This window comes from Oxyura jamaicensis, chromosome 26 (genome assembly GCF_011077185.1).
Source record: "Oxyura jamaicensis isolate SHBP4307 breed ruddy duck chromosome 26, BPBGC_Ojam_1.0, whole genome shotgun sequence".
Taxonomy (NCBI): Eukaryota; Metazoa; Chordata; class Aves; order Anseriformes; family Anatidae; genus Oxyura; species Oxyura jamaicensis.
In genome coordinates this window covers 2,598,206-2,738,753 of record NC_048918.1, presented here as the reverse complement: position 1 = coordinate 2,738,753, position 140,548 = coordinate 2,598,206, and the positions used below count along the sequence as shown (strand labels likewise).

General features: G+C 49.3%; 4 protein-coding genes across 56 annotated transcripts; 2 read left to right on the top strand and 2 right to left on the bottom strand.

Moving 5' to 3' along the window:
* The first annotated feature begins 3,180 nt into the window (after positions 1-3,180).
* IGFN1 (immunoglobulin like and fibronectin type III domain containing 1) lies at positions 3,181-40,274 on the top strand. Of its 50 annotated transcripts, none has more exons than XM_035347217.1 (29): positions 3,181-3,376; positions 8,501-8,640; positions 13,041-13,109; positions 13,638-13,760; positions 16,030-16,169; positions 16,666-16,765; positions 17,458-17,505; positions 18,409-18,454; positions 19,220-19,394; positions 19,989-20,102; positions 20,972-21,143; positions 21,701-21,973; positions 23,436-24,641; positions 24,726-25,167; positions 25,231-25,265; positions 25,413-25,472; positions 25,551-26,858; positions 28,795-28,919; positions 29,727-29,868; positions 30,397-30,693; positions 31,189-31,488; positions 31,740-31,913; positions 32,782-32,910; positions 33,178-33,480; positions 35,095-35,183; positions 36,147-36,342; positions 36,997-37,296; positions 37,782-38,108; positions 39,384-40,274. In XM_035347217.1, the coding sequence occupies exons 3-29, from the start codon at positions 13,091-13,093 to the stop codon at positions 39,395-39,397; spliced, it is 6,657 nt and encodes a 2,218-aa protein (XP_035203108.1). In that variant the 5' UTR covers positions 3,181-3,376; positions 8,501-8,640; positions 13,041-13,090; the 3' UTR covers positions 39,398-40,274. The 50 variants fall into 50 exon arrangements, with proteins under 50 accessions (XP_035203108.1, XP_035203107.1, XP_035203100.1 ...); XM_035347216.1 differs by having other exon boundaries at positions 24,726-25,337; positions 25,401-25,718; positions 25,797-25,848; positions 25,993-26,858; XM_035347209.1 differs by having other exon boundaries at positions 24,726-24,770; positions 24,909-25,337; positions 25,401-26,858.
* Positions 40,275-54,254: 13,980 nt separating this feature from the next.
* Positions 54,255-99,368, top strand: PKP1 (plakophilin 1). The gene is made up of 14 exons (XM_035347347.1): positions 54,255-54,707; positions 61,241-61,341; positions 70,662-71,086; positions 79,661-79,805; positions 81,544-81,751; positions 82,512-82,689; positions 84,741-84,855; positions 86,003-86,158; positions 86,262-86,438; positions 88,557-88,710; positions 89,216-89,402; positions 93,852-93,936; positions 95,041-95,141; positions 96,074-99,368. The coding sequence occupies exons 1-13, from the start codon at positions 54,506-54,508 to the stop codon at positions 95,110-95,112; spliced, it is 2,205 nt and encodes a 734-aa protein (XP_035203238.1). The 5' UTR covers positions 54,255-54,505; the 3' UTR covers positions 95,113-95,141; positions 96,074-99,368.
* An 18,778-nt stretch (positions 99,369-118,146) lies between these two features.
* Positions 118,147-128,765, bottom strand: TNNT2 (troponin T2, cardiac type). 4 transcript variants are annotated; one of them, XM_035347321.1, is made up of 18 exons: positions 128,691-128,764; positions 126,740-126,787; positions 125,788-125,798; positions 125,654-125,671; positions 125,015-125,044; positions 124,227-124,283; positions 123,660-123,692; positions 123,231-123,266; positions 122,944-122,965; positions 122,093-122,153; positions 121,876-121,992; positions 121,536-121,613; positions 121,246-121,356; positions 120,745-120,854; positions 120,301-120,391; positions 119,736-119,776; positions 119,012-119,017; positions 118,147-118,413 (listed from the first exon to the last, which is right to left on the bottom strand). In XM_035347321.1, exons 2-18 carry the CDS (start codon positions 126,775-126,777, stop codon positions 118,365-118,367), a joined length of 909 nt encoding a protein of 302 aa, XP_035203212.1. In that variant the 5' UTR covers positions 126,778-126,787; positions 128,691-128,764; the 3' UTR covers positions 118,147-118,364. The 4 variants fall into 4 exon arrangements, with proteins under 4 accessions (XP_035203212.1, XP_035203213.1, XP_035203214.1 ...); XM_035347322.1 differs by having other exon boundaries at positions 125,015-125,041; positions 128,691-128,727; XM_035347323.1 differs by lacking the exon at positions 119,012-119,017 and having other exon boundaries at positions 128,691-128,765.
* A 1,482-nt stretch (positions 128,766-130,247) lies between these two features.
* Positions 130,248-140,094, bottom strand: LAD1 (ladinin 1). The gene is given in 12 exon segments (XM_035347329.1): positions 130,248-130,484; positions 131,512-131,601; positions 131,946-132,077; positions 132,416-132,488; positions 133,319-133,368; positions 134,109-134,252; positions 134,897-135,404; positions 136,667-136,807; positions 139,704-139,800; positions 139,836-139,847; positions 139,934-140,045; positions 140,047-140,094. Coding segments are annotated over 12 exon segments (1,491 nt in total). The 5' UTR covers positions 140,080-140,094; the 3' UTR covers positions 130,248-130,385.
* Between the last annotated feature and the right edge of the window lie 454 nt (positions 140,095-140,548).

The following is a 140,548-nucleotide window of genomic DNA, read 5'->3' as shown; positions in this document are numbered from 1 at the left end:
ACCTGGTCGGTAAGGTCTCTGCCCTGCTTCTCCTGCCCCTTCCATCATGGAGCAGCTCTGTTTTTCCTGCTCCGTGAATTCCAACTCCTACGAGCATTCCTGTGCTAAGGTTCCTGGCATGGCCTTGTGACTGGTAATGAGCAGCAAAGGCCTGTGGCAGGGCCTGTCACACATTTGGTCACCATCACATGGGAGAACGAGTGAGGGAACCGGCTGCCACAGGGTGTTTGGGGGGAAAAAAGCTCAGCTGCATTCATGATGCAGTAAAGTCCCTCACAAGGCCAGCACGAACCCCACAACTGTCAGCCAAGACAGTTATAGGGTGATATCAGACCTGCTTTGGGCCCGAACCCAAGAAAACATTTGTAGGCTGGGCACTTACCGTCTTGCTTAGTGTCATCTGTCCTTTTCTGTGCATACAGGCAGGAGGTCAGGTTACCCTGATAGCAATCGGTGCTTACAGGGGCAGGCTTCTCTCTGTTAGTGGTACTGGGCCAGGTGAGCTCCACTGATTCTCCTTAGCCACAGGCAGATACGAATTCCACTTGAAGGAGACTGGAAGGAGTGAATCAGAAACCCAGTTTGGTCATTTAGGTTTTGGCCAATTTCTTTTATGTGACTCTGAATGTTTGGAGCATGCTCATGTTCTGCTGCTTTCCTGAAGAGACAATAATTGATCCAATGGGTGCCGGTGGCTGAGGGGTGGGAGAAAGGGACATGCAGTGGTTGAATAAGCAGCTCTGGTGGCAATGGCCCTTGGACCATTTCAAAATAACTTCTGGTGCCTCAGAGCCATGAGGGATGCTCTACTGCCAGGCTGCATCCTGGTTTTTCAGAGCCTGTGCTCTGGATCCAAAGCAGTGCTGTAGTTACTGTAGGACGTCTATCAGGACTAAATGCTGGGAGTCTGAAAACTGTCTGAGATGTGACATCTGCATTCCCCTTAGATGGGGGAATCCCGTCCCAGTAGTCACATTGGATTTGCGCTGGACATCCCCACTCTACCAGCATAGTTGCCCATTTCTGCGTTTTATCCTAATTTGATTGAGAAGTGAGATTTTTGTGCTTTCAGTACAACTGCTAACAGACAATTGAATGACTGGGTTGCAAACATAGAAGTGTAGAGGGACAGGGCTGGCTGAGCTGGCTGTGCTTTAGGATAATACCCCGTGGGAGAGTAACAAAATCTGTCTATGTCATAAATAAACCTGAATAGCTTATTTTGGCAAAGAATTTTCATTCCTGACAGTTGCAATTTTGAGACAACCAATAACCACTTGCTAATCTAGGATGAAATACTGTTGGAATCTGACATCTTCAGGCCAGCTCATAGAATTTGGTGGGTTTCCAGTGGAGTCTTCTCACACCTGTCTGAAAGGAAATAATCTTTATGAGGGCTGTCAAAGGGTAGGGAATGCCCAGGCTTACAAATCATCGAAGCAAGGTATTGGAAAGGGATGTGCCAGAGGATTGCTAAGTAAAGCAAGTTACATAAGGCTGCCCTTTGGGTTTCTGAGGTCTGATAACTGGGACATTTTCAAATTTATCAGACTGAGTTTAGTATCTCCTGTGTTGTTAGTACTTCCCTACTTTTTGAGGCAGACCTTTTGTGTTTTGCTGGCTGCCAATGTGCATAAAGATGTGTAAATGTGATTCTTTGGGATATGCCACCTGCACCTAAATGACTTAAATCTGTTACTGTATTATCTCAGCAAATTGTGGGACAGTCCAAGTTATCTCACCAACAGGAAGAATTCTTAGCGATTGAATGGGGAGGTAGGAAATCCTCATACCAGCTGGCCATTATGATGGCCAAGGAACTGAGGAACAGACCTCAGAAAACTGGTTAGTTTGTACTAAAGGAGTTAGGGAGCGTTAACGCCATTTGGGCTAGTTGATTTCTTGGGAAGTACATAAAATGCAAACATCTTGTTCCCCTGCTACTTTATCTTGGTACCTCTTGCTGTGCTTTCTTTATAATTAGTTGCTTAGCCAGTCTTGGTGCATTGGAGGTATGGTTTTACACAGCGGGGAAAGGGGCCCATTGCTTGGTGTGAGGGGGCTTACATTCATAGAATCCTAGAAAATCCCGAGTTGGAAGGGACCTACCAGGATCATCAGGTCCACCTCCAGGCTCCACATAGGACCAAAATGCAGACCCTATGTCTGGGAGTGTTGTCCAAACGCTTCTTGAACTCAGCTCAGTGCTGTGACCACATCCCTGGGCAGCCTGTCCCTGTGCCCAACCACCTCTGGGTGCAGAACCTCTCCCTAACCCCCAGCCTGACCCTCCCCTGTCCCAGCTCCATGCCATCCCCTCGGGTCCTGTCGCTGTCCCCAGAGAGCAGAGCTCAGCGCCTGCCCCCCCTGCTCCCCTCGTGAGGGAGCTGCAGGCCGCCATGAGGCCTCCCCTCGGCCTGCTCTGCTCTGGGCCAAACAAACCAAGGCACCTCAGCCACTCCTCACACATCTTCCCCTCAGGCCCTTCACCATCTTTGTAGCCCTCCTTTGGTCACTCTCTACTCATTTTATGTCCTTTTTGTACCATGGTGCCCCAAACTGACCACAGTACTGATGGTGAGGCTGCCTGTCACTGTAAAGGGGTGTACAAAGCTGTGAGGGTAAGAGAGACTTCTCTCAGCCATCCAGCTAGGGCACAGGCTCATGCTTTTCACCTGCAAGCTAATAAATTCATATTACGAGGGTGAGCTGGTGCTGTGAAGTGCTCTCATTCCTTCACTTATATTCATAATACTAACTCTTCAAAGAGTTCTTTAAGTAAGGAGCATTTTTTTAGAAGACCTATTCTTAAATGAGCTTGGCCACTCACTTTAACCAAAGTTCAATTTATCTGATCAGTTAGTAACCCTAATTATTTTTGAGATTTTTTTCAAGGCAATTAAGCTACAGTTTCCTTTAGAACATACAGGGCCATTCAGTTGTATGGAAGTTTTAATGAATCACTTCAAAGAGGAAACACAATCTGCAGAAAAAGCACCACCCCAAACTACTTGTCAAATATTGAATGTTAATCTCAGATTTGTCCAGCACCCTTACTGGTATGGACTGAAATAATAACAAATAGGAGACAGGTGCATCAGGTTCCCGTAAAAAAAAAAAAAAAAAAAAAAAAAAATCATCTGGATGTCTCACAGGCTAACAGCTCTGTGACAGGCTTCCTCTACTAGAGGGAGAGGGCGAGAGAGATTAAGTGTGAGAGAAGGAGAGGCAGAAGTTGAGACAGGGAGCAGCTGAGGAGGATCCCAGGGACCCAGCGCTGATCTCACAGCTGAGCACTGACTGCAGAAAGGACACCGGAGCCGCAGCTTTGACAGCACTCTGAGTAGAAGAGGACCTCTTGGGAGACGTGTAGTAGGTCAGTGCTTTTTACCTGTTTCAGATGAGTAGCTGTGGTTGCTGTTAGCTAAAGGCATGTTTGAGCTCCTTGTGATCACCTTCACGAGGCAGAAAAGCTGATCGGTGGGGAATAGTGGACAGCACTAGTTCTATACCCACATAAAGGAAAACTCTGTGACCTCTTTGTGAAATTGTTGGATTCCTGGTGCAAGCGGGGGTTGAAGGAGAGAGACATCCTCTGCTCCCATCATGGTTATTTCTTTCTATTTCAATTATTTCTCTGTTGGATGCTGGCATAATTTTCTAGCTCTGGGTAAGACTTATTTTATTCTGACAATTGAGTGCTGGATACAGTTTGACAGAGGAGAGCCTTCAGAAGGAGTGGGACAGCATTCCCAGCAACGGGAGTCCTCTGTCACCTCTGTGGGTGCCTGGCATTAACTTGTGCAGGCAAAGGACAGGCAGGGCAGTACCAGAGCAATGTTGAAAATAACGTTCAGTCATCCCGCAAAGAAAGCGGGAAGGCTGTGTGTGCTGTGGCTTCTTGGAATTTCAGAGGGATTTTCTGTAGTATTTGTTTCACTGACAAACTTCCTTGCATGTGAGGGTATGAAATATTAAAATAGTTTGTAACGTGAGGACTGGGCATTTCTCATCTGTTGCTATTGGCAGGTTGGGGAAACAAATCAGAAGTGGGGTATTTATTAGGTGCTCTTTTTGCATGTAAATTTAAAGTGGGGGGAATGAGAAGAAGCCTCATAACTTGAATCCCATGCGGCATCTGAATAGCGCAGCTTTGCCAGTAAGTGCTTGCTCGAGTGTTGGTGCACGCGGAATGGTTCAGACATACATAGTTAACTTTAACTGGTGCAGAAGATGTTTGGCAAATCCCAGTAACCATGCGGGATCACATGAAAGCAGCTAAAGCATACCATATTCTCTACGTTCATTAAAGAGGACAACATGTTTAAAATACAATTTTCATTAGTGAATCAGGGAGGGGTGAAAAGTACTGAAGGGCTGATAAGTCTGGTAATATGCTGATGTTTAATCACACACTTGCTGAGTCCATGTTAAAAACCCCTATTGCCATCTATTTTGTTTTCCCAAACGCAAAACAGTAAGTTCCAAATACTGGCCAGCTCAGGAATTGGAGCATGCAGCAAAGTGAATCATGAGGGCACCTACCACAAGAGAAAAGAAGGAATATCAGGTTTATAGGCAGAAAGGCTCCGTTTAAATTGTGGATTGCGCTAGCAACCCCCTTCAGTCAGTCATGGATGCAAACAGATTAAATCAGTCCTGAAGGAAATAGTAGGCATTCTGTACACCGTGGGAAGGAAGGAGCTAATCTGCAGTGTGAAAGCGGAGTACTGGTGCTTCTTGAATTTGTTCCTCTGCTTTTAATCTTTTCCGTATATTGAGTTGCATCTCAGTGTGTGAAAATCCAGCTAACTGCAGTGGGTTTAATCCTGGCTTTGCACGAACAGTGATGATGGACCTCAGCTTGCTGGTAAACTGGGAAACTGGCATCTTGGATGTGGGATGTAAAAATAACCAAGGCTTTGGGCCCTAAAATAGTGCCTAAAATTTCTTCTGCAATGTACAACATGGATGGTCTGGTGTTGAGGGGCTGGGTTGGGCATGGACATCTGCTGAGATGGAACCAGGAGTTCTTGGGGCACCACATTTATATAAAATCAAATGAGTCCAGAAGACTCATTTGTGGGGCAGCCATGTGCATGGTGTGACTATTGCTCATCCTGATGCAGGGTGTTTTCCTGGTAAAAACAAACTGCTGTTCTGTGATCCATTTGATTCCTAGCATGATCTGATGGAAAAAAATGTCTCTTTACACATACATGACCAGCGAGACCAGTACTGTCAGCTTCACCTGATTGAATATAGTACATAGGGCTGCAGGTGAATGATAACCTTTGCTGAATTTAGACTTTTATTCCATTTTCTATGCCCTTGCCCATCCTTAAATGAATGCAACTTTTTTTTTTTTTCATATTGTATTTTCAAATATTGTGTTTGTGAGAATCTCACTGCTATTATGCCAAAGTGGATGTTGTACCTGACTTTTGAGCTTTGTACAGCTTGACCCATTGCTTATCTCTGAATATTTCTGCCCAAAGGCCCCACTGACATCACCCTGACCTTCAGTGCAGTGACTGACCAGATACCCATGCTGCCGAGGATGGTGTGGCTAGGCCAAGTGGCTCTATTGGGAGATGAGCTTTTGACCTTGGTTGTCTGTTGGCAGACTGGAAAATCTATTCAGCTTTTTGGACTCTTCAGGTCTTTATTTACTTCTTGCTCTGTCTGGGCCATGTAGTAGGCACCAATAGTCTCTAGGAAGAGTTGTGCCAGTCATCTACCAGTTCTGACTGGTAATTTTATATATACCAAGGAGGATGGGAATTATAGGGAAAACACAATTCTTCCGATCTTCTGTTTCTAATTAAAATGTACTTTTACATTCGGTCCTGAAATATCTGTCCTGCAGCTGTTGCCTCTTGACACTTCTTCACTGCCCTTCATTAGGGGAATGAACTTCCTTCCAGGGAAAAAAGCACCCTCTTTGCATCGAAAGCAGTGACCGCTGCTGAATGTACAGGGCTTCGTTCTGACATTTTGCGGGTTTTCAATGGTATGTGTTAGCTTATCCACTGGCATGCAGGGGTTAACAGGACTTTTGGGTGGGCGGGTGGAAAACAAGCTGTGAAATGGAAGAAGGTCAGCCTCTTGGAGGGGTTTACTCGGTCACAGATGGTTTTAAGTTATCAGTCCCTTATAGCAGAGGTCTCCATCCCTTCCCCCTGCCTCACCCAGTAAAGCCTATGTGAACCAGGGCTGGAAATAAGACAAAGTCCTATCAAGTCCAGGTCCAGCAAACCAGGCAGAATTGTGGCTCTCCTGGTGCTTGCTGGAACCAGCTATCTATATATCTAGGAGTTCCTCAACCCTTCAGGCTGACTCCAAGAGCTAAATGCGATTTGAGACTAAATACCATTGGCAGTGCAATTTTCAGTGGGGAGTGTATGTAGGGAGGGGAGCCACAGTAAGCCTTGCGGCTCTGGATAGCTTACGTCCTCTAGTTGGGCTAACTCTGCTAAGTGGAAGGCTTACATGAAGTGTTACCATCCTTAGAGACTTGTGAAGCAGCTGTTTTTATTCAAGGTGCTCCCTGTTAAGACTACAGTGCCCGAAGAACTGCGTAATACAACTGCTGCCCTGCGTCCATGAGATTAACATCCAAGGAATTATTCTTGGGATGATCGTTAGTCAATGAACAGGTCATGGGAAACCCACTAGGACACTGCTAGAAAGTGGTGTCTGCTGCTGTGTGAAAGTGTATTTTCAGGTATTTCAGGTGTTGTCTTAATTTCTTGGCTTGCTTCTACTTTTTTACTACTGCAAATTTAACAACAGATGTAAAACGGAATGGTCTTAGCCCTAAGATCACCTTGAGCCATCAAATTTTCCTATACTGATGTTGTTTCCTTATGATTTGGAAAGGTGTAAATATCGTCACCAGCCATAACTGTCAGGAAGAAAGAAGGAATGAAGAAACTTACTCCAGAAGTTCATTTTCCCATTTCCCTTTTAAATTGTCAATTAAAATGATGTTCCCTAGCCCTGCAAAGAAGCTCTTGACTAGGTTTGAGCAACTCGGTCTAGTGGAAGGTGTCTTGCCTATGGCGGGGGGGAGGGGGGGGGAGGGTTGGAATTAGATGATCTTTAAGGTCCCTTTCAACCCAAAGCATTCTATGGGTCTAGGATTCCATCTCTGGATTGGAAAAGTTGACAGATCTTGCTGCCACCACCAGCATCTCTTCCACTGAAAGATCGCTTCTCTGAGACTAGTGGAAATGGTGCCCTTCGTGATCCTTCCGTCCTTGACATATCTAATGTGAGTCTTAGTTACAGGACCAAGTTTCTCCTGTATTTTCCCTTCCCATTAATTACAGATATTAGAACTTGTAATCTGATAGGACACCAAAAGAAACCTGGTTCTGCTAGCCATGACAGCGCGTGAACCGTGGACATCATGATAAGAATACTTCAATTGCCAACTACTGGAGCCAGCCCTTCTTCTCAGAGTTGAACGTGGGTATTTAATGTTGTGTGGTATGGATTTAATGCAATATATGGCTGACAGTGCAAAGGAAAAAAGATTATTTGCTCTCAACCAAAAATGAATGAAAGGGAAGTTCCAGACTGAGCAGACCTGGCTGCCTGCGTGTTGTGCATGCAGAAGATAGCTTTCAGCCTCGGACTGGCCATCTCTGTGGATGCAACCAACTAGAGAGAGGTGCCTTTGCTCCCAAGTGGGCTTTCTGGGGACAGGAAGGGAGGCTAACAAGTTGCAGAGGTAAATTGGAAGCAAAAGATTTTGGGGCACAATGTGGTGTGTCTCCAGGGTGAACCTGCCAATGGAAATAAGCGGCCTTGTTGCCGCTCATGCGAACAGGGATCAATCTGTGACTGTGCTGGAAGCAAAGACTGCAGCGGGTGTTGTCTCTTTGGGCTATAGCAGTGAAGCTGTTCTAGGAGGAACTATTTCCTTCAGACCTCTCAAGAGTCTCCAAGTCTGTATTCTACTATGAAGACCAAGCCCAGGCTTGGTTTCCCAATGCACAAATGCCAGAATCCACTGTTCTTACTTCTCTGCTAAGGAATTATGAGCTCTCCTACGGACTCGTGACCTCTGAGAACCCATCTACTGGTGTGTCCTACAAAACTTGGACGTACAGCTTGTCCTTTCCTTGAACAAACCATTGATCTGCACAAATGTTTGTCCCTTGTGGCACAAAGTCTTGACCCAGCTGGCACTTGGAAATGCACCGTTGCCGTGACTGATGGTCGCATATGACCAAGCTGGCCAACTGCCTTGCTTGAGGCTTGCCGGGTTCAAGTGTGCCTCCCATGCTGCAGTGGGAATGAAGTGGGTGTATAACCAACTCCCCACAACCGCTCACAGCGCAGTGGAGACATCCCAGCTAGGCAGCTCCTGAGCACAGGCTTGGCTTCCAGGAGAACGGAGAGGTGCGAAGGGGACAAGAAAGTAATGTTTCTTCTGCCATTTAGTGATATTTAGGGCAGACTAATAAGGGATGTGGCTTCTTCCATACAGATCGTGGCATCTGTGACAAAGAGACCTCTTGACCAGCTTTGGAGAGTTCTGTCATCTGAGTCAACGGACAAAGCGACCGTGGTCCTAGGAGGCACAGTGTTGAATTAAAGCACGATCAGCACAGCAGCTCAGCCTGTAAGGTAACGAGTTTGATCATGCTGTCACTGAGATTTGGGAGGGGGTGATACAGAGGTTGGGGGATGAGGTGCAACCTTCGCTGCCAAGGTAGGCTGTGTTGTTGCTGTGGTCTGTGAATTGCTTGTGAATTTTCTGGGAATGGTGGTGTCCTACAGCGAGCGCTGATTTCCCTGGTTAGAAGGCAGGCTCTAGGAGACCTGCCACAGGTTTCCCGTGGAGCTAACATGTGAGATGTAGCACAGGTATGCTCTCTTTTCTACCATTTGTTATCTTGAAGTCATTGCTTCTTCTGACAGAAAGTATGGATAAGTTACTTTTTCTTCTGAACATTTAGTAAAACTTGTATTTGCTCTGCTATACTTGCTGTAACTTCATCGACGGTATGAAAATGTGTGTCTGTTACGAAAGAAATTATGGTATCTGGTGTGTGCATACTTAAATTGTAGACAGCATGAGCAATCGCTTACATTCATAATCCCTGAGGCAGAAGAGAAGATCAAGCCAAATATAGATTTTCCTAAGGAATAAGTCACATAAAATCTGATCCTTGGGCATTCCTCCTCGCTCTATACAAGGCCTCCATTCATCACAGGAGTACTTGTGGCATTCCCCTTCTGTGACCTACTCAAAAGTTTTCATGAAGTTGCACTTCTTACAGTTGCTGGCCTTCAGTTTTGCGGCTCTAACAGAAGTATGAGATTTTCCTTTAAAAAATCTTCTGAAATGGGAAGACTCAAACTCAAAATATTGTCTAATGTTAACAAACAATCAAACAAAGCCTACCCAAAGCTAAGAGAGAAATTTTAGGTGGGAGATTCTCCTTCTCAGTGAGTGTCTGGATCTGCTAGTGTAAAAACAGCCTGAATTTGGGACTGAACACACAATTCAAACATTCACTGTGTTGGAACTGTCCTGATTTTTATGAATTACCAAGAGAAATTGAGTGCTGCATCTGTTGCTGATTAATTTATTATAATGATTTAAATATTCTACTGTAGTCTGTGCTAATGGCTTTGTACCCCACCTGTGTTGTGCTTGCGCCAAAGGTAGGTCCCATGCCCCTGGATCCATCACCTGCATATGAATCGCTTGCTTGCTGCCTGCCACTTCTCTACAGGTTTGCCCAATTTTGTTCACCAATCTCTGCCAGCAGTTATGTCATAACTCGTCTGTGTTCTACTGTCTGAACCCCATAAATAACTACATGTGACATCACTAGTACCACCAAATCCTGTGACTTCCAAATGTTTTCCTTATTCACTTGGCTGATTTATGGCCCTATCACTAGCGCCCAGTCGTAGTCCAAAAGGGAACGGGCTCTTGCACTGTCTCGTCCAGATAGATTGATGGATACACAGGATGAAAGGCAGACCTCCCATCCCGTCAGGCTGTCTGGTTCATTTTGCTAGTTTAAAAATGTTGTCAGTAGTCAAGGGTTCGCTTCTCTTCTGCATTCACAGCAGTGGAAGCTTTGCCACCGTCTCCAAAGGGGACATCTCCACTCCCAAAAAACAGATGGACTTCTGCAAGGGATAAGAAATAGCCAAGTCTTATCTTGGTTATCTGAATGAGGCTAGCAGATGAAGTCCTCTGTCTTTCAGAGGACTGAGAGTGTTGAGCTAATTCCAGCATTAGCCCTGTTATGCTAGGACTGTCAGTGAAGAGCATTTCATAGAGGAGGGGTTGGTTGCCCTTTGAAAGCATTTGTCTGCCTCTTCTGACTAAATGGCAACATCAGCGATCATCTTAGTGCAGAGAACTTTGGTGCAGGCAACTGTGAGTGGAGATATAAATTCTACCATGACAATTTTTGGAAGGTTTTTGCTGTCTTTCATGTCTTAAAAATAAAAATAAAAAAAAAAATCCCAGGATCAAACTGAAGTCTAAGTAAAATGAGGTTATTCATGTAATAAGGGAGCAGAAATTTTAAAAGTAAGCAGGGCATATTCTGAAAGTTTTTGTGCCAGCTGATATGGTATTTCCAAATCCACATTTAACATGGAAGACACTAGAAAAGGTGACGTGGTTGGATTAATTCCGCTGAAGGAATGTTCTCTTGCATATCCTGGCAATGTTATTTTAACTGTGCAGTCCATGTGTGGCATTAGGATGCTTCTGTCTCACTCTCCAGAAGACAAGAATTCACAGGAGTTTAAGGACTCACAGCAGCTTATCTTTAATCCATGTCAATTTCTGAAATATTTAAGGCCATATTAACCCAGCAGTTTACACATAGTACATACTGAGAGGATGCATGTATGATATCTATTACTATCTGTATGAATATCGTCAGTATTTGTATTTTTTCAGTTAGATTTGAGTGTAGCCATCTCTTTATAGTTTGAAATTACGTTAGCATACGTCCACAGTCACACCTGAAAACCCTCGATTGACTTGACACGTGCTAACATGAGAAAAAAAGAAATTTCTTAACGGCTTTGGACCTGAGGCTCACGTTCGTGTTTCAGTACAGATGCTTGTCAGAACTGCCTAATGTAGAAGGGAAGAAATCTTGAGACGCCAAGGGCGAATGTAAGCCTAACATAAAGAGAGCTTAGGGGAATACTGTTGCAAGCTAATGACAAGTAGTCACGTTTGTGTAGACTTAGACATTTCAGCTCCTGGAGTGGTGACATGTTTAGGAAGATGCAAGACTGTGAAAGGCAGTAGGGGATTATAGTGTTTGCTATTAATACAGTTCGGTACTTTGGAGGACAAATGAATACCATCAGGAGATGGTGATTAAGAGTCTCTGAAGACCTCTGCCGCTTGCTGTGCAGTGCCTTGCCTGGTGCAACCTGGAATCATCTTTTGATCACTTCAGTTTTGCATTTTTCCTTCCCACGAGCTGTTCATTCCCTTCATCTGCAATTTTTACAACACCAGAAATAGATTTTTACAGTAGAAGGTATAAGATAATGCCAAATTACCAGTGTTCCAGCTAGTGTGTGTGGATATGTAAAACTAGTGGATAGTAACACCCACACCAGACTGGTGTGGTATTAGAGGGGACTTGACCGTCCTTCACACAGTCCCGTGTATCGTTTCCTGTTTCTATCATTTTACGTGCATTTCCGCTAAATCTAGTGAGGCTAACGGAATGATTTTCCAAGTAATCGGTAGTGATCCTGTAGTTGTTTGAGATTTGTACAGTGTGCAGAGCCCTAAAATGAGATTTATGTTAAAAACAGCAGTAGAGCCAGTGCTTTGTTGTGAGAGATGTCTATGTTCTTATTTGCAACTACTGATGAATTGAAAAATGAAATTTATCCTCTTGGTTCAGAATTTGACTCAAAAATACCGAGTTACATGGTCTTTGGCCTGTCTGTGGGATGTAGAGCACAAATGATTTTTTTGGTAGCTTCCTTGTTTTTTACCCCCAGCTGAGACCAAGTTTCATGTGGATAACACAACTCCAGCCAAATGTATAATAGGGAAATGCCGGGGTCCTACCCAGCGTTTTCATGAGGTGTGGTGTGGCAATACGTGGTTGCGTGAACGGCAGTTGATACAGCAAACAGAAAGAAGATCAAAGGTGTGCTGTCAAAGTCCCTCTCTCCTTTTAAAACTGGTAAGGGCTGCAGTCACAACACGGTCTGACTGTGTTGAGCAAAGGAGTGCAGACGGGTAAGCAGAGACATAGCATTAATCCCACATGGGAATCTAATCTAATTGCTCTTTCAGAGCTGCAGTAACTCTATAGTTTCTGACCATCTCTCATATGACAAGAAATCTGCCTTCACAATTTGCTTGCAAGAGAGTGATGTGTTACATTATATGCTGTCCACTTTATAAATACAGGGAAAGAGATGCCTTTGACAGAGGGTCACAAGTGATCTATAACAATAACTAGTTAATGCCAAGTTCACACTTCATCATTTCCTTCTAGAGTAAATACTAGTTTAAAGTCTGCTCTCAGGTCTGTTGCTAATTTAGACAAGCTCACTTAGATCAGGATGTGCTTCTGCTTCGTGCCCCAGTTTAGACATCCATCTCTGTGGCTTTCTTCTCAGCAACTGCTCTTGCCATCCATCAGAACTCACCGCGTGAGTGCCATGTGGTGTAATATTTGCTTGAAACATGAGAGGAGGTCTTTGGAGGAATGCCAGATGACATGTAAATGGACGATGTGTCAGAGGGATGCTGTTAGATGTGTTTGTTTTCAGTTTAGCCCCACTAGCCATTTTCCTACCTGGTTTGCATCATGCTTATGGTTCAAAACTGTCATGATGTGTTTTGGAAAGAGGTGGCAGAGCTGTGTTGGCTGTCAGGCATTTCTCAACTGGGATGCTGGGATGTAGCAAGCAAGGAAGGGCAAACTGCATCATAAAGGTGAGCGGTATTAAGGTCTTTCATTTCCTTTGTGAACTGTAAATAACGAAATGTTTTGCCTTCTTCACAGGAGAGCCTGTAGTCTATTTGTGCTGACCACAAGCAGCGGAGCACAGCATCATGACAAGCCATCGGACAGGTGAGAGAACAGCCACAGCTATGGAACCTATCTGGACTAACCCTGAGAATAAGCCCAACGTGCTTTTGGTGTTGTTTGGCAATTAGGTGTCTGTCACCACCACCAGGAGAGACACCAGAAACTGGCCCATCAGGTTCTGCTGACCTTTGCAATAGGGTTTTCCTCATGCCAGACTTTGAGTTTTTATTTGGAATAATGACTGACGTAAAAGCATTCTCTGTCCAAAACACTGCTAGGTGTGTAAGCTGTTGTGGCCCTGGACTGCTATCTTGATTGCAAATTTTCCCACTTCAGCCATAGCTGTGCAATAAGTCAACACAAAATCACAGACCTTAATGCTCCAGCCTGCGGATACATTCCCAGCCTGAAGTACAAGAATGGATGGTTCCTTTCTTGTCCAAGTAGAGCAGAGCAGAAACCCTCCCTGTTCTACAGGGAGGTGATGCAGATTGCGTAACCATTTCTAAAACATAAATGTGTTATCTTAATTGAATGTATTTTTGAATGTATTTTTCCTTGCCTTTCTAGTGAAATCCTACAAGAAATCTTCTGTCCCAGGAGTAAATATTGCCCAATTTGTGGATAAGATTCCAGAAGGATGCAGTACACCTGACTTTGAGCGGAAACCTGTCACTCTCACATTGCAGGAAGGTGAGGTTCTTTAAAAACAAACAAAAAAGTCAAAGTCACAGACCCACAGGCTTGATTCCATGTCTCACCAATGTCAATTTTCCAGGTTAAATCAAGCTAGTTTCTAAACAGATTTAACTAGACCACAAAAAGTATTGTGTGGCCAAAGTCTATGTACTACTTAGGAAAGTTCCATTGGTACTGCTGGAGCTCTCCTGAGTTTTACCTATTGTATGTGCAATCAAAATATGGCTCCTAATGTATACAACAAATCCTGCGAATTATTGCAGGAAGATCTCAAGGTAAGTATTTTGTAGCAAAAGGTTAAACACCTTGAAAAATGTTCGTTGGAACAGGTTGCCCAGGGAAGTGGTGGAGTCGCTGTCCCTGGAGGTTTTTAAGGAGAGGGTAGATGTGGTACGTAGGGATGTGGTTTAGTGGGCAGTATTGGTGGTAGGTGGTGGACGGTTGGACTAGATGATCTTAGAGGCCTTTTTCAACCTTAATGATTTTATGATTTTTATTTTCCTGTTTAACTAACTTGATTCATGAATGTTCAGCACAGGATTAGCTGCCTTTTCAAGTAAGAGGAACTGCTGGTGCTATTTAGGCTGTAGTTCTCCATCAAGAAACAATGCAACTTGTGTGTAGTGTATAGAGGAGGCAAATAATGAGCCAAGGCACAAAATCAATGGGAAGCTTTCCGGTAATCTTTCTACCCTTACAGCGAGTATCTTTTTGGAGTGGATAGCCTGCGTAGTTGGCGTGGCACCTCCTTCCTCACGAGCCTGAACAATTTCTAGCACCCTGAATTTCAGTGTTTTCAAACCCATGTGTCCATTTCCATGGGCCATTGAAATTTTAAGAAGAAGCACAGTGGCCTCTAGCGGTGCATCCCACCTCCACCACCTGCCTTCTGCCTGCGAGTTTCAGGCATGAACCGAATCAGTGGTCGGTCATAGTGTCTAAACTTTCTATGTTATTTCATTTAATGTAGGTGCTGCGTGGTCCATATGAAAAATATTAGGGCGTTAAGGTCATCCATTGCGTAAAGAGAATTCAGTGTCTGTGCAGATGCACTCTGAGTTCCTTTAATTGTATTGTTGCATAATTTCATTCAGTGCATGGATTAGCTGGTACTTCAGGCTGTTACAATTTGACAAGAGTGTAATCAATTGGATTCAGACTTTAATAATAGTTCTGGTACTGCAATCTTGGAAAAATTGTCAAGATTCTTTTTGTAAGAATCTGTTGGCTGCATGGCCAACAGAGCTTGCTGCATCATATATATATATTTTTGCTGGTGACTGCAGAAGGGTGTGGGAAATATTGCAAGACTTTCTGGGGAGACATTTTAAAATTGTTGGTCATCTGAAGACCAAAACTATTACAAAGGAAAGATAGTAATCATTTCCTCCCTGAGCAACATCCACTCATCTTCTTTTCTATTCCAGTGTGACACTCCCACTTACCTACACATGAGTCACTTCTCTGATTAGTTGTTTTATGTCTCCTAAGACTTTGAAGCTGTTGGAGATTTCAGTGGTCAGCTGCAGTATACTCAGGTTATTAGAGGAGGAGAGATGGAGAGACCTCACAGGTGAAGCCCATTCTCTTCTCCCTTCCTTGCCTCTTCGAATAGCAGAGCCTGTGTGTTTGGAGTGCAAGGGAATTAGTCCCTTAGTTCAAGTCTAGTCCGTGGCACTTTTCCATATGTCAATAATGACAGGGTTTGTCTATATTCAATCATAAAAGGTCTTTAAATGGGGTGTTAGCCTCCCAGCCATGACTGCGAACAAACACCCTCTAATCATTTCTGTAATCAACAGAGCTATAGCAAGTTCAGCTTAGATGTGCTACTGGCACAATTGCGCAATTTTGGTGCATACCAACTTGTATGCACTACCTACATGACAGCCATTCTCCTCAAGCACGTATTCCCTACTGCTTCTTACTATTAAGAGTTGAAAATCAGACCAAGATAGCAAAAAAAAAAAAAAACCTTTAAAGTTAGTTTTAAAATCTCTTTGAAAGCTGGTGAGTTAGACAAGGTTATTAGGTTATTGCAAGTATCTTGCATTAAATGCTCAAATTCCTCCAAATTAAATTGGTAATTTAGGCATTCTTCATAGAGAGAACCAAAAGAATTATTTTTTAAGAATGTTTCTGTCCAAAACAGCAGAGGTGGCTCACTCTGAGGATCACTTTATTGATAACACAAGGAGCCTGGCATGAGAATCCTTATGCTCAAGCTTGTCTTCAATAACTCATTTCTTGCCTCTTTCAAAAGGTAAAAATGCCATTTTCAGAGCAGTGGTCAAAGGTGTTCCAACCCCTGAGGTGGAATGGAGGCGTGCAAAAGGAGAAATGGACAATCCTGACAAATATGAAATATTCTTCAATGAAGTTACAAAAGAATACATTCTGAAGGTAAAGATCAAATACTGTGGACAGGACACAGAGCAGGGAGCACAATAAAAAGGGGAAGCCTGCAGTGGGCTATCGGGGTGGAAACATCAGCATCTAGCAAAAGTGGTTATGTAATCAACTAATAGAAAAGCCTAAAACACAGCTCAGGACTTAATTGCATCACTCCACCCATATAATGACGTTCAAGATGAAACAGGAAGAGAAGCTGAAGGTCAAAATAGATGCAGATTTGCAAATACTAGAGATGATGACGTTGTGAGAATTTATTCTCCTAAAATGTGCCAAAAGAGCAAAATGGTCTAAATATTTCACAAATAAAAGAAGATATAGATATAATCAGATCTGAAACAGCACAAAAGTCAACTGAGCCATTTTTGGAGTCATTCTGAGAACAGAAGAAAGATCTGAAATTTCACCAAGTAGCTGTTTTATTAGAAGTTGAATAAGTGAACCACAGTACATGGCTGTAAGCTCTTACTATGTTCTTCTTTTTAAGATAAATAAACTCACTGCAGATGACACTGATGTGTACCGTTGCTTTGCTGTAAATGAATATGGGGAAGCTACATGCTCTGCTGGCCTCAGGATCATACAAGGTAAGACTGACCAGTTCCGTAGTCCAAATATCCTGTGGTCCCATGTAATTGGCTTCACTGCCCCTCAGGGGTGGGTGCCCAGAGCATTGTCTAAGTATCCTTGGTGTGAAGGGCTATTTTCTACCTCATTGAGGACTGAAGGTCTTCTGCAACTTCCCCCACTTTGGTGACTCCATGATAATACGAGCTTTAAGGCAACACAGAAGAAGCTGGATATTGTCATCAATGCACCAGACCGTGCCAAGAAGCTCTGGATTTAGTGTTAAATTGGCTAATATATTGGAAGTGTACATTTCACCTGTCTGCCTATACAGTAATTTTAAAAGGCAATTACCTGCATTTGGTCAGATAATCCTTGCACCTTGGCTCCCCATCTCTAAAGCAGGAAATTAATATTTCTTACCATTACTTAAACTGTAAGCTTCAACTGTAAGGGCAGAAGCAATCTCGTTCTCGTCCACTGCACAGAGTATCCAATAAGCACAGAAGCAATTGTAATAGAAATGTTGCATTATAGGTGGGGATGACTAGGAATCAGTGTCAAGCTAACAAGGAAATCCAGACTAGAATTTCCTCTTGCACTGATGACAGATGCATAGATTTTATGGTTCATAGGCTTACTGATGTTAGTCTGTGTTACCTTGTTCATCTTATGAATTGCTTTTCATTTGTTTTCTCTTCTAAACTCTCAGTTGGCTTTAAGAGGAAAGCACAACATGTTCCTGCACAGTCTGCTGATGGTGAGTTATGTATATATAAATACATATATATATACCTTTTTTTTTTTTGCATTTCAAATACTTATCTATCTAGTACATTTTTTACTTATTCTTCATTGCTCTGTGAAAGAAAAACGGGAGGTGGGGAGAAGCAAACACGAAATGAAACAGTTATACTGTTAGCATGCTATCAGAGAAAGTGCTAAAGGCCTTTGAGGAAGGAATAGGAAAACATTACCAGGACCTACCTGCCTCCCTAGCTTTATCAGGGGAAAGAATTGTTTAATCTTGTATAGGCATTACAGCAGAAACAAATGAAATATTAAGTAATTTAGTCTCCATTCTGAGGAAATAAACAGTAGTATAATTCTTTAGGAGGTACTCTGTCTTCTATGGCCTTGAAACTCACCCACACTTGGTAAATAAATAAAATAAAGTAAGAGAAGGGTAATGTATCTCTAGTGTTCTGTCCGCACTTTCTGCTTGCTGTTTACCTTTGGGTAAAGTGACATTTTTAAACATGGCTTTGAGCTATTAGAAATAATGATTCCAGGTATGTGCTAGAAAAGGATTTTTGGCTGTCAAATTCATCAAACATATTAACGTGGCTGGAAAATTGTGGGTCTCTAGAGTGTCCTCTCTAGAAAGAGAGGAAAGCTCCGTAGGAAGCAGTGACCTTTAATGGCACTAAAAGAACATGAGTGTGGCAGATGAACCTGTAAGTTTCACAGCAGTTTTTTCGTAGAGTGTAAAAACATCACCAGAGGTAAACACAGAATAGTGGAATGGTCTCCTGTTGGGGGCTGTTTTGCACTATCTTATTTGGGGGACCATATCTCTTAGAGTGTTGAGTATCTGATTTTCTTGTTGTTGTTGTTTTAATCCCTCCCTCTCTGTTGTGTGTCATCCCCTCCCCCATAACAGAATTGAAGAAGAAGCTTCAGGACCTCAGGAAGCTGCTGAGGAAGCGGTAAGCCTCCATATAAAGAAGGCCATTTTTACACTTCCCAGAGATTTCTTGATATAGTAACTTCATAGACCTTCATGCCAATATGTTGTTTCCAAAGTTGCTGTGAGACAGCATATGGACAGACATATCAGAACAGTTTGCTACTGTCTGTGAGGCTGAGATAAACACAAGGTACCAACCCTGCCTTGAAGTGTATGTTCCTTTGCACTAGAAGATTTTGACTTTAAAAGGTCTGTTTCTCCACTTTCCTATTTTTAGCTCACAAGTAACTTGATGGCTGAGTGGCAAATCTTCACATAATGATCTCTCTGGGCAATCAGGGACTGAGCCCTGGTTCCCATGCCATCTGCAGTCTGCCATGTGCCCATTGCTGAGCTCCCTTTACTTCCCGTGCAGGAAACCTCAAAGACTGCCTAATGGGAATGATCTCTGGCCTGTGCAAGATCCTTAACTGTGCTGAGAAATAATTTGGGAAAGTACAAGTTGGCCTGGGCTAAACTGTGCCAGTGGCTCTGATAAGTAATTGCCCAGACTGTTAAATTTACAGTGCTCTATATGTCCAAGGGCAAGACTGACACCATTTCATTTGGTAGTCTAGATACAGAAAGCCTGTGCCAGAAGAGTCTTATCCTTTCTTGTCTATATGTACAGGAGCAAGTGAACTACAAAAATGATGGAGGGTAAACTGAAAGAGGATTAAGTGTAGAAAAAAAGACATCTTGTTGTCTTTCAAAAATTCCTGATTTTTTTCCCCCTGTTTCTAAGGGCCCCAGTACCAAAACAAAAAACATTGGACAAAGAAGCAATCTTTCAACTGTTGCTACATGCAGATAAGAGAGATTATGAGAAAATCTGTATTAAGTATGGAATTTCTGACTTCCGTGGCATGCTGAGAAAGCTTCAGGAGATGAGAAGGGATGCAGAGAGTGAACAAGGAGAGGTAGGATAAATGAAATCACTGAATGCACTGATTTTTAACAAGGTGCCAAGTCCTACAGTTCCTCAGTAGCTTCTGAAAATGGGCTAAACCTTCCTAAATTGCATTGCAGATGAAAATTTTATTGTATGTCAGGCAACGATTTGTGACAATGTTTTAAAGTCCTGCTTCTATATTGATACAGATGAGAAAGCTACCTACTTTTTGAAGTGGGCTTCATAAATTTTAGGGGATAGTGAACTTAGGATAATCCTTTTATTGAACCACAGAGCTAAATTCTGTATTCAGTTGTCAATGATAATATTTCCAACATTGAATTGCAGAGTTATATGTCTGAGAGTTAAAATTGCCCGTCACATATAGAGTATGTAGAAACCTGGACAGGTAGAGATTGTGTAGCATATGAATGACCAGGTACAACACAATTTGCCCACCAGAAGAACCTCTGGACATTTACAGGTGCTTCTTCTATACACAAAGTTAGAAGTAGCTCTTTTCTGTGCAGATAGAAGGTAGATTTCACATTTGTTCAACAGCTTAAGAACTTCTGTCTTGGCAGCCGTATCATTTACCAAGTTCTTGTATCTTTCTTTGCAGTTAATTCACAGTATCAAAAATATGGAACATATCAAGATCAACAAGGATGGAACTGCTACATTTAGCCTTGAGATGGACCTGAAAAATAGTAACAGCAAAATTTATCTGCTTAAGGTAAGGCTTAAGATGAGTTGCCCGGGTCATAAATCACTGTAGTTGTCTGCATCAAATGATTGATCCACAGGGCAGCATCTGAGAGCAAATAAGCATCTTAAAGTAGTCTGTCCATCACAGAATCATTGACTGATTAGGGAAAAGCATTGATGTGGGGGTCCAGGTAATGTTTGGTGGTGAATATCAATTGGGATTTATAGATCCAAGTACAGTGGAAACATTTCTGTCAGTTACGGACATCCTTTTTACTTCAAGCGCTCTTCAGGTAGGAGTAAATTCTAACAATGTCTTTCAGGCTGCAGAAATTCTGCAGTCTCATATCAGAAAGACAGACTGATTTAATTCATTTGAGTGTTACATTCCATTCTAATTCACTTCTTTGATAGAAGATATCAAGGAAGTAAAACATCCCATCCATTTATGTAGTTGTGTTGCTGTGATCCTCATGTGATCAGAGTTGTGGATGTTCCACTGGAAGATACATTTCAGTAAAACTGCAGTTAGTAGCTTTAACATAGGTAAAAAATTGAATTCATTAAAGAGGTCAGGCTAACTAAGAACTTGTGAATTGAATACATAACATGAGACCTATACAGCCACAACATGGAGAAGGTAACCTAAATGTATCACAGACTGGAGAGCTGTGAACTTGCCTGCTTACTTAAAGCACACTTGCCTGTGTTATATAAACTTACCTGTGTTATATAAACATCGAGCACTGTCCACTTACAGCTGTTTAAGTAGTAATAGAGTGTAGACTTCTCTCCTGTCACTCATTGATACCATAAGCAAAGATTTGGCCTGATTTATTTGAAATGCCTTGTGCTGGTTGTGTGTTGTCTTTAAGAGTATGTTGTTTCTCTTCCTAGGATGGTGAGAGGCTCAGATATGGAACAGGGGATGAATACAGAAAGCACTACCTGAGGCGGATTGGAAAAAAGTATAATTTCATTGTCAACGATGTGCAGCCAGAAGATGCAGGCTTATATCAAGTCAGAGTGGAGGATGTACCTGTTTTCTCAACTGAACTGGATGCTGAATGTAAGGATTTCAGTTAGATGTATGTGATCTGCAGCTGTATCAAGAAATTATTTTTGCTGGAAAGTTTCATGTAGGAGCATATGCAAAGCTCAGCAGTCAAAGATGATGACAACAGAAGACTTTTTTGTGTTGCTTAATAATGGTTTGCTCCTTATGACACAGGTGAAAAACATCTGGAAGGTGATTATGTGGTATGGATGTTGCATTTGTTGTCCAAAGGACTAGGTTCAAGTACCCTTTGGACTTCTGGATGGCAGTTGACAAATTCCTTAACTTACCCTATGCTGTAGTTTATAGATAATAAAGACAAAAATCTACCTCTCTATACTGTAGAAGTGGGCACAGGAGCATTTTTTTTCTGCCTAAAGCAGTGTTCACAGGCATGGCAAGTTCCTGTCTCTCCTCCTTCGGCTGCAGCAAGTTTTTGTTTGTTTGTTTGTTTGTTTGTTTTTGTTGTTGTTGTTGTTTTTCTCTGAGAAGACAAAAATAACTCTCTTTCTTTTCTGTAGCCTTTGATTTGTGTTTTTTTTTTTTTTTCTTATTTTTTTCCATTCCAGCCATCCCTGTGAGATTTCAGCAGCCTCTCTGTGATGTGCATTGTCCTGAGGAGGGAAATGCTGTCTTTGAGTGTATCCTACGCAGTCCTTGCTATGATGCTGTGTGGCTACATAAAACCCACCCCCTTGAGGCAAGTGAGAAGCACCAGATCTCCGTAACCCCAGACGGTCTGACCCATCAGCTTGTTATCAAGGATGTTGAGGCCTCTGACAACGGAATGTACACACTCGACACTGGACTCTGCTCCTCAAATGCCTATCTTCTTGTAGAGTGTAAGTGACACTGTATTTTTCCCATGGTGTTGGCTTGAAGCATGTTAATAAAATAATAATCCTTTCCCTGCCTTAATGCTCACTGAGAAACAAACTGTGGAGCTTCTACTTCCTAAATTGAATTTGTAGAAATGAGGGTCCGTTTAGACCTTATTTTCTCTTCAGATTAGACTTTTTTTTTAGTTAAGACAAACTCTATTGGTTTATTTCCTGTCCATTTACTATCAAGTAGTATATTCTCCATCAGTTACCTAAAAATACTCCATATCCTACCATGTGTTTTTAATGATGCAGCATACATACAATCAAGGGAATTTCAAGGGCATCTTGCTAGATGGTACTTTCTTTCCAAAGTAGGGGTTAAACAGGTTAGAAGAAGGTCAGAGGAAGATGGGAAATATGCCTTCCAGTGGAAGCAGATTCAGGCTGGATATCAGGAAAAGGTCCATCACCTGAGGGTGGTCAGGCACTGGAACAGGCTCCCCAGGGACATGGTCATGGCACCAAGCCTGACAGAGTTCAAGAAGACACGTGATTTTTTTTTTTTTAATGTGGTCCTTTGGGGACCCAGAAGTTGAGCTTGATGATCCTTGTGGGTCCCATCCAACTTTGATATTGTATGATTCAATCTTCACTATGATTCAGATTAATAGTTAGCTGGCTTATATTCTTTTATTCTCAAGTGCAGTTGTTTTGGTTTTGAGTTCCTGCTGCAGCAAAAGCTGGTGCCTTTCATAGAGACCTTTTTTGGTAACCCATCAGAAACAGGTTGCTGAGTATGAGATAAAAAGCAACTGCCTGGTGACTTCATTGACCTGTCAGCAATCTACAGAAATTATATCTAGGGTGAAAACAAACACAGTCCATGACCTTCTAGCTCCACTTTTTGTCTCAGAAAAGTCTGAATTATGAGTTTAATACAAAGCTGTTCACAGAACCAGAATCTTTAGTCTTCGGCTTGGAGATCTCTCAAGTGCCGAAATGCCAAATGTGCAAGCTGCCACAGTAGCCATGAGATTCTAATTGAAGGGTGGGAACTGATGACCACTCTGGGTGGGGGATATTCTGCAACTTCTTCAGGGCTGGAGGGAGAAGGTAAAAGGAACCAAAGAGTCCCAGATACCACTTAAGCCCCTCTAAGTTGGATCTATCATGCTGGGTTTGCCCTGATCTCCCATTTCTTCTTTTTTTTTTTCTTTTTTTTTGTTTGTTAACAAGCATGTTTCAGCTAAAAATAATTGTTGTCTTAACTAAGAAATGTAAGGTTATGTCTTAGTACAGCAATGAAAAAAAAAGGGTTTTAACTGAATTTAAGTTCATTTAAATGTGTTATGTTTCAGTGTCTTAGAAATGATAACATGCTAATGAATTTTCTTTGTTGATGCAGTACATGGTGTTGATTGTTTGTTGTTTTCTCTCTTTTGCTGTATTTTTTTTTCCTTCAATCAAACCATATATACAGATCCCAAAGGAAAAAAGAGACAGGATGAAGGAGGTGAAAAAGAGAAATCTGGCTGGCGGAAAGAAAGATTGACAGATAAAGCTAAGAAACCTAAACACGGAGAACATCTTAGTGATAAAGATCATCTTATGCATGCTGGCATGGAAAAAGATAACTGGTACAGAAATGGCCAAGAAGGCAGTCAAGGCTACTCTACTAATGTTGATGAAGAAGGACGTATATTTCTGGGAAAAGAGGGGCTACGCAAAACCTACAGAGATGGAACAATGGGGCCCGGGCAGTATTCTGGAGCAGAGAGAGATGGGGAATCAATGACAGATGATGATAGTAACATTAGACTAAAAATTTTAGGAGGGAAGAAAGGTTTAAGGCCTGTACACAGCCAGGATTCTATGACAGGTAAAGCAAATACTGATGATAGAGCAGGAGGAGCAGTTGAATGGTGTTCTGTGGATGGCAGAGATGAGGGCATGTCGGATGCAGTTGATGTTGACATGGATGATGCAGAAGGTATGGACTCTTGGCATGACAAAAATGATAAAGTAGGTGATAATAGTTCTAGAGCTGGCTTTGGTGGTATCAAGAGATTAGGTGCTACTGATGGAAGTTCTGTGTTAGATGGACTTGATCCTGATTCCAGCAGAGTGGGAGACAAGCATTCCCTGTATGGCAAGGATGATATGCTAGGTAGGACTAGATCTGGTAAGAATGCTGCAGGTACTGAGACTGCAGGAGGAATAAGATCCCCCTATAGCAAGGATGGTCTGCCTACTGTGGCTGGTGTGAATGGAGTCGATATAAAAAGAGAAGGAGAAGTAGGGGCTCCGTATGGCAAGGATGGCTTAACAGTTGATGCTGGTGGTCATGTAGGTCAGGCAGGAAGATCTGGCTTGCTGTATGGCCCAGATGGTCTCCCAGCTGGAGATGGGGCTAGAAGTGGTGCAGGTGATGGTTCTGCAGGAGAAATGGGCGTACTCTATGGTCCAGATGGTCTGCCACTTGGGGCAGATGTTGATAATGCTACTGCAGGTAAAATGGGAGGGTTTTACGGTAAACATGGACAATCAGGTGAACCTGGGGCTGGAGCTGGAAATTGGGGTAGAGCTGATGGAGCCGGAAGACAAATGGGATCACCCTATCAAAAGGATGGTCTCCCAGATGGAGCTGGGGCTGGTGGTGCTGGTGTAGGTGGTTTTGGAGGTGTTGGCTCTCCCTATGGAAAAGACAGCCTTCCAATGGGAATGGGAACTGGGGCTGGTGGTACAGGTGTAGATGACTTTGGTGGTGTAGGATCTCCCTATGGAAAGGATAGTCACCTAGCTGGGGCTGGTGTTGGTGCAGCTGGTGCAGGAGGAATTAGCTCTCCTTATGGAAAAGATGGCCTTCCAGTGGAAATGGGACCTGGTGCCAGTGGTACAGGTGTGGATGGCTTTGGTGGTGTAGGGTCTCCCTATGGAAAGGATGGTCTCCCAGCTGGGGTTGGTATAGGTGGTGCAGGAGGAACTGGCTCTCCCTATGGAAAAGATGGCCTTCCAGTGGGAATGGGAACTGGGGCTGGTGATGGTGGGGCCGGTGTAGGTGGTCTTGGTGGTGCTGGATCTCCCTATGGAAAAGATGGTCTCCCGGCTGGGGCTGGTGTTGGTGGTTCAGGTTTAGCTGGTGCAGGGGGAGTTGGTTCTCCCTATGGAAAGGATGGTCTTCCAGCTGGGGCTGGTGTTGGTGGTGCTGGTGTAGGCGGTTTTGGAGGTGCTGGATCACCCTATGGAAAGGATGGCCTCCCAGCTGGAGCTGGGACTGGTGTTGGTGGAGCTGGTGCAGGTGGTTTGGGAGGTGTTGGTTCTCCCTATGGAAAGGATGGCCTTCCAGTGGGAATGGGACCTGGGGCTGGTGGTGCTGGTGCAGGTGGTACAGCAAGTGATGCTTCTCCCTATGGAAAGGATGGTCTCCCAGCTGGAGCTGGTGTAGGTGGTCTGGGAGGTGTTGGTTCTCCCTATGGAAAGGATGGTCTCCCAGCTGGAGTGGGTGGTGCTGGTGGAGGTAGTGCAGCAGGTATTGGTTCTCCCTATGGAAAGGATGGCCTTCCAGCTGGGACTGGTGCTGGTGGTGCTGGTGCAGGTGGTTTAGGAGGTGTTGGGTCTCCCTATGGAAAGGAAGGTCTCCCTGCTGGAGCTGGGGCTGGCACTGGTGGTGCTGGTGCAGCTGGTCTGGGAGGTGTTGGGTCTCCCTATGGAAAGGATGGTCTCCCTGCTGGAGCTGGGGCTGGCGCTGGTGGTGCTGGTGCAGGTGGCTTGGGAGATGTTGGATCTCCCTATGGAAAGGATGGTCTCCCTGCTGGAGCTGGCGCTGGTGGTGCTGGTGCAGGTGGCTTGGGAGGTGTTGGGTCTCCCTATGGAAAGGATGGTCTCCCATCTGGGGCTGACGCTGGTGGTGCTGGTGCAGATGGTTTGGGAGGTGTTGGATCTCCCTATGGAAAGGATGGTCTCCCTGCTGGAGTGGGTGGTGCTGGTGCAGGTGGTGCAGCAGGCATTGGTTCTCCCTATGGAAAGGATGGTCTCCCAGCTGGGACTGGTGTTGGTGGTGCTGGTGCAGGTGGTTTGGGAGGTGTTGGATCTCCATATGGAAAAGATGGCCTTCCAGTGGGAATGGGAACTGGGGCTGGTGTTGGTGGTGCTGGTGGAGGTGGTTTTGGTGGTGCTGGATCTCCCTATGGAAAGGATGGTCTCCCGGCTGGGGCTGGTGTTGGTGGTTCAGGTTTAGCTGGTCAGGATGCTGGGCTGAGCAGTGTTCAAGGATATGGAGGTGGAGCAGGAGGAGCGGGCTTATCCTCAGAAGGTAGGGGTGTTGGTGGCTCTGCCATACAAGGTGCTGGGTCTGCATATGGAAAGGATGGGGGGTCAGCTGGAGCCAGGGCTGGAGCCGGTGGTGTTGGCAGGTTGGGAGGTGCTGGGAGGGACTTGCATTCAGCCTGGGGTACAGAAGGTATGGCAGGAGCTGTTGGAATGGGTGGGGAATACGGGCCTGATTCACGTCCTGGCAAATCTGCACGAGGTGAAGCTGGAAAGAGAACTGCTGCTGATTTCAGAGGACCAGGCCACAGAGGCTCATCCCAGGACAAAGAATCAGGTCAAAGGGATAGTAGGGGTGAGGACAGAGATTTAGGACAGTTAGGTTCCCGTTATGGCACAGATTTGGCTGTTGGAGGGGCAGGGGGCAAATCTCATAACAGAATGGGTGATGGGAGGAAGCCAGGTGTTTTCGGTCAAGGTTCACCAGGTTATGATCAGACATCAGATCTTTATGGTGGACCCTCCTCAATAAACCAGAGAAAACAGCTACCCAGCCTGGATATTAAAACAAATGATTTCTTGAAGAATACGGAAAGTACAGAGAAAAGAAGACATTATCGCCTAGATGATCTGAGAGGTATGTGTTTAATTGATTACTTTTGTATCGCTGATCCTTGTGTTTTGTTACTAACAAGAGCAAGTGCTGGATTCTGCACGTGGGTTGGAGCAACCTGGGTTTTACACAGACTGGGGGACGACAGGCTGGAGAGCAGCCCCACAGACAGGGATCTGGGGGTTCTGGTCAGCAGCAAGTTGAACGTGACCCATCAGTGTGTCCTGGCAGACAGAAGGGACAACTGTGTCCTGGGGTGCATCAGGCACAGTGCTGCCAGCCGGTCGAGGGAAGGGATTGTCCTGCTCTGCTGTGTGCTGGCACAGCCTCACCTCGAGTACTGCATGCAGTTTTGGGTGCCACAATATCAGAAGAACTTAAAGCTACTACAGAGTGCCCAAAGGGGGGCTACAAGATGGTGAAGGGCCTGAGGGGAAGATGTGTGAGGAGCGGCTGAGGTGCCTTGGTTTGTTCGACCCAGAGCAGAGCAGGCCGAGGGGAGGCCTCATGGCGGCCTGCAGCTCCCTCACGAGGGTAGCAGGGGGGCAGGCGCTGAGCTCTGCTCTCTGGGGACAGCGACAGGACCCGAGGGGATGGCATGGAGCTGGGACAGGGGAGGGTCAGGGTGGGGGTTAGGGAGAGGTTCTGCACCCAGAGGTGGTTGGGCACAGGGACAGGCTCCCCAGGGACACGCTCATGTCACCGAGCCTGCTGGAGTTCAAGAAGTGTTTGGTAAACGCTCTTGGACAGAGGGTATGATTTTGCTAATTGTGAACTGACAACAGAATAATGTCTATAGAGCTGGCTTGTTTGGGTACTGGTCTAACTGTACAGTTTTCAATGCAGCGTATATGGATAGATATAATTGTGGTATGATATCTAAATACAGGTATCATTCATTCATTCAAATAAATTATTCAAATCCAAATGGAAGAGACTTGAGTTCACAACCATTATTTCCCATATAGTTTCAAAGAATAGGGCTTTGTTTCTTTGACATTGCTCCAATTTAAACCATACTGTTTCTCTTTTTCATTCATACATACATCTTTTGCAAAGATTTGGTTTCTGTGAGACCTGGGAACTACTCTGTACCTAACTAGGCTGTGTGTGCACATAATCTAATACAATCTAAAGAACTCGTTTTCTCTTGTAACTTTAGAAATAACGAGTTACATTTATTGAAAGAATAATGTATATGCAGCCATTTAAATCTTACCAGTGGCTGCACTATCAAGATAGCAATGTCAAAAACTGTAAAAATGAGAAATTTCATATATGTGATGAAAGGGAGTACTTGCCTTGTGGCCCTGCTGACCAAGATAGAATTTATCAAGGGCACCATAACATAAATACAAATAAGGAAGTAAAACCTGCAAAACTGGGAGTCGATTAGGAAAGAGTGAATAGAATTGGGATGTTTGTTAGAGAGGAGATGAGGACGTTAACAAGGATGAACTGGGGAAGGGAAAGTTGAATGCAGGGGGTGTCTGGGGCTGTTCTGGGGGACCGTTTAGGCAGCCCTGTGGCTGGTCAATACAAAGGAAAAGAACAGTTAAGGAGGACATTGTACATGTTCCAGAGGAGCCTTTTTTTTTTTTTTTTTTTTTTTCCCCACTGGCTGTAGAGGGAGACAAGACAATTAGCATAGACTTCAAATAGCAAATATGTAGTGGATAATGTGATTTGTGATTAATCCATTGTTGATTAGGTTGATGTAGGGACTATATTGCATGCAGGCCAGCTGGCATGTCCCTTCAATGCCATGAGTTTATGCTAGCGGGCTCACAGTGTCATGGTTTAAAAAATAAAATTAAATTAAAAGCCCGTCATGATACAGTTATGCGTATTTTAAAAGCTCTCTTCTCCTCACATGCATGTGTATTTTTGTGTACATTATTCTCTGTCAGTGTAAGACAGAATTAGCATCTTTTCAACATTTTCTTTTCTGGACATTTAGCACCACGCTGTCATGTCAACAAGCAGCTAATTGATGTCCGAGTCCAGAAAGGGGAGCCAGCTGAGCTGTCTTGTGCTGTCAATAAAGAAGATGTGACAGGAACCTGGTTTAAAGATGGATTAAAGGTCGGTGTCCTGTAGCTACTTTTTTCTTTGGCTAACAGTGCTCTGCTCTCTGGCTCTGCCTCTTATTGAGTATCATGCTGAGGTGTCTTTCCCTCTGCCAGTCTTACTATGGTCTCAGCATGGCCCTAGAAGACTTCTGCAGGAGCTTAAGCTAAAATTCCTGTTAGAAACTGACTGAGATTTCTTTGCCTTCCTGCTGGAAGATATGTCCATTCTTGCTGACAACAGGACGCTTTGTGTTTTCTATTCCTTTCCATGGAAGATGACATGGGTCTTTTACTTGAAATCAAATCCTTTTTCTTTTCTTTTGTGCATGAGAAAAATATGAAAAAAATAATAATAATAATAAAAAGGATCTTCAAATGATCTTCAGGCAGGTATAACGCCAAAAGTCCTCTTTCAAATTAGTGCTTAAAATCAAGGATAGACATCACATTCCATATCCCAAAAGATCATAACAGACTAGTTCAAATTGTGGGATCCATATGATACTGTAGGATTTCCAAGGTGTCATCCTTGAGCCTGGGCTAAAGTGTCAGCATTAAGAATAGGAAGTGAAGGTTCGGAGATAACGTTTTAAGATCAGAGGTCAAATTAGAATTACCATTTATTTTAATGGTCTTTGATTCAAGCCTTTGTGGGGAATATGGTGGTGAATTAGTTACCAGATAAATAGTCCCAGAATGTTACTGTAATTAAACTCACGTGACATTCATAAATCGTTTCGATTACACTTCAAATTCTTGCCTGTTTGGATTGTCTTCTTGTTTTTTTATTAAGCATGGGTCCCTGTGTTTTATCTTGTAGTTAACAAGCATGGATGGTGTCTTATTTGAAAAGCAAGGTCTAGTCCACAAACTAATTTTTAGCAAAGTGGAAGATATTCATGCTGGGAAATACAGGTTTGAAGCTGGAGATATAAAAACTGAAGCTTCAATTTTTGTTGAAGGTGAGTGATGCAATACATTCCCTCAGGACCTATAGTTGGTTATTGAGACTTTATTATAATACCCATCAATATGGGAAATGTTTTTGTTACTTGTTGGTGCATAAAAATTTAACTAGGGAGCCTTTATGACTAGCTTCTACTACTAACTCAAAGATTGTGGGTGCACACATATGACTTTATCAAAAAGGAATCTTCATTCTTGTGTGTAATACGTTGCCTACGCAAAACTTGCTATAGTGAAAAGGACAGTATGATATCATGAATACTTTGTGCAAATTACCTGTAGCAAAGTTGCATGCATGTGTGTGAAGTGCTGCTGGTAACAATAAATGTGAAGGTCAATTAGTTTGCAGAATCACGAACTTCACTTTTTCAGGTTGGATAAGTCCCTAAAGAACCAAATAAATATATTGTGGAATATATGCTTGAAATATACAGCAACAATGAACGTAGAGAAGCTCTCCGCTCCGAGGTTGGCCTTATCCTCTTTGGACTGTGGTTTTTAATGACTTTGTATTATCTGCTTAGATCCTCCACAGGTTGACAAAGTTCTCCTGAAAAACTTAACAAGTGTTCCTACTGTGGCCAAGGCAGGGGAGAAAATACAGATCAAGATCCCTTTTGAAGGCCGGCTGCCAGTCAGAGCAACATGGCTAAAGGACAAAATGGAGCTAGCAGATGACTCAAGGATTCGTGTTGATAAAACAGACACCTATACTATGCTGTCCATCTCCAACACTGAGAGAAAGGACCGTGGGGATTACAAAGTCAGGCTGAAGAACGACAGTGGCATCTTAGATATCGACCTAAAGGTTGAGGTAACAGGTAAGACCCCATAACATCTACAGTGGCTTTTATTGTAAGGGTTAGGAAGCGGAACCAGTAACACTCGTCACAACCTTATTTAGGACTACTGGCTATTCCAAGATGAACAAGGCTATGTAATTTTCCAGTAAATTAAGATACAAGCAAAAGTTGTTGACGTGTTTCTTACCCCTTAATACAAGATGCCACAAATCTTGTTTGGTTTTGGACAGCCTCATCAGTTGACTTTTGAATACTTTATAAGCGAGCTGTCTTGGTACAATTTGTATGGGAACAATCACTCGTGGAGCAAGTGCATAGCTTCCTACACCCTTATGAAAAGTGAGAGGAGTGGATGTTTGAAGAGGCAGTTCAGGGCTTGGCCCTCATTCTGCAACTAGCCATATGTACCATCAGAAACTGAGTGTCCCAGCTGGTGAGCAAGAAACAGTGTCTGCTCCAAACCCAGGAATGCATTTGGATCTGGAGCTAACTCGCTTGTGTTCTTCCTTTCAGACAAGCCACAGCCACCTGCAGGACCCATGAAAATTGTAGAAAGCTCGGCAAATGAAATCACGATTCAGTGGAAATCCCCAAAGGATGATGGGGGCAAACCAGTGCAAAGCTATATCGTTGAGAGGCAGGAGGTAGGCAAGAGCGACTGGGTGGCTCTTGGGGAAACCCCCAGGAGCTGTACTACTTTCACTACCAACAAAGTAGAACGAGACATGAGCTACTACTTCAGGGTGAGGGCTGTGAATGCAGAGGGAACCAGCGATGCACTGGAATCAGAGGAAGTAAAGGCTGCCAGTAAAGGTAAGGAATAACTTTTTGTAACTGTGTTCTACAACCCTATGGGAAATTGATTATCAAAGCTGGCATGAAAGGAAACTCACTGCATTTTGGATGTTCTGTAGGGAACAGCATACACAACTTCAGGTCTTAGTCATGTTTTCAAAGCATGTTCATACAAATACATTGGGGAAACTTGGAAGAAGAAATGACTGAGAACACTTCCTTATTTTGCAAGTGTATCTGCTAATAATGAAATGCTGTTCTCTTTCCAGCTACACCTGGTGCCCCAGACCCCCCTGAGATCATCAGTGTCAGCAAAGACACCATCACAATATCCTGGAAAACACCTCGTAGAACTGGCAGCTCCCGAATCGTGGGATACATCGTTCAAAAACGCAAGAAGGGTACCATGACCTGGGTGCCAGTCAACAGTGTGCCCATAGCAGGTAGGTAGCTTACTTAAATCCTGGGACAGGATGGAAGACTTGAAAAAAGCCAAAAGTTCAGCTGGGTTCAGAAAGTAACATGCTTTGCAGCAATGCTGTCTCCCTGCTTTCTGCGTAGTATCTTTATACTTTTCCACATCAGTGCTTTTCCTTTTGAGTTCTTGGCCTGCTGATTGTCCCTATTGCAACCATATTAACCCTGTCTGAAATTTTACCTTTTTATCTTATATAGCTCTTGGATTATAAACCTTCTCCAGGCATTTAACTGTATATAACCTTTTCTAGAAAGTGTAAGCCTATGGCTGGAGAAGAATGTAGAGAAGATTGCTGCTGCATCTTGGGATGTAGCTCCTTTGTAGATAAACTGATGTCTTCAATCTCTGGAACTGAAGTCTTAATTTCATGTGCAGGACTACTGTCCTTAATCCTCATGCTAAGAACTAGACAGGGAGGAACTTAAAAATGCAGGGAAGGTAAAGAAACACAAGTGATATAAAAAAGCTCCTAAATGTGTTTGGACTATAGCTATCAATTATCCATCAGGTGCAGACTAGGACCTCTTACCTGGTAGTACAGGAGACTTTAGGTTTATATCATGAGCAAAAACAATTGATATCCTTTCTGTAACTTAATAATAGCTCTCAGAGGCTGTTTGTTTTGAAAGAGAATACAATGAACACATATCAGCAGTATGTATACACTAGGACAAGGAAGGGCAAGGGAACTGGAGACAGCATTTGTACTTGGCTCCTCAGAATTATTCAGTCTGTAGTTCTGCATGGATGCAGTAAAGTAGAACATTGTTGTCTTGCCACTTCGTGTTGGAGTACTGCTCACCTGAGCCAACGTGCTTGTTTTCATTCTGCAGATAAGAAACTGAAAATGACCGATCTCAAGAAGGGTCTGCAGTATGAGTTTTGTGTGGCAGCTGTCAATGCTTCTGGTGTAGGAGATATCAGTGCACCGTCACAGCCCGTCTTTGCTCGAGATTCCACGAGTAAGTGAACAGCTGCTATCCTGGCTTGGGAATATGTAAAGCCGAATGTAGACTGGGGGTGTTATCGCACAGGCAATGTTTGTAAGTGCTTTGTAAAAGAGAAAGATCAAATAACTGGGGAATGTTTCATGGGTGAGAATCCTCTATCTTCATGAGGAAGGAATGGAAGGGTTTCTTGTGTGATGCTGTAACTGAAAAAAAAAGGGGGGGGGGGGGGATAGAGAAGGAATACTAGAACAATAGTTTAAATAAAATTTATCTTTTCAGAACCTCCAGGTCAAGTGAGGGACCTGGCGGTGACCAGCAGTGACAGCACTAGTGTCACCCTAACATGGAAGAGACCCGAAGCAAAAGATGGGAATGATGTGAAAGGCTATGACGTGGAGATACGGTCTTCTAACAACCTCGACTGGACCAAATGCAATGTTCTTCCTATAGAGACGACCACTTACACAGTTAAAGGCCTGCAAAACAGGGAGCTGTACTTCTTACGTGTGAGAGCCCTCAATGACTGTGGCCCAGGAGAAGCTGCAGAGCTTGAAGCTTTCATTGAAGCTGATTCCAGTGTTGGTAAGTCTAGTGGGCTGCTTTCAGTGTGAGCAAGATTGTTCTGTAGGTAACTAGATGAAGACATGGTCTGTAGCTGTCTGCGATGACTTTCTTTAGAGTCCCAGGCTGTAGCACAGCGACAAGTACTACATTGCTCTTCTAGAGTATGTTACTTAGTTACCTCATCAAGAAATTCTGAAGGTAAAACTGTATAACAGACTGTGTTTAGCTCCTGTTATTACTATACAAGAACCCTCAAAACTGCATTTCCATATGGATTTACATTTTGCCCCCCACACCCCACCATGGAGCTATGCCACAATCATGATCACCAGGCAGAAGCCACATATATGTTCCGTTGACCTTGTGTTTTGTTTTGTTTTGTTTACATTGAGAAGTAGAGTTTTCAGTTTATTTTTTAGAGGTAGTTTTGGAATTAAACATTTTGATTCATTCTCATTTAAATTGCAATTGTTATATATTGCTTTTGTAAACTTTATTTTCCTTTTTCTGTTTTCTAATTTGAACACAGCCTTTTCACTTTTATTTACAATCTGTAGCTTTTTCCTATTGTTTGGGAACATTGCAGAGCTAGAGAAGATAATTCTGTGTGGGATTCATCTTCCTTCACTTGGGTTCTAAGTGAAGTTCTTGGCCTATTCACTGAGGCTTCTTTTATAATCTGTTAGTAAATAGATAGATAATAGTCCATCTGAGAAGCCTTTTTTCCAGTTCTAAACATGTTTTCTATAAGGTATAAGCTAGAGAGTTGCCTCTCTACTTATGGAAAGTCAACCTCTCTGACTATGCTTGACATATGTGAATGCAGCCAGAGTTAGCTAAAATGAATCCCAGTCAGCCATTCCATCACTTTAAAACTTCTTATAAATGGAGAAAATCTGAAAACATACAAAAAGCGGTCACTTATAAGAATTTTTTCTTTATTCTCCAGCTTTTCCAAAAGATCAGGTTTAAAAGGTTACTGAACTGAAAAAATGGAAAACAAAGGAATTATGTAGGAAAAATGCTAAACACTTTAGTATGTTATATTGACAAAAAGAGAAGAGATGAAAGAAATAAATGTTAAAAAATATTATCTCTAATAAATTCAGGCCTGTGTCATGAGTATGTTCTCACAGCTTGCTGTTTTATTAGGTATTCATAACTTGCTGTTTTATTAGGTCATGCGGGAAAATAAAATACACAGAATTTTTTGGAATGTCAAAAATACTCCATCAAACTGGTCTTGTCATAAGTGTCCACTGCAGCTTTCTTTTCCTTGAATGTCAATTTAGACAAGAGATCCATCATGTGATGGGGTGAAGTGTATCAAAGAGCAAATTTATCCATGATTGAGATGTCACATGTATACAAACACTGTTGTCAATGTAGTTTAACATCCTTCCCTCTCGTTTAGTCATAGTGCTAAATAAACAATAAGAACATTTGAAAGGTGTAATGGCTAGCAAGGAACTTTGGTAGTGAATCAAGGAGCTTTTTTTCCTTTGTACCCCACTGAGTTTATCAACAGCCTGCAGACTAGCTGTTGGAAAGGCTAGCACATCCATACGAGTGTGTCAGCCAACAACTGTGTCATAACATAAAACTTTTTATTGCAATCATTGTCTTCTCCAGTTTCTCCCAGGTTCTTAATAGATGACACAGTGAAAAATTTCCTGATTATCAAAGCAGGAAATACTATCCGAGTGGATATTCCTTTTGAGGTAAGTTTTCAAATGTAATTCAGAAATCCCCATTTCCTCTTTGTTGTGTATGTCAGTAGTAGACATGAAAGCTGAGCTATTGTTTTCTTGTCATGGAATTTTGCTTACAAGACACTCAGCAAATCCTTTAACCTGCCTGCGCTGTGTATACTTTCTGTATGAGGAAAACAACAAGAATTCAGCCGTCACGCTTGGTCTTAGTGGTTTATGAGACTGTGGTTACTCAGTAACCTCAGCAAATAAAGCACTTGGAATGCGGTCCTTCCAACCTCCTCAGTATTATCTCAATCTAGTACTGATCCGTCATACTTAGTTTAAAAATCAGTTGATTTCCTTCCATCTCCCTCAGAAGGCTTGGGGTAGCTTTTGTAGCAACATCCTTGTGGCAGTTTTACTAAGCAGCAGGGCTTAAGCCCTATTCCTCAAAAAATAAGCTTTTTACAGCAGTCCTGTCTGCTTTGACTTAGGCTTGGAACAACACAGGTAAAGTCTAGGTTCACAGGAAAAAATTGATGAAGCCAAAGTGTGCTTATTTCCTGGTCTTGCTCCAACTCATCTGCTCCTTTGGAGTATGGAGACCAAAGATGGAACAATAGAAATTTACACTTTGAGATTTATTTTATTTGTGTGTGTGTTTTTCCTTTAAAAACCAGCAGGTATTTTTAAAGTAGAAAATGTTAACTAGTGATGTCATCTGTTTTTGCCCTAGCACATCTTGTTCAATATAGCTATTCCTGAGCACCTTAGTACGATAATGTTCTTAGAGGGGATAGAAGGAAAAAGTTGCAAAGGGACTCTTGAGCAGCTCTGTATCCAGGGCTTTTAGATCCATCTCTGATATTTGTGTATGTTGCACATCTGTGCGACACAGTTGAATATTTGGGACAAATAATGAAGCTGTAGATGTAAAGATATAATTTAGAGGCAAAGCAGGTGGGCTGTAACTGGTGCTATTTTTCACAGGCGTCTCCAGATCCGGAGGTGACCTGGTTAAAGGATGGGCTTCTCCTTTCAAACCGGGCTACAATAAGCACCAAAGATGGTACCTCCCAGCTGCTGATTAAAGCAGCTGAGTTGACTGACAGCGGCACCTACACCATTGAACTCAAGAACGGGTCAGGGAAAAGAGAAACATTCAGCTTCCAAGTTCAAGTTACGGGTAAGTCACTGGCATGTGTATTTAAGTATAAGTACCTATGCGTGTGTACAGACAGATTTGCAGTCGGTAGCGAACTGAGTTCGGCACGGTGAGCTCTGATGTGGTTAAGCAATGCAGGCACTAGGAGAATAAACACAGTTCTCCATAAGACTCAGTCTGTCCACTGTGTGGTATCACTTGGCCCAGTCTGCAGGGCAGATTAATCTACTAATTAGGACAAGACCTGGCTACCAGAGTGACTGCTTAAACAGAGAAGGTCACGCAGATGAATAGTGTAAACCACAGGAGAGAGGCTCATGCTCTTTTTAAACGGTCTAAGGTTGGTCAGTAGCAGGCTGTATAACCTTTATTCATAGCTAGAACAACTCTTTAAGCTGTCTCATTAAGAGGTGAAAAGGTTTAGCTGTACCAGCCCTCATCTCTTCCCTCTGTCCATAAAGAGGCTGTGGGTCTAATGCAGCAGAAGTTCAGTTAATAGCAAATGCATATAAAATGGCTTATGCACCTGGAGGAAGAATTGAATTTTGTTCCTCCTAATGAGCAGGATGTTTACTCAACCCCCAGACACAGAATATCTGGTGGCTCAAAGCTTTTATGGTCCTGTACTGTGTCAGTTTCCCGACATCTTTAATATTACTTGTCTTCACCTGACAGATATCCCACAAAACCCTGGACCTATTCTACTGCAAGAGAATGTGCCAAATGCAGTGACAGTAATCTGGGAGCCATCAGCATCTGAGAAATGGGAAAGAAATCTCTACTATACAGTTCTGAAACGTGAATCACAGAAAGGCGTGTGGCACGTGGTGGGTGACCTGATCTACACCAACAAATTCACATACACTACAGTGATCCCAGGCCGGGACTACTACTTCAGGGTTGTGGCAAAAAATGAGTTGGGATCCAGTGGTCCATCTGAAACTGTGCAGCCTTGGAGAATTAAAAAAACAAAGGGTAAAACAGCTTTTACATATAGCTGTCTGTGTAATGATGTTGTCGTGCTTTGTTCCTGTTATTGTTTCTAACAGACTATATTGAAATAGGTCTCTCCTCCTGGGAACATTTATTTGCCCAAAATGAGAGTGCATAAAAATAACCTAAGAAATTCCAGTTTGGCAGGGAAGGATTGCCCTTTCTGCACAGATGTTGTTGCAAACCAGATAGAACCTTTATTTTCCGCCATTATTAACAGATAATTTGTCACAGAATTAGTATCCAGCAAAATCTAAGGCGTAAGTTTTGCAGAAACTCAAGTTTCCAACTTCGAGGTTAAGTTCTGACCAATTTGAGAAGAAACACAGATTACAGTCAACAGGTGTGTGGGGTCTCTGGCTATTTGCAGTGCAGAATGCCGCATATTAAGTCCTTTGGTATGACTTCTATCTGACCATGAAGTAGTATTTGAATTTGTATGTTTTTTTGTTTGTTTTTTTTACCAGCTGAAGTTCATGTCAGACCACAGAAATACAGAGGAGTTAATCAAAACCAGCCCCCGAGATTCCTCGTCCCGTTGAAGCCTCATGTGGTGACTACTGGGAGTGAGTGCCGTATGAGCTGTGCTGTTGCAGGCCACCCACCTCCAAAGATCACTTGGTATAAGGACAGTAGAGACCTCTCCAGTGATCCTGCCTATTTTGGCACAAATGACTTTGGTGTCTGCTCCCTGGTGATCCAAGGGGTCTCAAAAGCTGATGAAGGAGAATACATGGTTGAAGCCGCCAATGAATTGGGCCGTGTGTACAGCCGAGCCTTCCTCGCTATTAAAGGTAACAATCTTTAATACTTCTTTTCTTTCCTTCTGTATTCTGAAGATACATATCATTGCTGTCAAGATGCCTTAAAAATGTTAGTCATACAGCTTTATTTACTGACAGGAGCAATCTCCTGTGAGACTGTGCGTTTGGCCTGCTTTTTTTAGTTAAATAGATTTTTTTATTTAGTTAATAGATTTTTAGTTAACCTACTAAGTGATCACTTGAAACAGATATCAGAAGGTAGATATGAAAAACACTTGATTAACCACATCTTTAATAAGATGTGGTTAAACCCAGCAGGCAGCTAAGCATCACACAGCTTTTGGTTCACTCTTCCCCAGTGGGATGGGGAAGAGAATCAGAAAAAAAGTAAAACTCTCAGGCTGAGATAAAGACAGTTTAATTGGATATAAAAAGAGAGTAAAAATAATAATAGTAATAATAAAAGAATATACAAAACTAGTGATGCACAATGTAATTGCTCACCGTCTGCCAACCAATGCCCAGCCAGTCTCTGAGCAGCAGCAGCTCCCCCAGACAACTCCCGCAGTTTTATTGCTGAGCATGACAACCGAGCATGGAATATCCCTTTGGCCAGTTTGGGTCAACTATTCTGGCTCTGTGTTGCCCCAGCTCCTTGTGCACCCCCAGCCTCCTCACTGGCAGGGTGATATGAGAAGCTGGACAGTCCTTGACTTAGTGTAAGCACTGCTCACAACAACTAAAACATCGATGTGTTATCAGCATTGTTTTTCTCCCAGATCCCAAACACGTCACCATACCAGCCACTGTGAAGAAACTTAACTTTATCCCAGCCCAAGCCAGGCCATAAGATAACATCTAGGTTAGATTTCTCTACAGTGCAGGATAAAAGATTTGTGCAATAGCAATGCTAGGTGAAGCAGTAAGGAAGAAGGCCAAAGGCAATGAGAAGGGAAGAAAGAGAGCAATGTAAGTTGAATAGGGTCATTGAGGATCCTGGCATGAGTGCAGAATGAGTGCAGTTGGCTGAGGATGGACACCTGGTGAATATACTTCTGGGTAAATAGCATTTTCCTTGGTTCATAATGGAACATCCTTTACTTTGAGTCAAATATTTTCATTTTAACGCAATTCAAGACACCTCAGTAGAACTGTAGGAATGGAGGAACAGGTCAATTAGATTCCTGTAATGCTTTTTCAGATGTTGATCCTTTTGGCCGTGTAACTTTTAGTTTCCCTTACGGTATACGTTTCAGGTTGTCTTCCGTTACAATACTTAGCTCTACTTCTTTCTCTTATTTTCAGACTCCTCCCTGTAGCACGAACTTCCTGAAAACTCCTCTGCACTCCTATGTGAATGAGAAGGTTTTCACTGAGAACTGGCTTTGTACAAAGGCCACATATTTATTTTCAGATGTCCATTGTAGTCTGAGTGTTTTCCAGCTCCAATAGTTGCATTTTGAACATGATGCTGCATTGTAGTCAAAATGGGGGGAAAAAAAAGCTTTAAGAGAATTGTATCTTTTGATAATGATCACGGCTTTCCACTATGACCCTTAAAACACAGATGAGAAGCTTCAGGAACACAGAAGATGAGAGGAAACATAATTGGCCAAAATGAAATTTTGGATGGAAAACACAGATGTGAGTGACCATTCTGCCACGGCACTCACCTGCTGTCAGGCTGCTGCAAGAACATTTCATGAGACCAGATCTCTGTGAAGCTGGCCTTTTGGCCTGTGGCTTTCTACTACAGAGCACTCATTTTGGATTTCACCTAACTCTCAGCAGGTTTCCTACTTCTGGTAGAAGCAGTTCTGCATGTATCCTACTACCAGTCGCAGCTATGTATAGTATTTCCCTTAACCTCTGAGTTGAAGAGTATCTGTCTAGTAGCTTTATCTAGGCAAGAGAAATTCTCAGATGAGGCTAACACAAAGTAGTGCTCCTGGCAGTGAAAATGCGCTGATGAGAATGAATGGAAATCTAGAACCAGTTATATTTGAGCAGATCAATGCTGCACTCAAAGCTATTGTAGCAAGTGCCATAAAAAAAAGGCTGCAGCAGTGCTGAACTACCGCGTTAGTGTCACCTTTGAAATGTAGCTGCCCCCTCAATGTTCTTTTTGTTTATATTTTGTACAATGTTGCACAGACATAACAACCATGAAATTAAACTATAGTTCAGTAAAATCTACCATGTGTAAGTGGTTATTTTTGTAGAAAGAAGCCCAGGCAGTTCCCTGCGTGCTCAGCTAAGAGCAATGCAACAAACACGGGCAGTCAGCAAGAGAAGCTGGTGAGTGAGCTGGTTTGAGTCAGTGGACTACAGCAACGTGGTGCTTCCTTTCCCTGGAATTAACTTCCAAAGTGGAAGAGCAGGCACTGCTGGGGGTTATGGCCTCGAGTATGTGATGAAAGATCCTGTTAGGGCAGAAAGCAAGCCCTCACGCAGGAGTCTTCCTCGGTGTAGGTGTGTTTGGTGCATCTGGCTGAATCGCAGCAAGAAGAACTCTGACTTCTGTGGTCTTCAGTGACTTGGAGAACACAGTCTGGTCAGTTGATAAATCAGCGGTGCCTTTCAGTGCTATTTTCTGAGCACTAATGTCTGTCCTGGGGGTTCTCAGGACATTCTTTTTAAACTAGTTGATTTTCACCTTAGTCCCTCCTTAGATAAAGCGTTTGTCCATGCTTGCAGATCACTGGCCACCCGACCTTGCTTCCTCTTCTTCAGGTTCCCATTGTCTGTGGCAGATGTCCGTGCCCATACATCCACCCCATACAGCTGTATGTCCTAGCTCCCTTCTCTACAGAAGAGTGCTGGTCAGGGCTGCAGGCCTCAACTTTTTGCTGAAAGTCCTCTAAAAGGAAATGCTGCTGCAGTCCCACCTCTGTGTGCACCCTAGAGGCTAAGGAGTGCTTGGATGGTGGTCCTGTTTGGCTGGGAGGCAAGAGATGGAGTGGGGACTTGCGCTGGTGTCCTGGGGAAGCCTTTCCACATGAAGCCTTTGAACATCCTCTTTTGGAAGGATGACTCCCTTTCTAGCTGCAGAGGATTCACAGCCCATCCTCCTGGCTAGGCAAGATGGGGATGGATTGACCCTGGGCGGCACTTGGAGCAACAGCTGCCCACTTCTGCACCCCTCGCCTGGAGCTGGCTGTTGCAGGAGGGGACCTGGATTGCCTCTGGGGATGGCAGTGCTGGGCAGGGAGAGGCAGCCTTTGGAACTGCCTCCATCTGTGCTCCTCCCTGACTGCACAGCCGGTCCCATCCCTTCATCTCCAGGGAGAGGTGCTGTAGGACTGCACAGCCCTCCAGGGCTCCCCAGGGACCATGCAGAGAGGGTTTTTCAGAGTCTTCAGGCCAGCAATTCCAGCTTCTTCAGAAGCTTGAGACACTTTAGAGCCCTGCCATCCCCCACAATGCTGTTTAAAGAGCTGCCATCGGCATGTCTTACCACTTCTTAAATTGCCGGACTTCCTGGATGATGAGATCAGAGCAGGAGTAGCTGTATGTTCAAGGGTGCCCTGGCAGCCTCACCCCCAAATCCTTGAGGATGGTGCCCTTCTGTAGTGTCCTGTAGCTTAGATCAACATCACCACGTCTACTTCCCGAGCCTGTCTTCCCCTTTGCCCCTACATGGAGTCCAGGGGTGCTGTTCCGGAGATGCAGTTCAGGAGGCAGCTGCTGTGTTGTGTCGCAGCTCCTGGGGGGAGCCTGCAAGGGAGAGCACAGCCATGGCTAGCCTCTTGCATGCCCTGCTGTGTTCCCTTCGTGCCAAGCTCTCAGCTCTGGCAGTGTGGCTGCAGAATGGAGAGCTCCAGCCGCAGCCTGGTTTGCATGAACCAAGCCCTGTGCTTAGTACCCCAGGGGCAGCATTATGCACTGCAGCAGGAGAGGGGCTGGGGTTTCCCCCAGGTCCAGCTCGATGTCCTGTTCCAGGTAGGAGAACTCAAAGTCTGACTCCTCCAGGCTGCTTGCAGTCTCCCGTGCCTCCCTTCTTTTTCTCAGTCTCAGGTAAGAGCTATTTTTTTTTTCTCTTTTCTACTGGTTCCCATTCCCTGTCATCAGCCAGGCAGCGAGTACGCTACGAATTGGCAACCAGGGTGCGAAAGAGCTGGTGCTCGCCTTCCCCAGCCCAACCTCGCAGTGCGTTGCAGCCATGGGGTGTCCTATCTGTGCGATTGCACTGCAAGTCTTGGGAGAAGAGCTGCCCCGTGTGAGGGGGATGAATTTGGCAGTGATCATTTGGCATTGCCCATTTCCGCAGGAGGCAGCCCCAGAACAGAGCATCCTGTAACACCTGCACCAGCCTGGGCAGGAGGATTGTGCTTTGTGCTGGAGGATGCTGGTTTGGGTGGTGTCCCCCCTGGGGAGGCTGAGCGGGGACCCAAAGGGGTGGCTTGCAGGAGGGGTGGCTCTGTGGTGGGGTGCAGGGGGTCAGAGCCGTGGGTGGGATTCCCTCAGTGATGCTGGGAGCAGGGGGAGGCTGAGGGATGGGTGTGCACGGCTTGCTGCCTGCGGATGTACAGAGAAGCAGGTCACCTCTGCTTCTTTTGTTGAAGAGAAATAAAAGGAAGGAGATCTCTTCCTCCACCAGGTCCATCCGGGGAAGGACAGACATGGGGTGGGATGGAGGACGAGCTGGACACGTTGCTTTCTGACTCTGTCTTGGATCTGCTCTGGCTGCAGCTTCCTCCCCTGGACAGCCCGTGGGCAGCGACGATGCTCCCAACAGGGGCTGCTCTACTTCTGCTGTGTTCCCAGTCCTCATCCATCACCCTTGCAGGTCTGGGATACTGTGGGTTGTGCAGGTGTTGTCACCATGTCTCCCTGGCCCTGGGGGTCCCTTACGCAGTCTGTCAGTACCTTTTGAGCTGTAACCTTTCTGCGTTAGCACAGGCAGTCTGATGGGTTGGAGGGGTGCAGGCACCGCCAGCTAATATTGTCTGGGTTTGCCACCCTTAAATGACGCCTGGCTGAAGCTCTGCTGCAATTGCAAATGTGAAGAAGTAAAACTGGACACGTCAGGAGCATTTCTAAACCCCCTGCAATCAGGACATGTATCAGCAGTGATTCAGCATCGGATGGGAGCCCAGTAGCTGCCCTGTCTCAGCTGAGCATTTGCTGTGATTTAGGCGGCGGGTGCAAAGCTCACCTCGCAGGGCACTTCCCAGGCAGGCTCTTTGTGATGCCACGTTCACAACAGAGTTATCGGAGCGGCTTCTGTTTGTAGGCACTTTTCCTGTGGGGCAGCACATCGGGATGCGCAAGCTTCTCAAGCTGTCTCAGCCCGAGGGGACCTGTTGGTAACGCAGTGCAGAGCCGGATGGAGGTGTTGACCAGGCCGTGTTTTCCTGCCTAATCTTACTTCTGGGCCTGATAAGATGAAAGAAAAAACACCACCACAGCAGGGAGGATGTTGTTAGCTGTAAGTCAGGTGAGGTGAACGCAGCGAGGACTGGATCTCCATCTGCTACCACTCCGCGTGGTCTGAGGGCCAAGGGCATGCCATTAAACCAAGCGCTGCTCTGATGGAGCTCACCATTATTCGAGGAGTTTTATTTTAAGCCGGGACACGCAGGCAGCACCAGTTGGTAAAGGAGGATGCTGTGTGTGTTCGGTTTCTCTGACAGCAGCCCCAGGAGGTGCCTTGATTCACGGGAGAGATCCTGTTAAGCCATGAGGAGCTGGGGCTTTTGCACAAAGATAAAGAAGTCATTTGAACATCTGCAGCTCATCTGCTATTCCTGCTGTACAAAGGGACGTCAGAGACCTTCAGCTTCAGCCCTTTCTCTCTGCCCAGCCCTGGTGCCTCCAGAAGGGGTCAGACCTACCTGACGAGCTCAACCAAAAAGGACCGTGGTGAAATGAGACCCAGCTAAACTTGCCCAGGTTAGCAATCTGTAATGCACTTGCACTGGCTGACGCCTGCTTCCCTTAGCCTTGCCGGTGACACTGGCTCCTCCTCACCCTCGGCAGGCACAGCCTTCTCCAGCAGATGCACATTTACATGACAGACCCAGAGGCACTGACCTATGAAGTCCTGTTACCCTGCAAATGACATTTCCTCTCATTTGCTCACTCCCGTGCAAGCAAAGCTGCTCTCTGACCCAGCCCAAACCCCTGGTCTGAGCCATACTGCTTCCTCCAGGGTTGCCCCAGTAGCCGGGGTTTTGAGAGCTGCTGGCTTGTGCAGATCTTTGTTTTCGGTGCCTCTCCCACTTGCCTGCACACAGCTGCCTGCAGCCCCTTTGCCTCCCCCATTGCCCGCTGCTGCTTTTGCTTAACCTTTCACAGCCATGCAGGCAAAACTAGATTTCACTTCCCTCCTTCCCTTCCTCACCCAGACCACGGCTCCTTGGCTGGCAGCAGCAGCCACCCCGGCTGCCCACATCTCTGATGTAAGGCTGGCAGCAGGCTGTGGTTGTTTTGCTTCCTCCTGCCGCCCGCCTTGCCTGTGCCTACACCCGGCTCTTGGCTCTTCTGCCTTGGTGTGGCACGTAGTGGCCTTTGTTCTCGCCCGTTGCATGGCGAGCAGATGAAAGCCGACCATGAAGCATAATTTATAGGTAGCTTGAAACACAGTTTTGGCAGGGCAAAGCACGCCAAAGGATGAAGCAATGCCTGAGGAGCTGCGCTCATACTGCTTATCAAATGATGCTTGAAAGGCTCGGTAATGCAAGAGGAGGGTTGAGTTGCTCAATTCCAGCAGAGGATAAACTCTCTCTATTAGAGGGACACGTGTTTGGGAGCAGGGAGCTGATAGCTTGCTTTTGAAAACTTGTCTGGCAAGGCAAATCACACCTTAAGGAGTCCTGGTCCAAAGGGCGGCGGGGCTGCAGGAGGGCGCCTGTGCACATGCCTCAACAGGGCTGCTCCAGCTCCCCCTCCGCCCTCTTGGAGCACTGGCATCGCCACCTCTAAAGCAATCAAACGTGAGCAAGCTTTACGCCGGTGATCCTGCAATCTCCGTGCAGCAGGACCTCGGTGCTGTCACACCTCACGGGGCTGTGCTGCACAGCACCATCCAGCCGCTGCAAAACCCTCAGGGCTGAGCCAGCCCTGTCCATGCGGCGTGCAAGGACCGCGCACCCCGCGAGCTTCGTTTGCCTCTTTTCACACTGGTTGTATCATGGATGCCCAGAGCATGGCTGTCAGTGCTTGTCCCTGCTGTGTCTGCCATGACGTGCCACCTCTCCTGGCTGCTGACCCTCTGCAGTGGAGGGGAAGGGCTGGGTTGTGATGTTGTAGGGCAGGAAAGAAGCTCAGAAACTCCCCTGGTCCTTCCCCTGATCCAGTGCAGGACAGCGTGACCAAGCCCTGCTCAAATTGTCCGTCTTGTCTCAAAGACTTCCAGTGCTGCAGCATCCCTGTGTTACGGGAACGCAAGGTTCTTGCCCCATATCAACAGCAGTTGCTTTATCTATTTTTTTCCCTTTAAGACTCCTTTTTCAGCCTGCTGATAGGAAATGTGCAGGACCCATCCTCCCCATTAACCCTCCCCAGCAGCCGGGATAGGTCGGAGTCTGGCTACAGCCTCCTGCCCCCCAGAGTGGCACCAGCTGTGAAACCCTGGGACGGTGCTGAGCCTGTCGGACACTCGTGGGAAAGGCCAGGTACTGTGGGAAGATGCTGTGGTGCTGCCGAGGGTGGGGATGTCGGGGTTTGTGTTGCTGGGCTAGCTGTTGGGTGCTTTAAGGAAATCTGGACACACACACGGACGATCTGTTGGTGTCTCCTGTGTGCTCATGTCCCAGCATGGGGAGGCACGAGCTACCTGCCTGGGTATATGCGTGCTGCCAGGGAATGGGGTCCAGGTGCTGACCCAGCTGCCTGCACTCCTCCAGCGTTAGGTCCCTGTAACCTGCACAGCCCTCCCGAACTACCCCAGCTGGCCCTGCATCCTCATGCCATGCCCTGCAGCACCCAGCGCATCCCCTCGGTTTCATGCTATTAAACCCCCGCCACTGCCCTCCAATTATTTCTGCCACTTGAGCCAGGCAAAAAAACCCGCCCCGGATAATTGTTATGGCATGGCCACCACGTGGACCTGGAAGTGCCTGATCTGTAGATGCAGCAGCTGCACGCCTCTGCTATGAAGAGGGATGTCCCAGAGCAGGGTGGCCGGGATCCTGTCCTTGTTGCCTGCTTGTGGACCGGGGAGTAGCCTCTGGTCCTCCTGCATTAGCTGCGGTGACACTGCCAATGTCACCGGGCAGGGACACCCCTCGGGATGTCCATGGATGGGTGGTGGTCCCTTTGGCCAACACTTCTGTGCCCTAGCCATTGAGGCAGGACTTTGGGTACTGCCCAAAGCTGGAAAAGGGTCACAGTCACAAAGCTCTCTGCTTTTCCTTCCCAGAGCTGGTGCAGTTTCTACAAACGCCATGTGCTGTGCCAAGGGTAAGCAGTGTCCCCTCCCGAGGAGGTTCCCCTCCTCCAAAAGCTCCCACTGGGTCGCAGCAAGGTGCCCTCTGTGCGCCTGTTCAGTTGCCCATAAAGTGCAAGGAATTCCCAGGAGATGAGATCTTGAGTAGAGGTGTCTGGAAAAATTGTGTTAAACCCATTTCTGTACAGAGGCTTCCAATTTTATTTTATCCAACTGACCTAAATCGGAGGTTAAAACTTATTAATGGCAGCTGCTATTTAATATCTACTGAAACATCCTTTCTGGTTTTCTAGATTGTACATTTGTTTAAAATGTCAGACTTTTTTATTAAAAGAGGAAGATGTGGCACTTCAGAAGGAAGGCAACCAAACCTCAGCTGGGTAAGGACTGGGGAAGCCTGAGCTGCCTTTGGAGTGAGCCCTACTTTGACCATGACATTGGACTCAGGACCTTTTAACGTCTCAACCAACCTAAAACTTTCTGTGATTTTCCCCAACGGAGGGCAGTGGCACACACACGCATGCGGTAGGTTATTGCATCCCCTTGATGGCCCTTGGCAATGGCGTATCTTGCTTGGGCTTGGGCAACATGGAAAATGGTAGGATTGGTCACAAAAACCACAGCCTGCTCTCCCTGCACCAGGGCCTGTGGTGCACAGATGACTTGGTTAGTTGTTTCCACAATAAAACCAGGAGAGGTGTGTGCCGTTCTCCAGCAGCGTGGCAGGAGGCATGGGATGCTCTACCGTTGCCCTCCTTGGTTTTGAGTCATGGCCAAGACTTCAGACCCAACTGAGGGCTGAGCACCACCCCACGGGATGCTGCAGCTTCTGCCCTCGTCTCCACTTTGGATTTGCCAGCTGGTGTCGCAAAGTCCCTCCGCGGTGCCCGGGGCCGCTGGGATGCGGAGCAGGAGCTCAGCCAACTTGCCGGGAGGCTGCATAAATCACGTCCTTAAACCAAGGCTCTGCCGAGTGCGCACCTCCTCTGCCCCGAGCCGGGTGTCGGAGCTGGGTCAGGCAGCCCCACTTGTCTCTGTTTTTTCCAGGACCAGAGTGGCTGCACATACAGACAGGACCACAAAAATTCAGCCCAGTGCTTCAGCCCACTTCCAATAAGGAGGTGATTTCGCATGAGGAGAGAGGCAAAAGGGACTAAGAGGTCATGCAAGGATCAGTATCAAGTGCACAGGTATGACTTCTGTGGGTGAACATCACCCCGGACATCTCCTTGTCCTGTCTCTATCACTACTATCCAAAGACTATTTGCGTACCCGGCTATAAATTGGCTCTGGAAATCATTTTTCCCCATTTAGTCTGCAGGTGGACATGTAAATGCCTGTCCACATTGAAACCCAACTCACCACAGACTCTTCCTGGAAAGCAGACACAAGTGAAACATAACCCATCCATGACACACAGATTAGCCTCACATATTGTCTCGAGATACATTTGCTACTAACCCCTGGTGTTAGAGGTGCTGCTGTTAAACGGTACCCTTAGAAATAACGTTAATGGTGCAACTCACATAAATCTGTGGATTGGTGCTTTTATTCATAGCAGTTTTTATTAAACAAAGCTTCATAATTTATTTAGGAAAAGGACTGAGCTTCTAGGTTGTCTGGTTCATCCCTCAGGACTGGGATTATGATCATCATCCCCTGTCCTGGGATGGGCGTTGGCGCAGCGGGATACCCAGCTGCGTCCCAGGTCCTACCAGGAGAGCAGTTGCCAAAACTCTGGGAAGGGCAAGGCTCCAGTGGAACTGGTGAGCTGGGAAGGAGGTTGTGCACCATTGTGGCAGCTGCTCTTGATGTTCTGGCTGCAGCTTCTGCCAGCTCTTTCACTTCTTGGCCTTCTCCTGCCCCAGGAGAGGAAGAGGTTCAGCTCGCACGTGCCCATGAACCCAGGCTTTTGCTAACCAAGTTCTGCTGGCTACAATCAACGCTTCCCTTTCCCGGTTTATGTGAGAAAGCGTGAGCATTTTATCTGTGCTGCTTGTGGGCTCAAGAGTCCTCTTTCTTGTGGAGAGGTGGGGATGGGACCGAAGCTTCGTGCTCCGTCACTTTGGCCTTAGCAAAGACTTCCCGTGGGGCACCGGGGGGTGCCGCATCCAGCAGGAAGCCGCGAGCTCCTGCAGCACCCGAGGCTAGGACCTGGTGCGCTCGTGTCACGCGTTCTGCAGAAATGGACAGCGCGATAAAGATAAAACCACAACCTGAATATAAAGCCGCAAAGCCTTTAACGCTAAGCTGAATGCATCCGTCTCATATCCATCTCTTTGCATTTCTTTTGAGCTCCCATCAGCCTGGGTCCATGCCAGGCGGTGAAATGTGTTGTGCCAAAATTTGATTGCAGTCTCAAACCTCTGGGAGTGCCCATCGTTAGCTGTGGACACCTTAATTGCGAAGAGCTACTGCTGAGTATGGAAAGCACAAGGCAGCGTCTGGGAGCAAGGCTCCACTCCTTGGGGATTTCCTGATCCCACCCAGGCTCTGATGACCCCAGGGACTGCAGGGACATTGCCACAGCCCCGCATGTAGGTGGAGGAGCATCGCCAGCAGCACGCTCCTGTGCATCATCCAGCATGGGGCAACTAGGGGTTGTGCAGGCGTCGGAGCCTTCCCAAAAGCAGAGAAAAGGATGGGGAAGCAAAGTCCTCCAGCAGCTGCTTTTCCAAACGTGGGGATGAGCACAGCTTTGATGTGACCAACAAAGTTCATTGACACCCAGTGTGTCCTGGTGGCCAATACCATTGGGATTAATGCTGCAGGACACTGGGTGCACAGCACCAGCCCGATGTTTTCATCCAGACAGGACTTGTGTACATTGACAGTCACAGACAAACCCTCCTGGAGTTCAGGTAGGAAGGGCCTGGGCCTGAAGAACCAATGGTGAGATCCCTGACAACCGGTGATCCCAAAGCTCGAGCTGCTCCGTTCCACCCCGAGAGAGGACAACCATGCCTGTAGCACCCAGCGTTGAGCATCACCTTTGTATTTAAGCCAGGGTGAAATAGATGGGACTCCCTGATGCAGGATTTGGGGAGAAACCAGACCCAAAGCCCTGCACTGAGACGTTGCCGTGGAGGGATGGGAAGAGGCCCCACCAGCACAGCAGCACCTGCAGGTCCCCGCGGAGCGACGGCGCTGCCCGATGCGCGTAACCCCAAACCCTGCTGCGTGGCAGCTCACGGGGAACGCTCGACGCCCTCCTCCGCACCCCGTGTTCCCCGTCTGCTCCCAGGGGACTGGCGTGCGACCCCCTCCCTGCCCACCCCCTGCCGCAGGTTGCTTTAACGAGTCGGGTGACGCTGGGAAAGGTTGCTAAATCATTACATAAGCTGGTCTGCGAGGTGTCCTCCCCCAGCAGAAATGCAGGGGATTTCACAACGCCGTGGAATCAAGGGCATCCTCGCGCCATCTACGTGCTTGCTCCCTTTCTAAATTTGGCCCTGCCATCTCTGTTCCTTCCATGGTGGGAACACGCTGTCCCTTCCCTGCAGCGTTTCGGAGCTGGGTCAGGCTGGTAGGAGCACAGGGAGGCGAGGAGTCCAGGTACCTTCTTGGATGAGATGTCTACCTACCTTCTCCACTCACACCGATGTGGCTGTAGTCACCTCCCTGAACCATCTTATGGTGGGCACAGGCTCCAGCCCTCAATTTTCTGCACAGTGTGTTCATACCTGCCTGGCAGCATCGCCCTTTTTAGCCCCTGGCAAGCCTGCACAGCCCTTTGAGCTGTCAGCGGCTCGGAGCGGTGATATTGCTGCTCAGCCCAGGTGTAGGGGTAGGGCAGGGCAGAAGGGACGACCACTGTCCTCAGCCTTATGGTGCTGAGCGTGGGCACCTGCAGGCTCCTGCACAGAGCAGTAAAGTGGTCTCCAGCTCACAGACATCCTGCTACGCTTGTGTCCCCTTGCGTGTGCCATCTACCAGGAACAGGGGAAGGAAAAGCAGGCAACTAGGAGCCTGAGCCCCTGGAAGTCCAACTGACAACAAGGGCCAGGTCTGGGTCTGCTCTCCAGCCCCGAGGTGGTCAGGAGTGGAACACAGGACACGGGAGGAAGGTCTGCAAGGTTCGGGCAGGGAAGGGAAAGCTGAGAGGGGTCTTACAGCTCTCTGCAGCGACCTGGTGGGAGGGTGCAGAGGAGATGGAGCCAGATCTTCTGAGGTGCATAAGGAGAGGAAGAGGCACCAGGAGTGAGCTGGGACGTGGGACATTCCTCTTGGATACTTGGAAAACAAATCCACCATGAGAGTCACCAGATATTGGAACAGAGGCTGGAGAAGCTGCTGGATTTCCATTAGACCTCAGCTGGACAAGGGCTGGAGCAACCACAGCCAGGCTGGCCCTGCTTTGGGCAGAGGGTCGGTCCCCCAGCCAGAATTATTCCCCGTGCCTGTTACGACACACCCGAACGATGCGGGGATTTCATTCCCAGGTGCTTTACCTCCGTTACGCAAGGCTTTCAGCTTGGTGCATGCAGCCTTGCAGCTGCTCTGTGTGGGCTGTCCTTCCTTTTTGTGGAGAAAGCAGGGTTCTCCTGCTTTTTATCATGCAAGCTCCTACCCGCAGTGGGAGACCTGTGGGGCTCGGGGCAGTTACCAGCTCTGCCGAAGGCCCGGCTGTGTCTGCCTGCTGTTGTCACCGTCCCATCCTCCCACAGCACCACCCCAAAACGACTCAGTGCCGTGTGTGTGAGGAGCCCAGGGAAGGTTTTTCTCAGAAACACGGTGTCCACATGTCTTAGCAGGCTTCTGCACGGCTCTCCTCAGCTGGGCTCACCCTTTCAGCTGGATCCTGGTTTCCCCCGGTGGAGCTGAGCTCTCCACCTGCCCCGTGGTGCTTTGCTGTCCTGCAGATGGAGAGCCTTTCATAAGAGGCTGAGCGAAACTAAGGCTTTGTGCATTTGAAGAGCAGGTTTTCTCCTGGAGAAACCTTGCCAGGCTCTGGGAAATCTCAGCTGTGCTGGGTGAGGCTGAGTCACCCCTCAGAAAATGGCATTATCCTGGGAAATGCAAGAAGTTCCCAGCACCATTACCTCTGTCCCTCTTGGTGACCACCCACCCCAAGGAAGAAGCAACCCCAGGTGAGAAAATGTCACAGCAGAGCTGTCCATCAGCAGTCTGGGGGCTAGCTATTTTTTTTTTCACGTTGGATTTAGATTTTGCGGTGATCTGTAGACACCTTCAGTTCAGGAGCGCCTGACAAGTTTGAACAGAAAACCCTGCACCACTTTGGGAGCAGCATTGGGCCAGCGAGCCCTTTGATTGCAATCAGCGAGTTGGCAGGAATCCCAGGAACTCGCACAAAAATGCTTTGAAGAGGCCAGATGCACAAGGTGTGTCCCTGTGAGCGTGTGGGGTGCGGAGCAGTGATTCACGGCATCGCCATGCGATGCTTGGTGCGCGCACATGCAGCCGCTGGATCGCGGCGAAGGCCCCCGTCTCCCTCCGATCACCAGCTGCCTTTTTATTTTTTTTTTTCTTTTTGATTATCTCTCCGGTCTTTTGCCTATCCTGCTGCAGATTTTGGCACAGGTTTTGTTTCCCTTTCAGCCTTCCCCTGCTGCTGCCCCGGTGCCTGCGAGCTCCAGACAGAAAGGCAGACAGGGAATTTGCTTCGGGCGCTTGCAGATGCAAGCTCTGCTGCACTGGGCTTGCTGGGGATGACACTCACCGTGCCCTGCTAAGTAAGCATCCCCAGCCCGTGATTCAGAGCAGAAGCAGCAGTTTGCATAGAGGTGCAATAAACTCCTTTATTTAAGTACCTTTTGCTCTTTTAGAGATGGGATTGGAGTCAGTTGCAGAAACCTGGGAGATTCCCTCCCTTGGGCTAGACTGTGCAAACTCACCCCGAAGAAACCATTGTTTCTTGAAAGCCTCTGTAAGCTCCCTGTCCCCAGCTCCCCAGCCCAGCTCAGCATTTTGGGCGAGTTATGAAACAGGGCAGATGCTGGAGCACAGCATTTGTATTATCCGCCAGCAAATGACTGGATGTGATAAACACTTGGCTCTCCCGTGCAGGGACAGGGTGAGGGCTGTTCCTTGCCGTGGGGGAAATGACATTACAGGTTTGCAAGAGCTGGGCACTTTGTTGTGCAGAAGCCATCTGACGCTGACAGCCTGTCATTGATTTGCGAAAACATCGTTTGGCATCGATAACAAGCGTTCAGGAGAAACAAGTAGGACGCAGGAAAGCAACACCCAGGTATTGCTTCGCTGTTCCGCGCACAGATGTGTCTCCACTCTGAAAATGAGCACAGGAGCAGCAGAAAATCCTCCTCCATGTTCCTGGACATTGACAGTGGTCTTGGCCAGTGCTCACCCAGGCTGGCCTCCCCTTGTCCGAGTTGTCCGAGTTGTCCAATGTCCGAGTTGGTTGGGTGATGGAGCAGAATGAAGCTGCTGCATTGCTTGGGTGAGACGTTGGGAACCTTGGGGAGGGGAAGCCAGTGATAATTAGGCTCTAGTTGCTCTAGGTCTGAGTCTCATTAACAGAGTTTGGGTTTCTGCTGCTGGGGTTCACTGGAGAAGCACCCTGGAGCAGCAGCAGGTGTACAAAGCTCATCCTACCTAGGAACACGCCCCGTGCTTTCTGATATTGCTCTTGTTCCCACGAAAACCAAAGTGCGGCATTGCTGTGGCCACCTGCGTGTTCACAAACCACCAGGGAAACACAAAACCTGATGAGTGGGAATGAAATGCATTCGGTGTCCTGCTGCTTTCAAGAAGGGACCCAGCATCTGTGAGCTGCAAGCACCAGGTCTCTGGGCAGCCAGACCCTGGGCACTGGTCCCTCAAGGGATGGAGGAACCCCCCCAAGTCCTCTCCACTGTGGAGAGTTTTGGGACTCTGTCCAGCGGTGCAGAGGAAGCTGCTTCTCCAGCCGTGTGTCCTTGTCCCGTGCCCAGGACGTGGAGCCAAAGGATCCCAGGAAGCCTTTGTCCAGGGCGCCCTCCCCTTGGCCTCCCTCCTGATGGGGTTTGTGTCTCTCCTCCTCTGTCAGCCTCTAGTGGCTCGGCAGCAGCTTTGCCAGCACTTGCTGTGAAACTGAGCCCCCCAGCACCGAGGGTCCTGGTTCTGTGCAAAGGACTCGCTGCAGCCCGGCTTGGCAGAGAGAAACCTCACCTTTAGAGTCAAAACCCAGCGTGTGATTTCTCACATAGCCAGGTTCTCTTGTAGTCTTCTTGCTAAAAATCCTTGCTTCTTCCATGCTACCCCAAGCCACTTGCAGGGAGTGCCCCAAAGTTTTGCCGGGTGCCTGTCCTGATTTATACGTGGATTTTATACTGCTGCTGCCAACGGGTCCACGACCTGTGCAGGCAGAGGAAGTTTTTGCACAGGGAGAGCTGGACACAAGGAGATGGGAGCATCTCCGTGGGGCCAGGGTGGTGGCTGGACCCCTCTGGGACCAGGCACGGTGGTCAGTGTTGTGCCTCTGACCCATGGCATGTGCAATGCTGCCTCTTGCTAACAGGGCTGTCCCCAGGCTCTTGGCACTGGGACACCATTTCGATCCATCTTAAACCAAGAGAAATAACGCAAAACAAGTTGAACGGGCTGCACGGGAGCTCCTCCAGCCTATGAGCACCGTTTCCTAGCGAGGCGCACAGCCCCATATCCACGGCCCCGTTGTGAGGGGGCGCAGCAGCGTCCAGCTCCCACCCACCCCCCTCCCACCCTTCCCCTCTCCCTGCTGAGACCCCCCCAGTTTGGGGCAGAGCTGGGACGAGGGCAGCAGAGCCGCGTGCCCTGCAGCGGCGGCGCGGGGGCCGCGAGCGAGCGGCGGCGGGGAGCGCGTGGGTGTGTGCAGGCAGGGCTGTATATCCAGTCTGGCAGAGGGTGTGCCTGCTCACACGGCGGGGAGCCGAGCCGGGAGCAGGAGCCCTGAGACACCCTCGGCCGGGGGACGTATGGCAAGGAGGGGCTCGGGAGATTAACGCCAGAACGAGACGCGTTCGCTGTCGCCTCGTGTCGCGCACGGTCAGGTGCAGTGCAGCCCCCTCTCCCCCCAGCCCCGCGGTGTGCAGCCATGATTCACTCTCCACTGAAGACAGCGTTGGCATATGAGTGCTTCCAAGACCAGGCTAGCTCCACGCTGGCCTTGCCCTCGGACCACAAGCTGAAAACTAAGGGCACGGGGAAACAGCGGGTCCAAGAGCAAGTGATGATGACGGTGAAGCGGCAGAAGCAGAAGTCATCGGTGTCGTCGAGCGTGGGACACTCCAACCGAGGTAACGTCCCACCGTGCAGTGGACAGCAAGGGGTCCCCTTTGGAACTGGTGCAGGTGCTGTGGGGTGCCCCTGCTGTGAGCTTTTGTGGGGTTTTGTTCATGGGGTCAGAGCGGTTTGCATCTCTAATGGGGTACCCGGGCCAGGGGATGCCGGGGTCTCTTGCGCGGGTTGGAGGCGTTAGGACAAGGCAAGGCGCCGGTGCAGCGAGTCCATCCCCGGGGCTCTGGGATGTGTATGTGCCGTGCTGCTAGCCATTTGCTCCCTGGCCTTGAAGCTGCCTAAAAGCTTTGTGAACCTCTCCTCCACAAGCGTCCCCTAGGAAGGCTTCTCCTCCAAAATCATCCCCTCCTGCAGGCAGCCAATGCCACCAGCATCGCGGCTCCACCACGCCATGGGGCTGGCAGCACGGCGGCAGGCAGGGAGCAGGCGGCTCTGCTACGCACAGGGCATGGACCTGAGCTCTGGCAGCTCAGGCTTTGCCTCCAGAGCTCCCAACGTGTCCCCCATTTGCAGGGTGAGCCTCAGGGATGTCCCGGTGTGAGTGGCAGGAAGGGGGTGAGAGGATGAGAAATGTCCCTTCCTTACCACAGCGGTGCGGTGGGGATGCTTCGCAGCCCCCTCCGTGTTGCAGAGGGTAGAGCGGGGTGCAGGCATCCAGCTGCTCCACCTCCACGCACAGAGTTCGTGCAAGCCCTCTGCTCAGTCCTGGATCCAGGTTTCCCATAGGAACACCTTCCTCTTTGGCTTGAGGCTTGGCAAATTGTTTTCTTCTCTGTCCTTGTGTCTGGAGAAAGCTGATTCGGAGGGCAACCCAGCTATCCCCAGACAGGAGCTGCAAAACCAGATGGGCAGAGCAGCCACAACACAAAACGTCCCAGCTCTCGGTGGTGCTTTCACCAGCAGCTGCGGTGAGCTCTCTGCTCTGGCCAGGCTTAATGGGAAGAGCAAAGCCTGAGGCTTTGGGGGATGGGGGCTGCTGGGGCTGGGACCGGGTCCTTCAGCGTGCCTGGGGAGCGCAGTGCGCGTGGAGGTGTTTGCAGGAAAGCCGGGTGAGCTGGGCTGGTCTCTGATGGCTCTTTTGGGGACTACAGCTCGGTGGCAGCTTTTCTGAGCTGGATCTGGAGGCAGACTCCAGCGCCGGTGGGGTGGCACAGTCCAGACATGTTTGGGGCTGGCGTGCCAAGAGGCACCGGGAAGGAGAGGAGGTGGCATTCCCATAGGAGCCCTCCTGGATGCGTGCACTGTAATTGCTGTGATAGAGGGAATAGAGAAGCTTCATGGGAAAGATGTGTGTGCAGTGATCCAAAATCGCTGCTTTTTCTCTCTTTTTTTTTGCATGTCTGTGGACACGGACTCCTGTGGGTAGGTGGGGGACAGGGAGAGGAGAGTTTTCTTCTGCCACCAAAATGGCAGGCGATGGGAAATGCAAATCCCCACCTCCCTCAGGAGGATTTATTGTTTACAGTGTTGTGGTGCCAGACCTGACCAAATAAAATACAGCCCGGGATGAGATGAGAGGCTCTGGATGGGGACTGGGGCACCACCAGCCTCCTTTTGCAGCAGAGGGTTATTCCAAGGAGAAGCGGGCAGGGGGACGTCTCCCACTGCTGCCCATGGGCAGGAAGGAAGGGAGACAGAGGGGGATTATTCTGCTTGGAGAGAAGCCCAGGTGAAACCTCTGGGAACGAAATAAAGAAAAGCAAATTCCCAAGCTGCCCATCTCTGCTCGACAAGCTCAAGCTAAACCCCTCCTCCAGACACTTTTGGGAATGTCTGGGAATGGGAATTGCGTGGAAATGTGCGGCTCTGGTTTCTGCGTCCCAGGGAAGCTGAGTCACATCCAGCTCCCAGCAGCAGCCTCCAAACACGGGGCTGAGGCCGCCCCGTTCCCACCGCGGGGAGGCTGGGCAGCACCGAGGTCCTGGAGCCCCTTTTTGTTGGGCGCAGGTGGTTTGCCCTGGGAACTGCTCCTTCCGTGCATTGCTGGAGGGACTCCCAGAAGGGCAAGGAGTTCCCGTTTGTTCCTCATCTTTGTTCCTTGGGTGGGAGCCCGAGAGGGTCTGGCTGAACTTCCAAGGGCAGTGTTGTATCAAATTAGTTTTTGCTGTTGGTCCAGAGAGCAGCTGAGCAGACCTGGTGAGAGGCATGAATGTCTCCTGCAAAGAGGCTGAGGGTCTGCTGGGGTGGAAGTCTGCCACGTGCATCCCCGTATGATTTCTCTGAGATGCTCCTCAAAGGCAGCACAAGCTGGGGGATTTTTAAAGCCCCTTGATAAATGTTCAAGTGCTGTTCCTTCTGTATCGACCCGGGTCCAGCTGCCAGTCCCTGCATGTTGATACGTGGCTTGAGCAGGAGCTGAAGAGCAGAGCAGAGCTTCCCCTGGCATCCCAAATGCCTGCACCCATGTATGTAGGATGGGGACACGGGCATGTACCCCACCTGCACGCAGCAGGGATGGGATAGTGAACCATAACCGGTGTCTCTTTAGAGGGAGCAGATGTTCCCTCAATGTCCCGCTATTGACATCTACCAGACATCAGTTGGTTAATTGGAGTGCAGCAGATCAAGGCAGTGAGGCCGCTGTCTGAAGATCCTGGTGTCATGCACAAGACATGGAGCGCTGGCAGGAGAAAAGGCCGAGCTGAACCAGTTCCTCCTGGCCATCAGCGCTGATCTCCCAAGTCCTCTGGCTAAAGAAAAGCTTTGCCAGCACTTCGTCACGGGCTGGCAAGGTGCAGCAGTGAGCAGGGATCTGAGGAATCCCAGACTGAGTGTCGTATCCACCGGTGTCGCAGCTGAGCTGCGAGGCAGAGGCTGGCTGTGGTTGAGGGAAGTCCCACCACCATCTCATGGAGGAATTACTCCGATGTGCACAGAGGGCATTGCAAACAGTCAATGTTTTGACTTCTGTAACCTTCCCCTAGCAGGACATGGGTCACTGAAAGCTCCTCCACAAACCTGTCAGGTTATTGAGTATAGAAAGGAACGGCCCTTCTGCTCAAAGGCCAGGAGGCAGAAATGCAGCCTGGTCATCCCTGCATGGCTCTCAGCTGCTGGGATTTCACCAACACTTCTCTCCTAACAGGCATCCTGCTTTGGGCTTCCCACAGGCCCTCTTCTCTTACTACTTTTTTCCTATGTTTAATCATCCTCATTGTTTTAAGGCTGTGCATGGTTTATTATTTGACTTGTCTAGCCTGCGCTACCGGTGACGGGTTCTTGTCTTGCCTTTCCCTGCCACAGATTAATATTTATTAATATGCCTCCATTGCCACAAAACTCCCTGTTAGCTTTATGTGTCCGGCTGGAGACTTCTACTGTCCTGCTTGAAAAATGGCTCTTGTGACATAACTCTTCTGGCCATCAGTCTCCTAGCTTTAAGGGCTGTAAAGTTGCCTTTGAAGAATGTAAATAACTGATTAAGAGGGACATCAAGCTCAGGCATATTGTGTTATATCGGCTCTTACTTTGCTCTGCTATGATTGATAACAGAGTAGGATTGATAACAGAGAGAGGAGGAGGAGGGCAAGGCTGGCATGTAGTGGTGCTCGAAGCGATTAAACAAAAGCTTTTGCAATCCTTATCTGTTGTACTTAGTTTTTACAGTTGTGAACTTTCCCACCAAAGTTAATGGGATATAGATTGACCAAGTTTTGAAGGAAATGCTGTGGGACAATGGCTATCTGGGGGTGTGAGAGGGGTCCCGGTGACAGCCCAACCAGAGCCTGAGCAGCCCTCAGATATTTTCTGCCCACTTTTGGGAGGCTGTGCTTCAGTGACCGAGTCTCCTCCATGGTTTTTCTGCCTCTGTCCCACCCCTTATTTACCACTAATGCAGTGGTTTTAATCAACTCTGTGTCTGTGCAAGTGCAAGTGGGTTCTTCAGAGAGCTAAGCAGCAGCTTGGGTGCCAACAAACGGGACCCAGGCATAGCTCGGAAACAGCATCAGGAACTTCGTCATTGCCCCAGTGAGCAAGTCCACCCCCTGCCAAAGTGATGTTTTATGTTTTGTTTTAGTATAGTTTAGTTTAGCTTAATTTATGGAGACAGTCTGTTTTACCCCAGGGTCTCAGACAGACCTGTGGCCATCCTGTGTGGTCTTTACCCGTGTGGTGGCTGAACAGCAGAATATCCTCCTCTCCCCTGGGGCTGGTCATACACAGCCAAGCTGCCTCTCAGGATGAGTCAGGCAGAGAACTGTGTAAACTTACAGGACAAAACAAAGCTGATGTTTTCTTCAGCCGCCTCCATCATAAAATCCCCAGGTTCCTCCTGGCCTTCATACTGAGCTCTCCAAGCAGTAGAGCACAGCGCTGGGGTGACAGGAGCACCTTCTCCAACCAGCAAGGCAGCTTCAAAATGCCTTGAACGTTTGAGGCTTTGTATAATTATATATTTACAACCTCTTATGTGCAAGTTCTTGGAGGTGAAGGCCACTCTTCAACAACTGAAGAACACAGACCTGGATGAAACTCCTGGCCTCTTGAATTTGTCTACTGAATGGTGACTTTACAGTGTGCCTGAACTGGTTTATTTTGGGCATTTCCTTGCTCATCCCCCAAGTCTTTAATGCTGTGCTTGACAGGAATGGATGCTGAGAAGAAAAGCACGGTCCCGGGGGGACTGGCTGGGTTAACCCGTGAGTCACACCCAAAAACACTTTCTTCCATTTAAGGGTGCTGTTGACTCAGTGTCAGGAAACTCCAGCCTGCAGACACATTCTGTTTGTGCAGAACAAGAGAATGATTGTGAGAAGTAATTCCCAGGAAACTGCTATGGGATTGCGCTCAGAACTCCTATCACTTGGCACAAACTTATCATCTCAAGCCCTGCCTTGCTTCTGCTGAAGCCCAGTAGTAATATCCTCCTCTGGAGGTTCATGGGAAACTACAGGGTAAGTAAGCAGTAGGTGAATTCTGCCCCTGATTGTACCTCCCTTCTCAGGTCAATGGCTATTTCTTTCACCCTTAAGCACAAGTCCTCTGAAGCTTAATGTATATGAAGCAATCAGTTCTGGAGAAATATTAATAGGCTTCTTGGAACAATGCTCACCAAGTCTATGCATTTTATGGAAAACGAGATCCTGTAGTTTTCTGCACAGGCATATGTGTGTGAAACCTCTCTGCTGTGGCTTATTCTGCATTCAGTGGCGTTCTGCAGGTGCTGCCATCTGTGCAGTGCTGCTCCTCTCTTGTTGACAATAGAAAGAAAATCTCATTACTTATACTGCATCTATGGGGACGATCCTCCTGAGAAAATGCAAGAATTTTTAGCCACGTACCAAATCAACATAACAGGTTCTGGATGCCTCAGGCAAGGCAATAAATGAGATATATTCCAAGGATCGGTGGCTGTAGAAGACCTGAGTGGCTTCGGGGCCTTTGTGGTAGAGTTTATCCAGTTTATCTAAGAGATGAGTCTTATCAAACCATCAGAGATTAGGATATTTCTGACATTACCCACCAGTTTAGGTGCATAACTTGAGACAGGTAAGTCCTGATTTTGTAGTTTGTTAGACATTCAGAGCTTTCCCTGGAAGTTAATTGGGGTGTAGGGTTTGCACTTCCTCGTAACGGGACTTGGGATGCCACAATTATTGAGCACTTTTGAAAATGAAATTTAAATGACCTTAAACTCTTCTGGACCATCTGAAGGGTGTTAAGGGAATTGCAGCTTGGAAAGAGAATGAGTCGTTCTTTTTGTGTGTGTGTGTGTGTCATAGTGATGAAAGCAGCCCTGTGTTCATAATGATGGAACTTCATACATTTTCAGGAGTATAACAAATATAACAAAGTATAAACAGAGTGATCTTTCAGAGACTGGTGATGGAAATCAAAGGCAACGCTATTTGGTTTTTTAGTGCTTGACTATTTTAGATCCTCAGGTGTGTGATCATCATTTACCAATCACATTTTTTATTTACAACTTACTGAATTTAGCAAGCCTCACACTGTTTTTGTTGAACTCATTATTAGTCTTCAGACCAAGTAAGCATTTTGTTCTCAGCCAGACTGGCAAAAGGGTTGAGGTGGGCTTTACCTTCAGAGAAGACGTGAATTTTAGTTACCTCCAAGTGAGAGTAAGGGAGGTGAGTTTCAGGAGCAGAGCTTCCAGGATGAGCAGCACAAAATATCACCCCATTCCTCACATATAGCAAAGACCCAAGATACCGGCCAAGTCTTTGGCCCAATCTGCTCTTGTCCATTTGTGGATTTTATGGCACTTTTTTTTTTTTTTTTTTTTTTTTTAATTTATGGTCTTTTGTGCTGAAGACCTTAGGGTGTTGCTCGCAGTCTGAGGGTTGGTGTTTCTAAGGGCTCTTCTGGATAAACATCTTCTTTGAGTTGCCTGCAAGGGCAAGAGCATGACTTACCGACTTTCTTTCCTACATCCCTGTTAAGTTTTCTAACTTATTCTTTGCTGACAGTTTGGAAGGATGTAAATTCACTGAAAAAAAAAAAAAAAACCCGGGGGGGGGGGGAACCCACTGGTACCACTTTCTCCTACTAACGGTGCTTTTTGCATTTACAGGTTCCATGTACGACTGTTTAGCTGATGGTTACGGCTATGGGACATCCCGAGGCAGCTATTACGCCAAAACCCAAACAGGAAACAGCAACTGGGGGTATCCGGTAAGCTACTCTTTTATCTGGAACTGTGGCATGCTCTTGAGGTAACCTGCACGGAAAGCAGCCTCTAGCAGGAGAAGTGATATGGCAAGGTCACAGCACTTCAGAAACTTGAAGAGAAATTGTGCATGGCTATTTTAGCAAGTAACTGAACGCAGTGGGAGAGGATCAGTAGATGGAGTCAAGGGGCAACAAGGACCTTATGTATCTTATACATGGCTGGTGATTTTACTGTGAACAAGATTTAATTTGGTCTCATGGATTAGTATACCAACAACACAAGATGTCTGTAGCTGTCTGAAGGTCATAGCTTCAGATTGTCCCACCTCAGTTAAAGCTTGGAGCACATCCATTGCTGACTTGGAACATTTGCCATTTTTATTTCCATGCACCAAATGTTATGTGAACAAAATCAAAGCGGTTGGTTGAGGATCATCAGGGAATTTGCATCGTTTGCTGTTCCCACCTAAACGCTACTTCGGTGTCTTTTTAGGTACTCTCTGAACTTAGAGAAGAGGTGTTTCACTTCTCCCATTCTGTTTTCCACTGAAAATATTATATTACAGATTGCCAGAAAAAGCACTTGTAAGATTGTACTTGTCTTTGTGCAATCTGAGTGAACACATCCTGCAGAATGGCCTTGGTGACAGACTCCTGGTGCACTGGGAAGCACTCCAAACCACTCCAAAGTGTACTGGGACTGCTTGTGCTTGTGTTCCCCCTCCACCTAGGACCTGTATTCTGTTCTTCCTTGGTTTTCATCAGCTATAAAGTAAAAAGCGCAATTCACAGATCTGGGATTTGAATACAGGAAAAAGAAAGGGCTCCTTTCAACAGCTGCGGGACTGTAAAGCAGCTCCTTGTCAACCTTCAAAGGTTTGAACCAGGAAAGGTGCTTATGTTGGCTTCAAGCTCAGAGACAGAGGAGTGAAGCTTTTCCTGTTAGCTGCCAGATCCTCTGCCTGCTCACAGCATCTGCATTCCTCAGCTTCAGAAAGATTCATCTGTCGTCTCTTTTAATGGCCATGGTGTAGCATGCTTTCCTCAAGGCAGCGATAACGTCACTTGCTAGGTTTGATGCTTGCTGCATGTTCAGTAGGTGGGCTGGGAGCAAGGGCATGTCTTTGAAATTTTTATTTACACTGTCTGTCAACTCAATGTCAACTGTCTGACTCTTTCAAAGTCTTTTGCTGAGCTGTTTAAATGCCAGACAGTGATATTTCTGTCTAGTGTAAGGCCAAACGAGTGGCAGTGGTGGGTCAGAGCAGGGGGTCACCTAGCTGAGCATCCTGTTTCCATCACAAGGGTGGGGATGGACCCCTGCAGAAGGGTTTAAGCAGGGCAAGCAGGCAGTGTTGCTTCCCAGAGTGTTTTCCTGGCCCCCAGCATTTTGCAGCTGAGGGGCATCCTGAGCCAGAGGTGGAACCCCCGAGCTTCATGGTTGTGCTGATTTGTTTCCATGATTTATTGCCGTTCGTCTGTTGTGGCTCCTGAAAGAAGCATGTTGTGCTTTGTCTAAGCAAAACTGTTCTGTTCCAGCCATCTGGTGGTTTCTGGCTGGTCTTTTGTTAAGGACAGAGGAGCGAAGCTGTGGCTCCACAGTTGCCCCTCCAGCTCATGCTACAGCGCTGGCAACACGGCACTGCAGTCAGTGCTGCTGGTGTCAGTGCTATTGTTTAATTTTGTTAATTCCTGGTCTCCTTCCCGATCATTAGAGCAGCAGGACACATGCAAGCTAGTTAGAAATGCCAACTGGCTGCTGGGGATTTCAGTCCAGCACTGGTGTTGCTGTGTTGGCTTGCATGAGGATTATGAAGGTCTAATAGATGCCTCTGTTAGACACCACAGAGGACACTGCACGGAGCAGTTCAGTCACTTCTGGTTCACCACGGACTTGTACGGCTAATGGCTTTTCTCTGAAGGGCTCTCCTGCATTTATGGTCAGGGAAGGTCTTTCTCCGAGCCTAAGTGTCTTTACCAGCCTTGCATTCTGAAATTTTTGGTAAAGGTCTTCAGGACCTGGGCTACTTTAGAAAATGGGACTGGGATTCATGAAGGATTCTCAGTGAAATGAGTCTTACAAAACTTTGTCTATCTGAAAATCAGCCATTTTGTCTTAACAAGTTGTCTAGACTCCTCCCATAGCCAACAAAGAGAGAGGTACGAGGAGGTGATTCATCTCCTCTATCGGGGAGATCTGTCAGGTCAGGATGAATCAGCCCCTCTGGATGCCGAGCTTCTGCCACCGGGAGCTGGGTCGGAGCAGCCACCTGCCAGGCTGTACTCAGGGCCGATGAGTCCCAGGTGCCATGGGCACGCTGGAACTTATAACCTCGAGCCTAAATCTGCCTAACAAGCCTAACAGACATCAGGCTCCCCAGCTGCACTGAGGAACCTCCTCCATTTTGCTTCTCCCAGAAGTGTGTTAAGGGTTTACACACATCCAATACGAGCCTCCAGCTTGGGATAACTTTATTTGAACTTGAAATCCAGGTTCTAGGCATTCTGTAAATATTTCCCCTCTGTAATTCCCAGATTGTAAAACAGAGAAAAAGGTGATAAAGCAAATCTATTTTTGAGGTAAAGATTGCTGGACTTCTCTCCTGGTGCTGTGAATGTTTCTGTGAAGTCCCACAGGCCTTTGAGATGAACAGGCCAATTTAGACATTTCAGGGCAATGACCTAGTAGAGGGCCAGGGAAACTGCTTACTCTTAATGCTTCTGAAATTTAAAGAATGTCATAGGCAATCCATGTCCATGTCACTGCTTCACAGCACCTGCAGCTCAAACTGCCTTTATCAGTGGCTGTAAATGACACAGCGAGGAGGTATGTCATCTACCCTGTCCCACCCGCAGCTCTTAAGAATTATTATTCCTGACTTGCTCCTTTTGTCTGGTTTTGTATCTTATTGGAAATTTCAAGCTTTTGCTTCTGAGTTTTCTTCCCAACCTTATGAGATACTGGTGTTCAAATATTAGAGCAAAAGAAATGATACGAAGGGCTTCCTAAAATTGCTGTTGTCAGCTCTCTCTGGATCAGTTAACAGTTCTGGGTAAAACCTTTGACTTACCCATTATTAAAGATTAATTTCTGATTATTCCCACTGCAGAGTGCCTTGTTCATAGCATCACTGTAAGTAGCTTTGTAATGAGTAATTGCTAGCGGTGTAGGTAACAGAGAAGTCAGTGGGACTGCTCCAGAGAGGTGCACTCCTCCCTGTCCCTGGGGGCAGCACAGCAGGACCCCAGGCCGTGGCTGCACTGTTCCCTTTTCTCAGGGCCTGGCGCAGCCTGCAGGGCTGAAGTCCCCGGTCCCATCCACAGAGAGACCACGGTGGGATGCAGCAAATGGTGGGATGCAAACCTCTCTGCATTAGGCCACCGGTCACGGTTAGTTTGAGCCAGGTGCTGTTGAGCTCGGAAGACCCATCGGGATGTTTGTCACCATGCTGACAATGCAAGTCGTGCATGGCCAGCGGCTCCCAAAGCCATGGGAGCACAGGAGCCGTGCCCAAGGACAGGTCCCTCTGGAGGTGCAGAGGTGGCCCCAATTTATACGGACAGACCCGGGGGTGCTTTGAGTGGGCTCAGCTGGGCGCGCGCAGCAGTGCAGGAGAGGTCTCAGCACAGACTGACACCCCCATGGCACCCAGAAATAGGATCTGTTCAGCACTGGGCTCGAAGCCACTGCCACAGTCTGGTGTGCTGCCCACCCTACCTGCAGACGGCTTTGGAGATGGTACCCAGAGCCTGGGAAAGGCAAGGCCAGGGAAAGGCAGTAAGAGGAGCCAGGATCACGCCATCAGCAGAGGAGACCCTGAGGGGCTTCGTTCCCATCTGCTTTGTGCCTGGGTCTGCTGTTGGCAGACAGTCAGGGCGTCTGGATGCTGGACAAGATGCAGAAGCACACCAGGACACTGTGCCACTGCCTCCACGGGGAGGAAATCCTCTGGCAGGATCCGGCCAGGCCGGGGGTGCCCCTCAGGTGGGTGGGTCCAGGATGAGCAGCTCCTCATCCTCACTGTGGGCTCAGGCTTGTGAGCTACATCTCTGGGAACAGCTCAGCTTTCAGCCCAAGGAATATTTGGCATCTCTGCTGCTGTTGAAGCAGTTAACAACAGTTCCTGATGCGGAACATCTGGGGACCAGTGGCTACTGGGCCACCAGGGCTCTGCTGCCCTCAGCCACCACCAGGCTCAGCACTGCACCCAGCCTGGTTTCTGCAGCATCACGTCTGTTGTGATACCAATGCCAGGCATGCATTTGGGTGATCCCATGGCACAAGAGGCAGTATGCAGATTTCCAAGCAAATTTATCTGGGAGAAAGCTGCAGAGGTTTCTCTCCCAAATGTGTTGTCTGCGTGAGCGGTGTTGGCCACGAGATCTGCCCTCCCGCAGCCCAGTGCCCTTCTAACAGGCAGGGGTGCTGCCTGCAGCCCCTGGAAAAAAATCCCCCAGCTCTAGCAGGAGCTTTGTCCCATAAGAATTTCAGGATAAAATTTGTCATTTGCTATGATGACACATTCAAAAAAAGAAATAGGAGGGAGTAGGGCTAGGCAAGCTTATCAAAGGATTTATCAAGGATTTATAGTTGCTGCACATCACTGCTTGGTCTGATCCTGGTCTCCCTGTGAGGTTTCCCAAGAGGCTTTATGCTTTGGAATAGCTGGATGTTACCTTCCCTGGCCAGAACAAACTGAACCATCTTCTGCCTAAAGAAGCAGATGAGAAGGCAGATGGGACTGCACCATCCTGGAGAGGTGGGGTGAAATGCTTCAAAAATGGAATAACAATGTATTTGCTGGTTTTGCAATTTTTCTCCCTGCACTGGAGTGCGTAGCAGGCAGCAGTGAAAGCATTTCGCAAGCAGCATCAAGAGTTTTCCCCACCCATCATTCAGGGTGGGACGCTGTCATGCTGCATTGCCTGTGCTTTGCCCTGCAGCCTGGGAGAAACCTGCTCTTGACGTGTTTATTCGGAGTCCTTTACTTCTCTCTGTCTGCTACTCTAGAAACAAACAAATTGCAAGGGAAAAAATTAGAGCTAGGTAATGAACTGATCGCGTCCTTAGATGCAGAAGTCAGAAACACCCAGTTATCTGGGAGGGCCTCCGACCGGGATGTGCAGCTGGGATCTGAGCACAGATCTGCACCGGGCAAGTCTGCGCCTTCCTCCGTGCTCTGGGGGAGAGGGCCTTTGCCTCCTATACAGAGGATTTTCTGGAAGAACAGGCAGAAAAGGACCCATAGTCAATGACTGAAATAAAGCCATTTTGATTTTCTCTCCAGCCCCATTTTTTTTCCTGGTTGGAACAAGAGGCTAGAGACATTTATTCACCTGTCTGGTGTGAGCGCTGGGTGTCACAGTTAATGCTCCTTAAGTGGGCATTCCTCTCAAACTGAGAGCTGGTGCTCCAAAGCAGTTATTAATTTAAAGGCAGATCTTTGCTGCTGCCGGTGAAGGGAAGCACTTAGTCCTTGGGCCTGATAAGAGCTCCTGTGTGCTATCAGTGCTCATCTTCACTTCCTTTCCTCCCCGTGCCTCCCCTCCTTTTTTTAATATGAATGAACGGCTCCCAAGGCTTGGCTTCAAATGTAAAGGCTCGTTTCAGAGTAGGGAGGAAAAGTTCAAGCTAACATTTGGGATGCTGCACGTGAGCAGCATCCTGCATCCCAGGAGAGACCTGAATAGCCGCCCAAGTCCCATGGGAGAAGGCTCGGTGACAGCCACCGCTCTTCTGAAGTGATTTCCAGATCTTGTAGGGCAGAGGGAATCACTGCTTTCTGCCTCCACGCTGCTTTGAGGGAATTCCTTGTCTTTTCCAGCATTTCTAAAGGGTGGAGGCATGGACCTGCCCCGCCTCCCCCGTGCAAATACCCACAAGCGGTGGGCAGATGCAAGTCAAGGTGTTAGGAGATCTGGGCGGTTTATGAGGTTTGAAGGTGAGAGATTGATTATTTCCTTTCACGAATGTCATTCTGCAGAGGGAGAGCTCACCCTACACACACAATGGCATCAGCAAAAATTAGGAGATGGTGGTCAAGTGGACCACAGACAGTTTAATGGCATCGCTGTCACTGTTAGCAGTGAAGGCCTCTGGCTTGGCTTGGGGAACATATGCAGTGGGGATGTGGGTCTTAGTCTGAGAAAACCGCTTTTAAGGCATGGATGTGGCAGTTTGCCGAGATCAAGAAGCGATCGGGTCAGCTACCTCGGTGTGAGGATTTGTGAGGACCATTTGGCAGGCAGATCTGAAATCCACTGAAGCTGGCAGGAGGCTCCTCATCGATTTGGAGGCTTTGGTGCAGGCTCCTGTTGCAAAGAGGAATTCTAAGATACCAATTAGGTCCGTGCCACTTGAAAGAGATTAAAATGGGCTCAGCCAAGCATCTGGTAGCATCAGCAATAAAAGTCATGCATTGACTTTGGTAATGAGCTTCACATCACACGGGAACTATTTTCCCATGAGTTTGCAAAAGGCCTCCCCGCCCTGCCAGGGCCTGCACCGACTTGCCGCTCAGGGCTCCCTGTGTTGCAGAAAGCAGACTTTCCAAACAGGCAGTTGCTTTGCTTCACCCTTCCCAGGGCTGGCAAGAAGGAGAACAATGCTGTGTGGCACTATAAAACGCAGCAGGAAATACAGAATTGATAATTCCCACTTATAAACACGGACGCACTCACACCTTCCCTCGCCCGCTCTGCTGGCAGATATCCCATGCGAGTGCAGTGGAAAGCAAACAATAGCTTTAGCTAAATAACAAGCTAGCTCTTCCACAGTTAGCTGAATTGGCTTCAGCAAATGCCCAGGGGCTCCATCACTCTGCCAAGCTTCTGACAGCCCTATGAAATAATCCCATCTTATACTGACTCATAAAGCACTGTGACAGGGCTCCCATCTAACAGGCTGCTGCTCTGTCCTACGAGCCCTCAGCCCTGAGAGTGGGTTCCCCGCTCCATGAGCCACCAAAGGCCACCCTGCACCTCCCCATCCCTTGCTGTCCTGAGGGTTTCTGAGCGAGTAGCCAGGAAAATGAAGAAAAAAATGGGGATGTTATCACCCTTAGAAGGATGTATTCATCCCCAGCAGTACTCCATGGCTTCCTGAAAGGTCATTTTGGCATTGTTGTGTGCTCTGGTCAAAGCAAAACCAGGATGGAGAGCACCTCTGCACCGTGGCCACCATGAAATTTTCAGTGGGCCTGCCCCACTGCTGCAGGAGCCCCTAAGACTCATCGTGCTTGCCCATGTGGCTCGTCCTTGCTCTTCTTATCACATGCAAATTATTTTTCCAAGTCGCTGGGAGCCCTGCAGAATGCACCAAACCTGTTATCTGCTGTGCTGCAGTACTAACAGGTTTTTTCTGTGTCCTCTGGAGTAAATGCAAAGAGAATTTTCTCCCCTTGCAGCAATTCACCTGTTTAGATGCAAACCTGCAGAATGAAAGTATCAAAACGACTCCTGACTTGTGCTCAAGTGGCAGAGCAATCCGGGTCCAGCGTAACCAGACCGAAGTGTTCCCTCTTATCCTGACAGCATGCCTGCTGCGCAACCCGTTCTGAGTTTTCAGCCGTTACTTGTGCAAGTCTCTGGGACGCAGCAGAGAGGATTCACTGCATTCCTGAAGATCAGTTTGTTAATGGAATTATTTGGCTTAATTAATTAGCATAATGACAATTCTGCAGAGTGTTGGAGGCAGAAATGATGCTGAGTGTGCTCAGGGCTGGGATGAAGTGGGGAAGAGCAGCGGGATTAGGGTGATCCTGCATAGGATGCCAAGTTCTTTTTTGCATAGTGTTTCTAGGTTAGAAAATATATATTTTAGATAGGCACAGGACCATTGCACCAGGCACAGGCTTTTCACACCTTGTGCCATGAATTTCCATGGAAATACCAAGGTGCCAGTGCTTGACTTTTCTCTCCCAGCCCAAGGGACCCTTGGGCAGCTGTTGCAGAAAGAGGCATCCAAAGTGCATCTGCTTAAGGCTCAGTGAGGAAAAAAACCCTTGGCCCAAGAAGAGACCACAGGCTAGCTTTTCCCAGATAAATCAAAGGGAGATGAGGCAAGCCTTCAGGAGGAGATCTCTGTCACCATCTTTATCCTTTAGTTCTTTTTATGCCTCTTTGCTCTGTTTCTTGGAGATGTGCTTGCCAGGGTGCAAAGGGATACAGTGGAAAAACTTGAGCAAAATGGGGCAAACAGCACTAAAATAGCTTTAATTTTTACCTTTCTGGAACACACACCTTTGTGACTTGTTTCACAGGACTGACATCCAGAAGCTCTGGCATTGCAAGAGAATATTGCATCCAGTCCTGGTGTACTTGGGGAAAATCTGGAGTACTTTTGGTGAAGTGGCAGAGACATTTCAAACTGACAGCAGGACAACTAAAGCCATCATTTGTTTTGACTAATTGCAGTGGGATTTTTACTGTCTTGTCTCCTTTCTTTCCTTCTTTCTTTCTTTCTTTCTTTCCTTAATTTCCTGGCTTAGTCTTGTCATTTCTTACAACACATCCCACATTGTTCTCGAAGCATCCCATTGTACAAGCTGACACAACACACCTTGTAATTCATAAGCAGATATTCATTGTCCCCACTGCTTTCTCAGCACAGTGAGATTCAAGAATCCCTTCTTACCACTTTCTCACTCCCTTTACTCCCTTTCTAAGGATTTCACAGATGGAAGGGGAACAAAATACCATAAGGAAATTAAAAATAAATGCAGGCAGTGCTGGAAGGTCAGAATGGCTCAGCATTCTCTGTGATGGCAAGAGACGGGATGTGACCTTTCACAAGGCGTAAGGTCTTCAGCTCCTGTGCTTACAAGTTGGGTTAGACCCCATGTGTTGGAAACAAGGCATTTGCTCTGGTGGTAGGGTCATGTTTAAGCTTTCACTTTCTGTTCTTGGATGCCACATACCAGTGACTGAGTCCCCAGATGTCAATGGAGGGTTTGGCACCCTTGTAAGGGCTGCAGGTGGGCTGAACTCCCAAACATTTTGATGTTTGTGCTGTGCTTGGCACATAAACAGCTGGTGACCTGTGATGAGAATGAAGTACACAGAATGCAGTTCAGCTCCTCAAGGGGTTGACACTTAAAATTAGTCAGCTCAGGTTCAGTGTGTTAGTGGAACTGTGCAAGGAGGCTGGTTCTGGTCTTCCTTCCAGGCTCACGCAGCAAAGACCGGGAGATCAGGCCACAAAAACATCAGGGAGGCAAACGATTTTTGTAGCCACTATACCCATGCATGAGTGGGCTTGGCAATGCTGATCTCCATCTCAACCTTTCCTAATTTTTGTTGTTTCCCCCCTTGTTGTTGATCAGCTGTACAACGGGACCCTGAAGCGGGACGTGGAGAACCGGCGCTACAGCTCGTACAGCCAGATGGAGGGCTGGGGCAGCAAGCACTACAGCAAGGCCGTCTGCAGCCCCACCAGGGCCGGCAGCGACTACTGCTTTGTGCAGAACATCAAGAGCAGCCGGAGTGAGCCCGACCTCTACTGCGAACCGCCCCGGGGCACTCTGAGGAAGAGTCAGGTGGGAGGCCGGGCAGAGCACAAGGCAACCTTGAACCGCCAGAGCATCTACAGCAGCTGTAGCACCCAGCAAGGAACTACCAGGACAAGTAAAAAAATGCCAGCACGGGCCCTCTCCTGCCCCTCCAGCAACAAGCCTGATGTGGTCTATGCCCAGCCCGTGATGAGCGGCAAGCAGGAGGTGGTTTATGGACAGACTCATTCCAGTTCCAGGTAAGTCTGCTGCCACGGGATGAATCTGAGTAAATGCTGACATCTGCTTTGGAGGTTTGTCCGTCTGAGCTAGTTACCTGAGCTGCTTTACAGCCACTGGGGAGCTGGTCACCATGCTTAATCGCATCCTGCAGTGGTGTCTAAAGTGGGTCAGATGAGTCATGCTCAAAGGGTTTATTTCTCTTTACGGACTACGGAGGGAAAGCAGTGTGGTTGGCTCGGTGTGAATGTCTCTGCTGCAGCTGTGGGATGCTGGACAAGATGATGGCCGGTGTCTCGGTGGTGGTATTGGCTGACAGCTCCTTTGCAAGATGAGGGTGGGGACGTGAAGAGTGAAAATGCTGATGTGCACTTTGGGTGTCACACTGCTCTGCTTTGGCAGAAAAACAACTAAAGCTAAGGAGCTGGTTCCTGAGGGTCTGACTCAGAGCAGAGCTGAGAACCTGGTGAGCAGTCATATTCACCCTTCTGGCTTTCCACCCAGTCCTTGCTTCATTCCCCCAGAAAGTCTGATTTAGGTTCCAGAAAAAAATGAGTCAGAAACTGATTCCTAACTGATTCCTAATTGGAATTATTTACCTGGCTAGGAAAGAGGAAAAAATGGAAGCTGTTCACTTCCTTCCTGTCCAGAGCATTCGGTTCCCTTGAAACAGGAATTATGGAGGATTGTCCTTTATATCTCAGTTAGCACCAGGTTCCTTCTTGCAAACATTTCCTACAACAGTAGGGAATGTAAAACGAACCAGTGGGTTCAGACACCACCAAGCTGATATTTCTGTGCAATGCAGCAGAGCTTTCATCCCAAAATAAACCCAACAAAACAAACAAACAAACAACAACAAGCACCAAAAAAACAAGCAAACAAAACACACACACACACACAAAAATAATAATAATAATAATCAGCGGGCTTTTGATGGACTGCAGTGATGTTTATTGAAAGCTGCCCTGATGCTGATAGCCACCCTGCCTCTATCTTTGGAGCATAAAACACATTCTGGTGCTTAAGTAGTCTTGGAAAACATCTTGTTCAAAGTTGTGGTGCTTTATTGGGCTAGGGAAAGAGGGTTTGCATCTTTCATAGGTGTTCCCAGGGGCTGCTGCACCACCATTGCTGCATCGCTGGCAAATGGGACTTGTTCTGCACCACCTCAGATGTCCCATCTCCCACATAGTCCCTGCAGTTTGTCACACAAATCCTGGAAGGCCCTGATCTCTTTTCTCATGGTCCCTGGTGCAGAAGGGAATTTGCACATTGCAGGATAAGTAAGAGGCTATTTAACAGGGAGTATAGCCTTTATTACAGCTCACACCAAAGGCTGGATTTTATTGAGCTTCTGACCCAAGGTGTGTTGCAGGTATTGAGAAAATCCCCCCTCACAGTCAGCAGTGTGAGCCAGATCATGCCCTTGTTCACATCTGAATGTCAATTTCCAGATTTTTATAGCTAATTCTCTGCTTAACCACCTTCATTTCACATTGAGTAGGGGAAATAGGTCCCAGAGTGTGTATGCCAATGAAGGTCACTTGCCCGTTAGCATGTTGACATGAAGCCTTGGCTTCCCATGTGCCCAGTTCCCTTCAATTTAACACATGCAAATGTAGCCCTAGCCAACCTGGAGCACCAGTGGAGTTGGCTTGCTCATTTCAGAAGCTTTGTAATTCCTCTGGAATGGGAAATGGAGACATTACATAAACTGGAGGTAACTTGTTCCAGGGAATTTCTGAGTAAAGAGCATAAAGGTGTAGTGGGAGTGATGGCAGAACGACTGAACATGGGGCTGCAGCTGGCTTCTGCGTGGGGAAACCGAGGCTTCTGAGAAATCAGTCCCAGGCAGGCTTTTCCACTGTGCTGTGTAGCGTTATGGCTGTAGACTTGGTCATTGCTTTGGAGAGGTCACTAGAAGAATAATGGCGCTTTCCGAAGAGAGGGAGAACTGCTGTTGCGGGAGGAATACTCCCCAGTGCTGGATGCCCTTTGGTCAGGGAGTGGCTGCATTTAGACAGTTCTCCTGGCTTGGGGCATTGCTCATCTGGCAGAACTGGTTCTGGTGTGGAAACGAGGGCTTCAAGTCCTGGGCTCAACGGGGGCTGTGTCCCCTGCGTGAATCTGATCTGGCTAGGGCACACCCCCGTGCTTCGCATGAGACTCACTGCAGAGCCGGATGGGTTTGGGGAGCAGTTTGTGCAAGCACTTCTGCTCCTGGCTCAAAGGAGCTGAGGTTGGCAGTTGTTGTCGTTATCATTTTAGTAACATACTAAGGAGTTGTCTTCTTTGGAAAAATGATGCATCTGGGAGGCCAGCTGCCCTTACAGAGATGTGGCAGGTTGCTGTTAGCCTCGGTCTGGGGTGTGCTTTTGTTGTGAAGGGGCCCTCTGGAGATGGGTTAGGACCATGCCTGGGCTCTCTTTTCTGTGTAGGACCATTTCTGGTCGGAGGAGTCTGCACTTGGAGCTGATCTGCATTTGGGTAGCCTAATCTTTGGGTAGGGAGAAGTTTGCTCGTAGGCAACCCATTATTAGCGGCTGCATGCCGGAAGAGGGCTTAGCTGGGTAATAGCTGCTAGAGTTCCCTGTCCGAGGCTCTGTTCTTCCTTTGTGTTCAGTTTTCACCCTATGAACCTCCTGTGTATGTGGATAAGTTGTCTGCAGGCTGGCAAACAGTCTCAGTGAGCAAGGGAAAGGCCCGGTGGTGTCCAGGCTCCGGGAGGCGATCTGATGGGGAGATTTCCACTGTGGTGAGAAGGGCTGGTGGCACCGGCGAGCCACTGGGTCTCTGTTTATTAAGGAGCTGCTCTGTAATGCGGTGGCTCTGAACAGTGTCAGTGCTGGTGCAAGAGCTCTGCTCCTGAGGTTTCTCCTGCTCTGGGTCTGATCTTCTCTTTGGATGGTGTGAGATGAGAAGGGGGACATTTGGCGTTCTCAGGTAGTGAGAGCGGTGTGTGGATATCTAAATACCGGGCAGTGAGAGCTCTCCAGCTCTGTGTACCGAGCAGTCCCTCCAGCAGAAACAGCATTTGGTCACAAAGTTACATAATTTCTGGAATTGTTCATGTTTGTGCGATTATTTCTATTTATTGAACCAGCTTTGGCTTTATAAGACATGGAAGAGCTGTCTCTTCAATAACTGTCTCTCAGAAGAGTCCCTCCTCTTACAGCAATGACTCTAGGTGAGGAAAGTCCCTTTCCTCCTGCCAGCTGTTGAGTAGTTTAACACCTAAATGTTTTGGGGAAAAAGCCTGTGCCATAAAGTAAAGCATGCTGTGGGGTTTTACCCGCCCCGTAACACTGGCTCTGGTGATTAAATCTGAGTTTGGCACTGGTTGTTCAGGTCGGGGGGTTAAACAGCACAGACCTGCTGCCAGAAACCTCCTCCTGAAATCCCTTCTCTTCCACCATCCTTGTGGTTACGGCCCTGCCTCAATGAGCAGAGCTGGGATGTCCCTTCCAGACACACTTCTCTACAGCCACTCAGGGGCTTAAGCCTGTGTAAGCATTATGTGATGTCTGCAACAGCATTTCCAAGCTCAGCATCTCAGCCCTGGGCTCAGAAGTTCGTGGGTTAATTTGGTGGCTCCTGCCCAAAAGCAATTACCAAAGTGCACCATACATATTTTGCCAGAATACAGCTCTCTGGAGCGAGCCCTTCTGCCTGGTGGAGCTGGAGGGAGACCTGCTGGTGGCCAGAGCACCCCCTTCTCCCCAGCACCCTTCTTCCTGGGCTGCTGTGACACCCTGCAGATCTGCACCCTCTTGTCCTGGGAGGTGGCAGCAGCTGTGGTTCCAGCACCTCGTGAAGACACACATAATGGTAGCCCCTCTTAACCACTTCCTCTGGCAGACGGCACTTTTCTGCTGTGGCAACACGCTCCAAGTGGCAGCGTGCCATCTGGAACTAGTCAGCAGCTTTTAGCTAAATAACGTGCGATTGGGGAGTGAAGCTTCTACACCCTCCTGGCTCACCAAGTAGTGATAACGAGAAGCAGTAATAAAGGGTGTGATATTTAATACATCCTATAAATCTTTGAGTCTTTTTCCTCCTCCAGCTGGAACTCAAAGCACAGGAAGAGTAGTGCTGCCACTGGCTGATGTTTTAGCTCTGCTTGCAGATGTGGTGCACTTGGTATCTTGTGTGTTGCTTTGTGTGTTGTGTTCAGATGGGACCGACAGTCCCGGCTGGGTTGGTGACACACGGTGCAGGTGGCTCGGCAGAAATCTGTGCCATATCCAACTGGTTGCATGCACCTTGCTCCAACAGGAGGTGCCTGCATCTGAGCCAGTGCCCCCGTTGCCCCTGCAGAGATGTCAGTGGCCAAGGGAGCTGAAATCTGGGTAGGTCAGTGAGTTACCTGCTGGCAAAGTCAGTGCCTCTCTGTGCACTCCAGAGACCCAGGTGATTGCCTCAGCTGGAGGTGCTACTGAGAAGCCAGACCAAACCCAGCCCTTGTGAAGGATTTGGGGCATTCTCCTTTGTAAAGGTGAAGAGGAGAGTTGGAGTGATTGCTTGCATTCCCCAGCACAGGGGTTGCTGATGCAGATCAGGAGCCATCAATGGGCACCCACAATATGAGTTGTCTTCCATTATACTACATGTACCCACGGCCTTGTTTTAACACGTTGATGCTTTCCCCTTTGGTGTTCTCTATGCATGGGAGAAAGAACATAAAAAATGTCATTATTGCTCAGGTGAAAGCAAGTGCCTCTCAAGGGACCTGGCAATATGTAGTCCTTTGGTTCAACACTGTTAAGGACCTGGCTGGTGGCTACAGAGGAGGCTGGAGGAACCTTTTGGATTTTCAATATTGCAAAAGCGCCGTTCAGATATGGTCACACCTGCCTGTGGTAACCCTGGCTTGGCCCAAGCTGAGCTGCAGCAGCCTCTGTGAGCTGTGGCTAAACTTTAGGGACAGCAACTGTGTGTCCTGAAACAATACATTCCTAGGCAGACGTTCAGTTCCTCTGGAAATGTTTTAAATATTGAAATGTTTTAAATGTTTTAATATTTAAACATTTAAATAAATGTTTAAATCTTTAAATGTTTTAAATGTTTTAAACATTGAAAAGTTATTGAAAGAGTCAGAAAGGTGTTTATGGGGTTTTCTGATAGATCTCCTCTTTTGGGGGATTAACCAAAGGAAATCAGTATCAAAGCAGAAATTCTCCAGGACTGTGTCACACATGAACACAGAACCGTGTACAAAAGCAGACGTCTTGATATTGTTTTGTTTTTATATGGGATAAGCTGCCTCTAAAAATGGCTGTTTCACCATGCTGGCTCTGTGTGATGTGAACGTGTCTGCAGGGTGCATTTGCATCCAAAGCAATTGCAGGGGAGCTGTGCATGATGCTGTCCTGGTGCGGTTCATACCACAGCTTGCTCTTGGTGAGGATCTCCTTGTCCCTGGCTCAGTGTCCGTCTCCCTGGTATCTACCCACCAAGCAAAGCCCAAGGGGAAGCTTCATCTGAGCTCTCAGTGGCACCAAAACCTGGGTGGAGTTCCGTGGACAAATGTGGCTGCTTGGCATGGAGCAGCACCATTGGATTGCTTCTGCATGGCCTGGCTCTGGAAGGCTTGGACGTGCTGTGTTCACTCAAGGTTTTGAGTGTCTTCACTCTCATTTTGTTAACCAACAATGGGACTTGTTATAGTTTTCTAGATTCCTCCTCTCCCAGGGCTTAACAACCTTAACAACCAGGATGGAGGCTTAGATCTGCTCAACACAAACTAATCTGTTAATACAAAGTGAACAAAAGACTCTAGTACCAAACTAGAGAATTTCCCTTTCTGTGATACTGACACTCTTAAGTATTTGTTTCCCTTCCACACCTGAATCTGATCATCTAATTTGTCTCCTGATGAATCATTTCTAATTGAGGTCTCTTGCTTCTTTCTTGTGGAAGAAGAGCAACCTTTGGAGCTCTTCCTACCAGGCGCGTTGGCCCAGGTTGGAGATGGCAATGCTCCAAGAATTCGTCCTGGAGCAGACTGTTGTTCTCATGGTGTTGATCTGGTTAGGAATATCCCTGACTGGCTGGCGAACAATCTCCTGTTAGCACGGGCCTTGCCAGGGTGATTCTGTTCTCAGCTGGGAGAAATCACTGCTGCTTCTCTGGGGGAACAACAGAGCTCAGCTGCTCACCCTCAGTGAACTGCTCCTGGCAGTGAGCCAGCAGAGGAAATGGATCTTTTCCCATCTTTCCCCATGCAGAACTGGATCTATCTGCCTAGTTTTTCCCTGCCAGAAGAGGGCTTGCACCTCTTATTAGGTGGATGTGCAGGAAATCGCTTTCCTTCGATTGTTAGACAGAACAGGCATCCTTCTTTCTCATGAAAAGTGCTCCTGGTTCAGGGTTCTGCTTAACCTGGAAAACACATTTTAAAAAAAAAAAATAAAACCACCACCACCAGGCAAAACAGCATATTTACGTATGCTGCATGACCACTGACCTGTTAGCTCTATTCATGTGCCTCCCTCCCTGTCCCGCTGGCCCAGGTCTGAATTCTCAGAGAAGTCCCTCCGGTGCCATCTGTGCTGAGGCTGTCAGTGTTTCAGCTCTGTCGTGTGTCTCAGAGCAGATAAAAAAGATGAAGGGAAAATCACAGCATCCTGAACCTTGCTGTGACTGAACCCAAACCAAAGATTTCTGAGGTTCCAGAGCTTCTAGTTTAACCTTCTTCTTTCCAATTCTGTGTTTCCTTGTTTCAAGTGGAATGGAAGTTTCTTGGAGCCATGTTTTGGCAGAGGTTCAAATGAAGAAGAATCATATGATGAAGTGATGTGTTATTCTTAGAGTAGAAATAGAAGTGAAATGAAGTTCATCTAACTTTAGTTATTGAACACTTAAGGTCCCATTCAAGATTTCATCTAATTTCTCTATATCAACAGAGGCAGAGCTATCTCCAGCAGGCAGGTCTTCCTGTCTTAAGATAAATGCTGAGGACAGAGAGGAAAGTTGTTCTTTGGAAGCATCTGGTTCTCTCCATTCTCTCCATGGACTACACAGGGGCTTAAATGAGTAATTTAAACTGGGTGCAACTTTATGTAGAGTCTCTCATCATGTCTTTCAGTGCACAGCATAGTTGTTGGCTTTTGTGTGAACTTTGCTATAGAGTTAGGATATTGTTCACAGACCCGTGCTGTGGGAAGGTGAGTCTTTAGATATTTGAGGACAAAATATTTTAACTAATTGTGAGCTGCTGGAGGTGGTGACCATATCTGGGTGTCCTTTATAGAGCTTTATTCTTACATTTTTTTTGAACAATTAAAATGATTCTGCCCATCGTGAGATTTGAAAAAAAGTCACTCCCTCCTAGTAATATTTAGTATTTCAAATGTAATAGGTTCATTTAAAAATATTTTTTGTCTGTTTTGTCAGAGTCTATTGGATTGTCTGATGATGCCAATCCATCCTAGCAAAGCCCACAGTTTCTGGTTTCATCCACTGTTATCAAAATATTTCCCATTTGCATCCTGTCACTGCTGGAGCTGTAATAACTGAACAGGAGCTTGGGGTTCAACTCTTCTCAGCCCTGAACTTTGTGTGGTTACTTGCTCTGGTGCAAATTAACACCGTGAGCTGAGATCCTGCTGCAGCCAGCTGCAAGCCCAAGGGGTAAGGATGATAAGACAAGAACTTTTATTAGACTAACTGAAATAATTGAAAAAAAAAAGACAAGCTTTGCAGTTCAGAGCCCCTTCATCAGTATGAAAGTAAACATTTTTTTCTAATTTGATGTTGTTAAAATATCAGAAATCAATATCAATACTCCTAAATAAGTACAAGCCAAAGACAGCAAGGGCTTGAGATTTGTAAACAAGGGGGCAACTCTCCAGGTGTTTGTATTTTACAGAAGGTTTTGCTCCTGCTCCAAACCAGAGGTATTTGTAGCCTTCCTCCAGACTCTGCAGGCAGATTCTTTACCTATAACAGGGGATGATGACGATGACCGGCTTTTACAAAGAGCTTGGAGACTACTGACGTAAACATGCCCTGGGAACACGATGTCTCAGTGCTATTATTAGTATTTCATAAACTCTTTGTTTGTCCACTCCTTCACTCCAGACATGCCTGTCACCTTTTCCTGGTCTAGCCTTCCAAGACCATCAGCTGCTCTCACAGTTTTGCTTCCACCACATCTCACATCAAAGGACCACGTGTCGTGGGAAAAGCATCTGCCTGCTTTAGATTGTCCTAATAAACTGGCAGATGGTTTCATCCTTGTCCACTAATTCTTTCATGTGAGCACCAGTGAATACTGCTTCTCTCTTCCCTAATCCTTCTGCCTTAGACATAATTAGACTTCTAGCACCTCAAACAGAGGCTTTTATTTCCTGTCTCCCTTGTTTCTGCTGATGGAGTGGATCCATATTTCATTAGCCCTAGCGTTCCCTACCGTATCTTTTCCACCTTTATCATCTTTTTTGAGACTGAGAACTGCAATAGGGATTCACTCTATGGTTTATGTGATAATATTTTGCATTTTGTATTTGATTCCTTCCTAATAACAACCAGTACTGAAGTAGCCTTTTCAGCTGAGAACTCAATCAATGCTGCATTTCTCTTTAACATAGAATATGTGGTGACGAGATAGACGGCGGTACAATGACCATCCAGAAAGCCATACAACTTCTGTGCTCCTCCGATGACAAATACCAGGCCATGGGTGCTTATTACCTCCAGCACACCTGCTTCCAGGATGAGTCTGCCAAGCAAGAGGTGAGCAAACTCCTTCAGAGCTCTGCTGTCATACTGGATGTGGTGCCACATGAGGTGGATGAAATTGGTTGTCCTCAGTAGCAAGGTCCTTTTGATTTTCATGATGGAGCCTCATAACACGTTAGTCCCACACAAGAGATAATTAAGTAGGTTTTTCAACTACTAGTGGCCACTTTCCCTTAATAGCAGTCGGGTCAGTATTTTAACACAGAGGAATTGTTACCAGGCAGCAGAGGAGGCTGTGACTATGTTATCATCCTAATCTGCTGTGATACAGATTGAAGGGTTAGGGTGCTACGGGAGCAGCCACCCAAACACAGAGTTGTCTTCTGGAGGCAACTGCACCTCCTTTCACATTAATTTTCTGCTATCTCTGAGCTACAGTGTCAGAGCCACACAAAATTGCCCTAAATCCCACTGTGATCTTCACTGTGCATTGCTCAATGACATTTTGGCCACCTATTCAAGCCAACGGGTTCATCAGTGGTCACGTACAAGGATGGTTGGCCAAACAGAAGCCCTCCTTACAGCAAAGTTTATTTTTCTTATGCTCTTGCTCTCTGCTTACTAAATTTATGGCAACATGCAGCAAGGGAGGCAGTTTCAACGCTGGACCTGCTGTAGCAAGACTGTCACAAAAGTTTATCTCCGTCCCGGCATGTTTGCAGTCATGTAAATGTGGGTTTCTCAAGACAGCATCTGCATAAAGGTGGCTTCCAGTTTTCTGGCAACGTGGTGGAGCTGCACATGCTGGCACAGGGTGCAGATGTGCCTCTGTGTCCCCGGTGCAGCTGAACCAAGTGCAGGGACCCCAGCCCACATTGCAGTTGCTAATTGCAGGGTGACCACACCCTTCGTTACCGTTGAAAACACTGTGAGCACCCGCCTGTCCCATCGCTTCCCAGAAAGATGTGTTAGAGCAGGTATGTGAGTCATCTGAGCGCACACTTGGTTGCTTTTTTTTCCCCTTTTTTAAAATGCACTCATTCATTTTCTATTGTCAGCGAATCTCCAGCCAATAGGTTTCTTTGTGTGAGAAGTTGCTCCATGTGGGCCTGTGTCCCCAGCAGACTTGGCACAGGGGGAATCCTTCAGCTGGAGCCCCCAGTGCTTTGGAGAGCTCACCTATTTTTGTTTTGGTTTGGTTTGGTTTGGTTTGAGCAGGGAATTTGCTCTGCCTTCAAACGCCCGTGGTGTGCATGCAGTGTCCTGCAGCTCGGGGCTCTAGCCCCTTCCCAGTGCCACCCCTGCACATATCCTTCCCTCTTCTCTGCTGGAGCACGGCCCACTGCTGCTGGCTTCCCCTGAGGGTGTTTACACCCTGCCATGACCGCAGCTCAGCCTGTGATTTCAGGATGCAGGTAAATTACCATGCCATGTCATTGCATTGCTATGGATGGCCCTTGTTGTAGGCAGGGCAACATTTTTTTGCCTGATGTAAACGGATGGAGGTAGGTGAAAGTTTGTGGGAACAAACACGTTTACATCAGCCAAAAATTCAGCCCATGGCCATTACTCATAGGCATCCACTTCTAGTGTCTGAGCTCTAACCTCAAGGACAGCACCCTGGTGCCATGACTGATGGTAAGAACCAGCTGTGCCGTCTGAGGGCTCCAGCCATCCTTCTCTGCCAGGTCCCGTGAGTAGGTTCCACGCTGACTCCTTGCAATTATAGCTGTCCTTCTCCTGGCGATGCTTTGCACACTACGCCAACGTCAGCATGTCTCTCCTGGTGCAGGTCTATCGGCTCGGGGGAATCGCCAAGCTCGTCGAACTGCTCCGCAGCACGAACCAGAACGTACAGCGGGCAGCGGCTGGAGCCCTCCGAAATTTGGTCTTCAGGAATCCGACCAACAAGATAGAAACCCGGCGGCAGAATGGGATAAGGGAGTGTGTGAGCCTCCTACGGAGGACAGGGAACACTGAAATTCAGAAGCAGCTGACAGGTACATGACAGACTGCCAAGAGCCCCTCAGCTGGTGTCAGCCCAGACACCTCGAGCCTCCGAGGAGCTCACCCCTCTGCAAGCACCATGCTCCCATCTGCCAGTGGCCTGTGCTGCGCAACACAGAGAGACATGGTGCTGCCATACCAGCAAGAGAATATTTTATGGTCCTGTTTCATGAAAAGGCAACCTAAGACACAAAGCAGAGGAGGTCCTGGCCCTTTGATGTCCTGCAGAGGTTCCCCGAATTATAGGTGCTCATCAGGGCTGTGCCTCTCCCAGGTTTTCCTGATGTTGCCCTGCCATCCCCATGCCTTCCTGGCCCCTGGACCCTGTGCAGGGAAGGACAAGGGTATTGGCAATCCCGGTGCAGCTGGGCAGGTCATCTGGTTGGGGTGTCTCCTTTTCTTGAAGGATTGACTTCAATTCATTGGTGTTGGTCACCCCACAGCTTTGCCTGAGGTCCTGTGTGCAAACCTCCATGAGATCCCTGAAGAGATGCCTTCCTCCCGTAACATGATTACAATAAACACCAATTCTGGGAGGAGGGACGATGCTTAGATGTACACCTCCTTATGCTATCACACTCCCATTGCCCATCTCCCATGGGGACAGGCAGAGACTGGGGTTTAGCACCCTGAGTTCAGATGGTGGGAGCAAGAACTTTTTTTTTTTTTTTTTTTTGGTGGAATTCACTCTGATCTCAAACTTTCTAACGTGTGGTGACCTTCTGCTTGGGCTTGTGTCCATCTCCTTCCTAGGACTGCTCTGGAACCTCTCCTCCACCGATGAATTAAAGGAAGAGTTGATACAGGAGGCCCTCCCCGTCCTGACAGACTGTGTTATCATCCCTTTCTCTGGCTGGTCTGACAGCGGCTGCAACAGGACAAGAGAAATTATCGACCCAGAAGTTTTCTTCAATGCCACAGGGTGTTTGAGGTGAGTCATCAAGCAGGGACTTAGTGTAGCTTGCCATGTGTTGACAAGAGCTGTATCTATCTAAATCCTCTTACAATAAGCTGAAAACCACACTTACTGCAATGCTAGTAATAAAAAAATCTCTCTGAGAAAGTTTTCCTGACTAACAGAGGGTGAAGAAAAAAATGTATGCAAAATATTTTTGTAGTAGGTGTTGTTTATTTTTAAATAGGGTTGCTCTTGTGAAGTCTCTGCTCAAAAAAATATAAATTGCTTTGTAATTGGAGAGTTGTAATACCGAAACCTGACAGCGTTCAGCTTAGACCAGGAATCTTGGCACTTTTTGCCTTTATATTTTGAGGTTTCCAGAGAAAATTCTGGTTGCTAGAAAACAAACTGCTTTGAGTTCTGGGTGATAAAAAGATTGAATTCTCTCTATGGGGAAAACAAGCATTTTCCCACTATTTTAAATAACTGTTTTAGTACAGAATAGTCCCACTGCCCTGGACTTTACCTGCCACCCCTGGCCCATGCAGCTTGCTGTGTATTGGCCTATTTTGGCAGATGGGTCACTCCCAAAAGAGGAGGAGCAGGCTGAGCCCGGAGTAGTTTACTTTTTCGGAGAAAAGCCAGAGCCCTTTTGTAGAGGATCTTCGTCCTGACTTGCTGTTTCTCCTACCACCCTCCTCCACTTGGATGCGAGCACCTTGTCTCACTGGGAACAAGTGGAAAAAAAAAAAAAAAAAAAAACCTACCCGGTATAATTAGGTACTTTCATCAACTGAAGCTCTCCCCGAGGGAGCGCAGCGCCGGCCGCACCCTTACCAGACATGCAGCTAGCAGGAGCTGTATCTGCTTGTGAAACGAAATGGGTGAACACGGCAGGGGCCTTTTGAGACGTGATACTATCGTCTTCTCTGGCTGGGAACCGTGTCTGAAAGATAGCGAGCGCTGCTCCCTTCCCCGTCTTGGAAGGCAACCTTCCCCACGCAACTGCACGTCGTGATGTGAGGTGTGGAAGGATGCAGCCCTCCATTCTGAGACCATCTGAACCCACTGATGCGGCAAAACAGCTCGTTAAAATGCAGGAAAGAGTGCAGGGTCAGTGTAAAACCAGCTGTCCATGGAGCGTAGCTCCAGGCAGGCTCTGCCCCTGTCCTGCAGCCTCCAGCAGCACAATCCTGCTGAGGACGGCCCTGCAGGATGGCGAGGGAGCTGGGAAGGTGTGGGGGCATGGGGAGCATGAAAAGTGGGGCAAGGGGGTCGGGAGCCCCTTCTCCATGGGGGGAGCCAGGCCAGCTCTGACTCACTGTGCTGCAACAGCACCATGCAGGGATGAGAACAGCCTTGGGTTTGCCCTGGGCTCGAGCCATTGCTGCTCAAGCATTTCTGGATTGCAGATGAATTCATGTTAATGAAGAGGCTGCAAATCACAGTGAACATCAAATCCAGTTCTGGAACGCCTGGAGTGAATATCTCACAGCGACTGCCAACCTCTCTTTGTTTTTCATTTGCAAGCTACAAGGCAATAAAACAGGGAAGAAAAAAAAAAAAAAAAGGCAGAAAAAAAAAAAAAAAGGCAGAAAAAAAATCATTTCCTGTTACTGGAAAAACTCCCCAGTCCTGGCAGCAACCTGCTAGGCGCTCAGGAATGCATTAGGACCTGGGCAATCCCACTGGTCAGAGCCATTGCTGCTCCTCAGCAGGTCCTTCCTGTTCCCCACACGGGCCCTGTAGACCCTGTGTAGTTGTAGTTCCATGTTTACAACCATTTGCACATTCCTGATTTTCACAAGAATACCAGAAGGTCTTTACTCCATCTTTTTTTTTTACTCCATTTTTTTTTTTTTTTTTTTGGACTTGGCAGAGCAACATGAGAGCTCTGCACCACTGCAATCACATAGAAGGCCTCCAAAATGAAAGCAGAACACTGGCCTCACTGAATATAGAAAAAAATAAATAAATTCAATCAGGGCCATAATGAGGAAAGAGCTGATAGAGACTAGTGAGTGAAGCCAACTAATTCTCTCTCCTTCTTCCCTCCTGACGTGCTCTGCCATGGCTTCCTTCAGAAACCTGAGTTCTGCAGACATGGGGCGCCAGACCATGAGGAATTACCCTGGCTTGATCGATTCGGTCATGACTTATGCCCAGAACTGTGTGGCTTCTAACCGACCTGATGACAAGGTACCAGCTGCTCCTCCCCGGCTCTTTCCCTGAGTTCAGCCCAGAAGTTACTCAGTGCAGCTTTCGGAATATCTCCAAATCCCTTTCACACAAGCATGAGAGGAGACTGGACTCTTTGTGGCTGCTTTTGTCCTGCCGAATCCCAGTGCAATCTGTTATAGCATTGCAAATCTGCTGTGCCCTGGCCTAACGCAGATGTCTGTTTTACAATTTCCCTTTACCAAACACAGAGCCACAGCAAAATAATTTTGCTCCCGAGCCCCCAGAATGGTCTCCTCCCTCACCTTCCCACACGGGATCCTTCCAGCATCTAAACCTCCATCTCTCACCCTTCCCACCACCACGTCTCTTCTTCTGGCAGGTCACAGGTACATAAGCCCCAGGTTGGTGTCACATTCAGCAAGAAGCCATGAGCTGGTGTCTTTCAACCAGTCCGCTGACTGTGACACTGATCACTGTGTGTAAATGGCACTTTTTTGAACAAAATAGAGTTTATAGCACATTTTCAGGAGCTCAACACTTGCTATATTAGCCAGACATCCCAGAGTCCCCAGTATAATAGCCGTTAAAACCAAAAATATTTCATATGAGCTCAGGATTGAACAAATCCTCTTTAGGGGGCAGCTTTTTTAAACTAACAAAAACAAAACAAACAAAAAAGAACTGTTCCAACAGAAAGATACTGAAGCCAGATGTTTGGAAATGTAACTGCATGTTTTGGTGTTGGCTGCAGGTATCTAGTGAATTTCTCCCTTGCTTTTTATCTTGGTGTTTGCAGTCACTGATATCCAGATAAAGCAGGCTTAAAAGCCTGTTCTTGGTAAAAAAAATAAATCCCCTAATCTATAGCCATGACTTGGATAAAATCATTGGAATTTGGCTATGGAACTGAACAGTGACAGAGGGACCTAACAAGGTCCCTGAGATCCATCAGATCTCAGTTTGGGCCATGAGGCCTTCATTCATGTCTACTCTTCCTCCCGTTTCCCCTCCACTGCCCTCTGGGCACTGTTAAGACCTTACACAGTGTAGCTGCTAGAAAAGATAACTCTGGCATGGTATATGTCCTCTCTGTAGCTATATGCAGTGCTGATCCATATTTCTGCCTAATGTGACCCTTGCATTTTTGTTCTGGGGGTGATTTCAGTCTGTGGAGAATTGCATCTGCATCCTGCACAACCTCTCCTACCGTCTGGATGCCGAAGTTCCCAACAAATACACCCAGCTCAACCACATGGCCCGGAGCGTTTACATGGACAAAACTCTCACAGGCTGCTTCAACAGCAGGAGTGGCAAAATGGAGGTAAGGCATGCTGCAAAGGGCTTGGAAATGTGATGTTCAGCCCCAGGCAGGGGCTGCAAGTGAGGAGCGGGATCTGAGCTTCCCATTTCTCGTCTCTTTGTAGAATGACGAGTATGGTGTCCCCCTTCCTGAGGAGGATTTTAAACCCAAAGGGCCCAGCTGGCTCTACCACTCTGATGCCATCCGCACCTACCTGTCCCTGATGGATCAGAGCAAGAAGGATGCCACCCTGGAGGCTTGTGCTGGAGCCCTGCAGAACCTCACTGCGAGCCGGGGGCTGGTAAGTGCTTCTCTCCTCTGCAGACACACAACCAAATGTGTCAGCACCTTATGGTAGTCAGGAAGGGAAACGTCCTCCTTAAACTATTGCACTATTGGAGGTCTTCCCACAGTGGAAAGATCCATCAGGATCCATCTCAGGTTCTTATAAATGCCAAAAATTTGTTCACCTGGGGGCTAGAATCAATGCACCAAGGATCTATCCCAGGTCTGTGCGCCTTTCCAGGGGCTCCTGTGGGTTTCCTCACTCTGTAGGTCGTATCATCAGCATCTATAGTACTGGTACCCTCCCCTAGGACACCAGTGAGGATGTGCACAGATGTGCACAGATGTGGACAGTTGTCCTTAAAGCAGGGAGAATGCTTAAAGGCCTGTGCGTGTGCCGCCCGTGTGTGTGTTTCTTAAGCAGGAGGTGGCTCTAATAGCAGGGTGGGTTGTGCTGTGGATTGTGGATTGTGCTCACATCAGAGCTGCTTGTAAAATTACCCTTGCAAATGTCCTGTACATGCTGGAGTGGCAGCATGGAGGTGGCACGGGCTGTGTGACCCTGTGGACATTGCAGGGGCTCGGGGCTGGCGGGGGACACATCACAACAGCAGCTCTGTTTGCAGTGCCCAATATCACTGCCTTGGGCATGTCCTCACAGGCTGCATTTACGAGGACAAACCCCAACTTGTCTATGTCGAACTTCATCAATTCCAATTTAAATTAAGATGGCTAGGGAGATAAAGGGGTAATTATTCGTATGTAGGAGAGGTGTGTCACGTGTGCGAAGCGTTCCACCCAGAAACACGGCGTGACTCACAGAAGGAGCCTGTGCTGCTGGGATGGCATTAACCTGCCAGCTCCGATCTCCTGGGAGCTTTTGTTCCGAGTCTTTATTTTTTGTTACAAGGCTTTCAATGAGAAATACTTAGGGATTTTTTTTTTTTTCTTTTCCCATTTAACAAAACCGTGCCACTAATAACAAGGGGGAGGAAGGCTGACACAGTAAGGGTAGAGCTGATCGGAGACACAGGGCTGGAGCTACGTGCTCCATGGAAATGAAAAGGCTTTCAGCAATCAAGATCATTACACAAGAATGTTTTCTTTGGGAGGAAGAAAACAAACAAACAAACAAACAAAAACAGTTCTGAAAGTTGTGCAACAACTTACTTCAGCCTTCTAGCAGGGATGGCTGGGATGGACCTGGATGTGTAGACGTGGCTTTTGTTTTCAAAGGTCTTGCTCCAGCTCAGAGCTGGAGGTGGGGTGAGCAGCTGGGTCTGTTGTCACTAAAAGGAAAAAGAAAATGGGGAAGAAGCTTGCAAAGCTTACTATAACCCTTTAGCTTTCAGAGGAAACATCTGAATCTCTTCCCACTCTCACCTTTATACATCTCAGTCCCACTGGTGTGTCTGTGCATCCTTGGAGCATGGGAAGGAAACTGGGTCTCAGCCCCATGGAAGGGGGTTGCCTTCCAGCCTGTTCCTGTGTCACTGCTGATGGACTTGTGTCCCTCTAGGGGCATGATGAACTCCAGCAGCCTGCCTGGTGGTGCAGTAGTCAAGAAGGTCAAATTAAACTCCATTAATAAGTGGGCAATTTATTATTGGTATGTGCTTCAAAGTCCATGAGCACTCAGCTGCATTGGCTACACCCTAAGATCTTCTAGATTTACGTAAACAAACATGAAATCAGGATCCAAGATATGTACTTCTGGCCTTTGGCTTGTTTCTTAAAGGTATCATTAGTTGTTTCTGCTCCAAAGCAGCCTATTACCTGTGGCACAACAGGGAAATGAGCAAGGGCAATGTGGACGTGAAAGGTAAAATTTCTCCAACTACTGGGAATATCAGTTAGGCAACCAGGTGTCCCCCCCACACCCCCAGGCCTCCAGAAAGGGGACAGAATTCCCAGTTGTATGACGGAGGATGGGAGGCTGACTTTGCAAACTCCTATGGAGAAGAGGGGTAAATGGCAAAGTAAGCAGGATTACGCTAGGAGAAGGTGTTATGCAGATGTTTATTTTATAGCTTATTTTATAGCGTTTTATTGTGTTTGTCTGAACCTGCACATCATTGCAGTTGTGTCCTTCCAGTCATGGGAAGTCATGAGACATCACTGTTCTGTCTCCTAGATGTCCAGCGCAATGAGCCAACTGATTGGTGTGAAGGAAAAAGGTTTGCCTCGCATAGCACGGCTCCTGCAGTCCAACAGCTCTGAAGTTGTCCGGTCTGGGGCTTCTTTGCTGAGCAATATGTCCCGACATCCTATTCTCCACAAAACCATGGGTAAGTAATTTCCACCCCAGTAGATTCCAGAACAATGTCTAGTTTCTACCTCTCTAATATATGCCCGTCTCACTTTATAAAACCCATAACTCAGCCAGACTGGGCAAAACGGTGCCGTTTGTTCTGGTCAAAAGGACCATTACAAGTGATATATGAAGGCTTAGCAACATGCCTGCTATCTCAGTCTCTACAAGCCTGTGGTATGCTTTATAGATAATGACAACTCTGCAGGGTCATGAGGATGTAGTGCAGATGACAGTTTTTGGGGAATTGAGTTGGATTTGTCTACCCATAACCAACGTCATTACCTTTCCAGAAGCCTGCAGTGCTCATCTTAGCTCTGAAAACCAAGGAAAGGCTATTATGCTATTACCATCCAGCATTATTAGTGCCTCCTTCAGGGGATAACACTGCATTCTTGCATTGAATAGTGCTAACACAAATAATGTCATTCACCTCTGCTAGGTTTTATTTAAATGTTGATTGGAACATTCCACCTCTTTAGCTCACCAGGTGCTCCCAGATGTATCACGTCTCCTGTCATTCCAGTCTGGAAATACCAACAGCTATGGCGAGATCATGACATCAGCTTGTTACACTCTGAGGAACCTCATCATGTCCAACCCACACCTGGGAAAATGTTACCTGACAAGCAACATGCTAAATAATGTAGTAAGCCTGTGCCGAAATGGGTGAGTTTGGGGCAGAAGGCATGGAGAGGGTCATACCAAGACATCTTTGAGCCCCTGTACTCTGTGCAAAGCCAGATTAATATAAGAGCCTTCAGAAAACACTTCAGAGCCACAGTGAAGCATTATTCTTTCCCTGTACCTGTAAAATGAGAGTGCAGATACATTTTGAGCATGCTGGTAGAGACAAATCCTCAGCAGTGGTTTCTTGGAAACAGATATGAGCCATCCAGGGTGGGATTTGTAAAAGGGCCTCAGGCAATTTTCTCGTTGAATTTTAAGAAAGTATAAAAGGAACTGAAGGACCAACATCTTAAACCCTGTTAAAAATTCCAGTCTTCAAAGCAGGGGAGTTCAGAAGGCAACGTGAATCCCTAGCACCTGGGCTTCTCACTGACAGCTTCCTGCAGCTCTTACCATGAAGGTCAGGTCTGAGATTCAGGCACAGCTTTTATATTGGTATTATGCTTGATTTAATGTTCAGATTTAATCATCTTTCGGTTGGAGCACCCACCTCAAGTGGCAAAATACAGCTGTGACAAACCATATATATTTTTATATATCTAGTTTTTATAAGTAGATCCTCTGGTCTACTCACCTACATGCCGTGAACTTCAACAGCTTTTCTTTTGGGATTTGGTTTGAGTTTTGCAGGTAGTAATTCCATCCTGCTTGTTGTCCACACCCCTTGTAGCCTTATGTAAAACTTGTCAAACCTTGCCAAGCGTTGTGCTCTTTTCTGGCCAAATAGGTGTTTAACTTACAATGGAGCTTACAGTCTTTGACCGTGTATTCTCCATTCCAAGACTCTCATCTCTCCTCCCATCTGTCTTTGTTTTAAAATACCTTATGCAAGTAACCTGTTGTTTTCTGTTATGAAAAGACATTCACATGCCTTCTCCATCATCCTTTGATAAGCTACGTATAACTTACCGCTTGTTTCATGGCAGCAAAGAGACTCTCAGTCATTAGAAGTGGCCTCTTTGTTTAGTTTGGACCTCAGCCAGCAAATATCATTCACTTTGCTGCTTTTATATGCTTCCACTCTGCAATAAGCCCAATTAACGCAAAACCCTGCCCTCTTCTAAGTCTTCATTGTTATGAATGGCATTAACTTCTGCCTAAAGTCCCGCTTTGGCTCCCTCAGACAAGTCATCAGCTAATTTACTACTTCAGCAGAATATTGCACAACTGGGGTTGTGCGTACCTTAATTGTCTTGCCTGTTTTGTGTGTTGAGCTTTGTTTCCAATGAGTCATGGAACTGTGAGAGTTACTAAACTCTGGAGATGTCTTCAGCGTGTTCCTCCTGTCTTCATCACAAATTCCTCCTGAGAAGCTCCCTGATTCTTGCCAAAAAAGGAACTTGAATTTGTCCATTTACTCCTTTTTTCTTTTCTCTCCCTGTGGTTTTTTATGCTGTTTGATTGTTATGAAAAAACACCAACAACTGACATCCAAGACTAATTTAATTTATTCCAACTATATTATTTCAGACTGTTCCCATAGGGCAAACGTTAAAAAGATCTCCCCTCTAGTGACTTGACCCTGGTAACTCACAAATTGGCTAACTTTGGCCACCCCAAGCCGCGCCTTGTTAGCATTTTGCAGGGCTTTCTCTCTTTGTTTGCCTCAGTTTCCCTATGGACACACTTCCTTCTCCTCAAGCATTGGTGCTGGTTGCTTGACGTGTCTGCGTAACGCTCCCCTGGCACGTGTTTATTCTGCCACCTACCAAATGTTTTTTAGATTTTTGAACTGGGCTTTCTTTGCATTTGAAGCTATAAGCTTCAAATGTGTGTTTAACACACTTGAACAATTTTGTATTCATATTTTAGGAAGAACTTTCAGGCTAAAGACAAGTAAGCTGTGTATACTTTCCCTTCTCATGTACTTCTCAAATGACACCTAGCTCTCCTCGAAGTTTCTTTTTCTCGATGCTATGTATAGCTGTGTTCTGAGTGAAAGGCATGAACGGTTCAGGAGTTTATCTGATAGCTGTGGTTTCTTCTCCTTCCTGGAGCATCCCAATTAGATAATTGTCTCAGTCTCCTGCATATATCCTCCCCTATGACATAGGCTTCAGAGTGATGATGTTGTTTGCTCACTGTCTGTTATTTTTAATTCAGGTTGCCAAAATATTGAACATTATATTTGTGTGTGTGTTGGTGTTTCTGAAAATCACGCTTCAGTTACTGATTTTTTTGTGATGTCCTTTTCTTTTTTTTTTTTTTTTCTGCAACTGTCTCAAAAATAGTCCCCTTCTCATTTTCAAGCAACATAATTTTACTGTTAAAATCATCATTTTTCTCAATAATTCTCTGGCCTGCACCAAAAGCTTATCTCCAAAATGTCTTTCTGTAACTATAGAGCATCAGATTTGCAATCTGTCTCATAATCCCTTTGTCACTGATTTGTTCCAATTTCTCTTTCTTTGTTCTTTTCTTGGTTCCTTTTCTTTTCTACAGAAGAGATTCTGTGGAAGAGAGTTCTTCTCACCCACAAATTTCCAGCTTCCTAGTTCTACCAAAGATTGGACCTTGGTATCAATTTTGTAATCTTTTCCTTGGAGGCCCCTCTTGCAGGAATTTCTTGGCATCTCCTATGGTTCTTGATATTTTTGAGGAAACATAATTCCCCCATTTTTTCCCCTTATTTGATATGCATTGTTCCCATAACTTGGTATGCATGTTGAAAAGCACTGTCCTTTGTGCTGCAGTCATGCCTTCCCTCCCCAGTCCTGACTGGGTTCTTGCTGTATTTTGTTGGATTAATAGATTTGGAATGACTGCCACCACTGCCACCAGTGGACATATTCACTGTTGTCTTTCCGCATCTTCTGCTTCAAACTGTAAAAACAGTCTGTTCTTAAATGAATTTTGATGATCAGGCAGCTTGTTTTCAAAACAAAACTTTTCCCCATATGAGCTGTCCTTGATATTCTGTCCCATGGTAAACACTTTATAGTTTTACACTATTCCCAGCTCTTTTTTTTAGGATATGCTACTTTACATATTGAGGTTGTCATCACAGCTGCATCAGTTCATGCTTAATCTTTTTATACCTAAATAGTAATACTGGATACTCTGTGTGTAATAGAGCCAGTATCAATCCTTCGAAGTAACGAACAGCTCTGCTATATATGCAGCAGCTATGTACGCTCTAAAGACACAATGGCAAAAAGAACATAGTTGGCATCATTAGAAGCAAATTATTTTAAGAAAAATGAAAATCAGTCTATCTTAGAAACAGAAAAACAACATGAAACAATATATCCCTGAAAAAAAGGTACCTGGGACATGACTATTGAATCGTAAATACCTCAAAATTTTATTGCTTGCTTTTCAATGGCTTTTCTGCCAGATACTATTTTCAACCACAACATTTTTTTTAAGCATAGTCATTCTGATGACAGGGTATAGGCTGGTTATAACCAGAGAAACAATTTTGCAATAAAAACCAGTTCTGTCCCAAAACATTGCTCAAGAATTTCTGGTTATGCATGGCTCCCCCAGTCCTCAACGCAGTACCAACCCCTGTGGCGATTCTGACCAGATTAATCTGGGAATTTCTTGTGTGCTAGAAGGTCTTTGGTAATGACTACTGTTTATGTTAGAGGAAAGCCCAAAAACATACTCAGTGTAGTTAGATTCCTGTCCTTCCACACTCACAGGAACGGTGTTTGCAGGTCCCAAGTGGTTCCTGATGACTGCTCTGCCACTCCTATCCTCTAATGCACTGATTTGAGGACACTTTTACTGAAACTGGGAGCCAGGGAGGGTCCTGAGCCCGGTCTCCCCTTCATCGCCCTGTTTTAGACAGGCTGGGGCTGTCGCACTGGGCCCACACCAGGAGTCTCCCATGGGCAGGACGTGGTCCAGCAGATCAGGAGCAGTGATAACAACGAGCAGTGAGGTTTAGATCTAGGTTGTCGTATGAAATGTTCCAAAATTATAGAAGATACTGTTATGACTCATGGTTTCGGAGCTGTTACATGAGCAAGTATCTATTAACTTGTGCTGAGTAAGGACTTCTGGTTACAGATGTTGTTATTGTGAATGCTCCCATCTCCTCCGTCCCCACAGGCAGCACAGGGCCCTTCCCTGCACTGCCCTCCCGAGGGTTCACCCACGACATCCCTACGGAGCCCAGGGACAGGCTGCCACATTTTCACGCCTCTTTCAGTCTCCCAGATTTCACACTCCAGAAGCACTCCTTCAGCTCAGTTTCTCTGCTCTGATCTTCCCCTTTTCATTCGTCCCGTTCTGACCCCAGTGGCTGCCGTCGTGTAACCTTGCTGAGAGCAGTGGAGGTTTCCCGGGCAGGCCTCTGTCAGGCCGAGCCAGCCCCAGATGGGGATGGCTCAGGTAGGCTGTGGGTAACACGTCCTGATATCTGTGGGATGCTGCTCTGTAGCCATGAAGAATTCACCCATGCTGCTTTCATCTTCCCAGCTCCTGTCCAAAAGCGGCTGAAGCTGCTCGCCTCCTCCTGACAGATCTTTGGTCGAACAGGGAGCTGCAGAGTGTGCTGAAGCAGGTAAGGAAAGCCCTTCTGCTTCCTGGCTGACAGAGCAGCCCCGGTCTTGACTCACGGTGATTACAGATGTCGTGATTCAGCAGTGGGTGCGGGCAGGGGCTGGGAGCAGCCCGAGGCACGGGACCGGTGACACTCAGCTCTCAGGCACCACATACGGCCCGAGGAAGAGGCAGTAGGGTCGCAACCACAGCTCCTGGGGCTGTCTTTAGGGACTTCCCCATCACAGCCCGTTGTGTAGGATCAGTGTATCTTGCCAAATCCTCACAAAAGTTCCTCCTCTTTTCCCCCATTTTTGTCTGCACCTGTAACCCTTCCCTGTGGTCACATCACCCCTACAGTCAGGATAATCTTTAAAAGCAATAAGAAGAGTTTTTAGGATTTGTTTTGCTCCCTGCAACAGAAACTGTGGAAGTGTCGAGCCAGATGGGGCGCTGAGCCAGCTCCCAGCTCCCAGTGGCTTCTTTGAACGAGCTGGGTTTTTCCAACTCAACAACAGCAGCACCTGCAGAGAGTAAAGGGCCAAATTAAAGAGAAGGAGTAACATCCACAAAGGGGAATACCCTGGGGGCAGGAAGGTAGAGAGAACCTAAATATCATTCTTCTATTAACGGTTAGGGACTTTTCTCCATAGGAGTTTGTGTAGCTTTGCACCAGGCTCTGCTCAGGAGCCTGTGCCAACTCATTTTGATGTGACTGAGTCACTCCTGTGCTCATCACGTAGGTATATACATCAGAGAAGCAGGCTGGGAGTCTGCAAGGATATATGCATCATGCATGTATCTTTGCCATGTTTCCAGGATGGGGAATAAGATGAATTAACGTTGAGTAAAGGATTACGTGAAAGTTTCCTCCAGTAAAGCTGGAGGAGTTCAGCTCCTAGCAGGCAGAGAACAAAGCAAGAAGGTGAAGTCCATCCACAGGGGTGCCTGTTCACGTGCTGAGGGCATGCAGCGGGAGGACATAGAAGGCTGTTGAGAATGAATCACACTTTTTAGGTGGAGGACAGTTTTTGAATTGGGCAGGAGGCTGTCTCACAGCAATAGATGGGTATCAGTTTTGAAGGCAATACACATTCACTGCTCTTTGTATTCATCTGCTTTTCAGCAAGGATTTGATAAGAACATGATGGGATCTTTAGCTGGAACAACCTTCAGGACTCTCTCCTCCAGATTTTAGGAGCCTCTCCATGCACTTCTGGGCTGCAGGTGAGAATGGGGCCCACATCCATGGGGAAAGGGTGGTTGGGGGCAGAGGAGCAGTGCATGAGCCCCATCAGCATTTTGCTCTTTTTAGTCAGCCCCAAAGTGGTGTGTGTGTGTGTGTGTGTGTGTGTGTGACATCTTCATCTTAAGTCCTATCAGCCCAAATTGCAAAACATTTGGTTTGACAAAAAGTCATAAGCCATGCGGATCCTGGGCTTAGTGCAGATGCTGCCCACAGTACACAGCTGTGCAACCTGGACAGGCTCAGAGCAGATGTCGTGGGATGGACAAAGCTGCTGGAGACAGCGATGCCTCGTGCCATTATCCTTAAACATTTTATGAGCACTTAAGAATCTGCCTGTAAGCCTCATGTCAAAATTTGGAACTATAGGGTACCATCCAAATAATCCCAATAGAGAAACCAGGTTGGAGAGATCAAGGGCAGACTTTTCAGAGCATCACTAGGATATTTTTTCAGTGTGGGATGAGGCCTGAATCTGCAAAGTACTTCTGATTCATAATTCCCACTGAAGGGAAAGGTGTTGAGCAGCTCTGCATTTCTTCATGTATCAGATCTCTCTATAAGGTGGTATGGAGTTTACGGAGAATGAATTATTTTCTCTCTTCCCCAACATGCTATTTGCAGTCAAACGAAGCACAGTCCTGATGTAAGAGGGAATGGCAAAGCCCAGTTCTCTCCTTCTCCCCAGGCATAGACTTTGTTTCTTGCTTTGTTGGGTGGTTTCCACTGGGACTCAGTCTGATACTTCAGAGGAGTGTGGGAGTCCAGGGGGAAGAGCTATGGGCAACACAGAAACTGAGGACAGGCCAAGGGAAAAGATTAAAAGTTAGCTTTGAATGTAAAGAAAAATATTTCTTGAATGCTTTAATTATCTGGGTATTTCTTTTTTTTTCTTTATTTTTCTCCATTTCAGAATTTGGAATCGGTTCATGTCCAGGAAGACAACCCTTTCACAATTACTTAGGATGTTAAAGATGTAGATTGTTTCTGAGTTAAACTCAACTGTAAAGCAAACTAAACATATGGATTTCATGTGGATGATACTGATATTTTTAAGCATTTTCTTCTTTTTAGGGGGGAGAAGGGACTTTTAACGAAGTTATACTTTCTTGATGTCAATAATTATTTTTTTTTTGCAAAGAGTGTGTCTGTGTAACTATGTACATGTTGCTGTGTATGTGTGCATGCAGACAACATACATGTGCACACTTGGCATGTAGGATCTTTCTACGGGCATAGCCCCTGTCTTCCACCAGAAGTCAGTGTGATTTGTGCAGTTTAACCCCCTTGTAGAGTTTTGATAAATTCCACCCGATCCATGCACCAAATGCTGCCACACTAAATAATTGTCACAGCCTATTTTTACTCACTAGTACAAAAATTACCAGTTTTATGTTAAGTTCCCCCATTGCAGATGGCTATTTTAAACAGGTACACACAACAGTACTCTTCTTTAAAAAGGCTGGTTATTCCTAACATTTATGAACATGGGCTTCTTTTCTGCTTTTGATTTTTTCTCCGATGAACTCTTATAGTTATTAGTATTTTCTTTCCTGTCATGTGAACTCTTTATCTCAAGAAGCAAATTGACGTCTGCTGATTCTCCTGGGTCTCAGTAACCATTCTCTGAAGCTATACGTGAGGGGACAATTATAACACATCTGCAGAGCATGAATACACCGGGTCCCAAATCGTTTTGAGCACCGGAACAACGCCATCTCATGACTGTACCTGGACAAATGTGGCTTTTGAGAAGCTGAGCTGGAGACAGGAGGAGTTTGTTTTCCCCAGGGTCACTCACTGACTGCCACCCAGGGCTCAAGAGTGAGGGATGTGGCCTTTTTAATCACCATTTGTTTGTACTGATAGAGGTAAAGAAATAGCATTAATATGCAAAGAAGTATAAGCATGTGTGTGAAGTCAGAAGATCAGACACCCAGGGAAAGGACCAGCTAAGGATGCATTTGTGCAGGGGTACCAGACATTGTTTTGCAGATGCCAAGGGTTCAGGAGGTGCTTGGAAAGGACGAGTTATGGAGCTGAGTCTGGAAAGGGAAAAACAGTCTCACTTTTTTAAGTGTCAGCCTCCTCACTTGGTGGCAAGTGGTATCTCATTGACTTGACAGATATTCTGTGATTCGTGACTGCTGAGGGTCTATCCATAACATTCAGGTTGGCTTTAACACAGCTCCAGACCTAAGAAATGTGGTGGCACTTGTCCCCCATTTTGACGGGACAGAGCACGTGTCTGCAGAGAGGGAGATCGTTTGTCTGCTGGTTTTTCTCTTGGACTACAAAGGGTGGCTTAATCTTGTGCACTTTAATGAGCAACAACTATTTGCTTGCATTCACCCACGTTCAGTCGAGAGCTTTCTGTGCAGAGCTCCCAGCCAAATGAAAGAGAAAAAAGCACCTTTGAAGTGGAGAGCTAGAACCAGGTGAATCCGGTAGGACAGTTTCAGGAGCATTTAAACAGCAGCAAAGGAGCCCAGGCCCGTGGGCATGCCCTTGCCATACCTGCCAGATGTTACGTAGCTGGATATACATTCTCATTTCATGGTTCAAAATGTTTTCGGCAGGACCCAAGACTATGGACGTCCAAAATGGCTGCAGTATCCGCAGGAAGGATTGTTACAGTTTTGGTGTAAAAGTATTTTGCGTGCAATTTTGCATTCAGATTTGTTCCTGTAATTACATGTTAGACTGAAGTCCTGGGAGCTAATGTTTTTCCCTGTAAAATTAATTGGGGAAAGCTAACTACAAAATGTAATGATGGAATATTGAGGAAATTCATTCTAATTGGCTGTTATTTAAGCTTTATTTTAAAACAGTGCTGCTGCTTTCACCGGTAATGCAGTTTACTATAGTGCTATATTAGGCACAAAGAGCTGTAGCTATATGATAATCATCTCACAATTAAATTTACAAGTACTGGAGATTGCATTACTAACTATTAAACTCAAAGGACCAGATACATCAGTCCCATAAACGTTATTAGTACAGTAAAGTTTTTTTTTTCTTTCTTTCTTTCTTTCTTCCTTTCTTCCTTTCTTCCTTTCTTCCAAATCCAATAAAACAATAAAAATTGAATCTGTCTCCATCCTCGAGATCTTCCAAACTTGACTGGACACAGCCCTGAGCAGCCCAATCTGGCTCTGAGGCTATCCCTGCATTGAGCTGGGCAGACCAGAGAGGTCCCTTCCAATTTTAATTTCCTTATGATGCTGCTGCATGTTGCTGCTCTCATACCTCAAAATATAGCTAACTTGAGAGGGCAGGGTGCTGCGTGAAGTGCTCTGCCACCCCAGGGCTGTTTTGCAGCTATTTTTTTCCCCCAGGAAATTCTCTGATACTCAACTCTATTTTCCTCTCAGTTTCTCCTTGTAAAATCTGGACTTCAGATTCTACCCAAATCGGAGAAGTGACCCTGATGCCCAGCTGTGAAAGGAAAGGAAAATCAGACTTACTGGAGTAACTGGTGTTGCTCATCACCAGTGCTTTGGGACCTTCTTTTCCAAGCAATGCTTCTCCCAGGGGCAGAGCTCAGCACTGCAGTACTTGCATGCTGTTCTCACCTCCAAAGTAAAGGTTTTTCATTCTAGGGAGACGTTGTTTTTTAAAGGCATGTCTTTAACTCTAACACCTGCTTCGATGAGCTGTTTTCCTGGTTTTCATTTGTGCAAGAGCCAAGCAGTGCACATCCCCAGTGATACGGGTGAGGCAGGGGCAGAGTACGTGGCTCACGCTCTGGGTCGTAGTGATGGAGAATTACTGAGGAGGGAAGGACCATAGCTAGCAGCACCGTGAGCTCTGCCAGCAGCAGAAATAAGAGCAGATGGGGCTTGATTTGTGCGCAGGACACACAACCATGTAAATAAATACCATACTTGTCTGTCCTGGGCTTAGCAGAGCTTTTTGGTCTATTTTCTCATAAAATGCTTTGTTTGTTTGTGTATGTACAATCTAACCCACCCCAGCATTTCAGAAGCCTCATGGACGAGTAGAAGGCAGTAGGCAGTTTTATTCCTCTCTGACCATACACCAGTTTGTGACCACCTTAGCCTACCAGTCCATAGCTATACAGTGTATTCTGTAAGATATAGGTATGTGAGAATAATGTATCAGAGTTTTGTTTTGGCTGTACTGTATGTATTTGCTTCATTGGAAAAGCTGAAATCAATAAAAATTGCTGGAATTTCTTCAAGCTTCCTGTATTGGATGGTTTTATTTTTGCTGTCTTGCCATGATGTTGGGAATGAATAAAGCATCTGTTTGAGAGGTTTGCAAGAGCCTGTTACCCTGCAGCATTCAGCCACTGGTCTCACCACTGGTCTGTTCTGCCTTTGCTGATACAAGGAATGAAGCTGTAAAGCCTGTTTCCTCCACCATTACATCTTTGGCAAGCCTCAGAAGCTTTCTCTCCCATGAGCTTTTACAGTTCAACCTACGAAAAATTTAAGTATTGATAGCATCATCTGTGTCACCTCTATGGATCCACACTTTGTTGTGGAAAATAATAATAATAATAATTTCTTCCCAACCTGACTCACATGAGCAGTGTTTGAAGCTACCTTGGTCTTATATTTAAAAAGTGAGATGAGTTGATGCTCCCCAGTGTCTCAGACAGCCATGAGCTGTCTTTGGTCAAGGCTGGGAAGTCCCAGACCAGTTCCTCAGACACAGCCGTCGTTCATCGTGCACGGTGACCTACTCTGAACCTGTCCCAATTAAATTATTTCCTGCAGAGATGGGGAGGCCAGAACTGCATTCAGTATGCAAAGTGTGACTAAGCTGTGGGTTTATTTAGGGATGTAATAGCCACATTTTTGTTCTCTTCTGCTTCCCTAGTAATACGTAAAACTCAGCTTGCTTCCTGCACCACTGTTGCGCATTGAGCTGTCACTGGGATGGGACCATCTATCATAAAGTTCCAAGTCAACTCCAAGCCCATCATTTAGGAAGATAACTTTATTTCACCCCAAGTGTATCACCTAACATTTTCTAAGCTGATGTTTCTCGGTCATTTATCACCCATTCCTTATTGATCTATAGTTCACCCAAGTTTTGTATACAGGCATCACTTTTAGTCCTCAGGTACGTGGCCATGTAGGTTTTCCCCTATCAGGTATTGGATGCTGTAGGAATCTTCCCCATTTCTCGGAGGCATCACATATGAAAGAAAGAGAGAGAGAGAGAAAGAAGAAAGATCTTTCTCTGCTCTTCCCCTTTCCAAGTATTCTTTTCATCCTGATATCTATTGGCCCTCCAGTCTCTGTGGCAGACCTTCGTATAATTGAAGACACTTATTTTTTGTCTTATTCTTATGACTTTGCTCCTTCATGTCCTTTTTGGCATATTTAGTTCATTTTACATTTAACCTGGCAGCGGTTATGAAGTTTTTCCTACTTTTGTCTCCAGCTATTTGAATGACACCTTCTGATAATTTCCCTCTCCTGCTGCTTAACCCAGCCAGCTCCCTTCTGCTCTTACTCGAGGATTTCTTAATTGGTGGGATGTACTGGGTTTGTCTTTCAATATAATAAGCATAACCTGCACTGCCTATAATGTTCAATTCACCCTTTTTGCTTCTCCTTAACAAGCATCATCCTTTAAGTTCCCCTTTCAGAAGAAGTACACAGTGGTGGAAGTTTAGGCTGCTCTTGATCCAGATGTTGATGGTACAGAGCAGGTCTACAAATGTAAGATTTGGGACCAAACCCTTCATGCTAATCTGGACCAATTTTAAGGCTGCATCTGCCTTGGGGACTTCCCAGCCTGCTCCGAGGAATTGCTGTCAACAGCATGTAAGGTTTTGGTCTCTGCATCACAACCTGCAGCAGCTGTGACCTGACCTACATGGGGACAATTGAAGTGCAGGACGCACAGAAGATGCCGTGATTCCTGTGCTGGGGAACACTGCAGAGTACAAATACCAATGGCAGCACTGCAAAAGCAACAGGGAAGCAGCATCCTCTCGATCTCCTTCAGAAGATGGCTTTTCAGAGAAGAAACCTGGCAAAGGGGAACGTGATCTCAGCTATGAGGAGTGTTTAGCTTGTTTACTCAAGGCAAGGTTTAGGGATAATCCTTACCACTGACAAGTGTCTTATGAAAAGAGGATTCATAGCCTATCAGACAGACTAGGCACATCCTGTAAATCCATGCATAGAAAAAGGGGCAGGCATCGCCCCGTGCCATTTTGCACAGAGCTCCTTTCCAGGAACACCCTCTGCTTCTCTGCTGAGATTTTTGAAGGCTGGGAAAGCACCAGAGCATTAAGCACAGAGGCAAAGCACCAAAACCCAAACTCCTTAAGCAGCTTTGGATGGACCTTATACAGCAACACTTTGAAAAAGAAATTGCATTGGCAGCCATGATCGTTCCTTACCGAAGCTGTTTCTAGGACAGTGCATATTTCCAGTTGGCTTTGAATGTAGTACCTAAGCAATTGTCTTACGAAAGCCCTTATGGAACAGTGTATCCAGAACTCCTTGGGAGGATTAACTATCAATATCGCATGTGCTGATGATGTCAGTTCCACAGCTTCTTCAGGTACAATCCGCACCTGAAGGCACAGCCAAGAACGGTCACATAAATTATAGGCTAGGAAAGCAAGTAGTCTCCCACTGAGTCTAGCAGAGATGCAGAGTGTCTAAAATTAATGCAGATGAGTCCTACCTCCGTATTCTTGAGCAGGCTCTCTGGACACTGAAGAAGGACAGGTCATGTGTCATTGTAGATTGCAGCACATGGCTGAAATTTAGAAATTAAAGGTTGCTCAGCAATGAACATGACACTACTATGTGTTTGGATCTCCCTCTGTCCATTTGCGGTATGTAAAATGAATACTAAGAATCTGGAACATGCTTTCATTTGGGGACCATTACCCACATAAGAAAAGTTCATTTTTGGACAGGGCAGCCTGTAGACACACGCAAAGACCACAGGGATGTTGGCAAGAAAAAGACAACCAAGATGCTCCTCGTGTGGTTCAAATGCAGTGAAAGGTCCATCCCCTCCAGAGGCTGGGTCAGGGAGTCATGGACACACTGATTTAGCTCAAAGGCACTGGTATTGCATCAGGGTTCAAGGGAAACAAAAGGGGGTCTGCAGCATGCAGGGCATTCATACAGCATGCCTTCTCCAAAACACAGCAAGCAGTAAGCTCATGGAAACCTTACAGATCCAAGAGCTCATAAGACCTCAAGCAATGCATGAAACTCAACCTCAGAAGCCTTATCCCCGCAATAAAGTAACCCCAGTGTAGCCCCACCAGTCCCACAGTGCCACTTTTGAATCTTTATTGCTGTCTATGATGTGTTTGGAGCAGACTCTGCTCTCCATTTCCAGGCCCATGGGGCACCTTCCCCACAGGTCCCAGGCATCCCCAGAAATACCCCACTGCCCCAAGCCACCACCCAGAGGATCATCACCTCCCAGCCCAAAGCGGTTCCCAATTTGGGCTAATTAAACTGCACAGAGACCACATGGCGCTGCGCAGAGCATCCCTAGGACACACCGAGCCCCAGCCGCACACCGCAATAGCGCAAAGGACCCCACAGTGCCACCACCTCGTGCTGGGACACACTTGCACAGCCAAGCTCTATCTCGGTTTCCCACACCCTGGGCGCGATCACCCCGAGCAGAGGCACCGCCGTGGCATCCCGGTCCCACACGGCACGCTCCCGGAGGACACGTGGCAGCCCATACCAAAAGCCCTGCCCCATAAAAGCCTGGTAGGTGTAAATGAGCTTCAGCATACGCAGGGCACCCGCAGCCCACAGCCCCCATAGCGCTCGTGCACCCACACTCCAGGGCGTCTCCGCCACGGGAGCCAGGGGCACAGGTCAGAGGAAGGCACAAGTCCTGTGCGAGGTGCAATGACTCATTCCTTATTTACCGTCCCTGTAACATTCTTTGCTTTATGCTCCTCCATTGTATAACCCTCATTTGTATCTTTCCCGCAGCTATGTGTCCTTGCAGATTTAATCTCGCTGAGCACAGAAGTTGTTATCTATCCAAGGCCATACTTGGCCCCTTTCTTGGTGTTTTCTAAGCTTGCCTTTGTCCCTTGGGACATGTTGTAGGAAAACCTTTTGAGGGACTCCTGTGAAGCTACCAAACCCAGAACCACGTCTCTCTCTGCTCTAACAGCAGGTCTCTCCTTTGCATGGCTGAGATTCAGGAAGAGCCTTTACAGCCTCATCTCCTCCGTCCACATGGGTGGAGTGGTGACATCCAGAGCAACATTTCCTTGTTTCAGGAAACACCAAGTGCAGTTTGTCAGGATGTGGCATTCCCCCCCTGGATGCTCACACTGAACGACCTCCGTCTGACCAAGCCCCAGTTATGCTCTTCCAACTCCCCTTCCAGCTTTCTGCAGTCTCATGTCAGAAGGGATCTGGTGAGTGGGCAACCACGTCCCAGCTCCCACCCACCCATGCACTGATCCTGGGTGCTGGTGTCACCAATGAGACCCTCGGTGCCCCCAGCATCCCCAGCCAGCAGCAGAGATGAGCAAGACGGCGTCTCTCATGGGGAAGAGCATGAGAGTCTTTGCAGGGTACGAGGGGTGGCACTGGGGAGGAATTGCTGGCAGTAAGTCTGAGGTAGCAGATCTGCTCCCGATCGATGCTTCAGCCAATACTGCAGGTCTCAGGTGCAATCTCAGGTGTCTCGAAGCTGTGAGATGGCCACTTCTGAGCACTGCTCCTGCAGCAGCTCCAGAGCTCGATGCTGTCATACCCAGAGCTTGCAGGAGACCTGCCCGAGCCTGGTTTCTCTCCTCCTGTGGAGCTGTCTGCCTTTCTGAAAATGGGGAGCAAAGCCAGAGGAAATGCCCCCACCCTGCACAGGCGTGCCCGGCTTCCCAAGGCAATGCAATGGAAAAAAAAAAAAAAAAAAAAAAAAAAAAAAAGGCTGGTAGAAATTTCCAGAAGTGATAGCACTATTGGAAGTTCCTGGCACTGCAAAATCCAAATACTTTCCCAGAAAAGCCGAGTTCCTCCCGCCTTTCCCTTTACAAAGAGACTCACAAGTGTGCTGCAAGTTCTTAGCTAAAAGATTTGAGCTCGGGCAATAACTGTAACTGCTTTTGGGTCCCGGGGCCAAGTTTCAGTCTGAGAGATGACCCAGACTGGGTGCTGTGCAATTAAGCATGGCAGGGATTTGCTTTGTGCATCTTATTGCTTTCTTCCTTACGTTTTCTATTCTTTCCCCGGGAAGCCTTTTTATCTCACAGTACAGGTAACTCCTGCCTCAATCAGCAAGGCTCTCTCCTGGCAGAACAGGAAAATCAGTCTCTTGTCAGCAGGGCTGAAAGAAACACTCAAAAAATATAAAGAAATAAATGTGAGGTTGTCTGAGCATTTTGAGTTCCACCCTGAGCTTTTCTTTAGCGCTTTTCAGCCATTAGGAACCCGGTTCTTGTTTCCTTTCAGGGAGGAGAAGCAGCACAGGGGTGCTGAAGGTGATGCTTTGTGTCACAGAGGGGCCACTGGCAGGATCCCAGCAGAACGCTGGATTTCCCAGGCTGCAGCACAGCTAAATGGCTCCCATCACTTTTGTCTGGGCGATGAGAATCTGGCTGTGCCTATCTCAAATCTATTTTTCTCTTTCTTTTTTCTCTTTTCCCAGGGCTAGTCCCAGAAGCAGCCTAGAAATGATTTCCTGAGGGAAGCAGAGAAGCAGAGGGTTAAAGAGCCGGGGGGAAAGGGAGAAGGAGGAGATGGCACAGGCAAGTGTTTATGTTATCCAAAGCGATGACTCCTTGGTACACGGAGCTAAACCCACACCCATTGCCTTTCTGCCCCTGGAACCTGGGCGAAGCAGCAACAGCACTGCAGGGCTCAGCCACCGTGGGAAAGGCAGCGGAGCCCCGGCGAGGCCGGCCGCACGGCGCGACCCGCTGCGGGTGACTCAGAGCCCCACCTTGCTCAGAGCAGGAGGAAGCAGAGCTCGTGGAGAGGCACCCGGGAAAAGGCAGAGCGCGAGAAAAAGACAAGCAAGCCCCCCATGTTCACACACACACGCTCCCCATGATGCTGAGGGTAAAGGAGTGGTGGAGCTACACGTGGCATCAGGCATTGTGGCAGCCCCTGGGGGCACAAGGAGCAGTGGAGGGGTTTTTCCTCCAAACATTGATGCCCAGCAGGGAAAGGATGGTGGTGACTGGTGGGGGGAAATGAGCAGCATCTTACTCATGTGCAGGTAGTGAGCTGATCTGCTTTGCCCTGGGAAGGGCCAAACAGGGCCCCAGGCTGAAGGAGGCAAGAGCAGCATATGCGGGGATGCCTCCTCTGGTGGGGATGCCTCCTCTGTGGCTCTGCCCTTGCCGCTGCCCTCCTGCCGTGCACCCCCCTGCAAGGGCACGAAGGGGCTGTGGCACCCCCAGGAGTCCAAGCTGGGAATTTGGTCCATGCATCTCCTGGTGTTTGGCAGGAGATGGACAGTTCTGCCCTTCATCCTGAGCAGGAGGGCCGAGGGAGCCATGGTAGGGGACGAGGGCCAATGCCACGCAGCCCCATGGCAGTGGAGGCTTGTGAGCGTGATCCGGCAGCAGAGCTACAGACGCTTTCCATAAAGTTCCCAAAGGGGAGCTCAGCTCACCTAGGGCAGAGGCAGCACCTCCATGTGCCCCTGTCTGCTCTCCATGGGGGCACCAGTGTGGCACAGCCTGCCAGAAGCTGCTGCCTTCAGCTTTCATTTGGCAAGACGCTGCAGGGACAATCCCCCTGCGAGAGCACCATGGCTCCCTCCATGCACACCTGTGGATGTGCCACAGGGCTGCTTCTTCCCTGAGTGCCCAGGACCACGAGCACCCTCTGCCCAGACCAGCACCACCACCCTGTCACCCTCCTTTGGGACCATGGAGAGCTGAGAGGAGCTCAGAACAACGTGAAGCACCAAGGTTAGTGCTGAGTCTCACTCACTTGCAGGCACCTGTTGTGGCTCTGAGTATCTGTTCTGTTGCTCTGTTTTTTTTGGGGGGGGCCCATGCCATTAAAACGTGGTGCTGAGCCACCTGCACAACACCCTGCAGTCACAGCAGGAGCTTTCTGCTCCTATTCACTCCAGAAATCCCGGCACAAACCCCCTCACGTAACCTCAGGTGCTCTGAGGTCCCCCCAGATACCTGCTGGCTGCTGGGGCTCAACACCAGCATGCACATCAGGAATCTGCCTCCAGCACAGAGCTTGTGCTGTGCCCTGGGAGAGAGCCCAAACCCTGAGCCTCCGTGTCTGAAGCCAGACTCCTGCTTTCAGCATACCACAGGGCAACACCGCTACTGGTTTCAGACAGACCTTGGCACCTACCAAAACCAGACCGCAGATTCAGGGCCCTAAATTTCACTGTCCAAGGGCAGAGGTGAGTTTGCATCATTGTCTGTTCCAAAGCACAAACCTGAAACACTTTTCTCTGAACCCTGGGATCTTCAGAAGGGATGAGTGATTTCAGAGGTCTCGGGTGTTTACACGTCTTTAACACCCTGTTTTCTTAAAGTCATCTCGGGGCATCTCAACGCCTAATTTGTTCAGCACAAATTTGCCAGTGCTGGTGGTGCTGTGAGGGTGCCCCATGCCTGGCTGCCAGCAGTGCAGAAGGAGATCTACCGTCATCTCCCCTCTGGCTATGGGCAGCAATCATTTGCCCACAACTACCCGCACAGCTTTGCAGGGCTTGTAGGACAGCTTGCTTGCATTATTTTTTTTTTTTAAGCTGCCAAACACCAGGTTTCCATAAGCTGAGCTAAACAACCACATCTGAAAAACTTTCCCTCCAACCCTGGCCTCTATTGCTCATTCCCTGTTAGGAGAAATCTCTTGGGATCAATCCACCCTCACCCGGGCAGCTTAAAATTAGACACTGAAGTCTGAGGTTGTCACTCCGGGTTCCCTACAGAGCCAGTGGAGAGAAATAGTCTGCCCAGCATGTGGTTCTCCCCATTATACGAAAGAGGTGGAAGGAGGGGCAAATTAATAATTTTCTATTTCCACTGCTGATTAAGGAGGTCCAGATGAAGATAAGAAATGCTCAGATGTACCTAGGTTGCCTAAACCTCACCCTTTATCTTTTGTGAGTGCACATACACAAAAACACCCATGCTAATACTGTGTTGCAAAGGGACAAGCTTCATTTCTAGGATGCTGGACTAGCGCTACCCTGGCAGGACGGGGTGCAGAACAACACATTTCCTGTGCCTTTCTGACATGAGAGTGAAACAAGTAGCAGACCACCAAACAGGGTGAAACCAGGTGGAGAAGCTTTGCAGTGCTCCTGCAGCCTGGCGCAGGCAGCCATAGGGCACCTGCATGGGTGTGCTCCCGATTCTTGTCTTGCCATCACCACTCACACTGTTCCTGTTCCTCTGAAAAACCCAGTTCCTGGAATGATCGAGCTGTTTAGGAGGTTCACTTTCCTTTTTTTTTTTTTTTTTTTTTTTTTTTTAAGCAAAAGTCTGCAGAGAAAAGCTTGACATGCTCAGCAACGCCCATGTGCTGGAGGGTAACACATCGTTTTGGTTGGGATTAAGAGGACTTCACTGCAAATAGCTGGGCGCTCTGACTCATGCTCGCAGCTTTGTTCATTTTGCTCGTCCTTAGATGGAAAGCCTTCTAACTGGATTTCCTCGGCAATTTGTGGCTGCTTTCACTGTATCTGGTTGGACATAAAGCAATGCAAAGAGGCCGGGTGCCTAGCAAAGGCTCGCCTGACCGTCCAGCCTTGCCTTTATGGTGGTGCTCTGACCCAACGGGGAAATGGGAGCTGGAAGTTGCATAACCGGTGCCAGTTACCCACAAGGGCAATGGAAATGAGGAAGGTTACCCCCAAAACCGGGATATCACGTATTTGTTTTTTGTGTCCAGCAAGACTCGTACCACAGCCTTTTGCAAAGGTGACTGCTGGGAGTCTGGCAGCTCAGCAAGGGGAGATGCTGTCAGAAACCTGAAGATAAAAAGCGAGTGCCCAGTGAAGCAGTTAGGTATTTAATTTAATGTGTCTTGGAAGATCTCCTCACATGCATGTGTGTGTATACAGACATGTATGCCCAAGGGATGAGGCTCATTCTCTGCCCAGCCTTCTCCCACAGAGAATTGCAGCTGGCAGCACGGCTGGAGCACCATCAGGTCAAGCTGGAGGTCTGCAGGGTGACTAAGGCAGCCCGGGTGCAACCTTTCCCCAAGAAACACATGGGTATTTATGCTCAGGGATGGTCTCAGATTCAATAAGCCACTGAATTTGCATGCGGGGCCATTGCAATGGGAACACAGGGCCAAAAGAGTTCAGGCATCCAAAGGCGAAGGCACAAATCCTCACAGCAGGCCACATCACTGCACACAGCAGTGTTTGAAATGCCTCTGGCAAGAACCCCAAATTGCCAGATGCACAATTACTGACCAGCTATGCAGACAGGGCTGTTGTATCCACTATCCTCCACAGGGCATGGCAGCTGTCTGGCCAGCATGCCCTTTGCAGACATAAAAATAATACTTTCAATATTACTTCTTCTCTTTGAATGTAACCAGACACACATGAGCTGCTCTGTGCTAATTCATCTCACATACAGCATTCTGGGCTATTTAATTTCACACTGCTCTGTAGGATTTCAAGTGCTCAGGTGCTGAACTTGACCACTCACATACCCACATCGGGACATAAACAAAAATAAGGAAACGGCACTGGCCTCATTCTCCCTTTCACATCCAGGTGGTACCTAGTAGGAAACAGACTGAAATTCATGGTCCAAATCTCAAGATTTCAGGTCTTCTGCTAGGGTAGGTGTAAAGCTTAGGGTGCCTGCCAGTTCTGTATGTACTGATGCTAAGCCACCCTCTCCTGCCTGGTGGGCGTTAAGGAGCTTTCATATAAGGAGGTACTGAGCACAGTAAAATGGCATTAGCAAAGAGCTGCACTGAAATAAGGACAGAACTGGGCGTGTGGACAATTCATTTTTTTAGTGCTGTTAAGCATCTTAGGCTGAGCCTGGACGTTATTACTCCGTCACAAAAAAAAAAAAAAAAAAAAAAAAAAAAAAAAAAAAGATTGCAGATAATGAGCTAATAACACTTCACTTTCCCAGCCTGCTTTGCATCTTCAAAGCGCTCCACAAGAACAAACTAATTAACTGTCCAGAGAAGAAGCTCATGACTAAGAGCTGAGAAGCCATGTGAGTCAATCCGCTTGCAACAGGTCTTTGCAGATTTCAGTAAAAATTCATTTTGGAGGAAGGTCTGCTTACTGGCCCGACTGGTCACACCGATCCCAGGCCACATTCCACGGGTGTGAGCGGCGCGGACGGACCCAGCCCGGGAGAAGCCCCACCGACTTCAAAAGAGCAACACCTCGACAGGAATGCCCCAAAACCGACCGTGTGGCTTCCTCCTTCTAATTTGTGTGTGCGCGCACCCGGCGTGCGCTGAAATTGCTGAGCTAACAGTCCCAGTCCCGGCAAACCTCCTCCAAACAAGGGCGCATCCCGATCAGCATGGGAAGGCATTACTGGCAAACAGCCCCATTCCAGTGTCCTGAGAGCATTAATTCCAGAACACCACACCATACCGGGTGTTTTTAATGGAGAATTATCGTTTCTAGCATAACTTTGGGGGGTACTGACCTGGTGTAGCCTTGGAGCTGTGTCTCCAGCTTGAGGAGCAGCACTGAAGTCCCTGCTCTCTTATTCCTTGCTTTGGGCAAATTATTAAGCTTCCACAAGAATGTGACTTCTCCTGCAGTTCCTTGGCTTTTGGGGAATGTGGGTCACATTTGCTTGAGCAAAACAGAGATGAGAACGTCATTTTTTTGCTGTTGGTAAGTGAACTCAGAGGCCCAGCCCTACAGAAAGAATTTAGACATTTCAGGCCAAGAATTTTCTCTTGTAAACTCCTGCCTAGCTGCATAAATCTCCACCAGGAAGCATCCTTGGTCTACCTCTGGGGCAGAACCTCTAAACGAAGACCCAAATTAAACCCAGTTTCCCCACATCCTCAGCAAATTTCAACCCAAATGTTGTGGGGAACTTCTGGGGAGGAACATGGCTGTGGGACATGCTAAAGGGTCGGTGCCTTTCTAAGGGAGACACCCATCCCAGAGGCACTTCATAGACACAAGCCCCCATCTCACAACCCCTCTGTCCGGGGGCTGGTGGGTTTCCAACATGCAGTCCCCCAACCTGAGGGTCCTGAGGAAGGACTTCGCTGTCCCTCTGTTTTGTCCGTGGCACTGGAAAACCAGATACAAAATCGCCAAATCCACTGATGGATCCAGGTGCTTTTAAGTGACCTCATGTCTTTAGGGCAGGTGTTATGGGCCGTGTGCTTTCCCTCAGAGCACTGGGCCAGATTTCCGAAATCTCTCAGCACACTGCAACAAAATCCAAGGAGGAGTTTTGTGCCCAGGAGAGCTCAAGTCTTCGTGAAACGTCCAGGGTTGGGTTTGATGCAGCATCCATGTCTGGGACTCGTCGCAGACAGCGATTGCTCCACTTGGTTCCTCACCTGGTTTGTGGGCAGAGGCTTTAGGGAGTTTCACATCATTTTTCCTTCTTCCCAAAAAAGAAGTGTTTCTTTCTGGGTTGTTTATTGGTTTGCGTGCAAGGAGCTGCCGGTAGGTCGGCCTGTCCCTAGCCCAAGGGCCTGCAAGCTGCAATTGGGACTTTTCCGAAGCTGCCAAGAAATGCCAACAATTTCCAGAATCCTTTAGTTACTCTTCCTTTGCAATGAGGATGTTTGGAAGGCAGCAGTTAATCACAGGGCTCAGCAATTTACCGAGCTAATTGCCCCAGAGGCAAATAACCAGGGGATGAGGAAAAGTTCCCATCCTGCACAAGTGTGCTCCCTCCAGCCAGGACCCTGTCCCCTGGCTTTGCCACCCCCGAGTCACTCTCTGGAGACTTTTCTCTGCCCACTGCTGGCAGAGATGTCTTCAGGGTCTGCTGGTACCTGATTTACCAGGGGCAGCTGGAAGGGCAGCAGGAGGAGCCCTTGATGGAGCTGGAAGACCCCAAGGGATCCCATAGAGGGACCTGGAGCTGAAGGGCCCCAGGGATCCCATGGATGGATCTGGAGCTGAAGGACTCCAAGGATGCTGTGGAGGGATCTGGAGCTGAAGGGCTCCAGGGATCCCATGGAGGGATCTGTTGCCCAGCATCTCCGCACTGCGGTGCTCCACCAGCCGTGGGGGACAGAAGCCCTTTGTGCAGCCAGCCAGCCCCAGGGAGCTCCCCATCCTCCTGGCAAGGCCCTTGGGCACCTCTCCCAGCACCCAAAAATGCTTCTTAGTCTCTGCCAACATGATTTTGCTTGTATGTATTTTGAAGTGTTTGAAACACTGTCCTGGACAAAAGCTCTGGGGTGGAAAATATCTCAAAGCCAAATGTTTGCTTTCCAAAATATGTTGTTAAAAAAAAAAAAAAAAAAAAAAAAAAAAAAAGAGAGAATTGCAAAATTAAATTGAATTTCATCTTGTCTGTTTTATTTTGTTTGAGGTGTGGCATGGCACACAGCCAACAGACTGACAGCCAACAGACTGACAGCCCAGCGCTGCAACGCTGCCTGAAAAGTTACAGTCGCTGCTCTATTTCAACAGGTAATCAACAACATCTGGTTCATCGTGAGAGATCAAAGTGCTTCCCTGGATCAAAGCGTCCTGTCTTTGTCATGATATCAAAGTTAGATTTATTGCTCTGCGAAGGCACAACTGTATTTATTTACGTGTGCAGATAAAAGGTTTGGGCAGCTCACTACGCTTCCGAAACCAGATGAGCGCCCCACACAGAGTAATTTCAATGTTGTGCTGTGCCACCATCTCACACATCAGCTGTAGCGCGTAGCACGGGAAGCGTAAACCAACGTCATACGAAGAGAGCACTGAATGCTGCAGCTCTGCCGGGCTTAGGAACCAGAGCTCAAAGCCACATTCATAAGAGGCAGAGGAGAGATAGGAACTTGGATCTTCCATCTCACCACCTGGTGCTGTAACCGCTTGGCTGTTAGATAAGGGGTGCATTGCCTTCCTCTTCTGCTCTCTCCTCCTCCTCTATGTCTTTTGTTTAAATTGTGGAGGCAAACTGGGCAGAAAAACCTCGGCTTTGTCTGAGCTGAGCTTCGCAGCATCAGGCTGCAGCGTGAACCCTAGCAGCCACAGCGCGGTGGCTGGCACAAGGAGCAGGCAGGGATGGGGCAGGCGTGGTGGCATATCGGGCAGGGGTCAGGGTCCCTGGGCACGCCTGGGTCTGGTGTTGCACTGGAATAATCCGCAGCAGCCCAGCTTCTTGCATATTGATTTCATGCAGGAAGGCAGACAAAGAGAATTGCTTCGTAATGAGGATTTTCCCAGGCACAGGTCATGCTGGGTCTGAAGGCAAAGCCTGCAAGTCCACACTTCAGCACGAATTTTCATCTCTTTGAATTTCCAACGGGCCCAAACTGGAGCTTGTGTGCAGCGGGCACATACCATGTGCTGGGGTGATGCCGTGAGAGCGTGGGGTGCAGCACCTTGCTCTTTGCAAAGGTGATGACACTTTGTGAAGGAAATCCTGTCCTCATTAAACGTGGCCATCAATGGACTTAGGAGCTGAACATGTCCGTCTGAAACAAAATAACCAAAGCTCAGCCTGGCATCCACAACCCATTCGGGGCACCCCAGCTGCTACTGCAACCAGTGCAGAACTAAGGGGGTCCTGAAACACATCCCCAGCCCTTGGGTGTCCAAACCCACTGGGGATGCCCCAGGGATGCCAGGGGCATGGTTCCCCTGTGCCCACCACTGCTGTTTCACCTTACTCCGGAGGCACGTTGCAGGATCGGGCACGGTGAGCTCTGCACGTGTGTGCACACAGGTAGCCGTGGGTGTGTGCACAGAAGTAGCTGTGGCTGAGTGCACGTGCCTGGGACTCTGCATGTGCAAGGGTGTGCACGCTTGAATGCAGCTCCCTTCCCCTGTGGGGACACAAAACTGAGAGGAGCAGCTGACACACCAGAGAGTTGTGCTGCCATCCAGAGGGACCTGGACAGGCTGGAGAAATGGGCTGCTGGGACCTCATGGGGTTCCCTGAGATGTGCCAAGCCCTGTCCCTGGGGAGGACCAGCCCCAGCCCCAGGACGTGCCGGGGGCACCCACAGGGAAGCAGCCAGGCAGGAAAGGCCCTGGGGACCCCTCAGGACACCAAGGTGTCCAGGAGCCAGTGACGTGGGTCACAAAGAAGAAAATGGTGTCCTGGGCTGCATCAGGCAAAGCACTGCCAGCAGGGTGAGGGAGCTGATCCTGCCCCCTGCTCAGCACCTGCAGCGCTGGGACCAGTGCTGGGCTCCCCGACATGACAGAGAGCTGGGCAGCCTGGTGGTGAAGGTGCTGAGGGACTGGAGGATCGCTGCTGGGAGCAGAGGCTGGGAGCTGGGGCTGCTCAGCCTGGAGAAGAGGAGCTCAGGGGAAGATCCCCAAGGCCTGCATGTTCCTGCAGGGAGGGGATGAGGGGACGAAGCTGGGCTCTTGGCAGCGATGCCCAGGGCCAGGCCCAGAGGGCACAACCCTGGAGCCCAGGAGATTCCCCCTGACCCCCCTGGCACAGGCTGCCCCGAGGCTGTGGGGTCTCCTCCTTGGGGAGCTCAAACCCACCTGGACATGACCATGGGCACCCTGCTTGGGGTGGCCCTGCTGGGGCAGGGGGGGAACCGGAGGGACCCAGGGGGCCCTTCCCACCTCCCCCACTCTGTGATTTTGTGATTCAGACCTGGGTACTGCCCGTGACTGCCAGAGCTGCCTCTGCAGCTTGGCTGCTCCCGCCAACCACCACAGCAATGCTGGTGCTCAGCACCACACCAGGCCAGGAGATGCAGTGCAGCACCGCCTTTACCACTCACAATCCCTACGGACCCTTTTGGTCTCAGCATCTCAGTGCTCATGCCAGGGGTTGCTGCCTGCACCAACGAAGAGCATGGTTTACAGCCAGGGCTTCAGCTGAAACCTGGGCATGAAAGCACAAGCAAAAGCAGTGATTCAGACATCAGTAGGAAGCTTATTTTCCTTCCACTAAATGCCAATAAAATGCTGCTTCCAGACAACTGCTAAACCCTTTTCCTTTCCATCCCAGAGCATTGCTGCCTGCTTTGTCAGCAGGACCTGTCTCATGGGCATGGGTCATTGTGTAGATGCTAAACTGTGCTTACGGTGCATTAAAGTCCTCATTGACGATTTTACAGTTCTGTGGAATCAGCATAAAGCGTGGGCGACTTCTACGAGGTAAAGGTGATTAACTGTTACCTATGGGCTGGCTACTACAGGCAGAGATTTACAGGGCTAAGATATTAATTGACACTCATAGTTTTATGGGGCGTTTATAAATAACCATAAGAAACTTGCAAGTGTCAGGTATTCTCTGCATGCCACCCAGGACATGGGAGTTGGTGCACCTCCAACTTCACACTGTGCCTGTTGGGGGGGACAAAACACCCCAGCACCTCCAAGGTGTGGATACCCCAACTGACAGGGCCAACGAGGGGCTCAGCATCACCACTGTTGAGCCACACGGGGCCCTGGCAGCATTTCAGCTTCAAGAGCTGCCGCTCCATCACCCTGTGGACCCTCGTGGACCACTGCAGCTACACCGTGTGCTGTAATGCTGGTAGTCTGGGTACACACATCTCTGGCTCCCTGGGGTATGTGCTGGCCAGGTGGCCCCAGGACAGCAATTGCCTGTGCTGCCTAGAGCATCCCAGGCGAATATGACCTGGACAAAGACATGAGCAGGCTGTTTCTGTCTGTAGTGGTGGTGGCAGGACTGGGCTCTTCAGAATCTGTGTTTCAGCCTCTGGGAACCAATCTGGGTCTTGAGTAGGCTGAGAAGAGCATGAAGCTGCCTTGCACACAGCTCGGGTTTCTGCTGCAGCCCAAAACATCAGAGCAATATTCCACCAGCGCCTTCTAGGTAACAAATGCATCTTTTTTTGCATCTGCTCCAGCACATGGGGACAGTGGTGCCCTGCTGTGGGGCTGCATCAACACACCACAAGATGCACACAGTTGTGAGACCTGGGCAGAGGTTCCTAATGCCATGGTCGGGGCTCAGGCAGTTGTGCTGAGACCCCCGTGCTGGGATCCCCATGCTAAGCACAGTGCTTTATACCCTGGGCTGGAGCTTCGAGGCACCCTGCAGCCCTTTGGCCAGGGCAGTGGCACCACTGGGGAGCACAGAGGTGTGATGCACCATGCTGCGGGACGTGAGCCTGCATTGCAGCCAGAGCCATGCACCCCTCCGTGGCACCTGCCAGTGCCTCTTAGAGCAGCCAAAAACCTCCTGTACTGCACAGTCCATGGGGGCCACCACCTGGTTCCTGTCCAGGGCTTTGGCTGAGACACCAGAACTGCCCTTGAGAGGACACCGGTTTCACATGCTGTGCTCCAGAGTGATGCTGCGCAAGGGATTGCTCATCAAATGAGGATGTTTGCATGCTGTGCCCAAAGATGCTGTTGCTCTGCAATGTGCTAGAAGATGCTACTCCTCGTAGCTCCTGAGGTTAGAGAGTGAACCCGCTGCTTGGGAAGGGCAGGGTCTCTGCCCCTTGTACTGCGCTCTAGAGGATGTTGATGCTTTGGGTTAGCATCCAGAGGTCCTGCTGCCCACATGGACACTGGGGCCCCACAGCAGCTAGCAGACACTAGCACAGTGCCAATGTTCCCGGTGGCACAGCAGAGCGGCTGTTAGGACCCACTGTGAGTCCCCAAAGGCTGCTGTCAGGGGCCCCTCACTCCACAACGCACAGCGGTGTGGCCAGCCCCATCCTACTGCTGCACTAACCCAAGACTCATCCTCTTGCAAAACACGTGGCATGCGTGGCAGGATGGGGACAGCACGCCCGGACATCACTCACCAGCACACAGCACCCTGCACCGCACCCCAGCAAACCTTGGCACAACGCGCTGCACCCATACAACCATCCCGCAGCCCATGCAGCACTCGGGATGCAAGCAAAACCCCAAAGAAGACCCCAGACGGCCGTGCCATGTCCCAGGGGATACCAGCATCACGCTCTACCAGGCCCACTGGTGGGGGGACATCCACGGACACGGGTGGGAGACGCAGCAGGGCTGGGCGCTGACTCAGGGTGCAGGGAGCAGGGAGGGAGGTGCCGGGCGGGGAGGAGGGCGCCGGTTTCGGCCCCGGCGCGCAGGGAGCTGGGCTGGCAGGGGGCCAGCGCGCTGCCGGGACAGGCCGTGCTGTGGGAAGCAGGGAGTGCCGCCGTGCCCCCACCCTGGGCGCTGCCGCCCGCGGGGACGGGCAGAGCGGAGGCAGCGCCTCTGAGTGGCACCGGGCGCCCGCATGGGCACAGCCCCTTGCTTCTGCAAAAAGGTTTAGGGGATCGGTTTTTGGAGCTATGGGGAACGGGGTGGCTCCAAGTTGTAACCTTCTGCCCTGAGTGATGGTCTCTGCCAGGGGTCATGCATCAAGGTAGGGTGGGAATGTCACTGGTTGGACCTTTGCTGTCCTCTGGGGATTTAGGGCCATGGGAATGCTGCGGGACTTGGAAATGCTGAGCTGGAGGATCGCTGCTGGGAGCAGAGGCTGGGAGCTGGGGCTGCTCAGCCTGGAGAAGGGGAGGCTCAGGGGCAGCTCCCCAAAGCCTGCACGTTCCTGCAGGGAGGGGATGAGGGGACGGAGCCAGGCTCTTGGCAGCGGTGCCTGGGGCCAGGCCCAGAGGCGCTGGGCACAACCTGGAGCCCAGGAGGCTCCCCCTGACCCCCAGCAGCACGGCTGTGCTGGGGGTGCCACAGCCCTGGCACAGGCTGCCCGAGGCTGTGGGGTCTCCTCCTTGGGGAGCTCCAAACCCACCTGGACGTGTCCCTGGGCACCCTGCTCGGGGTGGTCCTAATGGGGCAGGGGGGACCGGAGGGACCCAGGGGGCCCTTCCCACCTCCACCACTCTGTGACTCTCTGTCTCCATGATTTCATGCCCCAGCACTTCCAGCCTCCCCAGCTCTACCCCTTTTGTCCCAAGAAGGTTCCAGGCTCATCCCTCCACACCTGGGTTTTGAGGAAGCGGGTGATAGGAGGCTGGTTGCCCTCCACATGCTGCCTCTCTGAAGCTGAGGATCTCTCCCCAAAACCTGGTGGCACGTGTTGAAGCAGGCACCGATTGACAGGCAGCACCAGGAAAGCTGCAGGATGTTCCTGCATGGCTGGGCCTGGGACAGGGGGGAACAGGCAGCCCCAGCATGAAGGGAGAGGAAATTTCTTGCCAAGTGTGACAAGCAGCCCATGAAGCTCCACCATCCTGTGCATCCAGCCCTTCCCCATTACTTCCCCCATTAAGGGAGAAGCCTCACAGCCCAGATGTTGTTGAGCAACAGCAAGGGACAAGCCTGGTGCAAGCCTGGTGTCTTCTGCTGGCCCGCAGGCCAGATGCATGCCCCAAGAACTCTTGGGAATACGCAGCAGATGTGCCCCTGTGGGCACTGCATGTGGGAGCGTGTTAGAGAGACGCCTACAGCTAAACGAACGGGATCTGCACCCCTGCGAGGACAGAAAAAAACCAGTCTCCTCACACTGACTCACCTCCAATCTTCATTGGAAGCTGTCAGAAACACAGAGACGAGGGTCTGCTCCCCTTCGGTGGGAATAGGGAGGAAGGTGGCCTGGTGGGTGGCAGGGCTTGTGAGCAAACCATGGACCAAGGGGGTTGGGAACAGGGCCCCTGCCCACGTCACCCCCCAGGGCAACCCCTGGCACAGAGAGGGACACGGGGGCTCTGGTAGAGCAAGGTGAAGCAGCCGTAGGGAGGACTGCAGCAGGAAAAGCAGGTCAGACCGCTGAGGTCCGTTACAAAGCCTCCTGAGGACCACGAGGCAAGGGTCCATGTTGTGTGGGAGGCCCCAGATGGCCGCTGCGTCCTTCGTGCTCCGGGGGCTGGCGAGCAGCACAGCCGAGTGCTGCTGGGCCTGGCCGGGGCCCATTTCCTCCTGGTTCAGAGCTTCGAGGTGGAGACGACACCCACACCCCCTCACCACTCTCTTTATTTACAGACACAACAGCATTCGGGGGCGTGGAGATGAGAAGCAGCACCTCGTGAAGCCTCTGCCCGCCCAGACCACGCCGTGCCTGCAGCAAGGCCCCTGCGAGCGCCGCGCGGTGGGGCGGTGGGCACAGGGCAGGCCCCATGGCGTGGGGCAGGCAGCTCGCCAAGGCCGAGCCTCACCTCTGCCTTCTGAGCCATCTACTTCCACCGGCCGCCCACCATGGTCTTCCCACGGGCAGCCTTCGACCTGGAAGGGAAGCAGGAAAGGATGCGCAAAAGGGCACGAGTTAAAATGGAAAATAAGGGAGAGGTGAGCGCCACCGGAGGTCCTGCAAAGAGGAGCAAGCCATCGCTGGTTGATGCTTGCTCCCCTGCAGGAAAGGTCTTCCTCCCTGGCGTGGGGCCCAAGTGTGGTTTGGGATGTTTGGGGAACAAGCTCATGCATTTAGCCAGGTGTTTCCAAGCAGCCCCGAACCCCTTCCCGTGCTCCTCCCTCCCAGTGATCCTTCAGAGAAGAAACGAAGGATGTCCAGCCGCGGAGGGTTAGTGATGGTTGCACAATCCTTCCCCTGAGCTCCAGAAGCTGTGAGGGTGTTAGCCAGGACCCACCGCACCGCTCTCCTTAACCAGAACCAGGGGAACTGGCCATGGGTCAGGAGGAGGAGGAGGAGGAGGAGGAGGTTCAGGTGGTCATTGATGGGCATTTCTGGCATCCTGAGAGTCACTGACCCCCTTCGGATGGCGGTCCCCAGGCCAGCCCCTTCCTCAGCCCCAGTCCTGGACTGATGTCAGCACCAGGGCTCCATGCAGCACTCATGCAGTGGGGGCACGCAGCCTGTACTCACCCTTTGCTGCAGTTACAGGCCATGGTAGGGCAGAAGAGAAGAGAGATTTGGTGTGAGCAAGGGGGGGGATGCTGCTAACTGCAGGGGAGGATGCAAGGGGGATGCTGCTAACTGCACGGGGGGGATGCTGCTAACTCGGGCAGGCTAAGCACATCTCATGGAAGGAGGCAGAGTGGGATGGGGATGTGAGAGCAGCATGGTGCTCCCAGGAGTGCAGGTTAAACACCCACCTCCAGCCTGGGAGTGTTATGAAGGTTTCCCCAGCCCTGCAAAAGAGGCACAGGGACCGGATCCCCTGTCTTTGCGGGGCTGCACATCTCCCACAGCCCATGGGATTTCCCCTCCTATGTGAGCTGGGGTCTCCAGCACCTTCCCTGAGATGCTGGGCAGAGGCCCTCCAGGGATGGGGACATCTGGAGGTGGGCAGGACCCTGGAGGACATGAGGCTCCACGTACAGAGACCTCTCCCTGGGGTCCGTCCCCAGCCAGGGTCTCTGGGACAGGGGCAAGCCAGTGGAGCTGGGAGGCCATGGGGACCTCTGGATGGCAGCAGAATGGCACAGACAGAGGTCCCTGGGCCAGACCTGCAGGTCCATGAACACAGGGTGCCAGCGGGCATGAGGCAGCCAGGAGAAACATGGGGAGGGAGCTGGGGCCAGGGGAGCAGGGAGCTGGAAGGGCAGAGGGTGGTGAAGGAGGATGCTCAGCCAGCCCAGGTACTTACACCTTCTGGTGGTCACTAACGCGGTTTCGGAGGACGTTGATCTGCAAGAGAAATGCAGGTGGGTGCTGAGGCTTGGCGGGATGCCTCATGCCTGGCTGGGGACAGGGTGAAGGTGCAGCACTGCTCTCTCTTCCCCAGCCATCCTTGTCTGGGCTTTAGCACAGGGCTGTGATGTGCGGCACAGTGGGAAGCCCATCACGGAGCAGAGTACAAGTCCCCAGGAGCTGGGAGGTCACAGGGCCACTGCCACCACCCACAGCCACATCCTGCAGCACTTCATGCTGTGTGCTCAGCACTGCCAGGATGGCAGCTGCTGGGAGGGTTGGTTTGATCCCTGCTCAGATTCAAATGGGAGGCAGAAGTGGCTTTGCTTTCAATTGTGTAGAGCCTCTTAGGTGTTTGTCACCCCATGCCAAGGTGGGAACAGGTCGTTTCTGACACAGCCAGCTCCCCAAGACATCTCCAGCCAGGCACCGGGCACCCACCCGGTGTTTGAAACGGGGAGCTGATGGAGCAGCCAGGCACGCAGAGGGCGAGTCAGCCCGGGGAGGACGTGGTGGCTCACCTCGTATTTCTGCCGCTTGAACTTTTCCTGCAGGTCAAATTTCTCAGCCTCCAGGTCACGGATGGTTTGCCACAGCTCCTTGGCTTTGTCCCTGCGGGAAGGGACGGGTGATGGCAGTGCAGAAAAGGGACGTGGCAGCAGGGTCGCCGCAGGGGACGGGGCAGCGATGCCACCCCCTGCACGGCAGGGACCATCTTGCCTCCTCCCCCATGGGTCCCTGCAGGCTCGGAGCCCAGCTGGGGACCTGCTGACAACGAAGCCAGACCCACGCGTGTGTCAGGGCCGTGGGGACACGCGTGTCCCAGGTGTGTGAACGTGGCTCCCTCTGATGGCCGACGCTGTCACCAGCAGCCTGGCTTGGTGGCCTGGCAGAGCCACCGTGGGGTGGCACAGCCCGTTGTCGCCCAGCGGGTGGGACCCCGTCTCTCCTGCAGCACCCCTCACCTCAGCTTCTCTTCGCTCAGGTGGTCGATGTTCAGGGGCTTCCGCCGCTCGCTGAGGATCTTCTTCTTCTTCTCCCGCTCCGTTTGCTTCTTCCCCCCCTTTTTCTCTGACTGTAGAAGCCATCAGTCCGCCGGAGGGAAGGAAACCCGCCCAACCTCTGCTCTGCCCCTGTCCCCAGCTCTGCCTCGCAGCACCCCGTGTTTGGCACTCCAGGAGTACACAAGGTCCTCAAGGACATGCTGGCAGCACTGGACCAGACAAAGCCCCCAGCCCTCCTCCCAGTCCCTGGGGTGATGCTGGACCCCCAGCTCCTGCAGCGCAGGGCTCCCAGCCCGCTTTGGTCACCACTGTCACCCAACCACGGTGGCCTGTCTTCTTCTGCACGTAGGACCCCTGAGCTACCAGAACCGAGCATCTGCGTGGTGCTGTGGGGCCAGCCCGTGGTCGAGCCCCCCCGGGAATACCAACAGCTTTGATGCAACCCCTGGGGCAGGATCGCACCTTTTGCATGTAACCTCCGAAATGCAGCATGTTGGAGAAAGCTTTTTTCTTCCGGGCTTCCTCCTCGGCCTTCTTCCGAGCCTCCTCTTCTTCTTTGCGAGCTCTCTCCTCCTGCCAGGGTTAGCAGTGGGTCAGGAGGGGATGGATGGGGACCTCGTGGGCCAGCTTGTATGCAAAACACAGCTCCCATGTGCTCCATGGCCGGGCTCGCATGGGGTGGACAGCCAGGGTGGGCCCCGTGCCTTGCAGGAGGCCGCTGCCCAAGCCCCCATCCCCATAGGAAGACTCACAGCCATGCGGGCTTGGCGCTCCTTCTCCCTCTCGCTGCGGATCCGCTGCTGCTCTGCCCTCTCCGCCCGCCGCTGCTCCTGTGGGAGGTGAGGACGATGGCCTGGATGTCCCGGGCCATCCCCTTTGTCCCTAGGGACACATCCCTGGACCCTGAAGCCCTGAGAGCTCCAAGGGCAGCTCTGCTGCGCCCACATCTCCCAGGGGAGCACAGGGACCGGAGCCCATGGGGAAGGGGGGATGTCTCAGGTCCTGCTGTGGGGACTGCAGGGAAAGGATTGTAGCTGTTGGCCCAGGGCAGAGGGTGGCAACAGCGAGGACAGGGGAAGGCTGCAGACATACAATCCTGTCCTTGAGGGAGATGAGCTCCTCTTCCTCCTTCTTCCTGCTCTCAAAGTGGGCTTCGATGAGTGCCTGCAGTTCATTCAGGTCCTTCTCCATGCGCTTGCGGTGGATGTCCTGCGTTGGATAGAAAGGGGGGCGACATCCGTGCTCGCACAATGTGACCCCCCAGGAGCGAGGGGAGCCCCCACAGGGCTGGGCTGGGTGTGCTACTCACATCAAAGTCCAGGCGCTCGCCATCGGGGATTTTGGGAGGCACCAGGTTTGGCATGAAGGGCCTGGAAGGTGAGCGAGAGGGCTGTGAGCCTGCAGCAGGAACCTGGGACGGGATGAGGCTTTCCACCCACACTCTGATCTACCCAGCCCTCCTCTCTGAGCCTCACGGCCCCCAGGGCTGTGGAGTGAGCACATTTTGAGGACAGGGAAGAGTAACGCTGCTTCCTGGAGGTTGCCAGCTGGACAGCCTTGGAGGAAGAATTCTGGCATTCCTGGGAAGCTCTCCAAGGCACCCGCATGGCTGGAATAACTCCACAAGCAGCAGGCAGCATGGCCACGTCCCTTTGCCAGGCACCCTGGGGCTGGCAGCCATCCCACCACTCACCCAAAAGAGAGCGGAGGAGCTGTGTGCTCCAGCGTGAGCTGGAAACCACCCCCTCATCCCCCGTGGGCTCAGTCCCAGGGTTGTAGGGGCTCACACAGATGCCAGCCCCCCTCCTGCCATGGCCAGGAGGTGATACCCTGGCTGTGCCAAGGAGCCCATGCTGGGGTGCATTCAGATGTCCTCCAGCTGAAGGGCCACAGGGCAGCTGGACCTCCTCCAAGGAGCACATAAAATGCTTCAAGAGTGCCCGTGCACCCCATTCTTAGGATCCTCTTCATATCCCTTGTTTCTCTGCCTGTTTCCTCTCCCCTTTTCTCTCCGAGTCCCAGTCTCCACACTATTTTCATGCTTTTAAGGCCTCACTGCCCGTGTCCCTTGTGGATCTCGCCCTGTGGCACCAAGCCCATCACATGGAGGCACAGCTCCGAGTTCAGACCTTGCACCAGAGAAAATGCACCAACACTTACTTGGGTTTGGGCTTTGATTCACCTGTGGGTCCCCAGGAACCGGAGAGAAAGACAGTGTTAGTGGCACAGAGGCATTTGTTTTCACACCTTGACCACAAACCCCACAAAACTGAGCCAAGCCCCCCCTCCACGTAGATCTTCCTCCACCAGAGGCACACGGTGAGGTGTCCACCTGTGTGCCAAAATCCCACACACACCGATGCTCCCCACCGAGCATTTGGAGCCTTCCTGCACCGCGCAGGGATCGTGCCCCCCACCCCAGAGAGGACCACGGGGGGATACCTCACCTTCCCCAGGCTCCTGCTCTCGGTCCCCCTCTCCACCTGCGGAACACACGGTGCTTGGTCCCGGCGCCAGCCCTGCCGTGCACCCTGCACAAGCAGTGCTGCCCCCACCACAAAACCCCCCTCCAGCTCTCCAGGATGAACCGGGGAGTGCCTTCTCCCCGGGAAAGCAATAGCTCTGCCCTCTCCTTCTGTTTTGGGGGTGAATTTCTTACCGAGGCAGCACAAAGCCATCCCTCCTGCAGCTCTCCTGCTGCCCCAGCCCTGGCAGAGGACAGGCCCGGGGCAGTTCTGCCCCATTTGCCGCAGAATCTCCCTTCAGCAGCAGCTGAATTTAATGCCGAAAACCCCACGGCAAGGGGACAGCACCTTGGGAGATTGGGTTTGGGACTGAAATGACCCCAAAATGTCCTTACTCCACTCCTGCTTTACCTTCTCCTGGTGCTTTTGTTTCATCTTCTTGTTCTGTTTCAAAAGGAAGGGGGAGAACGTGACCAGAGCATCCGCAGGTGAGGGCCACCACCTCCCCCGTGCACCCTGCTTTGTGGAGCAGGGCTGGGACCCGAGCCTGGCCACCGGGCAGGACTGCATGGGGACACAGAGCAGGCAATCCAGGCCGCTCCAAAGAGATCTTCAGATGGCGAGACACATCAGAGCATGGCCCCAGCTCTGGAAATCCCCACTCCGAGACAAGAGCTACCTCTCGGTGGAACAGGCTCTACTCGTTTCTGGCATTATTTCAGAAGGCTGGACACGACCAACTTGGCAGCAGGTCAGCAACCAGCAAAAACCAGCATGAACCTCATGCTTGTAGGGCCAAGGCACTCAGCACTTGGTAAGGTCAGGGAAGGGCAGCCCAGTTTTGTCACATCTTTACTGGAAACCAGCGATACAGGGGCTGCTGGCCCTGTCGCAGGTGACACCAGGATGTCCCAGCCCTGCTCCGGGGCACAGCATGAAAGCAGAGCACGGCCATGGGATCTCCCACCATGCGCATACCTTCTGCCTTGGTTTCCTCGGTCTCCTCTTCTGCCTCCTCTACCTGTTCTTCCTGACCTGGGGAACAAGGGCAGCGTCAGTGCGAGAGCCGTGGCTGCCTCTGGCTCCCCGCAGCCCCCTCGTGGGACATCTGCGGCTCGGAGCCGGCCACCAGCAAGGCCAACGAGACCCGGGGGAGAGGAAGCTACAGGAGAAAGAAGCAGTGGCTGAGAAAGCAAAGGGCTTCGTTCTAACCTGCACCCGAAGGCTGGTCTCTGTGCTTGGGTGGGGAGGGGGATAAATTTAAAGGATTTAGAGCCTGGTTTGTCCCTCGTTCCCTCCCCGCCAAGCTGGGCCCTCAGACCCTAGGGTGCAGGGGAGGGATTTCTGTTGCTCTCCTCTACCCAGCAAAGAACAAGGCTGGGTGGCATGGGTCTCACTTATGCCACTGTTGGAGCCTTTTTCCACTGGAGGGAGCAGTATCCCCACGAGAGTCCTCCATCGGCCTGAGAGCAGTGCTGGGGCCCACAGGTCCTGGGAAGACTTGTGGTCCCGCAGCAAGAGGAAGAAAGAAAAAGAAGACAGCAAGCCACGGGCACGTCTGGGGGGTGGATGTAAGACAGAAACCACAGAAATGAGAGCAGGTATGAACAGCACGGCTGGATGGGGGGAGTGCAAGAAGCAACAGAGAGAGGTGAAAGAATGAAAGAAAACCCTTCCCCAGCCGGGGAAAGGCACGAGACAGATCAACCCACAACATGTTCACAGCAGCAGTGGAGAGATGAAATAAAGAAAGGTGCAATAGCTACCGTCTTCTTCCTCAATCCATTCTTCCTCTTCTGAGCCAGGGAGGAGGGGAAGGAATAAGCGCAGAGGTTAGTCAGGCGCCGTAAAGCTGCGGGGTGTAGCTACGGCACGCGTGAGATGAGGACTCCAGCCCCTCGCTTTTAACTTTCAGGATGCTTCGCCCTGCAGCAGCCTGGGCTGCCTGGCTGTGCCCTGAAGCAGCAAGAGCCCCAGCAAAACCCAGGCCCCAAGCCCAGCCTCACATGCTCAGCCCAGCCGTGTCGCAGAGCAGCTGCATGCACAGGGGGTCGGTCTTTCACCATACGGGGGCAGCTGGAGGTTTCTCCTTGAGCACCATTAACATACATTCAGCTGAAGCTGCAGCTCCCCTTGAGCTATTGTGCTCTGAAAATACCCAAATCCAGCATTTCTGCCCCTCTTTTTGAGACAGGGGATCTCCCTGTTAAAAGAGATCCTAAGAAAACCCAGGTCAGCTTTGATCCTACTGATGTTTCAGGTGGAGGAATTCACAACGTGGCCTCATACAGCCTCATACAGCCTTCTCTGGCCCATTGCAGCCCAGGCGCTTGCCACCACCACCCACTCGAGCATAACACCGAACCAACAGCACTTATCCTTCCAACCACAAACGAAACACCTACCTTCTTCCACGTACTCCTCTTCACAGAGCACACAGGAGAAAGGGAAGGGAAAGAAGACGCAGGTTATTGAGGTTGCTCTGATCATTTCTCAGCGTCAGTCTTGGGGCAGCTGTGGATGCTCCACGTCCCCTTACCTTCCTGCTCCCTGCAAAGCACGACACAAAGCGGCCCAGTTACAGCGATCCTCTGCAAAGGAGCTGAAATTTCCTCAGGCTGGGTCCCACTTCCCATAGCGGTGGGCAGTGGCTGCTCAGCAGGCTGCGGTGTGCCGTGCTGTAAGGTGGCAGTGGGGACCGGCCGAGACCCCCATCATCCAGCAGACATCAGGCAGCCTGCAGTGCTCAGCTGGCACTCTGGGGGTGATCAGAGCCCAGGACCATTTCACAGCTCGAGGTGGTCTGAAACTCTAGGGGTGGGCAGCCTACATCTCACCTTTGTACTAATTTCCTGATTTAAGGGAAACACACTGTCTGTCCTCAGATGTGCCAAGGGAAGCTGAGCACGGGGCTCAGACCCATTGCTGGGCATGCAAGGTTTTCTTCTTGCAAGATCATTATATGTAAGTGGCACTTAAATATCAGAGAAGGAGTCAGATCTAATTTTTCTGGTGGTGGATGAGAAAATAGCAGTCATGTTTGGACCGGTCCCTATAGCCTCATGGCTCCAACATCAGTCCCCTTCTCTTCAGGTGTTTCAGCAGCCCTCACCAGCAAAACCTGCCCTCGGATTTGGGCCTTGTTGGGATGCTCAGGATGCTGCAGTAGGACCCCATCAGCGACACACTGATGGAGCCAGCCTTTTCTCAGCTCTGTCCCATTGATTTAGAGCACATAATTTTTAGGGTAGGCTCTATCCCTTTGCAGAGCATTTGCTTATTGGCTTCTGATGCCAAACCCCCCACTGTGGCATTTCAGAACCATCACAGCAGTGATGCCAATGGGCAAGGGGGATCCCAAAGTGCTTTCATGCTGGGTGCTGGGGCAACAACCACAGCTGGGCCCCCCATCAGCACGTCTACACAGTGCTTGACCCTGCAGGAGGACAGGAACTGGGAGAGAGAAAGGTGTTTAAAAACACACCACTTACTGCTCATACTCTTCGACGACCTCTTCAGAGTCCGACATGCTTGGTTATCTAGCAGAATTCAAGGCAAGGTGGAAAAAGCGAGGGTTAGGAGCTGAGATAAGGACTGGGACAGCCTGTCCTCCAGCACCCACGACATGGGCACAGTGATGCTGCGTCTCTCCAAAGTACTTGGAGCTGGGAGCTGTCCCCAGCCAGGCTGTGGTGGCAATATCTCAGTGGAGATAAGGTCCCCCACTCCCCTCCCGTCCCAGGATCACAGCTTGCCCCAAATAAGAGGCAGGAGATTAGACACGGCCTCGTGCCATGCTGATAGCTGCCATCAGGAGCCACGTCTGGGACACGCAGCTCCCCTTGCTGGAGCAATCCCAGGGTGCTGTGTTTGCTCAGGGCACGGGAAAATTACCCAATTATAACGTTCAGCTTGTTTTGCTTCCTGACTATTCTTAGCTCAGCTGGGATATGGAAGCTTGCAGGGACATCCCATTATCTCCAATTTACGGCCACAGCACAAGATCTCAGCAAGATCACCAAGTGCAAAGGGGCAACCCGGGCTCGGCAGGGGCATTTCCCTCAGCATCCCGGTCCCGAGGCTGAGCTTAGCTAAAGGGGACAGTAATTCAGATCCCAGTTTAGCAGCGGGGCTAAGCATAACTAAAACCATGGAAACATCCACGCTCATCGTCCTCGCACACCGATCTCCCTCCCAGCCCGTGGCTGGGTGAATGCCACCCCTCGGCACTCCTCTCCCTGCTCCCACCCGATGCTGCAGCACACGGTCACGCAGCCCAGCCCCTGCACAGCCCGGCCACCCTGCCCCTGCGGGACCCCGGCGAGGCTGCGATGCAGCAGGACAGCGCGAGGCAGCTCTAGAAATAACCTCCATGTGCCGAACCACCTGTTCCCAGAGCAGCGCCGCTGCCCCGCTCCCATCGGGCGACCGGGAACAACTGGCCCTGGCTGCATCTGTCGGGCATTTATTACCCAGGATGGATCGGACAGGCTGCAGGATGCTGAATCCAGGACCGGGACCCACAGGCATGGGGAAGATGCACTGCAGGAGGGGTGCCTCAGCATACCACACGGCTGTCAAACCTCCCTTCTGAGCAATGACTCAGGAGTGCTTTTTGGAGACAAATGAAGTCAGAAGCCAGCCCTGTCTGCCCCACGTTCGCTGCCCCAGCTGCTGCTGTTGTCCCCTTCCCTCCGACGGACCCGGGGCTCAGCCCCACGCATTCCCCATGCCTGGCTCTGCGAGGCACGGTCCTGCCACCCCAGAGTTTGGCCAAACCCTTTGATGTGGCCACCAGCACCCGGGGCTTCATGGGGCCCTTGCACAACATAGGAGCAGAGATCCCCTCCTGGCCACGAGGCTATAAACGTGCATTTCTGGAAGCGTCTTTCCCATTCATCTCCTCTCTGCTACACCAGATCCCACCGAACATTTACTGAGGAACAGCAGCAAAATCAGGGCTGTTAAGGGGGCACACAAGAAAAGCTAATGTTATACTGGAAAGTGGCTCTAAGAAATATTTTTCCATCCTCTGTGCAGAAAATGGCACGGAAGCAGGATAAATCTTCCAGTTAAAGCTCAGAACATTTGTTTTGAAAGAAAAGGGAGCATCCTGACTCTGATGGTCCCTGTGGGCCAGTACAATGCTCCCACAGCATCGCATCCCCAGACACAGGGAGCAGGGATCTACGAGATCCCCCCACGGGCACCCAAAATCCTTTCCAGCCCTCTTGTGTCACTCAAACAGCACTGGATGTGCTGCAGAGAAACTCACTGGAGAGGGTCCTGATGCTTTCCCCGGGGGAATGCCTTCACAACAGAAACACATCCCAGCGAAAGCAGCTGGGCAGGGCCATCAGCACTGAGCCAAATCCACGCCGAGCCTGTATCTCCTGGATTTTCACAGCAGACCCCGAGCATCCCATGCCGCCCCAGCCTTACCTCTGCTGTGGGGCACAGGTGAGGTCCCACGGAGCCGTGGGGGAGCCGGCGGGTGTCTGGGATGTGCTCCTTGGGGGGCAGAGGCTTTAAGGGGCCCCCAGCGCCCACCCCGGGGCGGGCAGCGCCGGCAGGAATGCGCCCGGCGCCCAGCGAGGAATGCAACACTTGTGAGCTGCTATTTCGGCAGCCGAAGCCCCGGCCCCCTCCGCGCTCCCCCTGCCCCCCCCAGGAGCCCATATAAGCCCAAGCTATTGTGTGGCCTCAGAGATTTGCTATTTTAAACCCGCCGGACGGAGATACGTGAGTGCCCGAGGGGCTGACACAAGCCAGCCAGCTGTCACCTTCTAGGGCTGGGGACACTGATAAGGCAGGGCCGGGGACCAGACCCTCCGCACCAAGATGCTGTCCTGTGAAGGTTCGGATTGGTTTTACCCCCCCTTGAGATATATGTCTCATGCTTTTGCCTTTTTTTTTTTTTTTTTCCTCTTGCAAGAAGATGGGAAGCAAAACCTTCAGGTCCCAGTCCAGGAGCAGCCAACCAGGAGCTTCTTAGAAAGAACTTTTATTAGACAAAAAAAAAAAAAAAAAAAAAAAAAAAAAAAAAAAAGTCAGAGGAAAACCAAATAAACCAAATCCCTAAAGCCCAACAAGCAAGATGAGACCAAGGGGCAGCAGGAGGGTCCCACACCGAATTTGGACACCGCAGTGGTTGCTGAAGGCACAGCCCCAGCCCGTGGCACGGCCCCAGCAGGATTTGAGCATCGTGTTATGGGCTGCCCACGGCACCCTGTGCCCCCCCCCCAGGGCAGGCGCAGCAGTCGGGGAGCGTGGGGACCAGGTGGCTTTGGGGTCTGCATCGCAAAGGGCTCCAGGGGAAGAGTGAGAGGGGAACAGGGCTGGCAGAAGGGGCCCGGGACAGGGCTCCCAGCTCCATGCACCCCACAAGTAGGTCTGTGGCCAGCCTGCTCTCCCCATAGCATTCGGCAAAAGGGGTCACTGCTTGCAGGGAACAGGAGTGGTGGAGGACACGTCTGAGCTGTGTGCTGGAGGGAAGCACCAGTGCTATCAGGTCCACCTGCCCTCCACGGGGTCTCCAAGCTAGGCTGGTGGGCACCCAAAACTCCCCTGGCCTGGCAGCCTCTCACCCCACAGCAGGATCCAGCTGTAAGGGACACGCACAGGCTGCTCCCCCTTAGCAAGCTCAGTTTGGGGCACAGCCAGGGATTACGAGCAGAACACCAAAATGGTGTAGGGAAGCGAGGCAAGAGTCTGCCTTCAGCACCTGCAGGGAACCTCCAGGCCTGGGTATTCCTGGAGAGGCAGGGAGTGAGGACTGGGGATGCAGGGATGGGATTCCAGCCTTCTTCCTTCCTAGCCCACAAGCAGAGGACCCCGGCCACCCCATTCCACCCACACGTGGCACTGGGGACTCTGGTGGCAGTGGGCAGGGCTGGCATGGATGATTGGGCAGGGCCAGGCTTTGATCTTCAGAGCAAACCAGTTTTTTTTTTTTTGTTTTGTTTTTGTTTTTGTTTGTTTGTTTGTTTGTTTGTTTTTCCCCCAGATCATCTGATATTATTGCAAATAATATTATTGCAGCTGGAAGAGAAAGTGAGAAACAGTGAGGCCGGGGCTGAGGCTGGGGGTGATGCATGGGCGAGCAGGTCCCAGTTCTGCCCCAGCTCAGAGCAGTTTTCAGCGCAGCTCCACATCAACCTTGGTGCCTGCAGGGGCGTCTCTGGGCTGCTTTACCCAGACGTCACGCTTTGGCAGGCTGTTTATTTTCCCGATGTCCTGCAAATAAGAGAGTCGTGAGTGGCACGAGGTTTTCTCCATGCATCATACGCATTATTGCCTTGCTGTCCATAACCAGCCCTTGAAGCATGATTGTCCCAGATAAAACCAGCCATCCTTGACATTCTACACCTGGCAGACCCCAAAAACCAAGTGCAGCTCCAGCCCGCGGAGGTGGATGGCAGTTTTATTACAGAAAAATACAAGGTAAAAAGCCTTACCCAGGAGTGACCCCAGGAGCAAACCCTTTCCCAGCAGCCGGAGCCAGCTCAGCCTCCCGGCACAGACACGTTTGGGCAGTGCTAATCCCGGAGCTCAGCGCCGGGGTGCCCAGGCTTGCCCGCCCGGGCTGCGGGGCTGGGCTGGAGCTGCCCCTCCTGTACCCACACAGCTGCCACGAGCAGCGGCAAAATCTTATTGCTTTGTGGGGTGACACCTGCCCAGCATTTGTCCTGGCTGATTCTCTCCTTTCCAAGTACCGTGAGCTGTCTGGAGGCCAAAGGGTCTCCTGCCCATCTCCCTTTAATCCACACCCCTGGAGCAGCACCTGAGTCTGAGTCCCCACAGCCAGGCACTTTGTCACCCCGGCTGTGGGACCCCCTATTTTGTGGGGCTGGGATCTGCACCAGGATGCAGATCAGTACCCAGTCCTCTTGGTGCACACCAGGTCTCAGGGCCAGGCTGGATGGGGCTTTGAGCAGCCTGGTCTGGTGGGAGGTGGTGTGCCCATGGCATTGGGGTGGAATTAGGTGGTCTTTGAGGTCTCTTCCCACCCGACCCATTCTCATTCTATGTTTCCAGGCCCCACAGAGCTCAGTGGGTGGGCAGGTACATACAGCTCATCCGCCAGCAGCCTGCAGGTGGCAGCTGAACCTATGACCCGAAGCTTCTCTCAGACCCCTTAGCGGGTTCAACCGGGGGGGGTTTCAAACCCTTTCAAGGCCCACCTTCCCCAGATGCAGGGGGGTGTCCCACCGGGCTGCCAGCACTCAGGACTTGAGCCCGAGCTCTTGGCACAAGCTGGTACCTTGCTCTTTTCCTCCTTGGCAGGCTCCTGAGTTCGGCTGATCCACAGATTAATGCGGGACGTCACCGACCCCGGGATCTTCAGGTTGTCCTGTGGCACAGAGAGGGACACCAGGGCTGCAGCACCAGCTCTCCCATTGCATGAAGGCAATCCGGGACAAACCCCAGGGCACAGGGAGACGGGGCAAGCCTGCAGCAGGCAGAGACCAGCCCACACCTTGGCTCCCTCCCAGCTCCCCAAATACCAGCGCATCGGCACAAACCCACACGCTGCCAGAGCACAGTTTCGGTGGTTCGAGCCCAGCCCTGCGCGCATAACAACCACCAAACTCCCACCAGCAGCCTGCCACAGTGTGCATTGGTACCCAAACTGGGGAGGATTTGCCCAAAAAGCTGCCCTGGCACAGGACCCCCCCAGGGGACTCCTGCCCTCACCTTCCTGGCTGCGAGCGGCTCAGCCTTGCTGGGAGCACTGGCCTCGAAGAAGTTGCGCTTGCTGGCCACCCCCTCCGAGGTCACCACGAGGCTCTTCTGAACAGTCACGGAAGATCTCACCGACCCCGAGCGCTGGGAGGAGAGAGGGCTGTGAGCAGGAGCCCAAGGGTTGAAGAGCAAAGCCCTGGGTCAGCTCCTTCCCTGCCCATCACCATGGGATTGCCCACCAGGACCACGCAGCATCCCCATAACCCTCTCCAAGGGATATCCCCTCTGCTCCTAAACCCTGAGGCTGATCCGTTTGTCTGCATGGGACTGTCTTCATCCCCATCAGGGCTGTTTTTTTGGTGAAGCCCAGTCCCCCTCTGCCTTCCCCGCTCAGCTCCAGGCCCCCTTTCCCTCCTCCCCCACCCCCCCCCCCTAGCCCCCCGACCCCTGCATCAGCCTGGCTGTGCCGAGGGTTTTGGTACCTGCACGGCCGAGGTGTACTTTTCCAGCTTCTCCTCGATGGTGGTGTTGCTACCTGGGATCCTCAGGCTTGCGCTGGTGAAGAGGAGGGGAGGGAGTTAAATGCAGCCCCCACGGTCCCTGGACTCGGCCCATGGTCTTGGGGGGCTCCACTTGTTGGGAGGAGACCCCATCTGACCCAGGCACTCATCCTGCTCCTGTCTGCCAGTGCTGGTGACTGAGATCTCCGGGTCTCACCACCTTCCTAGGGCCCATACATTGAAAAGAGCTCTTAGCTGCCCAATTTACCCTGTCCTCAGCTGCCAGGTCTGAGCTGCATCTTCACACAGGTCAGGAGGGTTTTGCCTACGGTACCCATAGGAGCAAGCCCAGGTGCCCATAAAGCCCCAGGTAGGGGCAGGGAGTCTTATCCCCCCTTGCCCCATGTAGGGCAGGGAGTCTTATCCACCCCCTGCTTCCAGACCTGAGCCCTCAGTTCCCTGAGAAGTTTTAAGCCCCTAGCCCAAACCTTGCCACAGAGATGCGGAGAGTCACTTGAACTGCCCTCCAAAGCGAGACCAAGTTGCTCAGGGACCTGTACGGTTGGGTTTTGGATAGCTCCAAGGGTGAGGGGGGGACACTTTTGTGGCACTGTAACCAACTCCTAGCAGTGCAGATGCAAACACCGGTCAGAGACTGCATCAACCAAGAGACCACAGGGGCAAGCTGGGGGTGACCTGTACAGATGCCAGCTCTGCGGTGGACTTTGGTCTGTCTGCTCTCACTCCAGGCATCGCTGCCCGGTCAGGCAGGCACCCTGGGGACAGCAGACCTGTCCCAGGCCCCATCCCCTCCTTTCCCTTGGAAAACAAGGGACGAGCATCCCTGCCCAGGAAGGCCAAAGCAGCACGAAGAGGGTTGCTGACCTCCTTGTGAGAGGGCTTTCATCTTCTTCTTTCTGTTTCCTTGAGATCACCTGGAAGACACAAGGCAAGGAGACACTGGAGCCATCCTTGGTCATCACAGATAAACACGGGGAAAACTGTGTCAGAGTCAGCTCCCCGGTTTCCAGTCTAGCACTGCTTTCACCCACACTAGAGCCCACCTCACATCTAAGCTGTCCAGACTGAAGACGCCTGGTAGTGCTGTTTCATTCCCAGTGGAGCACTGTGAATTCAGGTAAGCCTACCCAGTCAGCCCTAACTCACAACACGGAGGATCTCAGTGGCATTCATGCTTTTCCCAGCCTTTTATTCCAGAGCCTTTTTTTTTTTTTTTTTTTTTTTAAGTGGGGACAGGCTAGAAATGGAGATCCTCTCAGGGATATAACAAGGAACGAGAGGGAGGATGGATTATTTTTTCCTCCTGCATTCTCAGAGAAGAATAGAAATGCCAGAGGGTGAATGGTCATTCCTGTGACTCTTTGGGAAATCAGAGGACAATGAGCTCCTTATTTTCTCACCACTTCCGACAAGTTTCCATGCCAGCACATAGCATATGAACATGGACTTGGCCACGGTCACATGCCTTTGGTCTGACAAGAAGAGAAAGGGAGGAAAGACTGAAGCAGAGCTGCAATGCTCAGACCAAGGTCTGAATGCTCAAACACACATTTTGGAACAGGCCCTGCCAACATAGCATGGACACCAAAGCATCCTTTCCTTCGTCTTCCACTGCCCTAACAGGAGTCTTCCTCCCACTTGCTTTTGCTCTTACCCGAAAGGAGACAGTCCTTGGGCTGCTTCTTCTGATGGAGCTACTGTAAGTGGCATAATTTCGAGAAGCATCTGACTTTTCTGGAGGTTCATCTTGGGTGGGAGATGGCTGTACTACCTCCTTTAAGGGGCTCCTGGGTGGATGCTGAGGAAAAAGCAGACATCTGATGCACCTGTGCAGAGTTTGCAGGGAAGGTTCAGGTGCAGGGATCAGAGCAGCCAGGGTGGAAATGGTTTGGAGACAAGGGTTTGAGATCCATACCCTCCAAACTTAGTCACTTAGTCACATGGTCTGAACTTTTGGGTAGACCTGTGCGGTGTCAAGAGTTGGACTTGATGATCCTTAAGGGTCCCTTCCAACTCAGGATATTCTATGATTCTATGAAACCTTGGCTGTCTTCTTTGGATTCACAAAGCCCTAACACCCCTCCAGTGAAAGCCTGATGGAAATCAGTAGGGGTTTCCAGGAGAAGACAATCAGAATGGCACGTGCAAGGCAGGGAAAGGAGGTGGTGGGACCCCGGTACCACCTCGTCCATCTTCTAGAGCAAGTGCGGTGGGGGCATGGACAGCATTGGCACCCCCAACCACACGTGGTGAGGAGATGCTGCTCCACCAGCAGCACCACGAAGCCCTCCTGCACCCATATGAGAAGCACCTTGCCCAAACACACCTCCCCCAAAAGCCCAGAGGCTGCACCTCCCTCCTCCTTTTGGTCTCTCCCCCTTCCTCTTGTCCTTCCAGGACTGCACACCCCAAGGCTCAGCACCTTTCCCACATCCTGCTCACCTGCTGCTCCGGAGACGGGGTCCCCTCCGAGGCTATCTTCTCCTCCGTGCTGCGGATCCTCGTTCGGGTCAGGATCTTCACCTCACGGACCCGGCAGGTCCCCAGCTCCGGAGCCGCTTGCTGCTGTGGCTCCCCCTCGACCCTCCGCTGTTCCCCTCGGGGTGTCCCCGTGCCTTGTCCCTCTTTGTCCTGCAGACGTCCCCTCGCCACCACCTTCCTCTCGCAGGCTGGCTCTGGGTGCTGGTCTCCTGGTGGGGCTTCTTTGCCCGTAACCGCATCCTGACCTTGCTCTGCAGCCCGGCCGCTCTCCTGCCCCGCACGGGGCTGAGCTGCAGCCTGCACACTGTTCGCTCCCACTGCTGCCTCCCGCTGCTCCTTCTCCTGTTTTGGCTTCTCAGACACGGCCATCGGGGACCTTGTCCGTCTCCCTTCTTGCGTCTTCAACACCTCCGAGAGCTTGCGCTCCTCCTCTTCCTCTGGAGACGCCGGCTTCACCAGGGACTGGGGCCTAGAGAGAGACCAAGCAGGGGTCAGGCCTCAGCACCCTGGGCCAGAGGGATGGCTTCCAGTGGGTGAGGTTCACCCAGAGAGAGGCTCTGGGGCACATACAAATCCCACAGGTGTCTCTGGAGTCACAAAATCACAGAGTGGTGGAGGTGGGAAAGGCCCCCTGGGTCCCTCCGGTTCAACCCCTGCCCCAGCAGGGCCACCCTAAGCAGGGTGCCCAGGGCCATGTCCAGGCGGGTTTGGAGCTCCCCAAGGAGGAGACCCCACAGCCTCGGGGCAGCCTGTGCCAGGGCCATGGCAAAAAGGTTCCAAAAGGTTGGATTACGTCTCTTTTTCCTTGTTTTTGGCAGAAAAATGAAGCATTTCTACAGCCTCAACCCAGGGCAGCAGCACATTGCCTGGGAAAGCAAGCACCTCCCAGGCTGGACCAGCAGTGCCTGCAGGACTGGCCAACAAATGTTTTAAGCGGGGTGAAGGCAGCCCAGCTCCTTCCCATTCCCCTCTCCCAAGGAAAGAGCAATGTTAGCAAAAGCAGAGAACTGGTGACAGCGAGCAGCAGAAGAGCTGTGTGCAGGAGGCCTCTCAGCAGTTTCAGCAGCAGGATAATAGTGGATGCCTAGGGAAAGTGCAGAACAGGTATGAAGTCTCCAACGAGGGGAAGCTGGGGGACTTCAGGGCATGTCTTGATATTCAATTCACCGTGGCTCCATAAATGTGTCCAGTAGCCTTTGGAAACCCCATAAAACATTAGCATCCACCAAGGCTTGTGCCAAGGAGCTGTGCTGTGGGCTCAGAGCAGCATCCCTGTATGAGACCTGTGTCTGTCCCTTCAGTGGATTAGGAAAAAATGTCTTGAGGTTTAAAACATAGGTTTTAAGAACATCTGCTATGGCAGCTGTCAACCACAGTCCAGATACAGACTGCCAAACAAGCTTTTTCCCCTCCTTTCCCAGGCAAACACAGGCACCAGTCTGGGAAGGGGCAGGTAGGACACTTGTCCAGGACATGGGCTGTATCTACATGGCCTCCAGGACTTGGAAAGTAGATAATAAGGGATAATATTTATCCTCATCCAGAATCCCCACGTTGCATTCACCACACAGCTGGCCTGTGCTAGCACCAGGGAAGGGGGACATGTCCTATTTACCTTGCCCATGCAGCCACATCCCACCCCTCTCTAACCCAGGCAAGAGAACAAGGCAGAAAGCTGCAAGCTCTCAGCACCACGAGTGAGGCCGATGCCAGCAGGACCTCACCACGCACCTGCTGGGCGTTGGGCTGGGGTCTTTCACTGGGCTCGGAGGTTCTTCATCCACCGATGAGGAGGACAGCAGGCTCCGGTGCCTTCGCCGGCGCTCCCTTTGCTGCTCTTCTTCATCCTCAAGCGTCCTCTGCTTGGCCAGGCTGTTTGGGGTGGAACATAAGGTTGTGATGAGGCTGTGTGCCTCACAGGGATCCTACAGAGAAAAGGGACTGCAGTGCCCTCAAAGGGGCCCTCCCCAGCAGGGCTGCATGGGGCAGGGGCAGAGGGATACCAACGCAAGCCGGGTGTCACAAAGTGCTCTCGCTCCACCCAGCTGATCCAGGCATTTCCCAACACCAGCACTTGACTTCCCAGCTCCTAATTTCTCCTCTTCAAGGCAGCATTCATTTAAAAGGAATCCCTACATTAAGCAAGCCGTTCCAGGCACAGGTATTTAACCTGTAACTCAGCAAGACCCTAGAGCCACCACAGGGATCTCAACCACACGACCTGGAAGGGTAACCACGAGTGGCAGACGGTTTTAGCCCCAGCATGAATTGTGGGGGTGGCATTTTAATTTTTATTGTGCAAAAAGCCTCAGATGCAAAAGCATCTGCGGCTGAAGAGCGAGCACTGCTAAAGAGCTCTGCACAGGAACAGGGACATGGGAGCCCCCCTTGCTCCCTACGTGTGGCCTCCCAAAGCCAGAAGGACCAGGAATGTGTGACAGTCACAGCTTATACCAAAATGACAAGGTTCATAAGCACCTTTAAAGTGTCACCTTTAAATAATTTATTTTAAACAATTCATACTTTTATAAAAAGTTGTTTGGAAAATACCAGCTTTCCCTTCCTTCCGCTGTGCAAACCATGCCCAGCCTTTCTGCTGGCGCATGAGCTGTGTTGGGCAATATTTCGTGCCTGCATTCCATTTTTCACAACAGCGTTCATGTACCTGCAGCACTAGTCCTGAACCAGCTGCAAACACACACGGGGTCACCAGCACCACGAGGGGCAGCTTCCTCCCGGGAAGCCTTGTCTTTTGCCCTCCCATGCAGAATCTGGCCCCATGTAGGCACCAGGGGCTGGCACTCCAGCTTCATCCAGGCCCAGGGGTTGCTTTGAATTTGACTTTATGAACGTGAAAGTCAGAGCACGCTTGGGTCCGTGGTATCGCCAGCACCGCTGCGGACACAGTGACTCGCCGTGTGGTTTGCGAGTTACTGTGTAATGAAGCCTGGGTCATAAATTAAACCACATTACCCCCCGCAACCACTCGCGGCTTCTGTTCTTCCTGGTGGATGGAGGCAGGGGAGCGCTGGAGGGTCAGTAAAGCAGAACGGAGAGCATGGACCCAGCGGGCAGCTCAGCCCCTGTCTGGAGACAGAGCGATGCCACAGGGCGTGCTGCCCTCCCGCTCCCCCATCCCCATCACCCCCAGCATGCCACCCCAGGGTGGTCCCCAACACCCACATGGGGTGGGACAGGGATGGAGAAGGCTGGGACCTGCCACAGGGAGCCTCTGTGAGCATCCCCAGCTGGGTCTCGCCCTGCCTGGGGACATGTCCCCAGCCAGACCCCCCACAGCAGCATTCATCCCATGAGCCTGAGCCTACAAACACTGATGTACAGCTGGGCTGTGCTTGCAAGGCTGCAGGGCTGTGCCTCTGCCAAGCTCTCTTTGCGTGTCCCTCCTGCAGTGACAGCATGGAGCCCCAAAGCCAGTCCAAACACGCGTGAGAGCTGGTTACTTCTTTGATTTGCATGCACAGGCTTCTTCAAAATGAAACAGATTTTCCTGCCTCGAATTTGCTTGGCTCCTGCAGAGGCAGCGCATATCCTGGCGTTACCAACGTGCAATTTCTCATTATCGGTAATTAAATAATCCACACATTAGGCTATGGATTTGCTTTGCCAGTCTTTCCCTCCTCTTTTCAAAGAGGGATTTCTTTCTCACTGTCTTGCCTTTTTTAACCTCAAAGAGATGAGTAAAAGAAGACTGGCAAGTCTCCCCTGCCCTGTCCTCTCCTGCCCTGTTAATCATTAGTGCTGAGATATTTGACATCTGTGCTGTTTCAGGGAATTCTGCCTCTTCTAGCAAGAGAGGAGAAGCTGCCTCTCTGCATTGTGAAACTTCCCGGGTGCAGGACCCCACTGGGTTTGTGTTTGGGCAGCTGCACAGCTCAGAGGTGGATCTGGACGGGGTTTGGATGCTCTCTGGATCCATACTTGTGCACCCATGATGGAGGCAGCGATGTGAGCTGGCAGCCTCCGAGCAACAGGACCTCAGTTCCCAACTCTGGGCTGACCAGGCTGGGTGTCTTACCCAAAATTACAGCTGATCTGGGGACCCTTTGGCCTCTGTCTCACAGCTGGGTGAGGGGACCTGGTCTCTGATCCACCACCCCGATTGGGATTTCTGCTCCGTTTTGTGGGCTGTGTCTGAACCACCATCACCGCCCACGCAGCCGGCAGCGGAGGTCGGTGGTACCGGCCCCGGGTCCGTGCGGGGTCAGGGCTGACCCCACATCCCCATGATCCACCAGCCCCCGCCTCACCCGGCCGTGCCCAGGAGCTTCCATCAGAGCCCAAATTGTTTTTTGGGAAGGGCGCAGCGGCAGGGCCGGGATGGTTCAGAGGCTGGGGATGAATCAGGGCTTGCTCAGCGCCGGATGGGCAGAGCCGGGACACGCACCCAGGGGCTGCACGGTGAGCACGAAGCCCCGCAGCCACCCCCGGAGCAAGCCCGGTGCCACAGCTCCACCGGAGAGAGCCCAGGGAAAGACAAACAGACCCAGAGACCAGGAACACACCCAGCGCAGGGCGAGGATGCCTTTCCAGAGCTGTTTTCCTACGCAGAGCTCAGCTTCCCCAGGCAGAAGAAACAAAACCGCCTCTGATCTCGCCCACCCACGAGAAACCCCAGCAGCACCGAGCCACCTCCGCAAGCAGCCCCCCGACGGCAGCCCCCATCTGTCCCCGTCCTCCCCAACACCCTGCGGTGCCGGCAGCCCACCCTCGCCTCCTGGCCGCGTTCAGCCACCCCCCAGGCACCCACCTGGAGAGATCGGACCAGTTCCTCCTGCTGAAAGACATGCCGGCTTCACGAGTCTCAGAAAGCCCCCGAAACCTGCGCAGGCATCCAGGCCAAGGCGCCTGGTGGCGGATCCACGGGGATTTGCGCTGCTCGGGGAGGGAGGGACTCCCTGCAAGGTTATTTCCCTGTGCACCTTTACCCTGCCTGCAACCCGTTTACCACCACGCAGCATCACATGGTCTCTTATCTACCTTGACAGAGGCAAGGCTGTAATTTGTCTACTAGCGGCGCCGCGCAAAAGACGCCCTGCCCAGGAGTGCCACGCAGAGCAAATCCCTGCTCGCTGCCTGCTGTGCCAGGGCTCGGAGGGGGAACCCGTGCTCGGGGCTGGATCCATCCAGGTCTCCCAGGGTTTCGGAGACAACTCCCAGCCCAGAACCTGTTCTACCAGCCGCTCTGCGCCCGTCAACACCTCCTCCAACGCCGGCCTGGAGGAGGTAAATTACCTTGGGCTGCGTGGGAGGAGGCAGCCGCTGGCTCTCAGGGATCCAAAACAGTCATTAAAACACCTCCGTCGGGGCGCAGACCGGCCCTTTCCAAAGAGCAGGGGAGGGTGCCCCCCTCTTTGCAGCCTGGTCCGAATGCCTTGGGTCGAGCAGACACGGCTCCCCCATTTCTAGGATATTTGCTGCAGTAAAAAGCACTCAGAAAGTCTTGGGGGAGGTGGGGGAAGCCTGAGCAGGGGGCAATTTTGGGGTGCTGAAGCCCTGTGTGTGCACACCCCTTTCCTGCCCTGGCCCACTCAAGCCACCAGCCCCTCCGGGCTGGTCCCCAGCCCCCGTGCCCCCAGCGCTCACACCGTGCCC

Excerpts from the sequence above, each read along its gene's own strand:
- TNNT2 (XM_035347321.1), bottom strand. The coding sequence starts at position 126,777 with ATGTCGGACTCTGAAGAGGTCGTCGAAGAGTATGAGCA. Across the intron at positions 123,267-123,659 it reads AACAAAAGCACCAGGAGAAG|GTGGAGAGGGGGACCGAGAG; the intron begins GTAAAGCAGGAG and ends TGTGTTCCGCAG. Across the intron at positions 121,993-122,092 it reads GCGAGCGCCTGGACTTTGAT|GACATCCACCGCAAGCGCAT; the intron begins GTGAGTAGCACA and ends TATCCAACGCAG.
- PKP1 (XM_035347347.1), top strand. The coding sequence starts at position 54,506 with ATGATTCACTCTCCACTGAAGACAGCGTTGGCATATGAGTGCTTCCAA. Across the intron at positions 84,856-86,002 it reads CTAACCGACCTGATGACAAG|TCTGTGGAGAATTGCATCTG; the intron begins GTACCAGCTGCT and ends GGGTGATTTCAG. Across the intron at positions 89,403-93,851 it reads GTAAGCCTGTGCCGAAATGG|CTCCTGTCCAAAAGCGGCTG; the intron begins GTGAGTTTGGGG and ends TCATCTTCCCAG.
- IGFN1 (XM_035347200.1), top strand. Across the intron at positions 25,341-25,412 it reads TGGTGGTGCTGGTGCAGGTG|GTGTTGGTTCTCCCTATGGA; the intron begins GTACAGCAAGTG and ends GTGGTCTGGGAG. Across the intron at positions 29,869-30,396 it reads AGCTTCAATTTTTGTTGAAG|ATCCTCCACAGGTTGACAAA; the intron begins GTGAGTGATGCA and ends TTATCTGCTTAG.